The following is a 144,179-nucleotide window of genomic DNA, read 5'->3' as shown; positions in this document are numbered from 1 at the left end:
TATAGAGTCACAGGGAAATGCAACACGTCAGTGTCAGAAATAGGAGAGCTGTACAAAAAATAATGAAAGATCAGGCGTTGTTTAACTGCCCAACCATAGAGGAATGATGGAATGAATTATGGGACATCAACCCAATGATATATTTTATAGATATTTAAAACTGTATCTGTGAGAAATTTGTAACAGTAGGGACAAATGTGATGTGTACTGGTAACAAAACAAAACAAAACCAAAGTTTGATACTCTTATACACAGTTACGAAAATTTCTAAGGTAGGCATAAAAATAAGACACCGGAAGGAAATATATTGAAAGTTAAAAGACATTGCCTTTGGGGCACCTGGGTGACTCAGTCGGTTGAGCGTTTGACTTCAGGTCAGGTCATGATGTAGCGGTTAGTGAGTTTGAGGGTCCTATCCGGCTAGCTGCTGTCAGCCTGTCATTGCAGGGTCCACTTTGGATCTTTTGTCCCTCTCTCTCTCTCTGCCCCTCCCCTGCTTGCGCCCTACTAAAAATAAATATTTTTTTAAAAAATGTTTTAATAAAAAATAAAAAACAAAGACATTGCCTTTGGTAAAATTTAGAGTGTTTTTTTTCTCATATTTCTCCTTTTTGTGTATTCCAATTTTTCTGTGAAAGAATAGTAAAATATGTTTAAAAAATGAGAAACTATACAGCTCTTTTCCTTTCTTTTCAGTCAGCTCTCCCAGTATAACTTTATTATTTTATGATAATGGCATTTGCTGATCTGGGAAATAACCTCAAAAAGGAGGAAACAAATTCAAAAACCAAATGTTCATTTATTTTAAATTACCTTTCATTTTGCACTCTTCATCATTATTGTACATAATCTAAAGCTAACCTTTTAAAAAAAGATAAAACTTGGAAGTCATGTAACTTTTTATTTAAATCCAACTGTAGAGTGCTGATAGGGTAGCATGAAAAGTGTACTTTGAAATCATTATTCTTGTTTTAAGTTGCCAAACTACCAGGCAAAAACAAAGAAACGTCCCATGAAAAAAGCCATTACTTGGCTACTTGGGAATATAGCAGCTTTAGCTATGCAAAAACTAAACAAATGATTTATGTATTTAATGAATTTACACAGGGAACAAGTTATTTATAAAACTGTAAGTCAGCTAAATTTTCTAAATTTTACTTGTATGTAAATGATCATAACCTAATTATCACTTTTATTTTTTAAATTTATTATTCCCTTAATAATCACTGTTTCAGAAACTACCCTTCAAAATATGGCTTAGAGTTTTCTTCCATGTTTAGTTTTCACCTAAAATAATATGAGCTCTTAATTTGATCATGTGAGAAATAATACAGTATATTGCCTGCCATTTTCAATCTACTTTAGCCATTTCCAAATATTCATGATCATAACTTACAATTTAAAAAACAACAACAATAATAAAAGGACTGAAAAACCATATATTAGTTCTTTAAAAACAGGGTTTTTTTTAAATGTTTATTTATTTTTGAGGCAGAGAGAGACAGAGCATAAATGTGGGAGAGGCAGAGAGAGAGGGAGACACAGAATCCAAAGCAGGATCCATGCTGTCAGCACGGAGCCCAACAGGGGCTCGATCCCACAAACTGTGAGATCATGACCTGAGCCAAAGTCAGAGGCTTAACCAACAGAGCCACCCAGGCACCCCTTCCATATATTAGTTCTTAACAGGATACAAAGATTTTCTGGGATAACAAATAATAGAGTAAATTTTCCAAATAGTTTACACAGTTCATGGCCTGTTCCAAAGTACTAGACAAATTAAATGATTTGATATAACAAAACTAGAGTAGCACTTTCAAAATAAAGCAAATCTCCAATGAACTGAATGTGGCACATCTTGGCCTATTTCTATGGTAGAGATTGACATGAGGAGAAAATATATATCTCATTCTTGTTCAAGGACCTAGAGTTTATAGTTACGTATGTATATATTTGTTTGATTTATTTAAAGTAATAGACCTAAGATAAGAAGTGTACTGTAAAATACATACTATGTGGCCTCAGACAATTCATCTGTTGATACCCTAGATAACAGCTGAAAGCATGGTTATGATTTATCATAACCATGTTTGGAGAAACTACTAATTACTATATAATTTAATTTTCTATAATGGCCTGAAGTCTCATCTTCTAATCAAAGTTTCAATTATCCTCCAATTATCCTCCAAATTCTAGAATTTCTGAAGTCAAATGCAGTCCCAGAAATATATAGATACTTGATCAGAAAAACACTGATGTGCTCCAATGGAAAAAGTTTACTGTGAGTGTTGGGGTGGAGGAGGGGGTGAGGGTGACAGAAAGCAAAGTAGGAGAGAAAATTAAATATCTAGATAGATTTAAACTACATATATATATATATATATATATATATATATATATATACATATATATTAAGGACTGCAAGGAAACTTGAAAATCTCTTAGCAATATCTGGGATGGGAGTCATCAGCTAAATTCTATATGGTTAGGCTTGCTTTGATGGTTAGGATTCACAGTCTAGCAATGTGCATTTGGAACATGAATAATCATTCTTCCTTTTGGGTATAGATTAAGGGATTTTGAGCTTTTATTTTATTTTTTTAATGTTTATTTATTTGAGAGAGAGAAAGATAGAGTGCATGAGCTGGAGAGGGCCAGAAAGAGAGAGAAAGAGGATCTGAAGCAGGTTTTTTGCAGTGAGCACGGAGCCCGATGCGGGGCTCAAACTCGCTAACTGTGGATCATAACCTGAGCCAAATTCAAGAGTTGGCCTCTTAACCAATTGAGCCACCCAGGTGCTCCGAAGATGCCTTCCAGAAATTAGTTTACCACATGCACACATTCTCTACGTACACTCATTTTCAGATGATTTGCCTCTTACCCTCCAAGAAGAATACAGAAAGTAAAATCAGTTATTGAAATAGTTTTATTGAATTCATGTGATAACACATATGAGCTAGACCTATATACCCTAATAATCGGCTTAGGTTGGGAATTCCAAAATGTGAATTTTGTGTCCTTCCAGACAACTCAGATGCCTTTAGAATGAGCAATTAAGATATTGAATAAAGAAAAGTTAGGAAGTGGTGAAGTAACAACAAACCCACTGACATGGTTGACTACATCATAAAATTGAGTTTCTCCCCTAGAGAGTAGGCAGTCTCAACAGCAACTACGAAATGTCAAATTGAACGATTATCCAAGATAATTTTTCCCACCAGGCAAGTTTGGCAAATGCTATCTTAAAGGAAACTGGAGCCCACGTCAAAAGCTCAGAGGAAGTGTTCTTCCTAAAGATTAGAGGCAAGAATGAGAGATGTGTTTGGCTCCAAAGCCCCTAATTTTTACTACACCAAACAGAACCCCATTACCACTTACCTCCAAACTCCTTCCAGTGCCATAATCACCTAACCAAATTCAGTTAAGTATGCCACACAGCGTGGTAGTTGTTACTTACATTATTATGATGTTCTTGTCTGAGAAATCACAATTTGCAATTCTATCTCCATTTTCATTATAGTGACTCTTCTTGGTCTAAATGGAAACTATCTCACCTCTGCATAAAAGAAGGAATTGTAGATACAGTTAATAAGCTGTAATTGGGGCGCCTGGGTGGCACAGTCGGTTAAGCGTCCGACTTCAGCCAGGTCACGATCTCGCGGTCCGTGAGTTCGAGCCCCGCGTCAGGCTCTGGGCTGATGGCTCGGAGCCTGGAGCCTGTTTCCGATTCTGTGTCTCCCTCTCTCTCTGACCCTCCCCCGTTCATGCTCTGTCTCTCTCTGTCCCAAAAATAAAATAAAAAACGTTGAAAAAAAATTAAAAAAAAAATAATAAGCTGTAATATTTGACTTTTAGGATTCCTTTGAAAATGTAGGCAGGCAATAAAGAGCATATTTAAATTTGACACTGCTTTTTAAAAAGAAAAAAAACAGGGGGCTTTTTGCTCTAGTGTGAAATTGGGCCCTTTAGCATGAATCACAACAAAGAAATAATTTCCTCTTTTTCTTGAAGCTAAGTTGCTCTGAAACTATGCTTCTGAGTCTCACAGCTTAAGGCTTTTAAAAAGACTTGGAAAATATTATATGGATCCATTTTAAATATCACAGGACTTTCCAGCTTATTCACCATTGGTACTCACAGGTTCCCAGTCAATAGTCTAAAGGCCAATGGAGTTCACTAATATTACCCCCATAACAATTTTAAACAGATTGTAGATTTCAGTACCCAATGGAAATTTAAAGACGTAGCTTGAAAAGATCAGGAAGCAGCTCTTTTTGTGTCTGTTACCTGGCCAAAGCATAGAGAAGCTCCCCACCTACTTCTTTGTACTCACTCAGGCGGGTAAGGAAAGTATATGGACCACTTCCATCTTCTAGGTTTTTCTCAGTGGACAATCACCTCATTGCAATTTCCTTTAGCTTACCCTGCTCCAGATATACTGTACTTTTTTGTTTCTCAAGGCTGAATCCTTTTTACCCTTAAGATTCCACCCCCAATATCATATCCATAGAGAGGCCTTCTCTGATAACTGTAAAATAGCCACTTTTGTTTACTTTCCATCATAATGCACATTTCCCCCCCACAGGACAGAGGATTTGTCTGCCTTGTTTACATATGTATACCCAGAACATGTAACAGTCCCTGGGTCACTGAAGGTGCTAACATAAAATGAATGAATGAATAAAAGAGTGAATTGGTAAATCTATCCTGTATTCAGCATTCACCTAGACATTAGAGATGCAAAGTTCAATCAGACATGGGAAACTCATGGAACTTACTAGACCAAAAGAATGCTAGACAAATTTAAAATCCAAGGTTCATATTTTGGAAAGATTACTGTGGATAGGAAAAGTTTACAAATGGATTGTAAAAGAGCTGAACTGGATGTAGGCTGCATATTTTGGAAGCTATTCCATAAAGTAAGCAAAATATTATGAGGCCCTGAAGTAAGGCAGTGTTAAAGGGAAAGACAGAGGACTGATCCCAAAGATGTTAAAGAGGATGAATTAATTGTAAGATATGAAGAAGATGTTGGAGTTTTGACTTAGAGTACAGTCTTAGGTAGCTACATAAATAAAAATAACATGCATTGAAATAGGGATATAGTAAAACATAGAAAGAGGGAAGATATCATGTATTAACATTCTAATATATTGTGTTTGCACTGTCCAATATATGTGTTTTTTCCACACCACCAAGTAATGAATTCAATTGTCCATGGACACTGACAGTGCCTCCCATAAATTTAACTCCATTCTGATACTACGTATCTGGAGTTAGCCATCAAATCATACAGGTTAAGGATTCAGACCCACAAGACTGCCCTCCCTTGCACCCTTTAGACACCAATTCCCAAGTTCAGATTGTCAACTGGTTTTCTGACCAACAAGCTATAGATTGGAGGTTCCAACTGTTGCCAAGTGGACTGGAGAGACCTCGGGCCCTAAGGCCTCAACCCAGCCCACCCAAAAGATGTCACTGGAGGCTCCTGGTCTTGTCACAAGAAAGAATTCAAGGATAGACACAACACAGCAGATGAACAGTGCAAGCAAAAAAGCTTATTAAAGGGAAAGTACACTCCTGACATGTGAGAGCAGATGTGCTCCAGGGAGGACTACACTCCCTGGGGTCTGGGTTTCCATCTTTTATTGACAGTTGTTAACAAGTGGGTGGAATATTCATTACTTGAGGAAAGGATTTCTTGGAAGTAGGTGGTCTCTTTAGGAATGGGGGTTACATACTTTGTTTTTCCTTATTTGGTCACGGGTTTCCTGTTATGACACCCTTTGGGAGGAGATTTTAGCATGGCAATATAGTCTAATAGAGGAATATTGTGAACTTTGGCCTACTTTGTCAGCCATCTTGGGCTTGTCTGGTTTGATCAGGTTCTGGTTCCTCGTGGTTTTGTCTTGGAATGCTGCCAGGACAGGCCCCTGACTCCCCCAGTGTTGGCCATGACTTCCTCTTTGTTGGCCTCTAGGCCTCCTGTTTTACAACCTAACTACCTATACTAACACAACGACTCACTCCTGGGGCTTGATTAATTTGCTAGAGCAACTCACAGAACTTAAGAGAAACATTTACTTACTAGGCCACCAGTTTATTATAAAGGGTATTACAGGAGCGCCTGGGCGGCTCAGTCGGTTAAGCGTCCAACATCAGCTCAGGTCATGATCTTGCTGTTTCTGAGTTGGAGCCCCGCTTCAGGCTCTGTGCTGACAGCTCAGAGCCTGGAGCCTGTTTCAGATTCTGTGTCTTCCTCTGTCTCTGCTCCTTCCCCACTTGCGCTCTCTCTCTCTCTCTCTCTCAAAAGTAAATAAACATTAAAAAATACATAAATAAAGGGTATTATAAAGGGTACAGATGAACAGCCAGAGGGAAGAGATGCATGGGTCAAGGTACGGGGAAAGACCTGTGGAGCTTCCATGCTCTAGAAGTGTACCATTTTCTCCAAATCTCCACATGTTCTCCAATCTGGAAACTCTGGAGGTTTTTATAGAGGCTTTCTTTCTCAGGCATGATTGACTGAATCATTGGCCACTGGTGATTGAACTTAATCTCCAGCCCATCTCCCCTCCCTGGAAGTAGGGGTGTGGGGTGGAGACTGAAAGTTCCAACCCTCTAATCAGATGGAGGTTGGTTCCCCTGGCAACCAGCCCCCATTCTAGGGTTAGCCAGCAGGCTTTCCAAAAGTCACCTCATTCACATAACAAAAGACCCAGGCATTGCTCTCAGCACTGAGGAATCCAAAAGGGTATAGGAGATCTGTGCCAGGAATGGAGACAGAGACTAAATATATGTTTCTTTTTGTAAACCCCAATACCATAACTGTTGGATACAGAAGTTGAGATATTCAGGGGGCATTTAGATATATGTGCCTGAGTATTCAGGACAGAGATAGGGGTTAGAAATTTAAATTAGGTAATTGGTACACACAGAGACAGTACTGGAAACCATAGAAAGAAAGGAAATAAGCCAAAGAGCATCAATAGATACAGAAAACAGGAAAGTCAAGGACAAAATCTGAAGGTGTAAGTGCAAACTGACACTCCTAGAAACACATGCAACCTTTGAGTGCGGGGGGGGGGGGGGGTGGCTATCTAAGCATTCATAAAAGGTGTAAAAAAATCCTACTGCACCTAGCTAAAGCAGTTGCACATAACAGCATAATTATAAAGTAGAACAGTCCCGTTGGGAAAGGCATGAGCTGAATGGGAGAGTTGGAATAAAGCCAGACACTGTCTTCTGAGTAGAGTGGTTCCAGTACATCATAGCCTTTCGTAACTGTTGCCCTTTAAGAAAACAAAACAAAACAAAACAAAACAAGCCTGACATTTACCAAAAATGTAAAATTCTTTCCTTAGAAAAGTCAGAATTGTCAATATAATTTGGTGGACTAGAAAAACAGAAAATAAGATAATACAAGTTTTCAGGCTCCTGATGTGTGTCTGATCCTCATCCTCCCAAAGGAGTCTTCTTATTCCAGAACTACGTACACTTGAACTACAAAATTATAAGGGTAACATGTTTACTGAGGATGTGCAAATTTCAAAGTCCCATGATTGAAGCATTATGGTTTTTTTTTTAGGTTATTTATTTATTTTGAGATACAGAGAGACAGCGAGCACTAGAGGGGTAGGGGCAGTGAGAGAGGGAGAGAGAATCTCAAGTAGGCTCTGTGCCATCAGCACAGAGACTGAGGCAGGTCTCGATCTCAGGAACCGTGAGATCATGACCTGAGCCGACATCAAGAGTTGGATGCTTAACTGACTGAGCCACCCAGGCATCCCAAAGCATTATGGGTTTTAATAGCCAGTGAAGGCTTGGTTTCATCTCCACCACCCTGTTGTATCCTAAATCACCAAATAAGATACACAGATATTCGTAATGATGGTTTGAAATGATACCTGGAATTATTTCTTAAATGCAGAATTGTAAATGAGAGCAAAGATTTTTTATTTTAATTAAAATATAAAAACAGGCTGTTTTACTTTATATACAGCTATTAATGACATATTTTATTATATTATTATAATAAATTATAATGTAATATAATACATTATATTACATTATTATATACAGCTATTTAATGACATATTTATTTCAGTCTATAGTTTAACATAAACTTGTGAACTTCCGTACTACTTAGCTTTGCACACTCTCCCTTCATTCTTTTATCTCTGTTCTAATCAAACAACCAAGTCAGTTGCTGAATGACTCACTAGCCCTGTGTTAGATGGTGGGATTACAGCAATGAACTAGACCGTGTGCCTGCTGATAGATAGCTCACTGTCAGGTTTATATAGCCCAGCTCCTGCTGGATTTCTGTGCTACTTCGCTCCATTATGATTTATTTTGGCAGATCCTTGCTTTGGGCTTTCACCTATTCTACCTTCTAACAAAAGAGCCCTATCCTGATCCAGGATACTAGACCACCTGCCCTATCACCCCTAAGAGCAGGCAAACCCACAAATCCACTGGCTTCTTCTTCAACATTTGTGTTTTTCTGTATTAACTTTGGCTCCAGAGTAGAGAAAAAGTATTTTCAGAGGGAGTAACATTTGAGCTGGGACTTTAAAATAAAAGGATATTGAAAAGAGTATGAGGAAGGGCACAGAGGTGCCAGAATTTTTAAATATTAACAATGTGTGGGGCACCAAAAGGAATGGGATACAATAAAGACATTACAAATACAGTGAGAACATGTATTTTACTAGGCCTTATAACTACACGGAATTGTCTACGTAGTTTAAAATGCCTTCTCTCCTCATGCAAGATGATGTTTCCTACACATCTTGCTACAGCAAGGCACAGCAACATTGCTAGATACGTGAAGTCTTAAGGGAGAACGTATGAACTCATAGAACATATTTTCTCATTCTAACCTGTCTGGAAAATGTAACTGAGCATTGTGTACTATATTATTTGTTTCCTTTTTCTTTTCCGTTACATCATATTTATCCAAGGCATATCTCGTGGTACCAGTAGATGTCTACAAAATAAATTATCCAAAAAGAAAGCATTAAAAGATAGTTACACTGGGGCGCCTGGGTGGCTCAGTGGGTTAAGCGGCCGACTTCGGCTCAGGTCACGATCTCGCGGTCCTTGGTTCGAGCCCCGCGTCGGGCTCTGTGCTGACAGCTCAGAGCCTGGAGCCTGTTTCAGATTCTGTGTCTCCCTCTCTCTGACCCTCCCCCGTTCATCCTCTGTCTCTCTCTGTCTCAAAAATAAAAATAAATGTTAAAAAAAAAAAAAAAAAGATAGTTACACTATAAGAACTTAAATGTCCATATTTACCATTCACACCCACATCTGGTTTCTGACTTTCTAATAACCTTTTACTTCTAGGCCTTTGTCATTTAACCCTTTGTTTCACAAATTTTTTTTCCACTTGATAATGCATACTTGTATTAGTCTCTCCCATTGAAACCTGACACTACCACCACCCCAGGCAAAATCACATTTATAATATTTGCATTAATCAGTCAGAGCTTACCCATCTAATAAATATTCAGATCCCCTTATGTACTAGACACTCAAGTGTACTAGCACTGCTCAAGTCCAGTGCTCTGTGCAGGATGCTGGGTGTACGTAATCCACATGTGTTTCAATAGAATCACATGTTCTCTCTAAGTTAGGGAAATTCTTTGACTCAGGCAACTGTCTCTTAAACCACAGGTCTCACTTGGACATAGGTATACTGCTTAAAATTTAAGGGACTTCATGCTTCTCCTATTTACTAGGAGTACTTTACAGTTACTGACTTTATTTTTTTTAATTTTTTTTTTTAACATTTTATTTATTTTTGAGACAGGGAGAGACAGAGCATGAACAGGGGAGGGTCAGAGAGAGGGAGACACAGAATCTGAAGCAGGCTCCAGGCTCTGAGCTGTCAGCACAGAGCCCGACGCGGGGCTGGAACCCACGGACCGTGAGATCATGACCTGAGCCAAAGTCGGCCGCTTAACCGACTGAGCCACCCAGGCGCCCCCAGTTACTGACTTTAATACACACTCCAAAACAGTAAATATTGGGAATGTAGCGTTAATAATTGTGAACACCAATTACTTCTAACAACAAACAATATTGCTAGAGATGTTGTCAAAAGAATTAAACATAAATCTTTAAACTTTAAAGGGAAAAATATACAAATCTAATATTGTCCCTTAATTTATTATCAGCATAATATTTTATTTTTAATTATCTACTAAGAGCTTTAGTGAAATTTTAATTGTAGTTCTTTTATGGTGCTTTTTTTCTCTAGCACTGGGAATAAGAACTAAATTTTGAGATCTGTATATTATAGTAATAAAATCAATAGTTTATATTAACAAAATCAAAGGGATTCTGGTTCTTCCATTCAAAACATTCATGATTTTGTGAAATTTTCCATCAGATCAAGATTTTTTATTGCAACCATGGAGAAAAAAAGAGTAATTGATTTCTATACCGTTAAATAAGAAGGCTTTGGCTATATCTGGAAATTCTGTTGAAAAACATGGCGGAAATGTGTTTGCTACCCATAGAAGGAAAGAAGAGCAAGTCACTGAGAAGGATCATGCCCAAACTAAGAAATATTATGGCTAAGAATTGGGAAACTAGAACAAGACTACCAAAGGTCACATACTGTCATTACCATTTACTAGCTCTGTGACCACGGGCCCCACCTTCAAAATGAGAATGAAAAGATAAAAAGAGACAATTCTTGTTAGACCCCTTAGGCCAGCCTCTGGCAAAAATAAGTGCTCAACAGAAACAAACAACCCATCATAAAATAAACTGACTGTCATATCTGGCAGCATGCTAAGCCCCTTATGTAGTTTATCTCATTTAATCTTCTCAACAACACCAAAAAGTAGATTCTTTATTACCCTCATCTTCCATGAAGCCAGTATTATGCTAAAGAAAGAGAGAGGAGAGACAACATACACACACACACACACACACACACACACACACATCGAGCTTCTTAAAAATGAAACGGTGATAACAGAGAACTTGTGTTAGTTTGTGTTTAACAATTCTGGATGTTATAAAAATATGTTAACTAATTAGCTAGATATTTAGAAGCAATTCTATTTAATTATAAACATTCCTCAATTATTCAGTGCTTAATATGAAGGCTATTTATTATCTGCGAATTTCATTGCTTTTTCTCCCTCCATCCCTTTCATGGAACATACAGTTATTGTCAGGAAAATAAAGCTAAGTCAGACTTTAATTCTATAGCACATATTTAGTGAATAGTTTATACATGTGTGGCACTGAAAAGGTCCCTGTTTGGAAGGGGAGGGGAGAATTGAATCAAGAAATAATATTGTTAGGATGTGGGAGAGATTGATCCAACAAAATCTGGTGGGAGAAATTAAAGATACACAGCCTATCATTATGAATAATCAAGACAGATTTTTAAATACTTACTAATAGTTAAGCTTCAAAGTAAATGAAGATGTCCATTTAAATAACCATTCACAGATTAAGCACATTTTTTTATTATCATTTCTGTGAGTGTTTTTCCCCCTGGCACTCCACTATCCTCCTTAAAATTTATATGAATCTTTTGTTTCTCAAATTTCTCCTCAGGCAAATTTCCTGTGCTATATCTCCAAAGACAAATAGAGGTGAAGAATATGTCTCCTGGTAAAATAATAATTTCCCCATCACTATTAGTTAATCTCTGCTCACAGTGGCTGTACTGAACATTGCTTTGGCTCATTCATGCATTTGAATGATTTATCAGTATAAATGTAAAAGAGAAATAGTATATTTGTATAGTGTATACATGATTCTTTTGCTGTTCAGCTTTGCATAGTGTATACATGATTCTTTTGCTGTTCAGATTGACCCCATTTAGGATATTTCCAAACTTGACAGCCATTTTTCAGTCCAGGACAAAGCTCTCATTTCAGAATTTCCCAAGATAAATTATTCTAAAAAATTATTTAAAGTTCTCTACTTTTGTTTTTTAATATCCATTCCATTTTAGCAGCAAAATGTGTTGCATAATTTTAAGTGTCTAGGCATAGGGAGTTTATTAATCACTATTCCATTTTATTTGGTGTAACTGGAAAGTGTTAATTTACTTCTAGAATCCCACCTCTATAAGGAAGGTATAATGGGCTGTCATAATTTCTTCTTGTGACAGGGGCGAAATGTTAATGCATGAATGGTCACAGCCTCCTTCACTCCCCTACCCTTGCTTAGTGTCTGAGTTCTTCATTATATTTGTCCTTATGTCAGTCAGGATTAGAGTTAGGTATTAAGTGACACAGTAAAAAACAAAAACAAAAAAATAGATTGCTTACATTATGACAGCTAAAATCCCTTCTTAGGAGAAAATAATGAATTTGGAAAAGAAGGAGGAAAAAGAGAAAGCAATAGAGAAGACCAAGAGTGGTTTGAGTTTCAGAGACAATTTTTGGAGGGAGAGAGAGACAATGAAAGAAGAATGTCGAGGGGCATCTAGGTGGCATAGTTGGCTAAGCCTCTGAGTCTTGGTTTCAGCTCAGATCATGATTTGAAGGTTTGTGGGAATGAGCTCCGCGTTGGGCTCTGGGCTGATGGCACGGAGCCTGCTTGGGATTCTCTCTTTCCCCCACCCCCCTGTTCTCTCTCCTGCTCATGTTCTCTCACTCTGTCTCTCAAAATAAATAAATAAACATGAAAAAGAAAGAAAGAAAGAAAGAAAGAGAGAGAGAGAGAGAGAGAGAGAGAGAAGAAAGAAAGAAAGAAAGAAAGAAAGAAAGAAAGAAAAGAAAGAAAGAAGAAAGTTGAGGGAGAAGCAAATAAACCAAGAACTGGGTGTAAAGTGAAGTGAAGGTTGAGGGCAAAAACCTTACTGTGATGCCTTGGGAGATATTTGGGTGTAGCAGATTTTTCAGATATTTTGCAGTGGTTCATGTGTAATCAATCACTCTTGGCATTTTTCAAGAATACATAAAAAATAATTTAAATTGGTTTTCAATTTCTAGATTGAGTTCTTCATGCATGCCATCCCCTGTGGGACATTATTCTGTTGAAATGGGCCATGTGGGGGGCATCTGGGTAGCTCATTTGGTTAAGTGTCTGATTCTTGATTTCAGCTCAGGTCATGATCTCACAGTTTGTGAGTTTAAGCCCTACATTGGGCTCCATGCTGATGGTGTGGAGCCTGCTTGGGATTCTCTTTCTCTTCCTCACTCTCTGCCCCCCTGTTCGTGCTCCCCAGACAAAATAAATAAATAAACTTAAAAATAAAAAGAAATGGGCAATTAGGAAGTTCAGCTTTATTCAGATTACTTACTATGATATTTACCTTTGTTGTAATTATGTCTTTAGTGGCCTGTGCTTCTTACTAGACTATAATCCCCATAAGGATAGGAATTCTGTCTTAATCATTTTTGTAACCTTATCATCTTGAATACTATCTGGTCAGTACTAGATGTTCAATGAACATCAATTAAATTAATTAATTAATTAATAAGACGCCAGAGTCTTATACCAACCAACGTCAGTCACAATAACATGGAGGAAAAATGTCTTAACATAGAAAAGTTCTTCAAAGTTTGGAATCAGTTATGTAACAAAATTTTTCCCCAAAGGTAAGAACAGACATGGCCTACATTTTTCTGCAGCATTGATTTCTCTTTTTGCATGGGCAAATTACACATCAGAGCACCCACACACAGTGACTTGCAAAAGAGGACAAATATGATAAAGAAGGCATTTTACCGATTGTAAGGTGAAGAAGACACAAAGTAGACAGTAGAGACAATAAATGTGTTGATGTCTATAATTTACTGCACCTATGTGATAATCTACTACAGTTTTTAACTATATTTTTCCCAAAAGGTCAACATATTCAAATCAGATAGTTGCAATCTTAAAATATACTGATTGTCAATGAGGCCAGTAGGAGATTCAATTTTTCGAAACTTCAAAGTTTGTAAGTCAAATTTTATTATATGGTAAATTATATTTTAATTGCCTTTGTCAAGAAGTTTAATTAGGGCAATTCATTCATTCATTAGCCAGATATATAATGAGCATTATTATGTACCAGGCACTGTGCAATGTACTAGAGACTGAACAAAGAACAGACACAATTCATACTCTCAGGAACCTTGGAACAATAAAATACAGTACAATGACTATGCAATGGAATTGTACATGGGGCAAATGAGAGATCCTCAGTCTGTGAAAGAGCCAGGGAAGGGTTCACAGATAAAGGCATATCTGAAGCTATACTGTGAACCAATTCTCTATACAGGTGAAACCAACCAAACAAACAAACAAATATAAAGACAAGGAGCTCAGGGCCAGCTCAGTGCACTTAGTGAAGGGCAACTTTTCCAGTATTGTTAACACTTAGGAAATGAAAAATGATGGGAGAATTGATGAAAATTGAGGCTAGAAAGGAAACTAGTGGCCTTGTATGCCTTCCTAGGAAGTATGGATTTCATGTTGAGGGAGAGATTTGTGTCCTGTGGTTGCATCGTGAGGTAGGTTAGAGAGTGTGAGACTGAAGGCAGGGGTCTTAGAGGACCCGTAGTACTGTCCAGGGGAAGAGTGATGAGGATCTAATACAAGGCAGAATTGGTAGGGGAATAAATGAACGGTGAGTAGGAAACACCTTTAGAAATTTGCAAGACTTGGTATCTGACAGGATGGGGAGAGGAATAAATGTAAAAAATGACTCCCAGCTTTCCAGATGGGAGACTGGGTAAACAGCAGTGCCAAACCCTGTATCTGGGAAGACCAAAAAGGACAGAAAACTGTTGAGTTCAGTTTGAGGCATGTTGAATTTGATGGTGATGTCTAGAAATGTGCTCAGGAGCAAACTTCTGGCTCAACAGAGAGATTTGGGAGTTTTGTGGGTCCATATGGCCGTTGAAGACTGAAGAGAAAAACACAAGTGTTTGGAATATCCTAACAAAGCTATTACCTTCAATTTGTCTACATTCTAAATCTAGACTTTCACAGATGAAGGTTTGTTGAAAACAGTGGTTCATAAACTTTTGTTTCCTACTGCATAACATGCAGGAAACATGAAACACTCTTAAAAGGTACCAGAAGCTTAGTATAGCAGGATTTTTCCCAACAAAAGTTAAAGAAATTCATGACCACTAAACCAGCCCTACAAGAATTGTTAAAGGAGACTCTTTGAGTAGAAATGAAAGACCATAAGCAAGAGTAAAGAAAGTAGGAAGTAGAAAGGCAGAAAAAAAATTATGCCTATAAAAATCAGTCAAGGGACTCAAAAATAAAAGGATATAAAGTATGACACCATAGACCTAAAATATGAGGAGGCAAAAAGTAAAGAATGGGTTTAAACTTAAGTGACCATCAACTTAATATAGACTGCTATATACAGAAGATGTTGTATACACACTGAAGGGTAGCCACAAATCAAAAAGAAGTAATAAATACACAAAGGAAAAAAAGAGAGAAAGGAATTCGAGTATATTACTAAAGAAAGTCAACTTATTATGAGAGAAGAGAGCAAGGAAAGGAATAGAAAAGTACTACAAAACAACCACAAAACAAGTAACAAAATGGTAATAAAGCTATCGTAATTACATTGATGTAAATGGACTAAACACTCCAATCAAAAGGCATAGGGTGACAGTATGGATTAAAAGACAAAATCCATCTATATATTGCCTACAAGAGACACATTTCAGGCCTAAAGACAAATTGGTTGAATTTGTTGAAATTCATTTATCATGCATTTATCGTGCAAATGAATGTAAAACAAAGACTGTAACAAGAGACAGAGAAGGACTATATAATCATCCAGGGGACAATCCAGAAGATATAACAACTGTAAATATGCACCAAACATGAAAGCACACAAATGCTTAAAGCAGTTAACAAACATAAAAGAAATATATGATAGTAATATAATAATAGTAGGGGACTTTAACACCCCACTTACATCAATGGACAGATCTTCCAAATAAAAAATCAACAAAGAAACAGTAGCTTTGAATGACACATTGGACCAGATGGATTTAAAAGACATATTCAGAACAGTCTATCTTAAAACAGAAGAATACACATTCTTTTCAAGTGCATATGGAACATTCTCCAGAATAAAGTACATATTAGGCCACGAAACAAGTGTAACAAATTCAAAAAGATCAAAGTCATTCCATGCATCTTTTCTGACCACAATGCTCTAAAATTAGAAATCAACCACAAGAAAAAAATCTGGAAAGAACACAAATACATGAAGGTTAAATAATATGCTACTAAAGAATGAATGGGTCAACCAAGAAAGCAGAGTTCAAAAAATACATGGAGACAAATGAAAATGAAAATACAATGATGCAAAATCTTTGGGATACAGCAAAAATGGTTCTGAGAGGGAAGTTTATAGTAATACAAGTCTACCTCAAGAAGCAAGAAAATTTTCAAATAAACAACCTAATATTACACCTAAATGAGGCAGAAAAAGAAAAAAAAATGGCAAAGTCAGTAGAAGGAAGGAAATAATAAAGATTGGAGCCAAAATAAACAAAATAGAAAGTAAAAAAAACAATAGAACACATCAGTGAAACCAGGAGCTGTTTCTTTGAAAAGATCAACAAAATTGATAAACCTTTAGCCAGACTAAAAAAAAAGGGGGAGGGGAGGCAAGAGGACTCAAATAAACAAAATCAGAAATGGAAGAGAAGAAATAACAACTGACACCACAGAAATACAAAGGATTATATGAGAATATTATTAAAAATTATATGCCAACAAACTGGACAACCTAGAAAAAAAAATGGATAAATTCCTAGAAACATAAAGGTTCCCAAAATTTAATCAGGAAGAATAGAAAATTTGCACAGATTGATTATCAGCAATGAAGTTGAATCAATAATAATAATAAAAAAAAAAATCCCAAGAAACAAAAGTCCAGGACCAGATTGCTTCACAGGTGAATTCTACCAAACATTTAAAGACTTGTTAATACTTACTCTTCTCAAACTGTTCCAAAAAACAGAAGAAGGAAAACTTCCAAATTCCTTCTATGAGGCCTGCATTTCCTTGATACCAAAACCAGATAAAGATACTACAACAAAGGGGCGCCTGGGTGGCGCGGTCGGTTAAGCGTCCGACTTCAGCCAGGTCACGATCTCGCGGTCCGTGAGTTCGAGCCCCGCGTCAGGCTCTGGGCTGATGGCTCGGAGCCTGGAGCCTGTTTCCGATTCTGTGTCTCCCTCTCTCTCTGCCCCTCCCCCGTTCATGCTCTGTCTCTCTCTGTCCCAAAAATAAATAAAAAACGTTGAAAAAAATTAAAAAAAAAAAAGATACTACAACAAAAAAAGAGAGCTACAGGCCAATATCTCTGATGAACACAGATGCAAAATCCTTAATAAAATATTAGCTAACAAAATCCAACAATACATTAAAAAAAAAAAAAAAACATTCATCATGATCAAGTGGGATTTATTCCAGGATGCAAAAGTGGTTCAATATCTGCAAATCAGTCAATGTGATATGACACATCAATAACAGACAGGACAAAACTGTATGATATTTCAGTGGATCCAGAAAAAGCATTTGACAAAATACAAAATCCATTCACAGTAAAAAGCCTCAACAAAGTAGGTTTAGAGGTAACATACCTTAATATAATAAGGGTGACATATGAAAAACCTACAGCTAACATCATACTCAGTGGTGGAGAACTGAAGGCTTCCCCCTAAGACCGGGAAAAAGACAAGGATGTCCATTATCACCACTTTTAATCAATAGTACTGGAAGTCCTAGCCACAGCAATCAGACGAGAAAAAGGAATAAAAGTCATCTAAATTGGAATTTGTAATGAAGAATTAAACTTTTACTAGTGCAGGTGATACTTTATATAGAAAACCCTAAAGACTCCACCAAAAAAACTTTTAGAACTGATAAATGAATTCAGTAAGGTCACAGGATACAAAATTTGTGTACAAAATTTATGTAATGCATGTCTATACATTAATAATGAAGCAACTGAAAGAGTAATTAAGAAAGCAATTCTGGGGGCATCTGGGTGGCTCAATCAGTTAAGCACTTGACTCTTGATTTTGGCTCAGGTCGTGATTTCATAGTCGTGAGATCGAGCCCTGCATCAGGCTCTGTGCTGGGTGTGGAGCTTGCTTAAGATTCCTTCTTTCCCTTTCCCTCTGCCCTTCCCCCTGTTCATTCTCTCTCTAAAAAACAAACAACAACAACCACCAAAACAAAAACAAAAAACAACAAAAAGAAAGCAATTCCATTTACAATTGCACCATATAATAATAAAACACCTACGAATGAACCTAACTAAGGGGGAAAAAGACCTATACTCTGTAGACTGTAACACACTGATGAAAGAAATTGAAGATGACACAAACAAATGGAAAGATATTCCATGCTCATGAATTCGAAGAACAAATATTATTAAAATGCCCATACCACCCAAAGCAATATACAGATTTAATACAATTCTTACCAAAATACCAAAGCATTTTTCAAAGAACTAAAACAAATAACCCTGAAGTTTATATAAAACCACAAAAGACACCATATAGTCAAGGCAATCTTGAAAAAGAAAAACAAAGCTGTAAGTAACAATTTCCAGATTTCAAGTAATATTACAAAGTTATAATGATCAAGGCAGTATGGTACTGACACAAAAATAGACATATAGATCAATGGAACAAGACAGAAAACCTGAAAACAAACTCATGATTCTATGGTCAATTAATCTTTGACAAAAGAGACAAGATTATACAATGAGAAAAATACAGTCTTTTCAATAAATGGTGTTAGGAAAACTGGACAGCTACATGCAAAAGAACAAAGCTGGACCAATTTTTATATCATACACAATAATAAACTCAAAATGGATTAAAGACCCGTATGTGAGATATGAAACCATAAAAATCCTAGAAGAGACAAGCAGTAATTTCTTTGACATCAGATGTAGCAATATTTTTCTAGATATGCCTCCTGAGGCAAGGGAAATAAAAGCAAATATAAACTATTGGGAGTACATCAAAATAAAAAGTTTCTGCACAGTTTCTTTCAACAAAACTAAAAGAAAACTTATTGAATGGGAGAAGACATTTGCAAATGACATATCCAATATCCAAAATATATAAAAAACTTACGCAACTCCATAAAAACAAAAATCCAATCAAAAAAAGGGCAGAAGACATGAACAGATATTTCTCCAAAGGAGACATACAGATGGCCAACAAGCACATGAAAAGATGCTCAATATCACTCATCATCAGGGAAATGCAAATCAAAACTACAATGAGATATCACTTTACATCTGTCAGAATGACTAAAATAAAAAACACAAGAAACAACAGGAGTTGGCAAGGATGTGGAGAAAAAGGAATATTTGTGCACTGCTATGGGAATGCACATGGGTGCAGCCAGTGTGGAAGATAGTATGGAGGTTCCTCAAAAAATTAAAAATAGAACTACCCTACTATCCAGTAATTGTGTTACTAGGTATTTACCCAAAGAATACAAAAACACTAATTTGAAAGGATATATGCACCCCTATGTTTACTGAAGTATTATTTACAATAGTCAAATTATGGAAGCATCCCATGCGTCCATTGATAGATGAATGGATAAAGATAGAGTATATAAATATATACTATATAAATATAATAAATTTATGTAAATATATAATACATTTATAGATTATATTATATGAATATGCTTAGTATATATTATGTATACTATATATAGTATATTATAGAATACATTGTATGTAATAATATAATATAATTACATTATATCATATAAATATAATATATTTAGTATATATGGTATATTTATATACTGTATCTTTATCCATTCATCTTTCTATATACAATGGAATATTATTCAGCTACAAAAAGAAGGAAATCTTGCCATTTGCAACAACATAGATGGACCTAAAGAGTATAATGCTAAGCAAAATAAGCCAATCAGAGAAAGACAAATACCATACTATTTCACTCATGTGTAGAATTTAGAAACAAAGCAGGGGCGCCTGGGTGGCTCAGTTGGTTGAGCATCTGACTTCGGCTCAGGTCATGATCTCGCACTCTGTGAGTTCATGCCCCGTGTCGGGCTCTGTGCTGACAGCTCAGAGCCTGGAGCCTGCTTCGGATTCTGTGTCTCCCTCTCTCTCTGCCCCTCCCCCACTCATGCTCTGTCTCTCTCTGGGTCAAAAATAAATAAAATTAAAAAAAAAAATTAGAAACCAAAAAAATGAACAAAGGAAAAAGAGAGAGAGAAACCAAGAAACATACTCTTAGTTATAGAGAATAATCTTATGATTACCAGTAGGGAGATCAGGGAGGGAATGGGTGAAATGGGTCAAGGGGATTAAGAGTACACTTCTCGCGATGAGCACTGAGTAATCTATAGAATTGTTGAATCACTGTATTGTACACCTGAAACTAATATGACACTGTGTATTAACTATACTGTAATTAAAATAAAAAACTTAAATTTAGTCCTTGATCACAAAAGTGATATAGTTTACTAAAGGCATTTCAAGTACGTTATTTCTAATACTGGAAGAATTTTGTGGCCTTGATTCTATTATATGAATTCTCATTTTTCACAGAAACACACACACACATACATGCACACACATAGTTTGCATTAGTAAAACATCTTCCTCTTTTTTCTACATTCGAATTCATATGTTATATCAGATGCTACAAGTATCAATTACAGCTCCCTGGCTATAATTTGTTTCAAATTACTTTGCTGGCAGGATGATTATTTAGATGGTTTCATTATTTAGACATTTGTGCTTACTTAATGTGCTATGGCAAAAATAATAGTACTATTTTGTGATTATATTTAAAATTTTTTTAATCCTTATTTTTAAGAGAGAGAGAGAGAGAGAGAGAGAGAGACAGAGTGAGAGCAGGGGAGGAACAGAGAGAGAGGGAGACGCAGAATCTGAAGCAGGCTCCAGGCTCTAAGCTGTCAGCACAGAGCCCAAAGCAGGGCTCTAACCCACGAACCATGAGATCATGACCTGAGCCGAAGTCGGTCGTTCAACTGACTGAGCCACCCACGCACCCCCATGATTAAATTTTAATTATATTTGCTTCATGTAAATGAAGAAAGTAGATCTCAGAAATTAAGAGGGATTGACCTGAGATTCTCAAAGTCTATACCCATCTGAAAACATTTAACTCCTTTGCTACTTTTTTATTAGGAAAAAGTAAACTCGCATATCAAGAATATGAACACATCCTCTGAAAGCCCATTATGTCTGAGCTGTTTACAAACAGGCTCACCACCTTCACCAAATTCAATGTTTGTAGAGTGAAGACTAAGCTACATCTTCCCTTACTGTCATCCTTTTCATTTCCACCTTCTCTTCCCCTTTCTTGCCCCCCCACATCCAAGCCTGAAGACTTTGGAGTATCATGAAGAAAGGGAGAGAAGGTCATACACAGAGTTACCAGTGGCTGAAGAAGTGCAATGGTGAAGGAAGTGAGGTACCCAAGCAAGGAATTAGCATAGGGCAAGTGGCTAAAGGGTCAGGGGATGGTGGTGGCAGGCAGCATGGATGAGGGGAAGAGGTAGAGGACGCAGCTGTAGTGGTTGGAGAAATAGTTGGTGTCCTTGAGTAAACAAGGTAATTTGTAGAATAAATAAGTACATACATGAAGAGCCAGGTTTCTCACCACTCAGAAAGGATTTACAAAGAAGAGGGGAAGACTACTGTGGAAAAAAGTTGTGAGAGACTTTGAAATGGACCAAAACTACCAATGAAGGTCTTTGGAGGAAACCTAGTGCTAAGTATACGCTTCTGGGATATCTGTTTCTAAGGGGTCTCTGTGCCTTTCATTGTCTTTGAGCTACTTTACTGTTCTGTAAGCTGTAGATATCAGATATCAATGCAATCTTTCTCATTTAACATACGTACATGAATGTTGTCGAATGGAAACATAATGGATCTCCCCCTTATCCCTCTTCCAACCACCACCCTTGGAATAAGCCAGTTTTTTATCTAGTTTTAAATTTGCTTAAGCATTCCTTATCCGCCTTTATATGTGTGGCTCTTTGACTTCTCCTTTTAGCCAGTTGCAATTATCTTGCTATTCACTCATTAATGTGAGTTAAATAAAATATTTGGGTAGTGTTCATTTTATACCTGCATAAGAAATCTAATTTTACTGTTAAAATTTATCTTTAACACTATTAAGCAATCCTGAAGTGTTGAATTGGAATTGAAAGTATCTGTATGTACTCACTGAGTTTTCAAAATATTGACATAGATTTAGAAATAGTCATGACAGTATAGAGTAACACCTCTCTTTCTCCCATTCTCCACTGAAAGGAACCTGGGCTTCCTGGGGACATGGCTGACACAAGGGAGAAACAGGGAAAGATGATAAACTTGGGACATTTTTTATGCAATAAAATAAAAATATTCTGAAAGGAGTCGGCTTGAAGGATCTCTTACAGGTCAAAATTTATATAATTTGAGCATCAAAATACATAATGAGTATACAGAATTATAGCCTACTAAATAAAATAGGAACCTATTATTCTATACTGATATAAACAAACAAATAAAACATTCTTTCTTATTTCTAATAAATAATTACAAATGAATAATCAGTTTTGGGCAACTCTCATAGTGCTAATTGATAAAGATGGATGCCACCAATAAATCTTAAAACTGATAAGATTTGATGAAGACAGTGTGTTGGGGCAGTGTCAGAATAACTTGACACAAAATACGAATCAAATTCCAAAGGAAAATGGTGACTTTACATTGACAAAATTTGGCAACCATCAAACTGACCAGGTGATCAGTGGTGGAAATTAGCTAAAATTGTGTGTGCTCTGATGTAGTACATGGAGAATGAGAACAGCACTTTTTTTCCCTTGCTCTTTTAAATATTCTTGCCAACAATGCAGGAATACATTCTTAGATTGAGAGTTTGCTCATGAGAAAACATCAATCAGACTCAGCTCGAGGGCTATTCTACATAGTGAAAGACCTGTACTCTTTAAAACACTGTCAAGGGAAGGGGAGACACGAAAAGTGAGCAACTATTTACAACTGCAGGAGATTGAAGACACCTAGCAACTAAATGCAATGTGTGTTTCTGGATTGGATCCTGACCCAGGAAGGAAAAAGATGATGTGATGTTTAGTAAAATTTGAATGGGATTTATGGATTGTACGATAAGGTTATATTACTGTTGATTTGCTAATTTGAAAGGTTATAATGTATAGTGATAATGCAGGAGAGTTTTTTTAATTTTAATTTTTTTTTTTTTTTTTTAGAGAGAGAGTATGACTGGGAGAGAGGGGTTGGGGTGGGGGAGAGAGAGAGAGAGAGAGAGAGAATCCCAAGCAGGCTCCACACTTAGCATGAAGCCCTATATGGGGCTCCATACCACAAACCCGGGATCATGACCTGAGCCAAAATCAAGAGTCAGATGCTCAGGGGACTGAGCCACCCAAGAGCCCCATGTAGGAGAGTTTTGATGTCTTAGGGCAATACATCCTGGAATTTAAGTATAAACTACATGCCAAAGAAAAGCCTCACATAAGTGTGTAAAAATAACAAAAAGGCCATGTCATCCAGTGAACATTCTAAGCATGAATTGATCAGGGTCTAGATAGAAACAGATGTACATTTGAATTGGGCAATTTAGGACAGATTAATAAAGAGACTGTGTTAAAAAATAGGGGCGTTATGTGGAGAAACCACAAGTAAGAGTATGATACTCCCAGACGAGGAATGGCAGGATACTTTGTGGAGAGGTTCATTAGTGATTCAGGTGACATGAAGGGAATCAATACCTTTTCTCATGTTATTTGGCTCTGGTGATTTCTGTTTTATCCCACATTTCCCTGGTGCTGAATAACTCCAAAACCTTCACCACAGCATTCACTCTGGAGCCACAGTGACAATGATAGTATGCTGTCTTTATAACCTGAATCCTTGCTCTATTTTGGGTTTGCCAAGTGACCAGATAATAAGCTATTTTGCTTCTTCCCTTTTCCTCCTTGCTGAGTATGCTAACCTTGATTAATCACTCAGCTTAGCCTGCCAAAATTGAACTGGTCACTAACATTGTTTTTGGCACTAAACAAAGTGGCTGACAAAAGATTATTTGAGTGATTAAGCAGAAATCTTAAGGGATGTCAACTGTTGGCATCATTAGCTTGTAATGCAGAAGCCAACATCTATCCTGATGATCTGCCTACAATCGCTGCTGAACTTTTCTCGAAGTGTTTAGTGATTGTGCAACCCAACTCCACCCAATGTTTTGCTACAACAATCAACAGATATATTCCAAAGTTTTACCTTTGGGTTCATGGATAACAATTTAAATCATGTCTTTTTGGGAACATAATTGAATTTGAACAGACCAGCCAGGGTTATCAACGCAATTGTTACAAATGGCTGTTGTCCAAACAATCCTCCTCACAAGGGCTGTTTCTAACACATCAGCCTTCCTTTATTTGCATCACATATCACTCTTTGTTACTTGTTAGGATTTTCCTCCAGTTCTAATAGCAAAATTCAGAAGCGGAGGGCATGGCAAAGACACCATATTGCTGTAGTTTTCAACAATTTTGTTCCCAACCCCAAGTACTTGAATGAACATATACTTCAAGGCAGGATTTTGAAGCTCATTATAATATAAATAAATGCTTGCCTTGGTGTAGATGAATCACCAAGGTATTTCGTTTCACTGCACCAATATTGCCTCATTTTTATTTATGCACACACACACATGTGGCGTGGGGTTGGGGGCATGTGTGTAATAAGATGGGGGAGAAAAATGAAGGGGTGAGGAAGGGAGGAAAGGATAGGAGAGGAAAAAAACAATGTTTAGGTAATAGATATAGTATAGATAGATATGTCCCAACATAACTATGACTATGTTCACTTCTTTACTGGCTATTCCCCACTACCCTGGTTTCCTGCGGCTTCTGTAACAAATTACCACAAACTTTGTGGCTTACAATACGGAAATTGTTTCTTTGACCATTTTGGAGGCCAAAAGTCCAACATCAGTTTCTCTGGGCCCAAATCAAAGTGTCATCAAAGACTCCTTTTTCCCCCCAAGTATTATAACATCCACAGGTTCCAGGGATATGGGTTTCTTTGGGGGGCTATTTTTCAGCCTACCACGCCCACCAACACGCTATTACACTCACTCCTCTTCCACTGTTACCAGTTGTTAAAACTTGTAAAATCGTTTTTGGACACAAAGAACTAGATCAATCTGGGAAAAAGGCTGAGTCTGAAATGATGAGACAACTCATTATTATTTGTAGCAAATGGGCCATACCTGGAAATACCTTTTCCCTCCAGTCTGAGAACTCTCTGAAAGTGGAGTCTGGCTTGTTATCTTGGGATCTTTCATGATCAGCTCAATATTTCCCACACGGTAATAGGGAATAGTGTCCATGCAATAAACAAACAAATGTGTGAATTATGGTCATGTATCATCTCATAGTTCCCATGCTTCCTTCTACATTGACAAGATCAATGATGGAGGTCTCAGTTACAGTGAAGTTAACTGATGGGTTCTTTAGTCCTGGGGCTTTGCACCTCTGATCCTGAGGGCCTATTTTGTTCCTTTTCCCAGCACAGTTTCATGTGGCTCTTTCTTCTTTCTGTGTCTTCCTCATGCTACGAACCACAGTAGCCAGCAACTGGCTCTTTTCCCAGTACTGTCGCCTCCAGCAATGTAGCTCTTGAGCAGAAACCCAGCATGTGGCAATCCTTCAAGGATAGACCATGAAAGGCCCTGCAGAGAGACACTGCCATTGGCCAAGACATATGCAATGGTGCAATGGTGGGCCTTCATCTGTGCCCTGATTTCTTTTTGTTACCTTCTTTTCTGAAACTAGGAGAAAGTCTTTTCTTCTGTATATCAGCAAGTCTCATTGTGTATATTTGCTCAGGGAAGTTTTTTCACTGTCTTTCCCTCCTGAAATTAAAGATTTTGCTCTGCTTTGAATGCTGTGTTAAGAGAATTCCTCTGATTTCTCCACCATTTCACCCACTGACCATGACCCCCACACTCACCATGAACCCCACATTGACCTCCACACTCAGCCACATCATACTTTCTCATACCTTTTTTTTTTTTATTCCTTTAAAAACTTCATCTTCAGACTTTGGTTTTTGATTTCTTATCTCTATTCAACCCCCCAAAAAGTATGTATTCAACTATGAGGCTTGGGGAGAGATAACCAAAGTGGAATCATGTCATGTTTGGGTCACACATGTTGCACAAAAGGAAAGTTTCTCTGAGGCTTCCTTCCCAGAGCACCATTGCACTAGAGGTGTTCGTGAATTTACTGTAGGATTTGGGGTGCTAGTTGAGTAGCTGCAACCTTTATATTTAAGTTCAGATTTCAACCTACGAAACTGTTCCAAATAGCTGACATGTTTCCTTCTACAATGGCTCCAAAAAACATTTTCTTTTATAAATTGCAAGACAGACAAAATAGAAATCACCTAAGTCCTCACTTAGAATATATAGACATCTTATAGGCAAGAAGAGACCAGCTCTTTTGTTTCTTTTCTCTTCCTTTCTTTTCTTTTTTTGTTTTTTTGTTTTTTTGTTTTTTGTTTTTTTGAGAGAGAGAGTGCATATGAGGGAGGGACAGAGGGAGGATCCATGCCCAGTGAGGAGCCCAATAAGGGGCTCAATCTCACAACTGTGAGATCACGACCTGAGGCAAAATCAAGAGTTGAATGCTTAAATAACTGAGCCACCCAAGCGCCCCAGAAGAGACCACCTCTTAAAGATGATCTGTTTCATTGACATAAAAAGGACACCAAGGTCAGTATTATTAATGAGAAATATGAAAAACCACTTCACTGGGAAAAGAATGGCAGAAGAATAAACGTGGAAATGGAGAAAGGGAAGTGAGGCCAAAGGAAGCACAAAATAATAAGGGCAACTGATTTGCCCAAGATCACAGGACTAATAGTTGTAAAGACAGGATTGGAATTCAAATATCCAGAGCCATAATGCAGAGTTATTTCCTCTACCCAGAATTTCCCAGTCAGTGTGTCAAGAGTGAGCTATAAGTATAGGAAATAACGATTCCTTTTGCACAGCAGATGGAGCCCGGGATGGGAGGACTCCATAAGCCAGTTGCTGCTACCAAAAATAGCCCGGTTCTATTTACAAGAGTGTGCTAATGTAAATATAAATTTACTTGTGTTCTAGGATATAAAAAATACTGGGAAGCACTGTGGAGTCTTGACGAGACTTGCAAGGCTTTGCAAGACCTGGAGGGCAAGTTTTTGACTGGGATGGTAGATAGGCGTCTTTGTAAAAATGCCTTGTCTCACGAACCTGAGAGGACATACAGTGTATGTCAGGGTACCCACGAGATTCTGTGGTAGGTATAAGGACAGGGAGTACTCCTGGAAGACAATATTATATTGAGAAGACCTACGTTAAAGAAGGAGATTACTTGAAATTGCACTGAAAAACAGACTTAACATGTGAAAAATCTTTTCGTACATCTGTAATTGAGTCATCTAACATAGAATGACATTGAGTCATCTAACAAGTCAGCTTTATGCAGGCTGGCTTGAGGACCAGCTAGTAAGCTTGTGGGAAGCTTCCATTTTTGGCTACTCCTTTCTAGCAGGTAACAGAGACCATTTAATGTGGCTGATATGAGGGGTTGTTATTGTCTCTGCTAGTGTAATGTTAGTGAGGAGGGCTTCCTGAAACAACAAGAGTGAGAAGTTCAGAAAAATCTCTAAAGCAACATACAGAGAGCCAGCAGCAGTCACGGCTTAATTAGAGCCATGCCTTCAACAGCAGCTTGATCTGGGCAGAGTGCAGAGTTTCCTTTTGTGGTCCTCTATTCTGCTTTCTGTGGCCTTTAATTCACAAAGCCTATGTCAGTTTCAAACATGAATCCAAATTCTTTGCTTTTTGTCATCAAGAAGTGTCATCACCCTTCTCTTGAATCTTGGTGAACTTATTAATGCTGTCACCAGTTGATTGCAGTGAAAGAATGCTGTGGGACCTGAGACTAAGTGGGGAAAGGCCATGCAGCCCCCACTCATTCTTTTTAGGAACTCACTTATGGAGCCCTGAACCATTATGTAAAAAGTCCAACTACACTAAAACCTCCATGCTATGAGGAGGCCCAAGCCACAAAGAGAGGCCAAGTGTATGTGCTTTGGTCAACCAGCCCCAGCTGTGCTCCTAGCCAACAGCAAGCATCAATTGCCAGGCATATAAGTGAAGATAACTCCAGATGATTCCAACACGTAGCTGTTAAGTCACTTTCAGTATCTGAATTTTACGAGGTGAAAACCAAACACCCAAACCATTCCTGCCATAGGCCTTTGTAACCTCCAAAGTATATCATGTAAGCTATCGCACTGCTCTACTGTGTAAGGTCAATACTAAGTCCAACTCCCTGCCGAAGCCATATCTAACTTAAATGTTTTGTTACTTTCCCCCATGTCCAATGCCCCTTTGTTGCAGATCTGTTACCATTTTCAAATGGTCATATATTAATACTGAAGACTTGTAATGTCTATATTTAAATAAGTATTTAATAATAACTTTTCATGCTCTATCTCTGGACTATTTAGCATTAAAATCCATTTTTTTCTGGCAAAGAAATGACATATGGCAAATAACTGATACAAGTGGAATTAACAGAATAGCAAGAATCTAGTTCCTAATACCCAGCTCTGTCCCTTGCTCAAGAAATGCTTAGTGACTACAAATATAGGACAAAGAAGAAGGGTACAATAAATTGCCTCCATTTCTCACTATTTGTTTTAATGCTTCCGTGTTCAGTACTTCTCCCAGAAGAAAAAAATCCTTTACTAAAAGTACAACCCTTCTCCATAGAATCTATGTGATTCTATGAAGCACACTGAAGATATTCCATTGCTTAGTCATAAGTCCATTTATCTAGGTTGTCAAAGAAAGATAAGATGGTCTGGATTCTAAAATACTCATTGCACACCTGCTTTTTTTTTTTTTTTTTTTTTTTTTTTTGCCTTTACCAACTATAGTTCAAAAGAAACAAGATATCAGTCTTTTAATCCAAAAGGTCAGGTAGTTAATACACAGACCAAACTCTTAGACAACTTACCTTTTGGTGTGACCTGACTCACAAGTTCTCCTCTATGCTTGCTTGAAGAACAGAAACAGGTCAATAAGTAATCGATGTTGCATTGAGAAAATTACCAAAAGCTAATGATCACTTGAGCCTCAAGCTGCATACTAACTGGAAAATTCCTATATGGAAGTAAATGGTATCATCTGAGAGTTACTCTGAGCACCCTAGTATTAATGCCACATCAAACATATACATGACCTGGGGCAAATCTCTTAACCCCTCTGGCTTCTATTACTTTAAACTTAGAAAATTGGGGTGCCCGGGTGGCTCAGTCAGTTAAGCGTCTGACTTTGGCTCAGGTCATGAACTCGCGGTTCCTGAGTTTGAGCCCCGGGTAGGGTTCTGTGCTCACAGCTCGGAGTCTGGAGCCTGCTTGGGAGTCTGTGTCTCCCTCTCTCTCTCTCCCCTGCTCACACCCTGTGTCTCTTTCTCTCTCAAAAATAAATAAAGATTAAAAAAAATTTTTTAACTGGAAAATTGTACTAGATCATTATGTGGGAATGTGGATTCTCAAATAAATTTGTACATTTAGGCCAGCTTCTTATTCCTAGACTCTCTGTTTATGCTACCCGGAAGTTTGTGCTGCCTGCGTTTGCCTATGTGCTTTGTGCGTGTGCCCACTTGTGCTTGTGTGCACACACACGCACACGCACACATATACACACAGCTTTTGCTATATACAACATACTATTTACTTAATTATATTTGCATAATTGTAGTAGAAGCCCTAATTTTGTTTTCTGTTTTGTAATGTGAGTGCCTGACAGGTTTTGATTGCTGAGGCATCCACTTCAAAAAGGCAGCCACTTAAAAGACAGCTGTCTCTAATAAACACCTTGCCAATTGCACAACGAGATCAAAAGCCAGGCTGCCTCCCCCCACCTGAGTCTCCTCTGTTTTAGAGATCTTTTCTTATTTTCTGTAAATAACCATTTGGGCCACTTGTTTTTTTCTCTTCGCATGCTAAATTCCTGCTCTTAGGTATTTTTTGTTTCAAGTTTATTTATTTTGAAAGAGAGAAAGCATGCAAATGGAGTGAGAGAAGGGGGAGACGGAGCAAAAGAGAGAGAGAGGGAGAGAGAATCTCAAGCAGGCTCCATGCTGTCAGCACAGAGCTGCAGGGCTCAATCTCATGAACTGAGAAATCATGACCTGAGCTGAAATCAATAGTCTAACACTTAACCGACTGAGCCACCCAGAAACCCCTCCTGCTCTTATGTGTGTGGGTTTTTTTTTTAATTTTAAAAATATTTTATTTATGTTTGAGAGAGAGATGCAGAGTATGAACGAGGGAGGGGTAGAGGGAGAGGGAGACACAGAATTTAAAGCCGGCTCCAGGCTCTGAGCTGTCAGCACAGAGCCCAACACAGGGCTTGAACTTGGGAACCTTAAGGTCGTGACCTGAACCAAAGCCGGACATTTAACTGACTGAGCCACCCAGGCGCCCCGGTTCATATGTTTTAAATTTGCCAAAAAAGAGTGAGCCTGTGGCACCTGGCTGGCTCAGCCAGTAGAGCATGTGACTCTCGATCTTGGGGTTGTGAGTTAAAGCCATATGTTGGTCATGGAGCCTACTTAAAAAAAAAAAGAAAAAAAAAAGAGTGACCCTGTGAAACCCTAGGCCCCTACTCACTACCCCAATAAAAGCAGAACCCCAGGCCCACACCTCCCTCTCCCTCAACTTCTCTGTGTGATGTCAGGTATACCAACTAATTTTTACAACTTGTAGGTAATAAACCTTTTTGTTTTCAAAGTTTCCTGATGGTTGTTGCTACAGGCATCTTCCAATCATAATAAGAACCACCAGGGTTAGTCCAGCCACAACAGTGGTTATCAATAGGCTGAAACCAGCAAATACTATATTTGCATAAAGCTTATATGTCATACATTCAGAAAAATGTAGAAAATATTGAGTGAAAACCAACATGCCCATCATCCAAGCTTACCAAATACTATTATATTATTTTGGTATACATAGTCTTGACCCTCTCTCTTTTTATTTCATTTTTTATTTTTTAAGTTTATTTATTTTGAGAGATGGAGCATGCGTGCTCATGAGAGTGGGGGAGGGGAGAGAGAGAGAGAGAGAAAAGAGAGAATCCTAAGCAGGCCCCACGCTCAGTGCAGAACCCAACCCAGGGCTTGATCTCATGACGGTGAGAAACCAAGAGTCAGATGCTTAACTAACTGAGCCATCCAAGCACCCTGATCCTCCCTCTTTTTAAAAACAAGTAAAATGTTGCAAACATAACTGAGCAAACATAACCATGGAACATATTCCCCACCCACTCTAATGTTTTCCACTTCCTGCCTTATCATTCTATAACATCCTGAAGGGTGTATAGAGCTTTCAATGCGTATTTTTAGATTTTACACATACGTAGAATTCCATTACTAATATAATATAATATAGTAATGTAATATAATATAATATAATATAATATAATAATATAATATAATAAATATCCTCTGGACTTCTAAAAATTACATAAATGGGATGATACCATATTTTTCAACAACTTGCCTTTTTCTGGATTCATTCATGTTAATACATTTATAAACTTCATTCACTTAAACACTAGTTGGTACATTTCAATGAGCATACTACAACTTAGGTGTGTTTTCCTTTATTGTTAAAGATTTAGAGATTTTCCATTTTTCCCCTTTACAAACAGTGGCACAAGGAATATCCTCTTACGTATCTTCTTGTGCACCTGAGCAGGGTACATTTAGAGTAGTGATCTAGGAGTGCAGTTACTGTGTCACAGGGCGTGTTTATCTTCCACTACGGTGGTTACCACAAAGCAGCAAGCCAAAGTGGCTGTGTCAACTTAAAGGCCTGCCTGGAGTGTGCAAGAGCTCCCATTTCCCCACATCCAAAGTGATACATCCAACTTTTCTCCAATCCAGTGGGAATGATATCACAATTCATTATTTCTATTGGCATTTTCAAACTTTTTAAATGTTTATTTATACCTGAGAGAGAGAGTGTACAAGTCGGGGAGGGTCTATTTGCATGTATAACACTGACACAGAGGCTAGGAATTTTTATGGTTTTTCTTATATTTCTTGGCCACATGGCCTCATTTTCTGTGGATTGCCTTTCTTCTAGTCCCTTTCACAGAGAGGACTCACTTGGAGGAGTCAGATTATAAAGTAAAATTGGGGGTGAGGGCTGTCTTCCAATCTCTGAGCTCAAGTCTTTAGCCATGTCCATGCCTCCTTTCCCCAGGTGAGTGTTAAAATGCCAATTCCACAGTCCATTTCCAGGTAGGCTATCACCCAGGCTGCAGACAAGCCACACAGGGCTTACTGGCTTTGAATATCTTCACTGATTCCCACTTATAGATCCTTCCTTCCTTCCTCCCTTCTTCCCTCCTTCCTTCCCTCTCTTCCTTCCTCCCTTCCTTTTTTCCTTCCTTCGTTCCTCCTCCCTCCTTCCTTCCCTCTCTTCCTCCTTTCCTCTATTCCTTCCTTCCCTCTTCCCTTCCTTCCTTCCTTCCTCACAGCTTAGTCATATTTTTAACTTCTTTTGCGGTGCATTTTTTCATAAAGAATCTATAAAAGGGACAAAATGGTTGATGCCTTAATGTGCCATGTTGCTTGCACTAGAAATCCCTGCTACTTTTATTTCATTTTAAGCCAGTATCTCTGCCTACTGTTCTTCCTGAGTCCCTTTTTCTCTCCAAGATAGCTGTGGAAAAATATTGCATTTCAAAACTTTTCTATTCTGGTTTTCTGGACATTTTAGAAAACTACTAGTTGACCTCCCGTCAACCACGTAGAAACAGTAATTTTCACGAAATGAAAAAAAGGATAGAAGAGATTGCGAGAGAGATACGGCAGGACAGAGAAAGCTTGGTCTTTAAATCTTACCTGTACTGAAAGCTGAGCCCTTTCTTGGCACAGAGTAAGACTAATTCTATTTGGCTACAAGCCATGGATTGCTCTTAGTGTAAGGTTTAGTTTTCTTCTTCTTCTTCTTTTTTAATGTTTATTTATTTTTGAGAGAAAGGGAGAGAGAGCACGAACGGGGGAGGGGCAGAAAGAGGGAGAGAGAGAATCCCAAGCAGCCTCTGGCACTGACAGCACAGAGCCCAATGCAGGGCTCAAACTCAGGAACGGTGAGATCATGGCCTGAGCCGAAATCAAGAGTCAGACGCTTAACCGACTGAGCTACCCAGGTGCCCCAGGTTTAGTTTTCTTGATCAAGTCACTGAAATTTCAGATCAGGGAAGATTCCAGGTGGCACTAGGCACAACCTAGGAAAATCTTAATTATCCTCAACATTGCTCTTTTGGTTGTGGAATCCCAAGATATTCTACTTTAGGCAGACTTCAGTTTAAAGTCACAGTACTTCTGGGCTGACAAGTACCTCAGGGATCAAGGAAATAGTGCATACGATAAAAGGGGTCATCACGGCTTCAAAAAACCTGGTAATGCTGGATGTTTTTAGAATTCAGATATCCTGCTCCCTCCCTAACTTAGAGGTTTTGGGTTTTTTTAAACTACCTGTATTAACAAAGGACCACAGACTGGATGGCTTAAAACAACAGAAGTGTATTATCTCACAGTTTTAGAGGCTGGAAGTCCAAAATCCAGGTGTAGGCAGGGCCATGTTCCTTGGAAACCCACAGGGGAGAATGCTTTCTTGTTTCTTCCTGGTCTTTTGGTGGTTTATTGACAATCTTGGGCATTCTTTGGCTTGTAGCTATCTTCAATCTCTGCCTTATCATCATGTGATGTTCTCCATCCTATTTCCATGTCTCTTTTTCTCGCAAGGACACCAGTCATATTACAGTAAGGGCCCACCTTACCTCTGGTATGACCTCATCTTAGCTGATTACATCTGTAGTGACTCTGTTTCCAAATAAGCTCACATATTGAGATAGTAGGAATTAGGACTTCAACCTATCTTTTTCGGGACACAACTCAACATACACCACTACACAATTTCAATAATTTATAAGAAAGAGCTTAGTGGTGATGGATCTCTTAAAATAGGATTTTCCCAAGCCATCAATGAGAACTAGTGTCTGCTCCTACAATGTATAAATATGACCAAGTGAATATTTATGCATTTCATCATTTTAAGTAGTTTTGTATAAATATTCATCATAGGTTGAATAGTATCGGCCCAAAATTCATGTCTACTTGGAACCTCAGAATACGACCTTATTTGGAAATAGGATCTTTGCAGATGTAATTAAATAAGGATCTTGAGATGAAATCATCCTGGATTTAGTATTGGCCTTAAATCCAATCACTGGCAGACTTATAAGAATCAGAACACACAGAGACACGGGGAAGGAGACCATGAATAGACAGAGCAAACATTGGGTTTATGCTATCACAAACCAAGGAGTGCCAGGAGCTACCAGGAGCTTGAAGAGATAAGGGAAGATTCTCCCCTAGAGCCTTCAGAGGAGTGGGACTCTGCCAGAACTTTGATTTTAGATTTCCGGCCTCCAGAAGCGTGCAAGAATAAATTTCTGTCATCTGAAGCCACCAAGTATGTGGTAATTTGTTATGGCAGCCCTAGGAAACTAATGCAGTATTCCTTTTACATAGATTGAGATAAGTTTAGTTTGCCAAGCCCTTACTGGTAAACAATCAGGCTGTCTCCAATGAGAAAATAACAATTAGGCTTTTGGATTTGTTTTTGGTGGGTTTTGCATTTTTGCTATTATAAACAACAATGAAGTGAATACTATACATACTTTGTGTGGTAATCTAGTAGTTTCATTTTTTAGGATTTATCTCTATACATGGAATTGCTGTTCGAAGGATTTTCAGACTCATACATTTAGCAAAAGGCTCCCCATGCAAGGCTACAGAAATGCATACTTCTAGAATATTCAAGAGTATCTCTTTTGTCATTCCCTTCATGATACTGGATGTTACTAGTTTTCATCCTTGCAGGGGGTGAAAATACTTTAATCATTGTTTTAACTAATATATTCTTCTTTTTTTTCTTTTTAGAGTTTACTTATCTATTTTGAGAGAGAGAGAGAGCACAAGCAGGGAAGGGGCAGAGAGGGAGAGAGAGAATCCCAAGCAGGCTCTGTGCTATCAGCGCAGAGCCAGATGTGGGGCTTGAACTCACAAACTGTGAGATCATGACCTGAGCTGAAATCAAGAGTCAGGTGCTTAACTGACTGAGCCACGCAGATGCCCCTGAAATGTCTTTTTTAACTTGTAGTTTTATATTATGTTGGGAGAATGGATCAAAGGGGAGAAATTCAGGAAACAGGAGGAACTGTTGGGAGTATTTTGCAATGGTTCATATGACGAAGGTTTAAATTAGGGAAGTAGTCATAGGACAGAAAAAAAGGATAGATTTTGGAAATATTTATGGAGTAAAATCAGCAAGACGTCTTGCTTAATTGGATGTGTGGGAGGTGAATAAAGAAAGGGAAACATCTAAGATGAACGTGAAGTTTCTCGCTTTGTTTTGATTTGCTTTTTTTTTACATTAGCTTGAATAAATGGTAATGTTATTAACTATTAAAGTGAGTTTTGAAGAAGATCTCATCGTGAATATAATTATCTTCAAGGGCCAATAAGAAAAAACACTCACTAAACATCAAAGTGTGTGATTGTGACTTTCAAGGTTAAGTTCAGGGCTGGCAATCAAAACTCAAGGGTCTTCATTAAGAATGTGATTATTCAAATCAGGACAATGGACATAATTTTCCAAGGAAAAGACATAAAGAAGGAGTTCTCAAAGTTCATGACACATAATAATCATCTGGAGATCTAGATAAAAGTACAGGTTCCACTCACAGAGATTCTCATTCACTGGGTCAAGGGTGAGGGCCAGGAGTCTTCGTTTTCATCAAGTGATCCAGGAGATACTGATAGGGGTCGTGGTTCTTTTTGAGAAACACTTTTACAGAGTAAGAGAAGCTATAAGCCAGAGGGAAACACCAAAGAGCTAACAACACTTAAACATAGTCCAGGAAAAAGAATCGAGGATGGAGTGCGTGAGGAATAATCGAAAAAGTAGTAAGGTTCAAGAGAGGACAAAATGGAGCACAGCCTTTCAGGAATGAGGAGCGAGACCCAGCAGTGGTAAATGCAGCAAATGGGCCAAATAGTTTCAGGAAAAGGAAAATGCCATGATTGAGAAGCTTTTTGTGACTTAGAGGGGAAAGGGTTTGGTCAGAAGGAAAATCACTGATTTATGGTACTTCATTCTCAACAAGAGTGATAGAATGCATGTTCCATGTGGACCTAATGCTGGCAAGCAGGCTCTGGGGACCCAGAGAGGGTCCAGCAGGACAAGTCAAGAGGGTCCCTGTCTGCAGGTAGGATGGAAATCAAACGCAAGCCAGAAGGAGGTGAAAGCAGAGTTTATTGAAGATAGAGAGCAGATACAGACGATACAGGAGGAGTGTCTGGGAGACTCAGGAAGGAAAAGAGGGCCTCTCCCCTTTGTTCGGGGTCTGAGGGTTTTTACTGAGGACAGTGGTCTGGCGTATGTGTCTTCTCAGGAGTCCAGAAACAGAGATGAGGGCCCAGGTGTTATTCCTCACCAGTGGTCTGGAACACACCTATGAGAGCTTTGTCGGGCATTCTCACCTGGTCCTTCCTTAGGTCTTATCTATTCTAGAGAAATCATTAACTCCTTGTCCTTTACAAGGGGGACATATGCTATTTGTATTACAAGGCAAGTGTAAAGTGGGGTAGGGGTGTAGGTCCTAGCAAGGAATAGAAGCAGGAAAAAGAGAAAAAAACGGATTTTTATGGAGTCCTTCAGTGTCCTTGTTTCAGACAATGTGTTGTTTGGGTTTATACTCCCTATTTTTTTGAATCTTTAGAAATCATAGTGACCTCTTTGACATGTGAAACACTTAGTTTAAAAAAATCTTTGTTTATCAAACATGTGTTCAGTAATTTTCAAGTTAGTATGTCAAATGTAGAGCAAGAGCCATTCAGTTTTCTATTTCAACATGAGTTTGATACAATTGTGTGCAAAGTCAAGCAGTGTAAGTTTGGTTTGAAACTAAGCTTCGAGAATAATAAAGACATTTCTTCCATCTGGACAATGTAAAACTTTATGCCAATCCCCCTACTCTCCGGAGAGGGAAAAAAACTATTTCATAAACTGCTTAAAATTCCTGGGAATTTTAGTAAATAACAAATGAATTTTCATATGTAGAATAAAACAGATGCATTCATACAAATAACTAATTCATGAGGTTATAGCAAAAAAGGAGAAGAATAAACAGCATAATTTTCTTCAACTTATAAAATAAGCCAATAAAAGCGTTCACCTTATTTCTTGCAAAGCATTTTTACCTTCATCCTATTTGTCTTGATGTACATACAAGTATTTATTTATTATTATTTGAGATTTGATATTAATTCAAAGAACTCTGCATTTGGGCAGCAAAACACAGGGACAGTGACATTTCCTTTGAAGGGTTGTTTTGAAGAGTAAATGACATTTCTGCACGTGACTAAGTACTTTGCATATAATAGTTACTCAGTGAATGTTAGTGGCTCTCCTTTTTCACACGGTAGAGGAAATAAGGGAACAGTTACACAAAGGCCTCATTCTAATTAGTAAGAACGAAATAACTGCCATAATAAAATTGACAAATTCCTTGGTAAAAAATAAACACATAATCTCAAAGTTTATTGGGAAGTTGGCCCAGTTGGGGAAAGTGAGCATTGTAATATTTTAGACTTTGAGAATTAAACAGTCAAAATGTCAGAGAAAATATTGGCAACAAACCCTCACTGGAGGGAGGTGGGGGAGAACATAGCAAGAAGCTAAAATATGTATTTGAACCTGCTGAAAAGAATGAAGGAGATACCTGCATTACCATAAAACCTAGAGCCAAAATGAATGGGAAGAAACTATCAGAAAACAATTTCAAACCAAAATAAACATTGTTTACTAATAAATACAGTTCAAACTGGGAAAGTGTCAGCCTTAGGAGAGACAATACCTCTTCGTCTTTTAGGCACAGAGGCGAGTGAGTGCTTGGTGTAAAGTATTTAGAGGATATTCAGGCATTGAATAGTAAGTTGAACTTGACCATTAAATTTCCTTTTATTCTAAAAGTCTGAGTCTGGCCTCGGGAGATAGTGCTGTGGGGAAGAAAAGTAGGAAAGAGAAATATCACAATGGAGGAAATTCATTGAAACAACAAACCAGACCCCACACAACTCTCTAGCGCTTAAGAACATTACCACTTTGCCATTTAGAAACAGGAGGTTTAAAAAAGAAATTTTAAAAAATAATGTTAATGGCAAATTACATCTGCCGGGACAGGCTTACAAGGACTGATTCGTTGAGCATGAGCATCGCTGGGGGGTATTTTGCAGACCTTTTTGTCGAATCCCCTCAATGTGTGAGATGCAGAAACTAAATTCAGGAAAAAGCGATAGGTCCTAAGTCACTTAGCTAGTTAATGACAGAAGCAAGTCTTCAATCTAGGTTTTAGATCCGACTGCCAAACTGATTTTACATTTTCTTTAAACAGAGTTAGAACTGAAAGAATTTTTCTGGCATTGTTCTTTCTTCTTCTTTTTTTAAAATTTAGATATTTAGTTGGAGAAAGAGAGAGAGTGCAAGGGAGGAAGGGGCAGAGAGAGGGAGAGACAGACTCTCAATCAGGCTCTGCACTATCAGCACAGAGCCCAACACAGGGCTTAAACCATGAGATCACAAACCATGAGATCATGACCTCGACCAAGATCAAGAGTCAGATGCTTAACCAACCAGGGACCCCTGGCATTGTTCTTTCAACTGATATTTAAAACTCTAGTTTCTAAAGGTTGTAACAAATTACCCTCCACCAGAGGATGACTGTATAGATATTTTCATTTTTTTTAGGGCTTTCCAAATACACGGAACCTTTATTTTTCCAATTATGAATCACACCCAGGTGGTGAGATATGGAAATCTTGAAAATATGTTGAAAGTCAGAATTTAATCATCTGTGTGCTTGTGAACTATTCCAACATTAAATATATTTACACCCACATTAGCTAATCTTATATAATTATCATGCCGAAGTTTTTAGAATAAGAAAAGCCTGATTCTTTTTCACCTTGTAAATGAATGTGAACTGAATATTATGGAAATGTCATGTTTATGTATTTCTCTTTTAGTGCGTTAATACTGCTATTATTCAACCACTTTCAAAATACCCCAAAAGACTATATAATATAGAAGTTTATAGTAATTTGGGAAAGTGATTATGAACTAAAAATGTGAAAACATTTATGATCTCAAAAACATAAAGTATTAACAAAAATGCGTGCATATAAGGCAATAGATCAAAATGCTAACAGCATGAGGTGATCTTCCCCACTTCTCTTGTGTTTTTCATATTTTCCATAGTGATCATATATTTCACAGCAATAGCCAAAATAATATATTCTACAGATTAAAATGAACTTAAGAAACAAAATAGTTTGAAAATCTGATTTCTCAACAAAAATCAAAAGCTCATCTATTCTTTACCTAAAGGGATAAAATTCATTAATCCATAAGATATGATCTGATATATAAAATAAATTTCTAAGTCTCACTGAGTGGTTCTACAGAAGGTTGTTGTAAATAAATACCTATCTATATGTTCCCTTGGGTAGTTGATGATAAATACCTGAACAATCTCATAAAGTTTTAAATGTATATCAACACTGAATGTGGAATGCTTTAATGTTAATGTAGTACCTGGCATTATAAAATTTGCTCACCATATGCTTTCTTTTTCCCCCGTAGCTTCTTGTGCATCTATTCAGATTATGAAGAAAGTTTCTGGATCTTATTCAGCAAGAATCCAGCTGGAGATCATTATCAAATTAATATGCAACTGATACGAACATTAAATTTGTAAATTCTTTAAAAAGAGAATTATGACTTTGTTTAGAGGTCTTGTTTACCAATGGTTAAAGGTAAGTTGGTTTTCCACATCACTGTTTCCTGTCCAGTCTTGCCAGCTGAAACTGGCCTTTCAGACAAGTGATGGTTTATTCTAAAGAAATCCTATCAATTTTAAAGAGATTTTCCATTACAATTAAACTGAACAAAGAAAGGGCACCTATGAGATAAACTGAAACTCATTCTTGACCTGCCATCGTGTCAAGTTTTTGTTTTTGTTTTTGTTTTTACTTTTAAAGAATTTACTGAAATGTATGCTAACTTAAAATATATTTACAAATATCCTCCCATGAGGATACTGTCTTTAAGAAACCTAGATGCTTCTCAGAAATAAATATGATGTGTGCACCTTGAAAAAAATGTGCAAAACAAACAGGGAAGGTAAAATATCACGCAATAGCTCACAGTTTGTAGACACATATTTCCACTGATTATGTACCGGCATATTATTTGTCAATATCAAAAATACCAATTCAGCTGCAAATTAGATAGAACTCATTATAAAGAGTACTACAGATTGGGTATCCACTGGCATCCAGAACAAGTACAAATGGGATTCCTAAATGCCTAGTTTGATACTTCATTTCTTTCTCTAATGGTCTTCTTACTTCTACATTCAATTAACACATATCCTTATTTATCCTCTCTCCACACTACTGCTGCCATTGTTTCTGGGCATGAGTAAATACCAACCCCTCCTTACTGGAGACGGTAGAGTAACAAAAGTTTATGAAGACAACTTTTATTATGAATATTTTATTCTGACTTTCCAATTCAGCAGTTCTCTCTAGTTCTGTTTATAATCTTTTGGTGGGCAGATCCTAAGATCATCCCGTGATTCACACCTCCTTCTATTCATGCCCTTGTGTAATCCCCTCTCCTTGTTCCTGGACTGGCCACAGTGGCTGCCGACCAATAGTCTTGTTAGCAGATTCTCTCTGTAGGCTCTTTCGTCAAGCCACCTTGTTGTAACCTGCTCTACTGGAGAGAGGTCCATATGGCAAAGAACTGAAGGATGATGCCTCCTTCCAATGGCCTTGAAAGAACTGAGGCCCCCTGTGCAACAAACTGCTTGCAACCACAATCATTTGAAGCAGATCTTTCCGTAGCTGAGCCTTCAAATGAGACCCTCTCCCTGGCCAATACCTTATTGGCCAATACCAATACCTGATTGCGGCTTCTGAGAGACTCCGAAGCCGACCCAGTTAGGCCATGCGTGGACTCCTCACCCACAGAAACTGTAAAACAATAAACGTGTGTAGTTTTAAGAAGTCTGCAGTTAATTATGCAGATTGGATAACTAATACAATGTTTTTAGTTCTTAATTTTATTTACTTTTTTTTTAGTTCTGAAATATGACTCTTGCAAGTCTTCAGTAATATTTTTTATAATTTCCAGTTCTCTACTGAAATTTTAACCTTTTATCTCCTTGAACACAGTAGCCATGTGAATTTTAAAGTCTATCTCACAATCCAAATATTTGGTGCCACTTTGGATCTGTTTCTATTGTCTACTGTTTCTGCGAGTTTTCATTCCTGTTGTCTTTCTCCCCCTGTGCCCAGTTATTATATGGAAAAACTGTATTTGAAAAATTATTTGTAGAAATAATTTGAGGCCTAGGAAAATGTTCCTTCTCCAGATTTGCATCTTTCAGATTCCTAGGGACATTAGATATCACATTTCATAGCAATCTGCTTTCAAAAGTTCCAATTTTTCTGAGCTGTCTAGATGACTCAATTGTAAACCATATTCTATATGAATGGTTAGCTTCTGGCTCACTCTTACTGCTGGGATGTGGATCTTTAGGTCTCACGCCAAAGAATCCTACCAGAGTCTCAAACTTAGAGGTCCTACACCCTAACTTTTGTCCTTCTGGTCTCAGAAAGTTATTAAAATGTTAATCCTCCTCTCAGCTTCCTATTCTTAGGTAACAAATCTTCCCTTCCAGAGCAAAAGCAGTCTCAATACAAGACTCATCTCTTCGGATTTCCATTTTCTTCCAGATATCAGCCTGACAATTATTCACTACCTTGTTAGCTCTCTAACGCCTCCAGAGGGTGTTGTTACAGTTAGTTGGATATTATAGCAGAAAGATTGGAATAATCTAGTCCACCATTTCTGGAAGCAGAAGCTGAAGTTCTGGGGTTTTTTATTTTTTATTTTTTTTATTTTTTATTTTTTTAACGTTTGTTTTTTTAGAGAGATGGAGTGCAAGTAGGGGAAGGGCAGAGAGAGAGGAAGACACAGAATACAAAGTAGTCTGCAGGCTCTGAGCTGCCAGCACTGAGCCTGATGCGGGGCTGCAACTCAAAGAACCCAGAGCTCATGACTTGAACCGAATGGGATGCCTAATTGAGCCACCCAGGCCCCCTGGGTTTTTTTTTTTTTGTTTCGTTTTGTTTTGTTTTTTAATGGGTTGCCTTCCATCTTTCTAGCCAATCTGTGTTTGAGCTGCCATTTGGGCACCTTCTGTAGTCTGATAAGTGCTGGACTCTGTAAGAACTTCCTAACTATTCTACAACAGGGGAGGTCAATGCTAGAGGCAACCCAATTTAAGCTAGAAAAGGAAACTACTCGTTGTAGTGTCCGAATATTCTTTGCTTACCAATTTTGGTTCTATGAAAATGGACAAAAATTCTCCCAACCTTGCTATAACTGTCAAACAAAACAAATCTGGATTCACTTTGCCATTCATTTAGCAGAACAGAAAGGGAACAGAAGTTTATATATTTTGCCAAGTAACTGTATATAGCATCCTCCAACTCAAAGGCCAGGTTTTGTTTCATTATCTCAAGTGAAATTGAATTCCTCCGAATTTATCATTACTTTCACGTTTGTTGTTAAAACACTGAAATTTTTAAAGCCCAAAATATAGTTGTAAAGGTTGAGTTTTGCCACCAATAATACAAGTTCTTATTTGCAATCTGGCCTGCAGGGGTCATAAACTCAATGTTCAGGGACAAAACATCGAACAGGAAGTAATGAGGTATGCCTGATGATGGCGGCCAAGTGAAGGAAAGAAGGAGTGGGGGGATTGTGCCACTGGAGAGAGTATGTCCCCTCTAAAGGAGCATAGAGCAGATAATTTCAAGCTCCTATCTGTTGTTAACATGCAGAATGTATGTTGACCCCGAGTAGAATGTAAACCGGGAGTCACCATATCGTAACATTTTTCAAAAGAATATGAAACCTGGATGTTTAAAACCCTTCTCTCTTTTACTGTTGACAATTAAAACAAAAAACCCACACGGTGTAGCATAAAGATAAATAGCATAAACAAGGCTCAGCTGCTAAGCTAAATTATCCCTGATGCCATTTCAGCTTTAAATCCTATCTACCTTCTTTATCAGTACTATTAATGATTGAGAGAAAACTCTTCTTGAAAGATTTCACAAGATCTTAATAAAGTGCTTGTAACATACATATTGTTACTTTGCAAGTAAAAGCAAAGTTTTATATGGACTAACGATCCAAAGAAATACTTCCCAAGCGGCTAAGTATCATGCAAGCTTTCATTTTCCTAAAATCAGGACAGTTTTTAGTTTCAAACCTGGAATTAAAATAATAATTAAAAAATACAGCTAGTTCATTTATAAAGCTATTTGGGGTACATATTGCTGAATTATGAAATATTTTTACAATATGAAAAAAGCCATAAGTCCCTAGCAAAAATAAGTATCATGATCCTCATTTTGTATATACACATCACACCTAAAAGATGCTACATTTGCAAATGTCTTTATATCACACACAATTATCATAAAAGTATTCTAAGGGTATATATATTGAATCAAAATATTAAAGCATCAAGTTTATAATCATTTATACAGTTATCTAATTCAAAAATTTTCTAAACTGACTGATGTATTGGTTTTTGATGATTAAGTATATATGTCACCAAGCCAGCACTAACGTAAAGCTTCGTTTATTTTATCCCAAAACTAAAAAGACAAAAAAAACCCACCACCACCACCACCAACAACAACAACAAACTAATGAGATCGCATTTGCATTTATCAACTTGGGATTCCATAAATTTAATTCATTTCTAGAGAATATTGTATTTTAAATCCAGTGTCAGTACTTTTACACAGTTTTAGAAACAAATCAAATGACTACAACCGTAACCTTCTTCTAAAAATGCAGAAAACCAGGGGCACCTAGGTGGTTCAGTTGGTTGAGTGGCCAAATTCCACTCTGGTCATGATCTCATGAACCCTGAGTTGGAGCCCAACATCAGGCTTGCTGCTGTCAGTGCAGAACCCACTTTGGACCTCTGTCTCCACTCACTGCCCCTCTCCTGCTTATGCTCTCTTAAAAATAAATAAGACATTAAAAATAATCAAAAAAAATTTTTTTAATGTTTATTTATTTTTGAGACAGAGAAAGACAGAGCATGAACGGGGGTGGGTCAGAGAGAGGGAGACAGAATCTGCAGCAGGCTCCAGGCTCCGAGCTATCAGCACAGAGCCCGACGCGGGGCTCGAACTCACGGACTGGGAGATCATGACCTGAACTGAAGTCGCACGCTTAACCGACTGAGCTACCCAGGCGCCCCTAAATTTTTTTTTTTAATGCAGAAAGTCAGAATTACAACCTATACGTTAAACCTCAGACTTACATACAAACTATTATACAAGTTTCAGAAGCCAATTTGAAGTGTCAAATGCTATTTATAATTTTACAAAGTGTCATGCAGAATTCTGTAAGATGACAATGAACACAAAATGCAATCAAGATCTGGGACAGAATTCAGGTTTTGTTTTGTTTTGTTTTGTTTTACACAGGAAAAGAACAAACAAATGTGATTGAGAAAGGAGGTTAAATTGTGCTAAAAAGAATAACTTAGAGAAGCAGTATTTAAAGCAGGCTAATTATGAGAATACACAAATTATCTAGTCCTGTAAGCTACCTTTCTGCAGAGACAGGCTTATTTTGATAGTACCTATGGCCAAATTTTAGTCTACAATGCACTTATTACTCCAAGACAGTAGTCATCTCTATATATTTGGAATAAAATTACCTATACATTCTCATTCTTTGTGGAATTACTTCTTCTTCCCTGGTTTGGATTTTTTAAAATGCTATTGTTGGTTTTATAAAGCTTTCCATACCAAACTCTGGACAACTAAGAAGACCTTTCTTTGACAAATTCAACCTACTCCAATTAAATATTGGTCAGTATCAATGTTGTGCACCTGCGGCCCCGTTTTTTGTTTTTTTCTTTTCTCAATATTCACTAGAAAGTTTTTGCTCATTTAGTTTGCTCCTCATACTTTCTCCTGCCTCTATCCAAAGACATTTTTCCAATTTCTGTAATAGTAAACGAGTAAATTTCAAAAATTATTGTGCCTAACATTTTATGTGAATTAACCTTATCTCACATGTAACTTAAACATCATCTAAAATGGGCTAGAATTTGATATAAAATGCAGAATGCATAGTAATTAACTTGTCTATTAAAATATCTCATGAAAAAATCTAAGACCTTCATGTCTAGTATCTAAGTTTTCAGTGTCCAGGGGCCAACAACTTAAAATAAGTTAGAATACTCGTGTGATGAAATTTATGTGAATCTTGTTGAATAAACATTTTCTTAAATAACTAATATAATTTAAAAAAGCTTTTTCACATACAATTTCACAGTGAAGTTGTTTATGAGTGAGTGGAATTTGACAGAGAATGGTTGTTCCGTATTAGAGTCCATTTAAGAAAGATGACTAGTTTCAATTAAAATGAAATTATTTTTTTCTGATTCTAACAATCATATGTATTTTCTGGGAATTTAGAAAATTTACAAATGAGAAAAAAAAATCACCAACACTCTTAATTACTCACACCTGTTCAGTTACAATGGTGATGCACACAGTTCAGATATGAATATAAGCTTGAACTCAAACTGTAATTTTGAAAGTGTTTATAAATATATTTAAATCCATGAGACTTGATAAGGTGGAAAAGGAAAGAGTGTGGACAAAGAAAAGATGGAGCCTAGACAGAACATGGAGGCATACCAATATGCCTCGAATTAAGATTCGAGGAAGAACAGCAAAGGGGAATTTGAAAGAATGGTCAATGAGAAAGGAGGAAAACCAAGCGTATTTCTCACTGAAGGCAATAGGATCCCATATAACACTAGATGAAGAATGAAGGGGTGGTCAACCATGTCAGATGAGTCAGATATACTGAGTTAAATAAGGTCATAGAACTGTCCAGTGGACTTTGCTACCTGGAGGTTAATAACCGTCCATGCTGATAAGCAGTTTTAGAGGAACCCAAATCAGATTGGACCTATACACCTCATGAGAATCAACTAAAAAAACTCTTCATTTAATGAGCCAATTAAATGGACTTTTACAAAATATATATCCATACTAGCTACTTAAAGCCATTTTTAAAAGTTATAAATCATACAATTGGAAAGAAAAAAAATTCATTCACAATTACACAAAAATCTAGGCATAATGAAGAAATCTTTCATACAGAAAATGTTAAATTTTGCTGAGATATAAAAAGTGCAAACAAATAAGGATATACACCAAATCTCAAATTAGAAAAACTAGCTTAAGTTCATTAATTTCTATCCATTCAACAAACTTTACTTCTATGCTTCCAGCACTTGAATTAACACATAAAGGTCAAAGCTGGCAGTCTTACCAGACTTCTGTGGGAATAGCACCTGTATTTCACCATTAAACCTAGGTCGGATGTTGACTAACTTAAGGCTCTCATTAAAGTATCTTACCTAGGTTTCTTTCCTTTTTTAAACAAGGATAAGGATTTTATCAAAAGCCTTATGTTTCTCCTTTGAACTACTGATGTCCTCTATTAGCATATTTCCTAACATCATAACAACAACCCATTACTTTAAATCTACCTTTTTAGGATGGATTCTTTTAATTGTTGAATTTGGTATGTTAGCATTTTATTTGGGATTTCTGCATTTATACTGATATGTGCATTTAACTTATAAATTTCTTACTGATTTTTTTAAACATTGGGAGACTATAGAACCAGTTATCACATTTATGTGGGGTTTCTTTTTTCCGCATCATCTTCTACATTTGTTTTTTTTTGTTGTTCTAATTTTCCTTAGTTTTTTTTTTTTTTTTTAACTCTCTGGCAAATGCTGATTTCATTTTAAATTGTTTTTAATGTTTCTTTGTTTTTGAGAGAGACAGAGCATGAGCAGGGGACGGCCAGAGAGAAAGGGAGACACAAAATCCCAAGCAGGTTCCAGGCTCCTGGCTGTCAGCACAGAGCCCGACATGGGGCTCAAACCCACTAACCGTGAGATCCTGATCTGAGCCAAAGCCTGGCGCTTAATCGACTGAACCCCCAGGCGCCCCTATTTTCTTATTTGATATACACATATAGCATTATAAATTTGCCATTAAGTAAATTGGCAAACAGGTCTCAAACCTAAGACTATAAGGAGCAAAAGATTTGAAGCTCTTCCAGAGTTCTGAGGTTAGTGAAAATTTCTTTGCACTTCATGTTTTCTCTCTTAAAATATATATGGCTTTTTCCATTCTACTCCATGTGTTTTAATATGAATATAATTTTTCTTGGGGTATTAAAGCAAAGGCAGTTGACGACTGCAGAGGGAAGACGGTTATGTTTAGTTAGTGGTTGCTTCCTGCAGCATCATGTATCCAGGAGTAAACGTGTTCAGAATAACTTTATCCCGCTAGCTTTATATGCACTCTACTACATTGTAGTCTAGTTAGAGTTATATTTTTACATTAATATAATGCTCTCTTGGTCAAAGAAATTAGTTAAGCACAGAAAACGTACAAATATCTAGATTATATAAAAATATCTGACTAAAAAAGGAAAGGGAAGTAAGACAGCTTTCATTTTTAGATTGTGACATAGCTCTGGGAGTGTTTGATTATATATTGAATATTCTGTCCAGGCAAGTTAATAGCAACTCTATAGTTATTTAGGGATACACTTTTATTTCCCAATGATTACATGCTCCTGGTTAAAAACTGTATTAATATCTTTAGATGTATTGTGGTGTGAATAGAGTTCATGGCCTATATAATGCTGACTTTTAAATTTCCCGAGACTTTCTATAATCTAATCAATGGTTTTGTATACAAGTTCTATCACATTTTTAAAAATCTGTTTTTTTTTCTAAGTTACCAAATTTTAAGTCAGCTTTACTAATTATTCCTTATTTTTAGTTACTACAGCTTAAGATTTACATTAACATTTCATATACTGATTACAAGTTGCAACATATAACGACCTTTTAATACTGGAAATTGTTTTTGCCTTGAATTGTTTGAAATTAATACTGCTAACTCTGCCTTATGCTTTATTTTGTCTGATATGACCTTGTGTACTCATTATATTCATTTCGATTCTCCTTCGTTGATCCCTAGTATCATTTGCTCATCAATTGCAGTACATTTTCATAAACTTATTTTGTAAGTGACGTGGGTGTTCCGACATTTTTTTCAATTGTTCTGCATTATCTAGATCTAGGCTGGTCCTAGATTTCTTCTGCTGTGACTTTCCTCTGGAAGTCTGTAACATTGCTGCATTGTTTCCTAATGTTCAGAGCTATGCAGAAGTCTGAGACCTGTTAAGACTTTTTTTCTTGATAAATAATTTTTGTTTTCCCCAACTGCTTTTAGGCCACATCCAACTTGCATAAATCAAGCTACTACCTATTCCCCAAGTACGTCCTGAAGCTTTCCATCTTCACTCACAGCTCCATCCACTCACTGACTGTCCCTGTTTTTGGAAAATGCCGTCTATCAAGAACCAATTTAAATGCCACTTGTGCTAACACACATTTCCAGGATTCATATTAGTCAGAATTAATCTATCCTTTATCTAAATTTATGCCACTGTTATACAACTGCACCACTGATGTCTACGGTGTATTGCTGAAGAATATATACCAGAGTGGTGATGAGTAGGTTCTGGAGTCTGAGCACCAGGTCTCAGATTTCAACCCTGCCATATTCTAGTTGTACGATCGAAGTTATTAGGCTCCCTGTGCCTTCTTAACTCATCTGCAAAATGGGAATAGTTTCTAGCTCATGGAATGTTTGTGATGATTAAACGAGCTAGCATGTAAAATATCGAGTCCACGCTCTAGAATATAGTTAAGTGCTATGTGAAGTCCTGACCTATACACATAGGTATGTATGTATGTATTTATGTTATGTTCTCCATTTGTCATGAGAAATATCATTACAAGAGAATGAAACAGGTGCTACTACAGAGGTAGAAGTATTCAAAGGATGAAAATGAAACATGAATTAAATATAATCAGTTTAGGGAATGCAACGGCATTTCTACTGAATCCAACATATCTTAATTACATAGGATTTTAAAGGCACTTTAGTTTGCACTAGCTCATTTAATCCTTAAACTTTGGAAGATAATTTTGTTTTGCAGAAATAAAGGATGGCAACTCAAATTGCTCAAGGTACAGAGTTAGAAAGTGAAAGCTAAGATTAAGAAAGGTGTCATTGTACTTGGAGCTTGGTAAGGTCGCTTCTCTCTACACATCTGCATTTTTCCATCAGGGGTAAATGGAAATGCAATAGACAGGTTGAACAGACAGGACCCCGGGTAGAGAACAGTATTCCAAGGTTTGGAAACTGCTTAAATAAACAAATGGTGGTGTGTAATTACATGGCTTTCTGGGTAAACTGAAACTAATGTGCTGAAGATGGAACATAGCACACTGCCTTGCAAAGCAAGCTCTTGGCTGAATTGAATGCCATTGTTCAAATGTTATTCCTTTAGTTTAGCAATCATTTGCGGCAAATAATCCCCAGGCTTCCGGCTGAGGAATCTATCAATGTAACTGTGGTCTCCATCTTGAAAGAAAGATAACAAGAGAGGGAGGGTGAGAGGGAGGAAAGGAGGAGGGAAGGAAAGAAGGAAGGAAGGAAGGAAGGAAGGAAGGAAGGAAGGAAGGAAGGAAGGAAGGAAGGAAGGAAGGAAGAATGAAGGGAGGAAAGGAGGAGGGAGGGAGGGTGGGAACAGAGATTTTCATATGACTACAGTACATAATGGGGTTTTTTAAATATTCATAACAGGAGGTTATATAAAATAAAAAGCAGCATGACTATACAAAGGTAATTCTTTTTTCCTCACTAAAATGTTTCAAATGAATCTTAATTCTCAACAAGGTTAACAATTTTATCAACTGACAACTGATTTTGAAACATAATCTTTGGGATGGAGCAAATTACATAAACAGAAATATATTAACATTACTTCTTAGTGCTAAGAACCTAAATTCCACATATTTCACCAGCTATATTATTAACCATCTGTGAAATTGTGGAGAATTCACTTAACTCCCCTGGGCCTCAGTTTCCTACCTTGCAAAATACTGTTCAGTTTGAGTAGGACTCTGAAACTATCATGTTATTAATGAAAAAAATAAAAACAAAAAAGAAAACTATAACACATCTACACACTCAAGCTTTTGAGTTACTGCCCTTAAAATACTTTCAAAATAACATGTAATTAATACCACATATTGAAGACAGCTCAGTCTCATCAGTTAGTCATATATGAATAAAATCACCTTAAAATCAACATACTATATTTCAAATGGAATCTTTCAGTGTGTACTCTGAGCAGAATGAGAGGTCTAATCACAGGTTAACATATGAAATATTTGTCTCAAAATAATGCAATTGACAGTTACAGGTCTCGTCATTAAAATTCTTTTTATTTTTCCTCCAGTGAAATTTAAGTATTCCCAAAGTCCTGAATCAATGATTTCTTCTTAGTTTTCCAACACCTGTGATTTATCTTCTTTTGGTCTGTTCAGTAGAAAGTGAACTATCTGAAGTAGGACATCATCATTAAAACCTTTCACATTATTATCTTCGATGGTTTCATAAAGAGGCTTACTTTGTGTTCCCCAACATATATTTTTACGAGGGTTATTTTGATCAGCTTGTGTGGTCAGTGCCAAAGTATTTAACTGGTAGCAGAAAAAGGAGAAGTATTTTCCATCTGTGATCACTCCCTGAGAGACAAAAGGTCGAGTAACATCTGCTTCACTCCAGAATCCTAGAGAAAAAAGTTACACTGAAATTTACACATAGAATATATTTTACCAAAACCAAATATACACATTAGAGGGATCAAAAATACCACCTGAAACCTAGATATTTTATCTACCAAATTCCTGAAGATCTTGAAGTCTTCCTCATCTTCTCCATTCTAATCCTATATTCTATTTCTGCATCAAAAATTATTTCCTCCCTTCTAACATCTCCAAACTCAGGACACATTCTCAACAACTTGGGCCTTCAACAGCTTTCAACCTTAACTCACTTCACCTAAAATAAGCAGCAAGCTCGATCTATGCCGATGTCCCCTGTATCTGGTACTAACCACGTGCATCATTACTGACTTCAAATACATTCCCGTGTTCCCAGCACCAGCAGCACCTGCCATCCAGTAACCATTATGGCCCTTTACTTCACCAAACCTAAAAAACATACCTTCAGACTTTCTAAGGACTTCAATCATGTCCTTAGACAAATTCTGTATCTTCCCTGACATATTTCAAATTTGGTTTTATGAGGTGCCGTCATTTTGTCTTGTGTATCTTGTGTCATAAGGTTCCAGGAGGCCTTTGAAGCCTTTACTACTCAAATTTGCTGGCTGCTTCTTGTTCTAGACTGACTGGTTTTAGTACTTAGTGCCAGGGCCAAGCAGTAGTATTATTTCTTCATACATAGCTTCTATCAGCCTTAATGAAGATAGCCAATGAATAATATTGTTAGTTTTGTAATTAATTACAGGAAAAAAGAAGCACTTTATCTTTAATGCATAAACAGTGCCACTCTAATCTATCTTTGAGAAAGATTCCTTTGTTTCTGCTTCTGTCCAATCCTATTCTCATTCTCTCCATTTAAGTCAACAATTGTGAGTAAAAAATTACAATAAATTATACATATTTACATATCTATCTATCTATCTAGATAGATAGATATGGAAAAAAGTGAGCTTGGAAATAATTAAATCAGTATTAAAATTCCTCCTGGGAACTCATATAGGATTAATCTGGTTGGTTACATATTACAGTTTATCACTTCGGGTTTTGTAATAAAGCCCATGCTTCACATTGGGCTCTCAAAGTCCTAAGTGATATGGTTGCTGGCTTCCTCTATCTCTTCCTCCATCATCCTCCCCCTCCCTTTCTTCATTGTTCTTTAAATACTTCAACTCTGTTCCTACCTCAGAGACTTTTAGTTGTATTCCTTTTGCCTGAAAGTGTCTTTCCCCCAAGTTTATGCTTAGGTAGCTCCTCAACAGTCAGGTCTTTGATCAAATGTCATTTTTTGGAGACCTCTCATGAATTACTCCATTTAAATAGATTCTGTTCCATATCCCATCTGCACCCCATAAATCATTCTATCCCTTATGTAGTACTTTTCCTCCATAGTATTACCACTAGCTAAAAGTATTACATGTTTATTATCCTTTACTCTTCTCACTATAGGCTCCTGGACAGCAAGATCTGCCCACCTCAATTCAACACTGTTATCTCCAAGGCCAACAGTGCTTGGTTCATAAAAACCATGCATTCACTATTTACTGAATGAATAAACAACCTCTTAATCCACCACATCCTGGATATAGCCCTCAAAGATATTACATAGGAGAGTCGTAATTTAATCTGAAATTTAATCCACCAAAGCACTTTCCTTTTCCGGCTTCAGAAAGCTGCTATCATCTACAAAGTTGACTTGGTTGGTTATAGTTATTCACATGCTTGAGAACATCAGAATAAAATTCATTCATACAAAACTGGTCAAAGTGAAAGATCAAAATAACTATCTAAATGCCACTTGCCAACTGCAAATGTTAAATATTTAATTATGAATTTTAAAACAACTGTATTTTGTTGAAACTGCAAAACCGCAACCAAAGTTCTCAACGTGATAAGATTCAACCTACATCTTAACCCAAAGAAAACAATTTAAACTGGTAAATTCTTAAAATGTCACAGAAATCTTCCAAGAACGGCAATGGCATAAAATTAGTTTTACCTTGATACATAGCTTGTGCTCCAGTCCAAGCAAAAAGACTTGCGATAGCATTGGCTCTAAAAACAACTTCTATCTGATCAGCACAGTTTTGTTTCAAAAGCCTTTCCCTTTTTAATTTGTCAGGTAACAGATGAAACTGGGTATGACCATAACAGTATGGATCTGCTGTCTTTGAGCCTGAAGAGCAAAATAAAAACATTTCATTTTTTTTTTTTTTTTTTAATTTTTTTTTTCAACGTTTATTTATTTTTGGGACAGAGAGAGACAGAGCATGAACGGGGGAGGGACAGAGAGAGAGGGAGACACAGAATCGGAAACAGGCTCCAGGCTCTGAGCCATCAGCCCAGAGCCTGACGCGGGGCTCGAACTCATGGACCATGAGATCGTGACCTGGCTGAAGTCGGACGCTTAACCGACTGCGCCACCCAGGCGCCCCAACATTTCATTTTTAAAAAAATTTTTTTTTTTAATGTTTATTTATTTTTGAACAAGGGAGAGAGCATGAGAGGGGGAAGAGCAGAGAGAGAGGGAGACACAGAATCAGAAGCAGGCTCCAGGCTCCGAGCTGTCAACGCAGAGCCCGACGCGGGGCTTGAACTCACGAACTGCGAGATCATGACCTGAGCTGAAGTCAGATGTTTAACCGACTGAGCCACCCAGGCGCCCCAAAATAAAAACATTTCAGATGAAATGTACATGTGAACATGTGCAACACGTCGTTAGTCTTTGCTTCAAACCCACCCTTCTCCTCTACACATCATGTGATCACTATTCAAAATACACAATTGGGAACGTTTATTATTTATTTCAAATAGGGAAAAGAATAGCCAATATTTCATAAAATGCTGATATTCTTGAGTTTAGTAGTAGTCTTTTCAACGTTTTTTATTTATTTTTGGGACAGAGAGAGACAGAGCATGAACGGGGGAGGGGCAGAGAGAGAGGGAGACACAGAACCGGAAACAGGCTCCAGGCTCCGAGCCATCAGCCCAGAGCCTGACGCGGGGCTCGAACTCACGGACCGCGAGATCGTGACCTGGCTGAAGTCGGACGCTTAACCGACTGCGCCACCCAGGCGCCCCAGTAGTAGTCTTTTCAACCAACAGTTCCCATAATTCACTCTAAGACCATAATGACCCAGAGGGAGCAGGTCTGGAAGACTAGTATAAAGTGGTTTCTTAAAACCATCAAATCGACTAGGAATTAATAGACAAAAAGACAGCAAAAGTACAAGCTGCACAAGGACAGGTATCAGGACTTATTAACTTTTATATTCTTAATGGTTATCACAGTGTGTGGTACTAACAGAAGGCTTTTATAAAAAAAAAAAAAGAAGAAAAAAAAACAATCACTGCCTCAAGTCTGATTCTATACCGGTTTACTTTTGAAAAAATACAAATTACTTTTTTTACACAATAAATCAACAAAGCCTAATACATGTAGCTATTTTTTAAAGTACTGCTAATTAAGTAGAAACAAGTAAAATTTTAAATGGTGAGCTGAAAGAATATTTTCTTCTCAATTTTCATGCATATTGCAACAACCTGAGATTACGGATTATACCTCTTTGTAAACTATCTGAAACCTCTTGGTCGTCAAGAATTATGTAAATTTGCATGGGATCCTTTGGACACACTGATGGCACAATATTTCCAAAGGGAAACTTATCAGGGCGCCTGGGTGGCTCAGTCGGCTGAGTGTCCGGCTTTGGCTCAGGTCACGATCTCACAGCTGGTGAGTTCAAGCCCCATGTCAGGCTCTGTGCTGACAGCTCAGAGCCTGGAGCCTGCTTCAGTTTCTGTGTTTCCCTCTCTCTCTGCCCCAACCCACTCTCATTCCGTCTCTGTCTCTCTCAAAAATAAATAAACATTAAAAAAAGAAAAATTTAAAAAAAGGAGGGAAACTTACCAATAAATATGGTATTTTCATATTGTCGTTTGAATAATGGAAGTTTGTCTGGCTTACAATTCATCACAGGGATTTCGACAGGTACAGAATAATCCAGCGGCACAAACTTAAAGGAAAGTCATAAGTGAGTTCACAGAAACACTAGTATGTACACATTTTACTCACATTCCTAATAGATTTAAAACTCTTAAAATGAGATTTTTTTTTTTTTTTTTTACAAAATGATTTGGTAACACCACCAAGTGGGCCAAATCCAGCCAGCCACCTACTTGACAAAGTTTTACTGCAACATAGTCACACACATTCATTAACATATGGTCCATAGCTGCTTTTACAGTATAAGAACTAAGATGAATAGTTGCAACACAGACTTATGGCCCCCAAAGCCTAAAATATTTACTGTCTGGACCTTTACCAAAAAAATGTGCCAACTTCTGATACAGACGCAAAGACAACATTCAAAATATACTTATTTTCTCCAAAAGAGCTGTAATATATAAAATGACCAGGTTATAATTATAAAAATGCCTTGATTGATGATTAGGCAGTGTAATCTATTATAAATTTCAATCATAAACTATTTTCAATTGTTTCTGTTTTTATAGTAAGAAAAAGTATGGTCTTGAAAACTGATGCCTTAATCTTATGATTATTTGACCTTTAAGGACTAGACATTCCATAACAGGTTAAAAAGCTAAAAAAGAATTTCAGATGAGATGTACTTGCAAAAAACTCAAAAGGGACCCATCCAAAACTTTTTATCCTACTAAGCCCATTACCTAGGCTGCCTACGACATTTCCTCACCAGATGTCAGTAGATATATAATGCAACAAACCCTTACCTCTGGGAGTTGTTTGGACATTCGAATCTGGTTGTGTGGTTTATCATTTATTTGGTATCGCAGAGCATCAACTCGACCTTTCCGATGACCACTAGGAATAATTTCTTCACCACACAACCAGTAAAAGTGAACTGGGCGTTTACAATCTATCAAGAGATATTCAAAATTTTCTTATCTCGTCATTTAGATAAATTTGGTTATTATTAAAATACCAGCAATACAGAACTCAAGAATAATTGTGTAAGTGAAAAATATATCAAAAATTACTCTGATGTAAGATAGAGTCTGGCTTATAGGATGATTTAACTTCAATGATCAGGACTTAAGCTCAAACACTTATTGTCTACTTGTGCGATGCATCACACACTAAACACTGTAATGAAAGAGGTTTCTCAGTTAAGAATAAACAACGAAAGTAAGACCAACAGGAATATCACTCATGAAAAAAAGTAAGTTTTTTTAGTAGTCAGAGCTGTCTTAAGAATTACTAATTCAAGGGTCGCCTGGGTGGCTCAGTCGGTTAAGCATCCGACTTCGCTTCAGGTCATGATTTCACAGCTCAGCTCATGGTTCCAGCCCATATCGGGCTCTCTGCTGATAGCTCAGAGCCTGGAGCTGGCTTGGGATTCTGTGTCGCCCTCTCTCTAGGCTCTTCCCCTACTCACGCTCTGCCTCTCTCTCAAAAATAAGTCAATGTTAAAAAAAATTTTATATAAAAATTAAATTTAAAAAATTACTAATTCCATCTTCACAGTAACTCTCAAAGGTATGTATGGTTGTCATCACCTCCATTTTATAGAAGAGGAATTTGGGTCTTGACAAAGTCAAGCAAGTTTCCCTAGGCCAACAATCAGGAGTCAAAATCGGTGAGGCTTCGCTCAAGACTACTTCTTTCCCAACTGCGAGTGAAGTAAAGTAGCACGCACGCTACAAAACTCAGCTGAACACACATCTACACTTACAATAATAACATTAATCCAACAGGTATTTATTAAGACACCTACTAGGCGGTAGATATAAAATAAAGAGGACATCAGAAGCACTGACTTTTAAGACTATCCATTAATTATTTTTCAAGTCTGCACTAAGCAGTTCATAAAAGTTGCTGACTGTTTCCTGGGAGCCCAAAATGGCTAGGTTTGAATCCTGAACTCCAATCTACCAGCTAGAGGCTCTCGACGAGGTTCATTTTACCTTTTTGTACCTCAGGCTGTTTTTCTCCCATTTATAAAACAATGCTACCTGCCATAAACGGTTATTGTGAGGATTAAATTGGTTGGCACATATACAATTTAGAACCGGGCCTGGTACACAGTAAGTACTTAGTAAATGTCAGGTATTTTAATCCCTATCACCCTATCACCTTTAATGTTCACAATTCTATGAGGAAGTGAATTGACATAAAGTCACGGGACGTTTTGGTGGAAGAGCCAAAAGCCAACTCCAGGTCTGTCCCCCCTCTAAGAGCCCCTTTTCCTAACCAACACTGCTCTTCCGTTTGGCTGGATCTTCACAAAGCAGAGCCAAGGACTGGAGGCGTGCAAGGTTGTGCAGCTAGTAGGTGGCAGCACCGGCCCGAGAACCCACCCAGTCTCCAGACTGCTAGTTCAGTACTATTAAACCTGGTGGCGCCCAGCATGGCAAGAAAGGACTAGGAAAAAAAAAAATGACAACGCAGAGAGAAAGACATGAACAGCTCCCACCACCCTCGCCCGACGTGGCGGCCCCAAGGCTCACCGAGGGCGGCGGTGGCCAGAGCAGGGTTGTGTGCGCTGAGCAGGCCCAGGAGGGCCGCCACCAGCTGATCCAGGAAGGGCGAGGCGATGGCCTCGCGGTCCTGGTAGAGGGGCGCGCGCCGCTTGCGCCGTAGGTAGAAGTGCTCCTGCAGGAGGCAGTCACACGCGGCGGCGCGCAGGGCCTCCAGGTCCAGGGTGGGCGATGGCTCGGCGGGCTCGGCGGGCGGCGGCGGGAGTCCCGACAGGAACACTGTCTTGGTGAAGCCCTGATACCAGCGGTCAGCGTTCAGCGCGAAGGTCTGCGGATAAACCACGTACTTCATGAACTGCATCTTGGTGAGGATTCGCAGCTTCTCGTCCACCGACTCGGCCGCGTGCACCGTCGCCTGCCACCGCTCCACTCGCCGCTGCCGTGCCGCCTTGCTTTTGGCAGTCAGAGAGGCCACAATCGGCGGGTAGCGAGCGACGGGGGTTGCCGCGACAACTGCGCCGGTCACTTCTGGAGCCGCGACAGCGGCCTCGGCCGCAGTGTGCAATGACAGCCGCGACCCGCGGAGGGCTAGCCTGCAACACCTGGCCGCCGCCATCTTTGCTCGGGGTTTGCAACCCAGAGGTTAATTTCAGCAAATGTCCCTGCCCTCTTTGCCGTAAGGACCAATGGAAAGCGGGATTTGAGAAGGAGGCCGATTCTCAGAGGGCCTGAGGTACGTTGCGTCATTCATTTCTTAGCCAATCATATCACTCCTCCAACTTAGTTTCCAGTGTCCAGCAGTGTTTGTAGACCGAAGGCAGAACTTGTGTGCCAGTAGGTTTTCCACCGGCCTGGCTGGGAAGAGCGAGACTTTTAAGAAGGAATTGCCGCCACCTAGGTTGCTCTTCCCACCACGGCACAAACCTCCTGCAGGAAACCATTTAGGAACGTTCTCCACCGTAACCTCTAGCCCTTGGTTACATTTACTAGTCTGCATTTTGTGTGGCACATCCACCTCTGTGCTGTTTTAGTTCTTAGCGTTGAAATTTGTTAAAAATATTGTTCTAAAATGTTTTATTGATAATACGTTATTTTTTAAACGATGCAAGCAGCACTTATAAATGACTATTACTAACCTTTGAGAAAATAATTCCATGTCTCTATGCTAATTGATATGTAGATAATTGGCTTGTTTTAATTCCCCTGATTTTTCAAAACGGGGAATATACTTTTACTTGGCTTTAACTGGAAAAAAAAAAAGGAAGGAAATAATAAAAAAAACCACTAAGGAGTTATGTTCAAATTTTGCTTTGTGTTAAAACTCATTATTTCAACATGAGTTGATTCCTACTAATCTGTGAGCTCCTTGAAGAAAGGAACTTTTATTTTTTTAATCCTCAGCAATCAATACCTGTGCGTTGTAGGTCATCACTAAATACCAGCTGAAAATGTCACCTAAATCACTAAAAAGTTTAGCTTATTTCAGGCAATCTAGTTTATGGACTCACTCTCCATTACAACTAGGAACTGGAATCATGTTTGTTTGCATTTATTGCAATAATTCTTGAGGGTACTGAAAACCAAACATTTTGTTGCTAAAAGGAAGTTGTGACCTATGTATACCTTTGCATAAGAAGTGATGGTACAACTTAACTATGAAGTTGCAGGTCTATTAAACTGACATTTAGAAACATATACTTTAAATTCATTACAATAATATCTTCTGTGAGAAGTTGCTAGCAGAATTCTCAAATATCTTGACATTAATATACCAAAAGGAGGACATAAGAGAGTTAAGATCTTTAAACTTTTTTCAGTATTTAAAAGGTAAAAGCAACATGTTCAGTATTACCCAAAGTGACCCTTCTTTGTGTGAAGAAATCATAAATATATTTTTAGAGAATATATCATAGAAATCCTAGCTCAACAGTTGTAGGTAGTTTCGTACTATTCCAACATAGATTTTAGGATTAGAAAACAGAACTAGAGACCAATTAACACTGTAAGAACAGTATTTTCAGAAATTGCTTTTGTACTTTTTTGGTTTGTGAATCAAAATAATTTTAATTATCCCATATTTGCTGATTGTCAACATTATGAACCAAGGAGGGAGGCTCTGGGAAAGGAAAGAGCATGCTTACTGAAGGCTGGGGCAGGACCACATAAGTATAAACAAAAGAGCATACTAGTGAGAAAGAATCCAGTCAGGATCATTTGGAAAGAAGTAGGCTTTCTTTCCAGTATGATCCAAAGTTCTTATATTACACACAAAGAAAGAGATATAAAGGGCAAGTCATACAGCATGGTAGGGGCAGCATCGGGACTAAAATCCAGGTTATCTGCCTGTCTGTCAGTTGTATTTAATGAATAATTATTTAATGTATTTTATGTGGTAGGCAGTGTACAAAGTGCTTGGGATACTCAGTGAACCAAACAGACAAAAGCTTGTACTCTAACAGAAGGAGACACACAATACAATATAAAAAATGAGTAAATGATATGATTTGTTAAAAGGAAGTAAACGTTATGGGAAAAAAAACAGAGCAGGGGAAGTAAGGCTCATCAATGCAGTCTGCAGGGAGAGGGTTTGCAATTTAAAGTATGTAGTCAAGAGTAATGCTCATGGAAAAGAAAACACTGGAGTGAAAGCCTGAAGGAAGTGAAGGAGTGATTCATGCTAGTATCTAGGGAAAGAGGATTCCAGCAGGACGCTGAGATAGAAACATACCTGGTGGGTTCAAGAACCAGGAAGGCCACCAGTGAGACTGAAGGAAATGACACATGTGGAGAGTAGAAGGAAATGGTATTAGAAATGGAACCAGAATTTATAGGTTCCCAGAGGCAATTGCTAGGATTATTAAGACTCTTCATAGTCGGGGAGGAGTGGGAAGCCATTGGAAATTTCTACTCAGTGCTCGCTTCGGCAGCACATATACTAAAATTGGAAATTTCTACTCAGAGGGAGGTCCTCGTGTGTCTTAGGTTTTAAAAGAATTACTCCATGTATTAGGTAGCTTGTGTGATTTAACAACAAAAATGTATTTTCTCCTAGTTCTAAAGGCTGCAAGTCTGAGATCAGGGTAACAGTATGATTGGGCTCTGGTGAGAGCTCTCTTCTGGCCTGAGGACAGCTGCTTTGCAGTGTCCTCACATGGCAGAGAGAGACTAAGCTTGCTGGTGTCCTTTATCATAAGGAGAGAAGCCTGTCAGATTAGTGTCCTAATTGTATGACCTCGTTTAACCTTCATTACTTCCCTAAAGGCTCTACCTCCAAATACAGTCACATTGGGGGTTACAGCCTAAACATACGAATTTTAGAAGGCCACAACTCAGTCTAGAACACTATGGCTGATTGGGAAATAAAGATTGTGGAGGGTCAAATTTGGAAGCAGTGAAACCATTAGAAGACAATTTGGCATATTTTTGATTCTGGCTAGAAGCAACAATAGCAGTAAAGAAGGTGAGTGGTTACAGATTCTGAACCGAATGTAGGTATGAGAAAGTCGCCCAGTCAGATAAGAGAAGGTCTATGGACAAGAGATGCATTTTTCCTTTAGTCTCTCATATTTTTCTGGGGTGGATGTTGGAGAGTGAGTTGATTTGGGGAAGGAAATAGGAGAATTTGTGCAACATGAATTTATCTATTTATATGTGTTTATATAATTGAGACTCTTCTGGGGCGCTTGGGTGGCTCAGTCATTTGGGCGTCCAATTTCAGCTCAGGTCATGATCTCGTGGTTTGTGGGTTCGGTCCCCATGTCAGACTCTGTGCTGACAGCTCAGAGCCTGGAGCCTGCTTCAGATTCTATGTCTTCCTCTCTCTCTCTGCCCTCCCCCACTTGCACTCTGTCTCTCTCTCTCTCTCTCTCTCTCTCTCAAAAATAAACACTAACAAAATTTAATTGACATTCTCCTGGAAGAAAATGGATATTAATGTCTTCCGTAGTAAGGTTGCCACTGGTCTTCAATTTAAATATTGTAGTCAAAGGCTATGACATTCACCAAGGATTTTTGAGCCCTCTCTACTTGATTCATTCAATAAATGTTTATCAAGTGACTTATTATATGCCAGCATATATGTGTTCTAGGTACACAGGTTATGGCAGTGAAATAATGGCTTTCATGGAGCTCACATGCTAGTAGATAAAATCATCTAACCAAAGAATCAAATATACGTGTCTATGTTAGATGGTGATAGGAGGTAATAGGAAAAATACAGCAGGGAAGGAGACCAAATAGTATAGGGTTGAGCGGAGTGATTTCAATAGGGCAGAGAAGCTCCTCTTCCCTGCCCCCCCTCCCCCCCGGAAGGACAGAGCCACGTGGACATCCAGAGGACAAATCTGAGAAAGGACAAAAGCCACAGTATACCTAGAAAGTGGGAAGAATAGCGTGGAGGCCAGTGGGCTAACATGGAATGGGATGTTGCCATTTTGTCAGTGACAGCCAGTATCTTACTCAGAAACAGGTTCTGATGAGTTGGGTGATATTTATAATCACAGTTTCTCCCCCCTGTCGTGGTTGGGCATCAGAACAGTTCTGCTGATGTTTGGGTGAGACAAAAGCTGCCTAGTTGATTGTAATCCTTAGCCAAGCTTCTTAGGTCTGCAACTGAGGATGTGGGAAGGAAATGGCAACAGGATGTTTTCTATGTGCAGATATGGATGGGAGTGACAGCTGGTACTTTTGAGCTGTTTCCTTCACATATATTTCTTACCTGGTTGCATATATAACACATTTACATAAAACTGAAAATATAAAGTATTACTAGGGGAGGGTGTGTGTGTGTGTGTGTGTGTGTGTGTGTGTGTGTGTGTATGTGTGTGTGCGCGCGGGTGTGAAGTATTTTTGATGGTTGGTTTAGAATCCACAGGAAGGAAGCTAAGTATCTACATCTTATGCCAGGTACCATATTAGATATTTCATATGTGTCATCTCCTGTAATCTCACAGTCGTGCTCCAAAGGGAATATTATTTTTCTTCTGGTTTATTTGCAAAATCATGGAACTCTTGCTCAGAACAAAGAGTAGCTAAAACAATTTTGAAAAAGAAGAATAAAGTGGGAGGATCAGGCTGCTTGACTTTAAGGCTCTCAAGATCATCATCAATGGAAGAAAGATAGCCTTTTCAGCAAATGGTGTTGAACTAGACATCAACAGGTCAAAACCAAAACAAAGTAAGAAAAAGAAAACAACATTTGACCTCTTACATCTCTTGGAAAAATTAAAGTGGATCAAAACTTAAACATAAAATTATTAGAAAAAAATAACTTGCAAAGTACCCTCTTAAGAACTTGAAAAGTATAAGTTTGTATTTATCATTCTTGGTGGTGGTGCTGGTGGCATTGGGGGTAGTTAAGCAGTACACATGTAAATAGGGGTGTAACTCTTGTTTTGACAAAGTATATATGTTGGCCATTTTCATAATTGAAAATTTCAACTACAAAAATAACTACACGTGAGAACACGTCTGTGATTTTCACTCCTCAAGATAAGTTTGATTAACAAGTAGACAGCATTTCAGACTTACAAGAAACTGCTAATTCAGGATTCTCCAACTTCTTGGTTAGCTTCTTTTATTGGTATTCTCTTGATTAGAACTTGCTACTTTTCAGCATGTTTACATAATTTATAATCAATGTTTTACAAAGGCAAATCAGAGCCACTGGAGGGGTTTAGTGTCCCCCTTAAAATTAATTTTTCTTAAATGATACATGGCCAAGCTAACCAATGCAGAGTCCAAAGAATGTGCAGTAAAATTCTCTGTTCCTTCCTCATTCCCAGTCCCTCCTTTTCCTTCTCCAAAGGCAATTACTGTCAACAGCCTCCTGTACATTCTTCTAAAGAATGACATTCCTGCATAAGAATATCTATGTACATATACACATACTCAGAAGTCGTGTGAGATGCTGTTTATTCTTGTTACTGACTGCCTATTCAAGCCTGCTCTGAAAAGCTATTTCTTTCCTGTATCTTGGAAAAAATTTAGGGCAAGTTCTATTATTTTTCTAATTGATCTTAGATAAGTCCTCCAGTTGCTTCTAGGCACAAAAATATCTTAGTCCTATAATTACATGCTCAGTTCAGTGCAATAAGAAACAGAAAAAAAAATGCTGTCAACTTTATTTAAAGTTCTGTCTTCTCTCCGCCCTTTTCCCAGTCGGCCTAGGCTGTCTGCTTGCTGTAGGAGGAGGGCAGGCTTGCCACAGGCTTCCTCTGTTTCCCCACAGCAGCTTCTCACCCAACTCACTAGGCTGCCAAGTTGTGAATCAGGCACCAGTCCACTATCCTCCCAAACTCTAGAAGACCAGTACTAAGCTCCTCCAAAGGGTCCCATTAGAAGGTCATTTTCTAGCTAAGTTGAAGGTAAGGGCATCACCTTTTCTGCCCTCTCAATGACGACGTTGGGGAGACAGATTCTCGGTGTACCCTCTCAGTCTCTCCTGTCTTTTGGGATGGGGGAAGGGGTTAAAAACACAAAATTATGTTCTATAAACTTCTTTGCAATTCCTGCATGGGTAGACTGGCAATTTACCTAAAGTGGAACTAGCTGGTACCTCATGTTTTGGGGCTTTACCTGAAAATAAGACAGCAATAATTATATATACACATATATAGATATATAATATTATTATATATACATATATGTATATATGCCATATTATATATTATCGCGTATACATGTGTGTATATTATATATACATATCTATTATATATGCTACAGTGTATATATTAAAGTATATATTATATGTATAATGTTATGTATGTGTACATATAGAGAGAAATTGAGAGAGAGATGGGGTGAGGGAGAGAGAGAGAGAGACAGAGAGATACCCTCTTTTTTTTCATATGAAATGTATTGTCAAATTGGTTTCCATACCACACCCAGTGCTCATCCCAACAGATGCTACCTTCAGTTTATTCTCAGTTATGCCCTCTTTTTTGAAAGCATTTTTCATATATAATTAAGGACTCAAATATTCTCATTATAAGTTTTGAGTTTTTTTTTTTTTAACGTTTATTTATTTTTGAGACAGAGAGAGACAGAGCATGAACGGGGGAGGGTCAGAGAGAGGGAGACACAGAATTGGAAGCAGGCTCCAGGCTCCGAGCCATCAACCCAGAGCCCGACGCGGGGCTCGAACTCACGGACCGCGAGATCGTGACCTGAGCTGAAGTCGGATGCTCAACCGACTGAGCCACCCAGGCGCCCCATATTTTGAGTTTTATTACATTCTAATACAAGCATTGGTCACCCACTGGAATGTATGGTCATTTTATAAGAATAAAAACATTTCATTAATCAAATCACCCATTTCCTCATCTTTTGCCTTACTAAGAAAGTCCCTGGGGAAAGCAATCTTTCCAGAACATAAAGGCAAGCTTCACAAGGAGAGGCTCTTTGCCACCCCACCCCAACTCTTTTTTTTTTTTTCTCTTCCTGAAATGAAGACGCAGGAAGACATAAACCATCAGGACAAAAGCCCCATCCTAAGAGTGGATAAGAAGCAGAAAAATAGGTGCTCCTGGGACATTTATATCATCTTTAAGTCATACACTAGTCCAGATGCATGCCTCCAGCCTTTTTGTTATGTGAGGGGGGAAAAATGAACAATAAACACAGGTTTATTGCTATGCTATAGATATGTTTATCTGCAATCTGTTTTCTTTTACTCTTGGCTTCAGAGCAGCAGACCTGATCACTGCCTCCCACAAAGCTCATAAAACTATAAATATTTTATATTGATGCTTATATAGAGAGGAAACATATGAATTTTTCTGTTTGAGGAGGATTTATTTTAAATAAAAAGAGAATTAATCTCATACATACCACGAACAGTCCTCTAGGGCAATAGATAAAAGTATAACTCACTTTTTTCCGTAGCTGCATTATAGTCATGCTATGCATTTACCATAATTTATTTAGGCAATCTCTTGGAAGAACATTCAGGTTAATTCAATTTTTTAAATTTCTTTCTTTCCTTTTTTACATTATAAGCAGTAAGGTAATAAATATTTTTAAGTACTGATGCTTTTATTTTCGTGGACTAGACTCTGAAGAGTGGAGTTTCTGGGACACAAATAATATGCATTTTTTTAAAAAAAAATTTAAGTTTATTTATTTTTGACAGAGAGAGAGAGAGAGAGAGACAGAGCATGAGCGGGGGAGGGGCAGAGAGAGAGGGAGACACATAATCGGAAGCAGGCTCCAGGCTCTGAGCTGTCAGCACAGAGCCCGACGCGGGGCTTGAACTCACAGACCACGAGATCATGTCCTGAGCTGAAGTCGGACGCTCAAGCGACTGAGCCACCCAGGCGCCCCGCATTTTTATATTTAGACATATTACCTACCATTATGTTCCCATCCTGGTCATAAATGCACATCTTCTCACATTCTCACCATATTTGCCAAAGTATATGAAATGTCACTATTCTTAATCATACCTCCATATAGGTATTATCTCCCATAATATAAATTCCATGAGAGCAGAATCTTGTCTTTGTCACAGCTATCTCCCTAGCACCAGGAGAATATAGATTTCCACAGTAGGCAACTAAGAAGAGATCTTATCTTTAGGTATATTCTTTTTAAACACACATATATACCCAAAGAATAATAATATAATTACTTTTCAATATTCCTGTGCCATATAGGTTATCTATTATCTTCCCTACAACCAGCTAGGAGAAGAAATCTAGGAATAAATGTATTTACGACTTATTTGGTGGCAGCGAGATAAGAAAGATGGAGGTCTGGTTGGGAGAATATAGCAGGAACTTCTGATTCTTTTGGTGGTCACGTGAATATGCTGTGCTCCTCAGCAGAGACAGGACTGAAAGGGGAGAAAAGAGTTAAGTGGGACAAACATGTGGAGCCAGTAATAAGGTGTCTCAGTCACCTCCAGTGCAAACCTTAAGGGGTGCAAAAAACTCAGTAATCAACATAAATAATAATTTAATGAAACATCTTTAAAAATCAAAATCAATATCAAAAAGTCCATGATGAACAAACTATGAACATTTTTTTAAAAAGGCAGGATCAGGAGAAGCACTGATATAGTCACAGTCTACTCAGAGTCTAGAAGTGAGCCTCGACAAGCATGCATATGATGCTTTCTTAAATGTTAAACAGTGAGTTTCCCTTCATCCTTTTCTCAGTTTGCCGGTTGTTTCTGGTCCTCGCTCCCCACCAAGAACTTTTTAGGAGGGTACCAATGAAATTAAATATACTTTTTTTCTTACATACAGGGCTAGATTTTAATATTGTTTAGTATCTCACCAAACTGATTATACCCTAAGCATGAGGCTACATATTTTCCTATTTCTTTGTCATTGAAATATGAACATGTCTGCAATATAAAGTTTCTGAAATGCAAACGTATATTTCAAATGTTCTTTCAACTTACACAACACAGTGTTCCTTAGGCACATGGCAGTAATCTGTTATATTTGGAACATATGGCTGCATTTGATACATCAAGTGTCTTTTACAAGTGAAGTCATCATCCCAGTTTTATGGAAACTTGTCTGCAATATGACACAGGGGAAAGACCATGATTTTCCTCTCATTATTCATTACATTTTTTTTTCAAATTCACATCAATATAAGTGGGTCTAAAAATTAATTTTTCCTAAAATAACTCAAGTAGTTAAAATAATCTTAAACAACTTATTATAAGCAGTCATCAAAGTATGGTATTCACAGTGGGAAAATAAATTGTTACCGCCTTTTGGGAGAGTACTTTGGTGATACAGTTGAGCCTCCTAAAATGCCCATTACTACTAACCCTGAGGAAATTACTCATAATTCAAAGAGAGTGACTCAGTGTAATTTGAGTGTTGCCCACTCCCAGGAAAAAGTTGAGCTTTGCCCAAGTCGGGGCCAGAGGCTGACCTCTCACTGCACCATTACCATCACTGTCACCACCCCCTACGCGATCTAAGTCCCTGCTGTCTTATCAGGGATGTTTGAAGATCCCAGAACCACTGAACCACATATGGGATCAGTCCTCCGTCTAGGACTGCTTGTCTGTGCATCCTTCCACCCAGCTTCCTGGTCCTCCACCAAGAACACTTTTCCCTCCCCTTTCCAATTAGTGCGCCCTCTGCCCTGTCGACTGTCTTTCTTGCATTTGTGTCTCCACTTTGCCTCTTCCTCTCCTTCCTCTAGGCTCTGTTTTATACAGTCATGCACGAGAAGGAAAACAGCCCTGAAAAGATGGTCTTTACTTCAGGTTACAGGAATTCAATCACTGTTTACCTTGCAGTGACATCTGAGGTAGACAAAATGGTCTCAGGGTAAAAGTGAAAGAGGGGAAGAGGGAAAGACATAAAGAATAACTTGCTTGGCACTTTGCAATATAATGTTTGTTATTTGTCGTAGAAAATTTGTGATCGTAAATAGTAAACATTTGTAATGGCAAATATTTGTAATAGCAAATAGCATACTTACACACAATTATCTAATAACAAGGGATTGTTTAGATAAGGCATCGTACATTTAAATTAAAAAATACTATGAAACCAATAAAATAAAATTTATAAAACAATAAAATGCTGGGGCACCTGGGTGGCTCAGTCGGTTAATGCCGCCTTTGGCTCAGGTCATGATCCCATGATTTGTGAGTTTATGAGTTTGAGCCCTGTGTAGGGCTCTGTGCTGACAGCTCAGAGCCTGGAGCCTGCTTCAGATTCTGTTCTCCCTCTCTCTTTGCCCCTCTTCCGTTTGTGCTCTCCCTCCCTCTCAAAAAGAAATACATAAACATTAAGAAATTAAAAAAAAATAATAATAAAATGCTTTTGAAATAAAGACAAATTTTAAAACCAAGATTTACAAGAAAACCTGCATAAACCGCATGATCTAATAAGACCTATATGCACACAAAGACATGTAGAAAAACCCAGGAAAGAAGTGCAATTAAAATGTTGACGAAGGTTGAAAGCAGGTGATGAAATTATTGGCATTTTTCTTCCCTGTAACTTCTAATTTATCTTTATTCTTTCTTTCTTTTACAAACCAGAACAAAATTTAACTTAGAAGAAGTTAAGAAAAAAAGTAAGATATTACCAGAATCTCAATAGATGCATCAGATATTCCACCAGATGGCCAATTACTTGCTAAATATATCTGATCATATAGTAAATTTCTAACCCAAAGTAGAATTCTGGGTTAGATTGTATTGACCTTCCATGTCAAAGTTTAATTGTCTGCTCACCCAAGTTCAAATTGGAGAGAATAAACTATAAAATTCAAGGGCTAGAATTTGGAAGAAGCTATCAGAAGAAGTGGAGTCAAAACAGAGAATAACCTGAAAGAAGCCAGTGTGGAATCAGAACAAGTTAACAGTTACCCTGGAACAAGCTCACTTTTGGTTTAAGTGCAGGCTTAATGGCCTACAACTTGAACTGACAAAAACAAAACAAAACAGGAACAACAGGATGGTTTGCAGAGGCTTCCCAAGGAGACAGGTAGCAGGAAGAGGACCAAGATAAAAGGCACAATGTCACATCCAGCCTGTCTGCACTGTACATCAATGGGAGAGTAAACAGAATCTTAGACTTGTGCCCACGAAGTGACATTCTGAACTAGCGAGAAAGTAATGTCTTTGACAGAGGAGCTGCCTTTATAGCCACACCTCCATGGTTCCCTGAGCCCAGCAGTCATCAAAATATGAAATCTGTGATGTGGGTTGAAGACTCTGGACCTGAGTTTATCCTTTATATTGTAATGGCCATATCTCTGTGTAGAGTCTTGTATGCCATATAAATTTCGTGTATGATGTTTGAGGCGATGGCCAACTAGGGCAGAACTATGAGCAGATAAATTATTCCATATGAGAAAGTTGCTGATGACAGCAAAGATTAAATATAAGGTGTCAGAATGGAGGCATAGGGAGTTTTAATAAAGCTATTGCAATGGTCAAGAGAAAAATGATGAGAATCTGAACAAAGCTAGCTGAAGTAGTGGTGGAAAGAGCAACCTATAGGAGAGACATTGTGGGTGTATAATGAACGGAATTTGTATGAGGGAAATAAAGAAAATGAGAAATCTTCTGGAATAACTCTAAAGGAAACAATACAGATGGTGGCATCATTTTCCAAATGTGAAGAAAAAATGTTTGTGGGAGAAGAGGATGAATCCAGTTTTGGATAGCTTCTTACCAACCATTTGCTATATGACAATGGAACTCAGGACAAAGCATGAGGCTAGAAATACAGATGTTGCGATCAATAAATATGTGGTAGGTTGAAACCATGAGCATCAGTGAGATTGCCTTAAGACATTATTGAGAATGAGAACAGAGTGGTTTGGAGACTTGATGGCTACCAATATTTTAGGGGTTGACAGATTAGAGAAACTTTGCCAAGGTAAAGGAAGAGAAACCTCTTCAGAGGGAGGGAGAAGGCCAGGAAAGAGAGGTTTGGTAGAAATCATACTAGGGAATCCCAAATAGTGTTGAACCCTGAAGAGAATTCAAATAAGCAACAGATCATTCCTATTGATTTGAGAACAAAGAACGTATTACTGACACAAGTGAGAACACAATTATGGAGTAAACTGAAAACGATATTGCTGTGGGTTGTGTAGGCGAGGAGGTGGAATCCATGAGTTCTTTTAAAAAACTGTAATTTAAGATTGAATACATGCAAGATGATATTGATAACATTTTTCTAAAATTTAAAGAATAAAACAAAATAAACAGGCAGGTACCCAGCGCTCAGTTCAGGAAGTAGAACATTACCAGTAGCTTTAAAGAATTCTCCTTCCACTGAGACCCCAATCTCATCCCTCTTTCTCCCCACCCCGAGGTAACCGCTATCCTGAACTTTGTGTTTGCAGTTCTTTTGTTTGTCTGTATAGTTTTATCTGAGTGAATATTCTTAAATATTTACTCTCTGAAGGTCAGCCCTGGACTTGTGCAGTGAACAACTGTTGCGACCATTCAAGGTAGTGCTAGTTGTATATTGTTCAGTTTTGATGTTTTGGAACTTTTTATAAATGGAGTCATGCTAAGTATTTTCATCTGTGATGAGCTTAGCCATTCAACTTTAGGTTTCTGAGACTTACCTATTTTGGATAGGTAATTGTAGTTTGCTTTTAGGTTATATACAATTACCTTTATGGAAAGATTTCAATAGGGTAATCCTCCTGTTCAACATTTGCATTGTTTCTCATTTTTCGGTATTTCAAATAATCCTCCTTGAATGTATCTTCCCTATGGTATATGCCAGAAGTGGAACTGTTGGGTCATCTTCAACTTTATTAGGGTGTCAAATATTTTTTCTAAGAAATTGTTTCCACTTACTGGAAATTTATCATCAGCAACACTTGATATTGTCAGAGTTAAACTTTTGCTCATTTGGTGTGTGTAAAATGATCCTTTTTGGTGTGGTTCTAATTTACATTTCCCTGACTACTAGTGAATTTGAACATGCTTTAATACATTTACTGGTCATTTATATTTCCTCTGTTCTGACATGCTTGTTCAGGAGTTGTCCATCTTTTTTCAAATGATTTGTAAATGTGTTTTCCAGTTTATGACCCAACTTTTCACTTTCTTTATTGTGTCATTTGATACATATAATTTCTTAACTTCAGTGTGGTCATATTTATGTTTTGCTCATTTTTAAATCTGTTTGAAGTGATACTTAGCAACCCTGATGTTGTAGATATATTACCTGTTTTATTAATTTTTTCACATTTTAATCTTTAATTCATCTGGAATTGATTTTTGTAGATGGTGTGAGATAAGGGTCCATTTTTCATGCGTTTCCTTATGACTAATAAATCATTTCTTCCCATACTACAGGTAGCTGAGATCAATGGTAACATTCCTGTAATAGCTGCATTTCTGGATTTCCTGAAAGCAACTTTCCTGCCTCTAATTTCCTGCATTAACACATTCTCCTGTCAACAGTCAGGCTGAACTCTGAGTGTTACAATACTGTTGAAGGAATAGTCAAATGTAGAAACTTGAATTTGCTAACAAATCTAGACAATTCTAAATGTTTTCCCAAGCAATGGAGTAAAAAAGACAGCTGGGGATAGTACAGAAGGATATCGCAAATTTCAGAGGATGGGACATTTAGGTTTATAGGTTGAGTGATTAGAATAATCACAAATCAGATAGGAAGGATAGTATGTTCACCTGTGCACACATGAGCACACACATGTATGTACACAGAGGCAACCCTCAACATTCTCAAGTTTGGCTTTTGTACATTATTCAGCAAATATTAATATTTCTCAAATTGCCTCTTGTACAATGAAGTTGAACTTTTATGCATCAGAAAATAGTAGACTTCAATCTCTAGTTCAAATAGTAGATGGCAACGGTCCTTAGAATTGGTAGCACTTAGAGATCTATGAGGATCAGTCTAGTTCATTCAGGATTTAAATCATTTGAGTTGTTGAGTTCATCTTTAAAATGGAAACAATAGCCTATCTACCTGATAATAGTATTAGGTTTAAATAAGATGATGCTACTTCAGAGTGCTTCCAAGAGTGATAAACATGTTGTGAATGTTCAATAAATTTTAGCTGCTGTTGTGGTTATCTAGCGCTCTGTCGTCTTTGGGATAGGGATCAGGAAGATGAACTAATCCACACATCCTAATGAGATAACAGACACTACTTTTCCTGAGCCTGCCCTCACCGCCTGATCCCCCAACACTCACACAGTATCTATTTTCTGTTTGTGAGAAGTTTTCATTTATAACACCCCTAACACGTACCACTTGGGATCATAAAATAATATTCTGTAGAGCAGTGATAACATTGTATGGATCCCAAACTAACAGTATCAGCATCACCTGGGTACTAGAAATGTATCTTTGGGAGCCTCACCCTAGATCAACTCAAACAGAAACTCTGGGGGTATGGCGCCCAGCAATGCACATTTTAGCATATGCCTTAGGTCATTCTGATGCATGCTAAAATTTGAGAAACACTGCTTTAGGGTGTCATTCTGGGTCATGGTTGGGAAAAGAATTTACCCCATATGGTACATATAGATTTTAATTAACAGACTACTTACAGAGGGGTAGACAGGGTTAACAGAGCAAATGAGGGATGGTGAAATACTCAAAGACTAGCCACTGTCGTCAGACATGCCCACCTCAAGTTCTGAACGGGCGAAAAAAAGAAAGCATATTACCAGAGCCCTGAGAGACCTGTACTCTGAAGGAGGAACCACTTGATGGGATCTGTCATCATGGGAAATACAAAACAGGGAGGACAAAAGGAAGAAATACCCTAACTTCTCTCCTCTCATATTCTTTATCCAAACCAGCTACAAACCAGTCAGCAAAGGAGCCCCAAGGCAGGCAGTCCTCAGGACTCAGCTTCCCAGTTTAGGGAGCATGGCAGAGAAGGACAGAGAATAGATTTGGAAGCTGGGTGCAAATGGACAATAACCAGCAGCTCTACTGTGAAGCCTGAGCAAAGAGGCCGACAGAAATAGGAGCTGAGCGCACTGTCATTAATATAGGCGGTAATTCGAAAGACAGATCAGGCATCTCCTCAGTGTCTCCTCTTCCTACTTCCAGTTAGAAGGACTGAAATAGTAGACATCAGTTTCAGATGAGAAGATTTTAGCATCATTGAACAAATGGCTATCATGTGATTGACACTGGACTGGGCACTGGGGATTCAGCTGTGACTAAAACAAAATTCTTGCTCTGATGTGCTAGCCTAGGGGGATGGAAAATAAACAAATAGGTAATACTCCATGTGGATAAGCACTCTGGAGGATGATAAGATACAAGATTAGAAAACAGAGAGTGATGATGGGGAGGTTGCTTTTTTAATCAAGTTGATTAAAAAAAAGAAAAAGAAAAAAAGAACTTCACTATGGGGGACGTCTGGGTAGCCCACTTGGTTAAGTGTCTGACTCTTGGTTTAAGCTCAGGGCATGATCTCCTGGTTCATGGGTTTGAGCCCCTGCATCTGGCTCTGTAATGGCAGCTGTGGAGCCTGCTTGGGTTTCTCTCTCTCCCTCTCTCTCTACCCCTCCCTCACTTGCTCTCTATCTCTCAAAATAAGTGAACATTAAAAAAAAAAAACAAAAACAAAACCAAAAAACAAATAAACCTCCCTAAGGGACATTTGAACAGAGAACTGAAGGGAATAAAGGAGTGAGCCTTGAAGATATCTGAACAAAGAGAGTTTCAGGCAGACAAAAGAATAAGTGCATAGGCTCTTTTTTTTTTTTTTTTTTTTCATTTTTTTATTTATTTTTGGGACAGAGAGAGACAGAGCATGAACGGGGGAGGGGCAGAGAGAGAGGGAGACACAGAATCGGAAACAGGCTCCAGGCTCCGAGCCATCAGCCCAGAGCCCGACGCGGGGCTCGAACTCACGGACCGTGAGATCGTGACCTGGCTGAAGTCGGACGCTTAACCGACTGCGCCACCCAGGCGCCCCTAAGTGCATAGGCTCTTAAGGAGCAGAAGGAGGAATGGGAGATAATATCAAAGGTAGCAGAAGTTATTTCCATTGTATTTCTAATCCTATAATGAAATCGGCTTGTTTATGGTTGGTATCCAGGGCTAAGCCCTAAGCCCTCTTTCTGTAAAGAAATAAGGTTTTTATTAATTGTATATTTACAGCAATACAAATTCACTGCATAAGATCTGGAACATTTAGAAACTGTTATGATCTTTTTCTTTCTGTAAATCTTTGTAGTAGTTGTTGTTTGTTTCTTATTTTTGGAAAGGGTGATATGTCCCATCCAATAAATCCCATCATATTTCATAATTTGAGAGTATTTTAAAATTTAAATAAACTTCTAAAAATTTTAGTACTTTTAGATTTACAGAACAGTTGCAAAGATATTATGGAATTCTATTTCCGTATACCCCTCAACCAGTGTCTATTTTTAACATGTTACATTACCATGGTGCGTATGTCACAGCTAAGAAACCAGCACTGGTGCATATTCATTAACTAAACTCCACTCTGTTTGGATTTCACTCGTTTTTCCATAATGTCCCTTTTCTGTTCCAAGAGCCCATCAAGATACCGCGTTACATTTAGTTGTCACGTCTCTTTAGCATCCCCTGGTCTGTGAGAGCTTCCCAGGTTTTCCTAGTTGCTCATGACCTTGACAGTTTGGAGGAATACTGGTCAGTTTATTTGGAAACTACCTCTGAAAGAGGTTTGTTTAATATTTTTTTCATGGTTAGATTGGGGTTATGGGTTTCAGAGAGGAGCACCACAGAGCTAAAGTGCCATTCTCATCAAATTATATCAAGCATACATGCTATCAACATGACGTATTTTTGTGATGATTTTAAACAAAGAATTTAACAATTACAGACTTGCATAGGGGATAAACACCATATATATATTTGGAAATGTAAGGAGAAATTGGGTATTTTTGTAGTAAAGTGATATATTTCTGTACTTTGCATATGTATACACAAACACATATACACGCAAAAGGATATAGTTTTTGCATACCTACATATGCTTTTTAAAGTAAAAACTGACCACAAGATGTCGCTGTTAACTAATGTATGAGCAAGACGGTTGCTTCAAAGAGCAGTTAGGTTTTGCAAGGCATATGTGGTTAGAACCCATAATTTTAAAACTTTGGCAATAAGTAACCCCCAAAATGTTTCAGTTTTACAAAACCACTAGAATGTTTTGAGTTTGGGATGTTACATTTTTTGTCTTTGAGTTTCACAAAAAATTTTCCCTGGAATTCACACCCAAGTCTATTTATTTGGAAATTTAATTTAAAACAATATGTTTTTTTTTTTTTTAATGAAGTTGAATGCTCTATTCTTAAATAGAAAACAAATCCACAGAAATCACTCTGAGTTTTTATTATCCTTTTGACCAGTAACAATAGCGTTATTTTCACTAATGAGGATTTCCTCAAGAAAAAAATTTAATAGAAAATGAAAGAGCATCATACACAATGCTTTATATAACTAGAATGGGTCTTATCCCCAAATAATAACTTAGAAATAAAATTATTAAATTTGGATCTTTTACTTTTCCACTACATAATTTTAAAAAATGACTCTGCATGTAAAGAGGAAAGAAGTCTATTTTTAACCCCCTACTCCCAGCATATCCATATTTAAACTTTCCTGGATATAACAGTTTTAATTTCCAAAGCAGATCCTGTAACTCTGACTCTGTTATGGTTTTGCTGTTTACTCACCCTACTTTCTCTAGAGTCTCCTCTCCCCTTGTTTTTCTTCTGCCCCTGACAGTACCTTTCATTTGTTCCATTCTTTACGAATTTAGGGTAGCCTTGTCCATTGTTGAATAGCATTAATGACCAGAAAGCTCTTAATAGTTGAGCTACCTGTCTACCTCTCTGTAGCTTTTACCCACTGGCCCTACTTTTGTCCTTGGGAATCATGCAAAGCTAAATCCTTTCTTGCTTTACATAACAGATTTTCAAATACTTGGTGACAATTGTCTTTTACTTCCCTAAGCTTCTCTTTTCATTTCCTAAACTCACCCAGACTTTTTGGCCATTTTCATATTAGTCCTGCTTTTAGATCTCCATCATCCTACCACTCTCCTCTGATATTATAGACTTGCAATGGTCTTCTTAAAATGTGAAGCACAGAACTGAAATTTAATATGGTAGACATAGCTGGAGGAGCGAAGAATGCATTGGGGCCATTTTGGTAACCTGAAGACATTACCCACTTTATTAATTTATCAACCCTTTGTAAACCCTCTGCTAATGAAATACTGCCACCTGGGTTCCTAGTGGTCTGATGAGTGTGTGTGCATGTGTCTGGTGTCTGTGTGTGTGTATGTGTCTGACTCCCATCTACCTCTCTAGCCTTATTCTGAACTTTAATGCTTCTGACATCTAGGTTATGGCTGACCAAACAGAAAAAAACTTTCATTTCCTCTTTTAATGACACAGGCCAAGATGTGTATGTTTGACATAAAATTCTCTCTCTCTCTCTCTCTCTCTCTCTCTCTCTCTCTCTATATATATATATATATATACATGTATATGTGTGTATGTGTGTGTATATTTATATATATCCAATGAGTTCTTATATCATTTATGTGGAATCTTTCCATGTGATTATCAATAGTACAGAAAAGGGGAAAGTCATATTTGCTAGATTTCTTTAATAATGTAGCCAAAGCAGGCCAACTGGAACTGGAGTTGAAATCCCAAATGTTTGAATTGTCATCTAGATTTAAAACCTAGGACCTAAATTAACTTATGAATTAACGAACTCTCTTGGAATACAATGCCTAAGCTGGATGGCTATATAAATAGCAAACAATGGGATAGTAGGATAGTGAAGTGGCTTAGGATGTAAGGATAAGAAACAGATGGACTGGTTTCAAGTCTGTGTCTCCCGCTTACTAGCTATGATACTTGGGCAGCCCCCGTATTTGCTTTGATACCTACTCCCAGGGTCGGTGTCAGGGTTAATTGAGGTGAGGTATATAGGCTCTGAGTATAGCACCTGGTCCATAGAGTGCACTCAGTGAAATATAGCTATTATGATTAATAGCAAACAATTCTCAAATACATTCGTACTTTCTGTATACATAGAATTGACATATTTAAAGAAACACATTGATGGATTTACAATGATACCAGAATACCTGGCCTCTCTGTAGTCCAGTTAGTGCTTATGAAAAAGCTGTCAAGAATTGGAGAATTGGCTTCCTGTGATGGGATAGAACGATCTCACAGAGGATTGATTTTTAACTGAAGCTTAATCAACAATCTAACCAAGTGATCTTTCTCCTTTCCTGAATGTGTCAATAGTAGCATTTGGCTCTGGTTTATTGGACCACCAAATTTTAGTCTGCATGGGGTCACGACAGAGAGGGTAGCTAAACCTCCTTCGTTTCTCTCCTCACTACCTCTTCAAATTCTGGGTCTTCTTTTCAACTTGGGGCTCTCAAAAAACTGAGACTTGGCTGGAGGAAAATAAAAACCTTCGTATGATAAACCACACTTTATTCCCTTGGTATTTTAGAAGAATGGTTCCATTAAAATCAAGGCCTCTGTATTGGTTCCTTTAAATGAAGACAGTTTGGAGAATTTCAAAAGGCTTTCACCATTACCTCATTCCCATCCCATGGGTGCCTTTAAACAGCCAGCTCAGCAGGAAATCAGATGATGAATTTCTCAATACTGTGTTATAAACTAAAGAACGACAGACTTTCCTCCCATGTCCAGTATCCATCGTTATCAGTCTTTCACCAGAAGTCCAGCATCTGGCACAGGTCTCACAATATGTTGCCCCAACACAATTTGGCTCTGGCACAGTGACCATGTCATCTTCACTGATAATTAAGTGATTTGTTCCAACCGATTTGTCTGACACTAGAATATGTCACAGCTACAATATAGATCTGCTATTATGAATTATGTATGTTATTGAGTTATTAGGAAAGCAGATTGAGCCATATTCACCTACAGGCTCTATGGTATCATGAAATTTAAATTAGGCAATTTGATAAAATTTATTAATTCCTTTAGCAATTTACTACATAAGTTCTGTAGTCACAGGTGTTTTGTCAAGTTATTCATACAGATATCCTGACTACAGTCCTGACTTAGGGATCTATAAAATCTGTAGGGGTTTCCCCTTCTTTTCTTTGGATCTTACTCTATTAAAGAGACAATTTTATCATATATAAAGCTAAAACTTTATTTTTGCATTGATAATTTGCACGCAAAAGATACCTTCTCAAGTCAGGAAATTTCAAATTTGGATCCATAGTTCCGTTCCTTTCCAGTTTGTGAGAGCAATTTTTCCCTTTGAAAGGAATCTATACATTAGCTTGAGAGGCAATACTTAGAGTGCATTTATAAGCAACACGCACAATCTCATTAAGTTCTCTTTAATTTAATTTCAATGGTATTGATTTTATCTGAAGAACACATCATTCTTGATTTTTCTGATGTACACAAATTACTGTAAACCTCACTCTCTGGCCTTTTTCTCTCAGAGGATGGTTAAGGTCAGTGATGATGTATGTTCCAGGACATTGTCAGGAAGGAGAGTAAAAAGTCCTCTCTAAAAGCTGTCCCCTTCACTTGTCTTCTTATAATTGGAGATGGGCGGGGGGGGGGGGGGGCGGGGAACTACCCACCAACATGGTTGCTGGCTCTAAATCTGTGTACCTTCTTCGCTCTGGAGCTCAGCGCAATCTGAGCATTGGGACAGACTCTCTGTGGGAGTTGGTAGAAGTTCATCACTCAACCCTGTGCTTATAGACCATAAATGTTCCAGGAAAACATCACAGAGCACTGGGCCTGTTGGTTCAATGGCCCCAGACTCTCAGTCCGTCCTCTTTGATATAAGTGAAATAATCTGGGTTCTAAAACACAATGCCTTTGCAATCCAATGGATCACTAAACAATTTATATGACGTCGATTCAGCTTCTAAAGCTGGTCGGTGAATACCAGGAGCGGTGTGCCGACTTACAGTTGGTAGACAGACCTAGCTTTACTCCATGTTTTTTTTGTGTAAGTTAGCTAACCAAAAGAACTACCAACGTTGGCATATGAATACGAAATGGATATTTATATCACAATTCACTTATAAATGACAAATTTGTGAGAACAGGGAGGCTTATAATGATTGATCTCCCCATGTGCGCATGGCTCTGTCATGTTACAAAACTGACATGATTTTCCAAAGAAAAGCATGTTTTCCCTCTACTGAGCAGATCCCTCAGATTCTGCTCTCATTTATGCACTATGGGCATCAGCAGGGAATCTGGCAGAGAGACTCTCTGCTATTAATGACTTTGGACCAGGAAATTTCCTTGAAATTCTTATTGGCACTACAAATGTCATCTTCACTTATTGTCTGGAGTTTATAGGACTTGTTGGATTTGCAATGGCTCATTTTAATCTGCAGTTCGAGATGATTTCCATGGATCATCATCAAAAACTGTGTATTAAAACTCTGTTACTTGACTCTATCTATTACCTAATATGGATTAGAAGCCTTCCAATGAGGTAGAATGAATTGGCTATGGATCTATTTCCGCATCTGAACTTAAGCACCGAACTCCGGTAATGCCAGCAGCTCATCACTGCCCTCGTCTTTGTTACCTGCCCTTCCCCCAGTGATCACATAGACAAATGTAGCTTGAGTCCCCTCCCCCTTCCTGTCCATCTGCCACAGATTCACTTTTCACCAGCACTTAATTCTCTATCAAAATATTTTTCCAGGATGAGAAAAGAACCAACTTCCAGGCAAAAGAAAAAAAGTGATTCTAGTTAATGACTTCCAGATAAGAATTTGCTTATTTTCCTAATGGCCTACTGTGTCCTGCTAAGCTATCATGTCACAAACAGAATAGATTAACTTTAATGGGAGAACTGCCTAAGGATCTTGGGACATAGCCACAGCCCCTTTGTCTACATAAAATATTTTTTTTTAAATAAATAAATTAATGGGAGCTGCAAACAAGTGGAATCTAAGAATAATATAACTAAGTCTTCGGGCAAAATATTTTTACAACATGTGAAATTAATAAACATAAAACCTCTAGAGACTAAATGCATCATTTTTCATCTATCATGAGAAAACATTTTCTGTACATGGGAGATGGTGTGGAAAAAGGTGACTGTGGTGAGAACGCGTTTGTTCCCTTGAAGGCAAGATTGAGAATTCCAGTCTTGCATTGTGTCACGCACACACCCCTCTGCTGTTTTCTGCCATAATTACCTGAGACACATCACCCAGCGCAGCCACTAATATGAAACCCCTGCTCAACAGAATGTAAACACTACACAAACAGTAATGATGGTCTTTAGCTCACCACAGTGGGCTGACCACATCAAACGTGAATGAATAGTTGGTTTCCAGAATACTGTCAAATAACAGAAAACCATCTGTTGCCGAAAATAACATTGGGTGGTGGAAAAAGAGATCCCCAAATTGTTTTTTCCCTCATAATAATAAATGAAATACAGTAAAACTATTAATAAAAACACAATAGCAGACCGGAGCTATCATTTAAGAAAAACATTTCAGTATGTTTTATTATAGTTAACAGTTACAGAGAGGAAAAGTAAAAATTTGGGCAGAACTGTGGTTACCATTTTCAGAACTACGCTAACATGGAGAGTACCTCACCTGCCTCCAGGAAAATACTTCCTTTTTGCCTGTTTTTCTCAATCTGTAAATGATGCCCAAGGGGGATCTCTTTAAAGAGATACTGGGTTTAATGTTTGTAACGTAGTTTTTTGCCCCGAAGTTAAAAAAAAAAAAAAAAAAAAAAAAAGTAAAGTACAAAGTATTATTATAGCATTTGTGGCATTTAAACCTATAATTAAAGTGACCAAATATTTTCCATACCCCCCCCCCCCGCTTACATTCAGTTCTTTACAAATTTTTTGCAAGTTCATAATTTGAAGCTAAAACTTTCCCCATTCTACTCATTAGTAGCTTGGAATCACTTAAAAATTATTCAAACAAGTTTATGTTTTGGTGATCTGTCTTGGATAATTTGGAAGCCACTGATGTTTCTATGTAAAGCAATAATAATTCTGTATTTTGGATTAGACCTTAAAATGAAATGTAGCATGCAGGACACCAAAGGGAGCTTAAATTCAGTTGGGAAATAATAGTTTAATGATAATAATATCATTCATAGATTAAAACCATGATGTAAACATGTTCTGTTGCAAATTTTGCTTTGGAAATGCATTATTGATACTTGGATCAGTTCCTCCTCTCATTTGACTTATTACCTCATCAACTGGTTGTTTGAATGCTGTACAGAAAACGTAGAATATAATAATTGTTTTCATATTTTGAAAAAGACTATATTTCTAGAAACAAGATAGACTCCAAAATTTTCCCTTACATTATGCTTCTTCATCGTTTAAGAAAAACAGTAAGCATGTAAACTTTTAAGATGAATTATGATCTTATAAACATATACTATAACAAAATTCCATCAGAGATTAATGATAATATTTTAGTTTTTGCTCTTTAACACTTAAGCAATAGATATTATGAGGCGGGGGTACAGGATGAGGGCGGAGAGGAGGAAGGTGAATAATCCTTTCAACTTTAGGTATTACATATACATTTCTTTTATATTTGTTTCAAATCCAGTAACCAGACAGTGCAACTGGCCAGGCTATTCATTCTATGTTGTCAATAAAAGGAACAAGCGGATGAAGACTTGTTTTTTTCATTCTCAGAGGTTTGGTAAAGATACTGCATATTTTGCACACTTAAGAGCACAGATCATCATGTGTTTTTTTGAGAATATTCCATGTTCCACTGGATCAGGCAAAAGCAGCACCAAAGAATTAGACACAGAGAGTTATTTCAAGGAACTGAGAGAAACAGAAAGTAATTTCAATACAGCGTGTTGAATGATACCTTGAAAGTAAATTTTCAGGGTTTGGGCAGTAGCTGGAGGAGAAAGTTGTAACAGCCCTGGACAGTCGGCAAGGACAGTTTAGAGGATGGTGAGCTACCTCAGACCTTTTCCAGTGAGTCTCCAAATGCTCTGGAATTTAATGAGATCCTTGTTTCTCATAGTATGGTCCAGGGACTGGCATCATTGCATTTCCTGGAAGCTTGTTGATATACAGAATTTAGGGCCCCAATCCAGACCTCCTGTATTTTAGAGATTACTAGGCAATTCATGTGTACATTAAGTTTGAGACGCATTATCCTAGATTCTGTCTTCTTAATAACCTTCAAACCCAGCTGAAAACAGGCATTTGTATTTCCTTCTATGTTTGAATTTTGGGAAGACACCTCTCAAAGAGCGCCTCCAGCTCATGCAAAGTGTTTCAAGCGGAAAGAATGGTTCCAAGATAACCCTTGATTCTAATTCCCCACAGCCTCCTCGTGAGTAAAATGGTTCACAAGTTCCTGTTTGCCAAGGGCACGTGAAAGAGATAATAAGAGGCCTGGGGATCTGAAGCCGGAAAGGATCAAGAGGGCAACTGGTGGAACAGAGGCCCCTTCTATCTCAGTCTTAGAAATTTCTCCCTATGCTCAGACACCCTCCAGGAAGAGGTGAGGAAGAAGGGTGATGTGGAATGGGAGAATTAGCACAGGGCAGAGTCTTTGATTTAGCCAGTTCATATGAAAGAGACCAAGTTGTAAACCAGAAGAAACTGGTTTGCCTTGCAGGGTGAAGTTTGTAAGGTTGTTTTCTATTAGCAGATAAGGACTAGGAGCAAAAATAATTCTTTTATGCAAAATAAAACTGTACTTTTGTACACCTGATTAATAATATGACCATTTTAAATCACAGTATAAACAAGAGAGATCTTTGCTTAAAATCCTTTAGTGACTTCTTATGGCTACGGAATTTTAACTTGGCACACATCATTTTATTTGGTTCTTGCCTTCCTCTCTAACATCACTTCCTAAAACCAGCAATGGAGACTGGAAAAAAAAGTGTTATAGAAACAGAAGGAAATTTCAGTGCAAGTTCTAGGCCAGTTAGACCTATTGGCATGTGTGTGTATATGTATGTGTCTGTCAGCTTGTCTGGCCGTAATACATATGACAACATTACTCCTTTACCAGTTAACCCTGACAAAAATAACATTGCATGAAAAAATCATCCCCAAACTGAACAGGAGGGAAAATAGCCAAATATACAACTGGCATCAGAATCATATGAACAATTTGTTACAAATTTAAATTCTTGAAACAAAATTGGCTTAAAACACTAAACCGCTTGTACTCATTGATCTGCACATTGGCTGAACATTTTCGAAGCTGGGCTTGTTTGGGTGGTTCCACTGGTCATAACTGGACCCACTCCAGCTTCTGAAGCCAGATTGGTTAGGCCAGCGGTTGTTCCACCCCACGGTTGATATCCTCCTCAGGAGACCAGAGGCTAGCCTAAGCTGCCCTTCTCACTGTGCTGCCAGAAGTTCTAATCTACAGAGCCCAGCAGCAGACAGATTATAAACCTGCTTATGTCATTGATGCCAACATCTCCCTGACCAGAGATAGTCACAGGAAAACACCCTTTGTCAAGGAGTGGGAAAGTCTGTTCCTCCAACTATAGAAAAGCACTGCCAAAGTTACAGGCCAAAGAATATGGATGGATAATTCAATAACTATGGATGGAACAAAGAACAAAAAAAGTAATCCACTTCGACACAAATCTCCTCTTAAAAATAACTGACACCACATCATAAGGATCTAGCGATTAGTAACAATTAGCGATGCAAATCTAGCCCAGTGGTGGTTAATCTCTCCACAATATGTTCCCATGATCAAATCCTGTTTTGATTTTCCTACCTTTTAGAAAAAGTTATGTATAATTATAAAATTAATCACCAAATTATGTTTAATAATTTACACATTTATAAATTCAATTGTATTACTTTCATGTTCTAGAGAGGGGTCAATAAACTACATAGCCTGCAGGTCAAATCTTGCCAACCACCTGATTTTGTAAAGTTTTATTGGATCACAACTACCCTCATTTGCTTACCTATTGTTGATGGCTGCTCTTATATATAGCTACAACAGCAGAGTTGAACATTTGTGGTAGAGATCATGTTGCCTGCTGAAATATTTACTGAAAAAGCTGAAAATATTTACTCTCTCACCCTCCATAGAAAACTAGACACTTCTGATTATCATATTTAAGGCACGATTACCAGTTAATTCTTCTTAGATACCACTAACGATTATCTTCTTTCAAAAAGAAGAAAGCTTTATTAACAGAACCAGGATTGCAAAGCACATCTGGCTGACTCCAAGGCCAATGCTTCTTCCAGGATACCATACTGTGTCCACAGTATTTATTCTACTTTTAAGAATGCTCTCCAGTCTGATATGGGAGGGAAAAGAGAGGGACCTATATGTCGCTTACATTCGAATCATGTGAAAAATTTTTTGAAAATTCAAGCTCTTGAAACAAACTGCATGCTTCAGACTTTGATACCTTTTTAAAAAATTTTTTTTATGTTTATTTATTTTGAGAGACAGAGCATGAGCGACAGAGGGGCGGAGAGAGAGGAGACACAAAATCTGAAGCAGGTTGCAGGCTCTGAGCTATCAGCACACAGCCAAACACGGGGCTTGAACCCATGAACCGTGGGATCATGACCTGAGCCAAAGTCGGACACTTACCCGACTGAGCCACCCAGGTGCCCTGACACTTGGCTATCTTAACAAATGTCATAGGTGATCCTTATTTACATGAAAAAGAAGGAACAAGAGGTGTAAGTGAAAGAAACAACTTATGATGTTGGATTTGAGAAGAGTCGTAAAAGCTTCACATCATTATGGTAGTTCATAGAGAATCAATGAGGCAGGGGAAAAAAAGGACTGCTAAGGAGAACTAAGACCTTGATCTGAAGTCGTCTAAAATATATCTGGAGTACATTATATTCCAGCCCTCCCTCAGTTTCTCACTTTGGCTCTACTTTTGTTAATTATGATTTTCATGTGAGTCTCTAATCCAGAAGTAATTTAGATACATAGAAAACTTGGGAGGACAAGGGTAATGTCTGCATGCTATAGACACAGATGTCTGCTTTATGAATGGAATATTCTAACAGCCCACTTTTCCAAAAAGCATTTGGGCGGGCAGGTTTTAACAACAACAACAAAACGTGATGCAACATTAATGCAGTAGAAATAGATTATCTTTGTGTATATCTATATTGTGAATTTTCTTTTGATTTGAAATGTTGAATATGACTTTTCTTTTTGTTTAAAAATTTCAGTAAAGGGAGGCACCTGGGTGACTCAGTCGGTTGAGTGTCTAACTCTTGATTTCAGCTCAGGTCATGATCCCAGGGTCATGGGATGGAGCCCCATGTCAGGCTCCACGCTGAGTGTGGAGTCTGCTTAACAGTCTCTCTCTCTCTCTCTCTCTCTCTCTCTCTCTCTCTCTCTCCCCCCCTCCACCTTTGCCCCTCTCCCTTGCTCTCTCTCTCTTTCTAAAATAAATAATAGTAATAATAATAATAAAATAGAGAAATAAATTTCAGTAAAGAAATAAACCTAGGGGCGCCTGGGTGGCGCAGTCGGTTAAGCGTCCGACTTCAGCCAGGTCACGATCTCGCGGTCCGGTCCGTGAGTTCGAGCCCCGCGTCAGGCTCTGGACTGACGGCTCAGAGCCTGGAGCCTGCTTCCGATTCTGTGTCTCCCTCTCTCTCTGCCCCTCCCCTGTTCATGCTCTGTCTCTCTCTGTCCCAAAAATAAATAAAAAACGTTGAAAAAAAAATTAAAAAAAAAAAAAGAAATAAACCTAGACAAATTGTTATTAGCATTCCATTTCCCAGGTTCAGAAAGATGTCTAGAGTGGGCTCCAGCCCCTAACCTGCAGGGCTTGCTCAAAGGCATTGGAAACAGTCTTACTACCACTGCCTAATTGGCATAATAGGAGCAGTGTTGCTTTTCCCGCCCAAAAGCCACATTAGGCACTGAAAAATCTTTCATAAAAACTGGAGAGTCCCTGCCCAAAGAGATGCCTGGCAACTGGTCTTTCCCAATTCAAGGCTTTCTGAGATGCAGAGACAAAAATAGCCCAACTCAAGCCACCACTAAAGAATATTCCAGTGAGAAAATTCTCAGAATAATATTCTGAAAAGCTTAGAGTATGCTTTCCTTCAAGTATGAGGAAAAATTAAAGATACCTGACATGCATCCTCAAATTTGAAAATAGACACATGTTTCTCTTCTGGTAGAGAGATTTCTGAGGCCTGGAGGTTTAATGGAATGGGCTATGCCTTCTGGTTTTCAAGGGCCCATGGGTCTGGGAAGAAGATGGGGCAACTTTATTCCTGACCCAGTTCTCTGCAGTTTTTTAAGAGTCCGAGAGAGGATTGCATTGGCTTTTTTGTGTGTTTGTGTGTTTTTAATGTTTATTTATTTTTGAGGAGATGGAGACACAGAATCCGAAGCAGGCTCCATGCTCCAAGCTGTCAGCACAGAGCCTGACGCAGGGCTCGAACTCACAAACCATGAGATCATGACCTGAGCCGAAGTCGGACTCTTAACCGACTGAGCCACCCTGATGCTATATGCAAAGGAGCATGAACGTTAGTGGTGGGCATGAGCTGAAGAGCTACTCAGGAGGTCATAGAGGTCAAGTGGTTAGGCATTCATACCAGAGACAGGATTGATGATTCTGTACCTTTGGCCTGTCAAAGGGAGTCAGGGCTGTCCTTTGGAGACAGAAAGGAGAAGAAAAAAGGAAAGGTGAAGAAAAAAATATGCCCAAATATCACCTGAGCATCATGTTAATAGAAGATACTAGAAGAAGATGAGAGCAGTCAATACCAGAGTGAGGCCAGAGATATTTCTCTGTCACCAACACTATTTTTGCTTCACCATGCCCCCAATAGCAGAGAATAAGTACCTAGAAAGGGAAGAAGATGGGGTTTCTTTGAGCCAGAACCTGCCGCCTTCTTCCAAGAGCTGAGGAGGGAAGATTTTTAGTCTGTGGTGGATCAGGGAAAGGGATGATCCTTGAACTGAACTGACATTAAAATTTTTACAACACGGACACCTGGGTGTCTCAGTCGGTTAAACAACCAACTTTGACTCAGGCCATGACCTCACGGTTTGTGAGTTTAAGCCCCACGTCAGGCTCTGTGCTGACAGCTCGGAGCCTGGAGCCTGCTTCGGATTCTGTCTCCCTCTCTCTCTCTCTGCCCCTCCCCTGCTTATACTCTGTCTCTCTCTCAAAAATAAATAAACATTAAAAAAAATTTTTTTTTAATTTTTACAACAAAAAGGAATATATACCATAGCAAACAAAGAGAAATCTCAGCTAGTAACTGGAAATAATTTCTGGGAGAAAATTCTCCATGGGTCTCTTGCATTTCTGCACTTCTTTCAAACAGAGGCACTTAACTGCCTTTGTTCTGGACTACCTTTTCAAAGATAGCTGTATAATAAATAGCACTGAAGACAGATACAGTGTCTCCTGATGCCAAAGGCCAGTATAATAAAACTAATGTCTCCCTTCAGAGCAGTAAGCCGATTTACTGCCCATACTAAAAGATTTGGGTTCTATTAGCTTGGAGTCCCTCTCCTACAACATCACCTACTATGTGTGCAGGTGTAATATGGTCCTCTTTAGGTCACTCTGTGAGGATTGAGATTTATGTAACTAGCACAAACATGATAATCCTCTGGCAACTACCACTGCTAAGAGTAACAACAATCTGTCTCTTAGCTCTGACCAAGGTATCTTGTATCCTCTACCACTAACAGTGAAACTGTGGCAGGCTAATTGGTCTTATTTTTTTACAGTTCTTGATAGGGAGTACACAAGAGTGTGTATATCAGGGGATGTGCAAAAAGGGAACCTTTGTGCACTGTTGGTGGGAATGTAAATTGGTACAGCCACTATGGAAGACAGTATGGAGGTTCCTCAAAAAAGTAAAGGTAGAACCACCATATGACCCAGCAATTCCACTTCTGGGTATTTATCTGAAGGAAATGAAAATATTAACTCAAAAAATGCACTCCATGTTCATCCTTAACATTATTTACTATAACCAAGAAAAATGGAAGGATTCTTGGCTACTTTTCTTGAATTAGTGATGTATTTATTGAGTTCCAGAGACAAATGTAAAATTTTTCGCATCAGACTTAAGTATCTTAATTCCATAATTTCCTGTTAATAATATCCATCAAAAGCATTACATTGACTTTTTCCAAGTTTTTACTCAGGGGGAGATGTGTATCTACTTGTTCTTATTTTAACTTATTTCTTGTTAAGACTTATAATCTTTACACGATTTCTTTTTCCTCTGAGAGCAACTGAATTATGAAAAAAACATAGCTATGAAATTGATTTTAAGTGAGGTAGCCAAGAATCCTTTCCAGTGGGAGTGGTAACTTCAATTTTCAGATGGTTTTTATATAAACTGTCCCATTTGATTTTCACAAGAACATTAGATAGCATGACAGGCATTTTTATACACATTTCCCTAAATTAATTTTTTCAGGCTCTCGAGTGGGCTATTGTGGGGATTAGAAATCGAATCGAGAAGGACCTCACACCCTTTAATTGTTCAATAAATCGTAGCCATCATTGCTACTGTTTCACGTGGGTGAGAAGTGAGACTTAGGGTGATTAGGGCCTGCCACAGTCTCCTGACACACAGTCCAAACTACCTCCCAGGGATCTCCACTTAATTTTTCCCTTCCCAAAATGGGGATTGACTTACCAATAGAAAAGCAACATGAATAATCGCACTGATAGTATTCTACCTGAGGGACCTCAGGGTTTTAAGCTCAACAGTTTTACTTCTGGACAAAGGGGCTCTGCCGAGTCCCTGATCCCGTCAACTCCCCACACTCCCAGTGTTGATCTTCAGAAGAGAAAGAAAAAGGGGCGCCTGGGTGGCTCAGTCGGTTAAGCGTCCGACTTCGGCTCAGGTCATGATCTCATGGTCCGTGAGTTCGAGCCCCGCGTGGGGACCTGTGCTGACAGCTCAGAGCCTGGAGCCTGCTTCGGATTCTGTGTCTCCCTCTCTCTCTCTGTTCCTGCCCCGTTCATGCTTTGTCTCTCTCTGTCTCAAAAATAAATAAACATTAAAAAAAAAAAAAAGAAGAGAAAGAAAGGAATCCCCTAGTCCTTTTCTCTTAAAGGTGGAGGAAAACACCTTTCGAAACGGCTGCTGCTGTCAAAGTCCAGGCCTTGATTTGTGAAGCTTGGTCTTGTAAAGTACTAAATAGTAGTAAGATGGATTTACATTCGTAAACTTTGCTTCCCCTAAATGGGAGGAGAAAGACCACTCACGGGAAACAAAGACACCAGTCCTGCATCAAGACAATGTAGAACAGTAAATTAACTGCACACAAGCTCGGAAACTCAGTGTGAATGTAGGCCTAGAAATTTTATTTTAAGATAGTTTGAAGAGTCAAAAAACTCCCAGAGCCTATTCATCAGTCTTCACACCTCCTCTTTACCTGAGTCATGCACGTTGCTGGGGAAAGAAAAGCCACAAATGCAAATGCAGTGAAGTTGGTTGGAGACCAGTTGAAAGACAGGTCTTCTAAACCTAACCTTCTCCAGATGGGAAGATGTAAGTGTGAGAATTTAAATAAACTCAGATGCGGCCATTGAAAATCTGCTCAATATGCAGAGAAGACATGCGCAACATTTTCCAGAATATAGCAGTAAAAAGTTTTCTTATTTAAGAGGAAAACCATCTTAAGCATTCCCAAATAAATTAGCTTTGACTATTTCAAGCCATGGGAGAACCTGGTAATAATCATTCTTATGACCCACTGTCTGTCTGCTCACATTTCTCACAGAATTTTCCCGATCTTTTAATTACATCTGTTTACATTTTTATCTGGCCCCAAAGAGGACTCAGTGTTGTCTCTTCACTTTCTGGCCTCGGTTCCCATTGACATCAGATTTCTCTATGTGAAAATCAAGCAAAGTGTATAAAATAAAAGTACAGCATGAATGACTTTTATCAATTTGCTTTGTTTTAGTGGCTTTGCCTATATAACGACTTTGCAACTCAATTTGTAACTTCAAGCAGTAGTCTCATTTGAACTGGGAGAGAAAGATCATGTCGGGGGTTGAGAAGCCACAGGGAAGGTGAGGGGGGTTGAGTTGATAAAATAGGAAAGAAGCTAATAAGCCCATATTCTTATCCTAGAAGCTTACCTACCATAGAAGAAGCCTGGCAGATGCCATAGGGTGAGGTCAGCAAGGACAACTGGGCACTGGATTTGAGGACTGAGGCCAGGAGAGTGGCCCAACGAGGCACAGACCCCAATCAATTGATCTGAGCAACAAAAAAGTATCTGGGCATAAAGTCTTGAGGGACCAGGAAAAAGCTAGAGCAAATACTCCGTGAGTCTCCCAAAAGCCTTTTTTGAAAGAGCGGCTATGAAACATTAAGAGGAATTTTAGGTGGCTCAGTCGCTTGAGCGTCAGACTCTTGATTTCGGCTCAGGCCATGATCCCAGAGTTGAGGAATCGACCCCTGCATCGGGCTCCACCGTGGCTGGAGCATGCTTGTGATTCTCTCTCTCTCCTTCTGCCCCCCCCCCCCCAAAGTAAAAAAAAAAGTAATTAAAGAGAGGAATTTAGGTGTGTCTGGTATTTTAGCAAACATCTCAGGGCGTATACATCTAGATGTGTATTGTCCAGCATATGAATCACCAAACAAAATTAATCTCTAATCCACTGAGGCTGCTGTTAACAAGCTCAGTTTTGAAATTCCTATGTTAAAATTGCTTTCACAGTCCACTTAGCACACAGTGAGGTCAATGATATTTTTCACGGAGAAGGCTAGCAGAATTCATGTTTATGCGTCTGCTTGTTCACTCTACTTCCAAAATCTCACCCCTACACTCACCATAATCTCATGTAAAGGCAAAAGACTAAATTAGCTATTACCTGTTGTGGCAATCAGACATTTTGAAATAAAAATGTAGAACTGCTGCCTCATTTACACCCTCAGATCACTAATAGTGGCCTAGTGAGAGTGGTACAGAGCGATTCCAGGCATGGAATAGCTCATTCCTAGAAGGCATTAGAAAGTTCGAATAGTTACAAAGGTTTATATGAGACTGTGTCTCACTGAAGTGGCTTGAGTAACCCCAGTGAATGTTCTGAAAAAATACACTTCTCATCATCTTATTCTGCGTGTCCCACTTGCATTGACTGGACTGCCATTGGCCCTCTCCATATACTTGCATGCTGGCCGAATCCCTTCCCAGGACCACAAACAGAAGGCAGGTTGATGTGCAGAATTCTTAGCCAGATAGGTACTAAGTGCCAGGGAGGTGCTGCTGATCTGAGATAGGGTCTCCTATTACCTCAGCGCCTAATTCAGTACTCTGGCAAAATGTTTTCAAAACTTGAATTCACTGTTCTCAGTGCTTTCTCATTAATATCTTTCCAAGACACTTCATTTGTAGGGATTATACCTTCTAGGATGTTAGACCACCTTTCCCTACCACACACACACACACACACACACACACACACACACACACACACATTCCTGACCAGCTGTTTTCTATCTTTATAGTTTCCAAAGAGATGTACAAGGAGAGAGAGTCATAGTAGTAATAGCCATTGGGTTGTGGGGAGTGAAGAGAAATCTCAAAATAAGGCACCCATTTAGTAGTTACCTAAGTTTCTAGACTGATGATTTACTTCTGACACAGGAAAAATAGCAGAGAGGAAAACTTTTACCTATTCTTAATTGTCAAAATAAGCTTAGAGTACCTGTTGCAATTTTCTACCCAATTCTCTTAACTTTGTAGTTTATGAAAATTCTTCATGGATACTCGTAATGGGCTTATTGTCAATTCTGGTTTAGAGCGCTCTAACTTTTGTGATTTTCCTCTGCCTTCACAGATATTTTTGTGCAGAGTTGAGACCAGCTGGATCCTGGGCTGCAGACCATATGCCATTTACACCAGAAACCTCTTTCCCCTCTGGTCCTGCTTACAATTACTCCCATCTTCTGATTTCCTGGATTTTGGCACCTCAGTACAATTTTTACATCTGCTTCTTAACTGGGTTGGTGACCCTCCCTTTCCAAGCTTCTTGTACATTGACTCTGCACACACTTCTGGGATCTGTTCATTTCTTTGGATTTGGTGACATCCATCCCCATCTCTTAACCTACTATCGTTCCAGTTTTTGTACCGATACAATGACTAAACAGACTTGCCCATCACCGCTGAATCACAGCCAAACAAAGGGTAGTAATGATTATTTTGTAATACCACAGTCTATGTATAGTCCTTGAATCAGGTGAGTTTTTCTTTCTGGAGTGTAAGTATTATATTATTATTATGTACTTATTAATGTTTTTGTGTGCAGCCTATGGCCTTTTACCACTAAAGACAATTTCCCCTTCATGGGCGCTAAATAGAAAATGTATTTATTTAGGCAGGAGCCTTAGTGAGATCTGGATTGCCAGAGAATATCTTATATTTGGAAAAAAATACAAAATTATACATGAGATCATTTGAAGACCTATGTGAAGAACTGAAGCAAGACTATGAAGTGTGATGTAACAAAAAATTATTGGGTTAAGATCTGGAGCTTTTATGTTTACAGTATTATTGTAAACCTAATCTACTGAAACTAAATTGATTCATAGGATGGATATCTGGTCATGCTTAATTGTATTAATTCTCACCTTTCCTTATCTTTTTGGACTCAGAGGTGGGAAGAAACAAGAATTTTGATGTGCTTGGTGCTCTTGCCCAAGCACTGAAGCACTACAAGGGAACAAAGGTTTGTGCTTTTGAAATGACCTCACAGTGGATCTAACAATGTACCAGTTAAATCTTATTCCAGAATGCAATTATTTCATTATTAAAATGAAGCACAGTGAGTTAGCTGCTGTTAGCAGCTGAAAGAATAGCATCACTGATTTGGAGGACTTCGAGAATTCTTCAGACATCCACCAAAAAATCAGAAGGCCAGCACCATGAGCAATGAGGTCACGATCTTTAAGGTGACTAGTAATATGTTTTCTGTGTATGTCCTGTCTCTCTAACGCTTTAAACTTTTATCATATAGTTAAAAACATCTACATTATTTATATATTTCTATGGAGCAGTATACATTTCTTTATTCATCTGATTTCACAATCCCTTTTGGATTAAAAAAGGCATGAGAAACAAACAGCATACTTTTGAGTTGTCATGTAATTTGTTTAGTTACATATCTTTTTTCCCTTTGTGAAGGGATTTGATATTTTTATTTATATTTTTCTTTAAATGTCCCCTTCTTATTCTTTGGAATATGAGGCCAGCATTCTTTAAGATATTATGTCTTTGAATCTGAAGTCTTAATCTGATGTGATTTAGTTTCTACATAGTTTATACATGTACATCACTATATTTCTAGATACCTAATTTTAAAAAAAAATTAAGTTTATTTATTTATTAGAAAGAGAGAGACAGAGACAGAGATGGTGGGGGGAAGGGCAGAGGGAGAGGAAAAGAGAGAGAATCCCAAGCAGGCTCTGCACTGTCAGCACCGAACCCGACGTGGGGCTCAAACTTACAAACCGTGAGCTCATGAACTGAGCCGAAACCAAGAGTTGGTTGCTTAACCGACTGGGCCACCCAGGCGCCCCAATACCTAATTTTTGAAACTGATTTTGTTTGCTGCTGTATAAAACATTTAATTGGATTTATACTACTAATGAACAAAGACACTGAGGTCTTTTTATTGTGTTTCTCTGTTTCTTTTTTTTTTTTCTTTATTTTTTTAAATGTTTCTTTTTATTTTTAATGGCACCTTTCTTCCCCCAGAAGAGTCTATATTTCAGAACATACGGTCTGCCAACTTTGTTCCATTTCACTGCTGCATTGATACTTCATCGTGATGCTATATTGGGAGAATTCATATATATTGAACAGGGGCTTCCCAGAGTGTGTGAGATGAGCTGACAACAGTAGCATATGACCAATAATGAATTAGAGAGAAGACAGCAAAAACAGAACTTAGGGAACTAGAAATAAGATTAAAATACAAAATGCAAGTACACACCTGAGAAATTAGTTTTAGTTCAGCAGGACTATCGTTTGATTTTCATAAAGCAGACTTTGGATGCTGTCAATTCTAAGTCTTTACTGGCAACAGAATTTTCTACAACGGATAGTATTATATGCATTGGAAAAACATCATTAGTCACAATTAGTTATCAACAAACCGTGAGTTCTTTGATGGCAGCATCTCAGTCTATTCTTTGAATAATCTGAAATATTGAATGATCTATTAAAAACCACTTCCTCAACCCTAGTAGATATTATTGTTCATGAACTGGGATGTCCTCGGCATTAGAGAGAGCAGCGTTGCAGAAGGGAAGGCAGACAGTAAGCCAGGAGCCACAGATCATTATGACCCGGTCTCAAAAAGTTTGCATTTATACAATTCATCAATAAAAAATTTAAGGCATGCTCCCCACTATATGTGTTTTTATTCATAAATGTTTTATGCATACCTCAATTAATGCTTACTATCTCAAGTTACAATTCATGCTAAAAGAAAGGTTCATTTTCAATGACTTTTGTTATAAATCCACCTTCAAATAGTATTCTTAGTTATTTCAATTTTTGGTCTGATTTCCTTAGATAATAAAATTATCTTAGCAAATGATTTTTAATGTGAGCTCTGCCATTTTTTTGCTCACATGTGCTTGCATTATGGCCTCATGTTTAATCCATGGTTTCTTTGCAGAAACTTTTAAAAGCCACCCTTTAAAGGCTTACTTCAGAATTTTAACTTGATAACATGATATGTAAATCTAATTATCTGGGCACACACCAGATTGCCATGGGTCCTCTGGTACAGTCCCTGCAAGACGAACCCCCTTAGCAAGCCTTCATAGGACACAGCAGGCACAGACCCATGTTTCAAAAATCTCTTACATATACAGATAACCTTTGTGGTTTCTCCCAAACTCATGTGCAACCCTCTTCTATGTAACACCACTATTCACTAACGAACCACCTAAAAGATCAGCACACAGAACTGCATTTTCCATTTGAACAAGTCTGTGAAGAAAAATGCCAATGAACAATTTGATGAAAAAGATTTTAAGGTAAGACAATTAACAAAACACAGAGTTTGAATGTGGAAAGAGCTAAAATTTGTCCATATGGGGGGAAATAATCAGTCCACCAAAATACAGAACACAGATACTATAGTAGTAGAAAGATGTAAGAAGAGAAAGACATTGAAATGAGGTTAATGGAAAGTTTATGAATCTTTTTGTTTCTTAATTTTGAATCTTTATGAGTTTTTTTTTTGGTGGGGGTGTAAAAAATTTAAGTTCTACTCTTTTAGCAAATTTCAGTTATATAATGCAGTGTTATCCATTATAGTCACCATGTTTTACATTAGATCCTCAGAACTTATTCATCTTACAGCTAAAAGTTTGTACCCTTTTATCAACTTCTACATATTTCCCCCAGCCTCTGGCAACTGGCACTACTTTCCTACTCTGTGCTTTTGTGAGTTTAACCTTTTTTAAAAAAATTCCACATATAAATGATACGATGCAGTATTTGAATTTTCTTTCTCAGACTTATTTCAATTTGCACTGCCCTCAAGTTCCATCTGTGTTGTTGCAAAAATGGATTTCCTTCTTTCTCATGGCTAAATAATATTCCATTGTTTTATATATATATATATATATATATATATATGTGTGTGTGTGTGTGTGTATATACACATATATATGTGTATACATATATATACACACATACATATATACAATGATATATACATATACAATGATATATATATTATGATATATATATGTGATATATATGTATACAATGATATATATAATGACATATATGTGATATATATGTATATATACAATATCACATATATATATATATATATCATACATCTTATTTATTCATTGATATCTGTTGATGGACAGTTAGGTTATTTTCATGTCTTGGCTACTGTGAATAATGCTGCAATGAACATGGGAATGCAGATATCTCTTCAAGATTGTATTTTCATTTCTTTGCATATATATCCAGAAGTAGGATTGCTGGATGGTATAGTAGTTCTATTTTTAATTTTTTGAGGAACCTCCGTACTGTTTTCCATAGTGGCTGCACCGGTTTGCATTCCCACCAGTGCACAAGTGTTCCCTTTTTCTCCACATCCTTGCTGACGTTTGTCTCTTGTCTCTTTGGTGCTGCAGTTCTAACAGGTGTGAGATGATATTGTGATCTTGATTTCTTTTTCCCTGGTTAGTGATGTCAAGCACCTCAACATGTCTTCTTTGGAAAAATGTCTGTTCAGTTCCTCTGTCCATTTTTTAATTGGACGATTTGAAGCTTTTTGCTATTGAGTTTCATGACTTCTTTATGTATTTTGGATATTAACCCTTTATCAGGTATACAATTTGCAAATTGGTTGCCTTTTCATTTTGGTGATAGTTTCCTTTGCTGGACAAAAACTCTACAGTTTGATGTAGTCTCACTTGTTCATTTTTGCTTTTGCTTCTTTGCTTTGTGTGTCAAATCCAAAAAATCATTGCCAAGACTTAGTCAATTACTGTATAATTTCTGTACAGTTTTGGTTTATTTTGTTACCACACTGTGAATCCTTAACTCTAAGCAACAGTTTATAAATGAGTTTGGTTGTTTAATCCAAATCTACTAATGGTTTGAAATAAGTAAACATATATTTATTTAGAATCTATTAATGATAATGGATCATTAAAATCAACTCTCTAAAGAAAATTCATACACATTAAGAGTTCTCAGGAGTGTCACCTAAATGTGATTCCCTTTTGAAAAACAGAGAGCAAACCATAATAAGCCAAATAACATTTTAAAGTAACTTCTGTACTGTTAATTATTTCAACCAATAAAAAGTTGCTCCTAGGGGTGCCTGGGTGGCTCAGTCAGTTAAGTGTATGACTTTTGATTTCGGCTCAGGTCACAGTCTCACGGTTCAGGAGTTCAAGTCCTATGGCAGGCTCTGCACTGATAGTGTGGAACCTGCCTGGGATTCTCTCTCTTTATCTCTCTGCTCCTCCTCCAGTCATGCTTGCTCTTTCTCAAAATACATAAAAAAATAAAAATTAAAAAATAAAAAGTTGCTTCTAGTCATCAAACTTCGATATAACAAAGAATAATAATAGTATAAATAACGTGATGCAAGTTAAGAGGAAAAAAAGGATACTCCATTTACTGAAAGTCATTTAACTTGTCATGCAGACAACTTCGTGAAACACATGTTCAGATAAGAATTAAGACACTGAAACATATAACAGTTACTAATTCTTAATATATAAATAAAACAGAGTTTATATTAAAAGCCATCCAAGAAATGCAGATTCATATTGCTTCCTAGAAATTTCTTTTGATGTAATTGGCAAGATGAAGAAATGTGACAACATCCTAGCTTTGTATGTGTATCTTTTAGTTGCCTAGAGAATGCAAACATATTTTAAAACCCAGAAATGATATGGATCTAATTTCTGTTTTACTGTCTTGCTAAATTAAGTGGCTATAGATAACATGCAGAATATACCTTTTTTTAAAACTGAGAATATAAACTATTTATAACAGTTACTTTTATTTAAACAGAAAGACATAGGTATTTATGTGATTCCTCAGGCCAGCACTGTTTTGATGTGACAAAGAAATAATCATCAAAATGCAGCTCCTTAAGTAAGTGTCTGATTTCACACTTTAGGAAATGTGCTATCTTTCTGGTTGAGCCGGCAAGAATTGAGAAAGATTAAGAAAGTGTTTAAAGATGTTCATTAAAAAGTAGTTATAAAAATGTGAAAGAGACACAGCACCAAGCATGCCAAACAGAGTAAAACTGTCATCAAAAAGATTCAACAGCTATGAAAAGAGTTCTTCAAAATCTGCCACATTTTTTTCCAGATAAGAAAATCTATCAATTCCAAATGTCCACATTAGTCATGCATAAAGGCACCAACATTTCACAGAAAACAAACAAATCTATCCCAACGAACCCTTGCTGTTTATCACATTCACCAGAGAGGCTAGAAAAAGTCGAGGTAAGTTTTAGTTGTTAGTGAAGTTTTTAGTCCTAAGGTGTTTTTCCAGAACATGAACATTATAGCTATTTGGTTCTCCTTAAATTTTTTTCATCGCAATTTTTATCATTCTACTTTTATTTTTTTCAATGCATTGTTTTAAAAATTACAGAAGTACTACATACTCATATTAATTTGCGAAATAATACAAGATATATAAAGAAAAGGTTAAAATTCTTTTTTCCTCCTCCAAAATCTCTACGTTTATTGTCCTGGGAAATGTGCTAATAGCCTGATGTGTTTTCTCCACCATGGTTTTCCCTCCTCATAAATATTTGTAAACTTTTATATACATGGATATTCATTTTTTATTTTTTGCTCTTATTGCACTTGAATTTTTTAGAAACCAAAACAATAGCTCTGAAATTTGCTTTTTAATTAATTAACTTATTTATTAGAGAGAAAGAGAGTGCACACATGATGGCGCAAAAGCAGGGGAGGGGCAGAGGGAGGGGGAGAGAGAATCTTAGGCAGGTTCCATGCCCAGTGCAGAGCCTGACTTGGAGCTCAATCTTACAACCCTGGTATTAAGACCCAAGCTGAAATTAAGAGTCGGAGGCCTAACTGACTGAGCCACCCAGGTACCCCTGAAATTTGCTTTTTTTAAAAAAAAATTAATGTTTATTTATATTTGAGACAGAGAAAAACAGATGGTAAGCAGGGGAGGGGCAGAGAGAGAGAGGGAGACACAGAATTTGAAAGAGGTTCCAGGCTCCAAAGCCATGAGCATAGAGCCCAATGAGGGGCTCAAACTCACAAACCATGAGATTGTGACCTGAGCAGAAGTCAGAGGCGTAACCAACTGAGCCACCTAGGCACCCTTGAAATTTGCTTTTTAAATTGAACTACATGTCCCTACCATTCAGATCAATATAGTTGATGATTAGCACCATTATTTTAATAGCTATATAGTATCCATAGTATGGTTAATCATTTGTGTGTTATTGTGTGTGTGTATGTGTAGGTGTGGGTGTGGGTGTAGGATATTCAGGGATCTCCCCTCCTCTATATTTTCCCACTACCAACAATGCTGAAACAAATATTGAACATGTATCTTTATGCTTTTATTTCTATGAAACATATTGTCAAAAATGAATTGGCGAAGTCCAAGGATGAATGTATTGTTACTTTTAAAATTATTTAAAACATGGGGCGCCTGGGTGGCTCAGTCGGTTAAGCGTCCGACTTCGGCTCAGGTCATGATCTCGCGGTCCGTGAGTTTGAGCCCCGCGTTGGGCTCTGTGCTAACAGCTCAGAGCCTGGAGCCTGTTTCAGATTCTGTGTCTCCCTCTCTCTGACCCTCCCCCGTTCATGGTCTGTCTCTCTCTGTCTCAAAAATAAATAAATAAATAAATAAATAAATAAATAAAATAAAATTAAAAAAAATAAAATTATTTAAAACTTAATATCCAAAATGATCTTGTAATTTACACTTGGGACACTTAATTTGCATCTTTCTATCAGTAAGATGGAGAAATATTTTATGCTTATAGATCTTTTGGAATATTGTTTTCATGAATCACTATTATCTATGATAGACAGTACTTTATATTGTTTGTCTGTTAATTTTAGACATTCTGGGGAGCATACAATAATGTATTAATTTCTTAGCTCTTAGAGTCCCCCAATTCTTTATTACTTTGTGACGTCTTCTGAAAAAGTTAGTCAACTGAAATTCTTACTCATTAATTCATTATTTGGCTCTTCATCCCCTCTGATGAGCCCTTTAGTTAAACAATTTTATTTTTCACTCTCAGTATTTCTAATTGGATATTTTATGTAACTGTTTGCTCCTACTTCATGTTATCACTGTTATAAAGAGAATCTTTATTCTCTTACAGCAGTTCACGGACAACAGGCAGGTGTCCCGCCCTGGGAGCCAGTTCTGTGGAGGTCTCTGCTCTGACACTTTTTGAACCCACAGTTGATGGTTCACAGGAATTTCTCTCAGACACTTAAGTCTCATTTGCATAACATAAGACAGTTTTTCTCTGTTTCAATTTGTTCCAAAAATGGTTTCTAATGAACTCTAAGCTGTAACCACTTTTTATTCTGAATAATCTTTAAAATCCACATTTCTCATAAAATCTCAAACTTATAATTAAAAAATCATTTACTCAGGGATAATCACTAAATATACACTCAACCTCTTTACTACCTTCTTTAATTCTGTCAGGTAGATTTTATAATCATCCCAAACTAGCATTGAGGGCTGTCATTTAAGGCTAATATGTCTTCCTCAAATAGAGTATTATTTTCTAAAACATACTGAGAACATGATACATTATTTAAGAGGCTTTGTAAGAGCTTAAATATCTAATGATTCATTTATCAGGGAAAATTTCATCGAACAAAAAAATGACACCCGCCTCACATGCAAGCATTTATGGAGAATTTATTCTCTGTAATTCTGAGATAATTTAGGCATTTAGATTATTTCAGCAATTCTCCCATAAGTGCAGCTTTTGTTATGTCTCCTAGGTCAGGTTTATTTTTAGTTTCTCTTTGACTCGGGCTATTTATAAGTGATTCTTAATTTCCAATATTACACCCTTTATTGTTAATTTCTAATTTTATTAGATTATCTATCATTAGAATAAACACAAGTGGGTTTTTTTTTTTTGCTCCCACAAACAAACAAACAAACAAGCAACTAGTAAACCCTTACCCTCCTAGTAGCCATGTGGGAGAAGTCTCTCTCCTCCAGGTTCTTTCTACATGCCAACTGCTTTCTCTCCCAACTGCCAAGGCTGGAGAGAGTTCAGGCCAGTAGTAGCACAGCGTCCCTCCAGTTCTAACAGCGCTGGCATGAACCAACAGTGCCACCAAGAGCAAGCCCAGGCATAGGCATTTTGCAAAGGAACCAACAGGATTCTGCCACTTGAAGTACACGTGTAAGATTTGTGCCCATTTTCTAAGCAGTTGTCTTCTCTGCCAATAATATCTTGGCTTCTGCCTGGTACCAAAGAGAATGAAGTCCTATAGCCCCCTGGATCTCAGAAAGAGCCTGCTATGTCCCCTCCAGGCGAGGGCAGCATGCCTCTCAGTATTTTGTAAATGCCCGGAGAGAGAGAAGGGAGGACGATGGCACCTAGGAGTGTGGCCAAAATGCCATCCTCCTGGAATTTCTCCAGCTGTCAGTCTAGAAAATCTAAATCAAATGTTTGAGTAGCGATCTTAAACATAGACGAAATGATCACATTGTCTCTGGTAGAGATCTACATGAATGTTACAAGTATGTTTTTTGAAATATTAATAGGTGATAAGTCAAGTACAGCAAGATTACCTAAATAAATGCATTTGGAAAACAATTATATCTGAAAAGTTTCTTTCCTGCAAGATTTGTAAGAGGCTTGAATATGAAAATACACACTTATTGCTGTCAGAGGTAGAGTTCATGGTGTTTCTGATTATTTTGATGTATTGTTATTTTTTTTTGTCATATTGTTATTGTGGCTGCTCATGGCATTGTTTTAACACCATTTCCAAGACTGTATTTCTACAAAACATACTTTGGAAAAAGTTGGCCTTTACTTTTCCTCCAAAAAATTACTGAATATATTATTATTTTAATTTTCAAGAGGGTTATTATACAATTATAATTTTAGTACAATTACACAATTTTAAGTATTGAAATAATTTATGTATTTGATAAAAGTAATCAACCACAAATTATTTCCACAAATTATTTCACAATTTTAATAGTCAAACTATAAAATAGGGGATGGAATACAGAATTAGCCTGTCTCCCATCCTAAAATCCAGTCTGACTCCCCAGAAGTTAACACACACACACACACACACACACACACACACAGATTTTCTAATGAAGTGTTTTTAAACATTTATACAAATAGGCCCATATCCTAATCCCTGTTTGGGTCATTTTCAGAATACTCTTTTTTCTTAAGTTTATTTATTTATTTATTTATTTATTTTGAGATAGAGAGTGTAAGTGGGGGAGGGGCAGAGAGAGAGGGGGAGAGAGAATCCCAAGCAGGCTCTGCTCTGTGTAGAGTCGGCAGAGGGGCTTAATCCCAGGACTGCTAAATCACTGCCTGAGCCAGTATCAAGAGTCTGTCACTCAACCAACTAAGCCACCTGGGTGCACCCAAAAACAGTCTTAATTGTACCTTTGGATATCTCTGCATTACCTGCACACCACTCACTTTTAATAACTTTATAATATTCTATTTTATGGGTATGCTTAATTACTCCTCTATTGAAAGGCTTTTAGATTATTCCAGTTTTTCACAATTATAAACAAAACAGAAATGAATAATCCTGTAGATGATTTAGATACACTAAACAGTATAAATTTTTTATAGGCTAGATTTCTAGAAACGGAATTCCTGTGCTAAATATCAAGCGTATTTTTAATTAAAAATTATCTTTGAAAGCAATTATAGCAATATAAACTTCTAACCGTGTAGGAGACTGTGTGTTTATTCACATTCTTGCCAGGAATTCTCACATTTTAAAATTATTGCTAATCTGATCCCTGGAAATATGGAAACACTGAAAATGATGAGTAAGGCTGGGGATCTTATCACAGCAATAAGCTGTTTTCAGTTCCTTATTTGTGAACTCTTGATTTTGTACACTATTCTAATAAAATTTTAGAGTTTCTTATTTATTTGTGAAAGATTTTCTCTATTAAGGAAATTGGATTTTTTTTTACTCTGTTGTATAATATAAATATTTCCCAAGTTTGTTTTTGTGGTTGTGTTGTTTTTATTTTGTTTATGATGTCCTTATTGCAAAGACGTTTTAACATTTATAAATCAAATGTTTCTACTTCTATGGCCTTTGGGTTTTGAGTCTTGTATAAAAAGGCATTTGCTATCAAAGATTAAAAAAAGAAATCATTTAATTTTTGTATATTTTAATATTTGTATGTGTATGTGTCTGTGTGTGTTTACATGTTTGATCATTAGAATTTTATTTTGGTATAAATAGTTATGTAGAAATCCATTTGATGAGCCTCGAAATGACTGTGAACTCAACACCTTGTCTAAACCCTTATGACGGACCCTGAACCATGGGCACCCAGGTAAACTCCTCCTGAGTTCCAGACCCACAGAATCTGTGAGATCATAAGTACTTATTTTTAAAAGTTTTTACGTTTTGGAGTAATTTGCTCTGTAGCCATAGATAACTGACAATATTCATTTAATCAATTTTTATTTAAGTTTTTTTAAAAGTCAAGATAGGATGGTGAATTTTGCCAAATGGCCTTATTTTTTTGGCCATTCAACTTATTAATATGATGAATTATATTAGCAGATTTTTAAATAATGTATCATCCTTATGTTCCTGGAACAAACTCCATTTTAAAAATATTAGTCTTTAGATACACTGCAGGATTATATATATGTGATTTACTTGAGGTTTTACATTAACATTCATAAATGATGTATCTATATATGTTTTGACTGTCAAAAGTTTTGGCAGTCTACACTTGGAAAAAAGTTTAAAGTATTGGAATTTTCCATTCCTTCAAAGTGTAATTGACTTCACCTGTGACTCCACTCAGGAATGGTGTGTTTTCAAAGTGAATATTTGAAAATCCTCTCAATTCTTTACTAAATTGTGTTTAGATTTCATATTTCACCTATGGCAAAATGTCGTGGTTTTTTTTAGAAAACTACATGACATCTGTGTTTTAGTAACTGAATAGAGTTGTACAAAAGACTTTTATATTTCTTTTACATTTCTAGCCATCCCTGGTCATTTCCCCATGTTTAGCTCTCGACCCTAAACTGATGCGAGCTGGAGGTAAACACCTCCACTTCCTGCTCACGCAGGTGGGACAACTCTCATGTATGATCTATGGTCTGTCATTATCCCTAGCTGGACAGAGCCCTGTTGTCCAGAGCACAGATCGATTCCATATTGTATGACATTCCATCTGGTGATTTTTTGGATCACCTCCCAAGGAAGCTACTTGGACTGAAAGCCTAGTCCCACTGTCGAAACCCTGTTGAAAAGAAATGTAGACACCCACCCCAGAGACTCTTTTCCAGCAGCGCCATAGCAGAATTCGTTAAAGCTTTATTACCATTAATTGTGAGTCTTATTCTTTTTTCCCAAGGTCAGAAGAGAGAGAAATTAGACGTTGTGGGAGGAGAGTCAACGATGAGAAGAAAGCTCTTTGTAGGGATACTATTTTCTTTTTTTTAATTTTTTTTTCAACGTTTTTTATTTATTTTTGGGACAGAGAGAGACAGAGCATGAACGGGGGAGGGGCAGAGAGAGAGGGAGACACAGAATCGGAAACAGGCTCCAGGCTCCGAGCCATCAGCCCAGAGCCCGACGCGGGGCTCGAACTCACGGACCGCGAGATTGTGACCTGGCTGAAGTCGGACGCTTAACCGACTGCGCCACCCAGGCGCCCCTGTAGGGATACTATTTTCAAATTCAATGAACACAAATAGCACTGCTCATCATTTCATGATTTATTGTGATTGCTTTTTTGAAAAATTTTTTGAACGTTTATTTAATTTTGAGAGAGACAAAGAATCCAAAGCAGGCTCCAGGCTCTGAGCTATCAGCACAGAGCCTGACGCAGGGCTCAAACCCACGAACCACAAAAGATCATGACCTGAGCCGAAGTCAGCCGCTTAACTGACTGAGCCACCCGGGTGCCCTGAGATTCATTACGATTATTGAGTAACAAAGATTTTCTATATTGGTATAAAATATTATATTATGTTTTAAAAAAGAACAATTGCTAACGAAAACTAAAGCCGTCATAATTCTAATTTGCCCTTCTTGATTGACTTTATAGAAAATCTGCATTGGCCTACACTTTATCTTCAGAATCTAATGTAATGTTCTACAATTTGAAGAGCTTTATAATTACTCACAACAACTTGGGATTTACAATTCTCTATACAGTATGGGCTTGTTTCAAATAATGAAAACTGATGCCAAAGAAAATCCAATAGAATCTTAGTATTTAAAAAAGCAGTCACAGTACCCCAAAAGGACAGACATTGAAGAAATACTTATTAATCTGTTGCTTATATAACAGAACTAATTGATCCTTAGAAGATGAAACTCTCTTGTGATTTACCATAACCTTAGTTATATCAGAGGACTGCAATGTTCACTACTGGTTGTAAGACACAGGGCATTTGTGACAGCCCATCTCTTCCAATTATGGTATTGGCTGAAGAAGATTCAGAGCAGTACTTAAGTTTTCAGATGAGCAAACCTTACTCTTTCTGATAATGACAAGCTCCCTGCTCCTAACATTCATACCTCAAACACAATGATACTCTCTTACAGGGAGCTGATTATCTCAGGAAGGCCAAACATTTCTGGTCTATTTCAAGTGGGTGTTTATACGAAACAAATTTTTTGATGCATTTTCCCTGAGAAGTGATTTACTTTTTCCATGATCATTTAACCACACTTTTTGATGTCATCTTATTCTTAGTTATGTCCCTCTCCTCCATCCAAATTCACACCTCTCAAGGAAGCTTGTGGATTTTGAAGATTTACTTAGCCTAAAAATTCATATAAAGAATGCCCTTGTGAGCATCTGTTTTTATTAATCTGGATTCAATTCACGTTTGTTCTCTACAGGCTTATAATTTCACTCTCATAAGATAACAACAGACAATTTTACAGGAAAAATAATATAATTCTTTTTACTCATATTCTTTAATAAAACCTACATATGTAAGAGGAAATACATTTTGAGCGGGCTTTGAACACGCTATTTTTATTAATGTAGATTTTTCCTTTGGAAAGTTGACCTATTATTTGCAAAAGTGTAATTCAAAAAACAAAAAAAACTTCTAGTAAAGTAGGGCTAAAAATTATTGTTAATAGTCCTATTTTTCTTCCTTTGCTCTTTAAAAATATGGCCTCAATTAATGAAAGCTTGCAGAAAGAAAATTTAAAGAAGTTCAGTAATTACATTCTCTATGTCATCTTTTTAACTAAATTGTGTTCTGTTATGAAAATTAACTGTGGTGTTTAATGTATTTTTTTCTCTAGATAATGTTCTAAGAAAGTAAGTTTCTAGAGAAAACTTTCAAATGTGATGGCAAACATAAGGAGCTATTACCTACAGATAGAGATTTGGTGAAATAAGTACAAAATTGTATACAAAATGGTGAAATAAATAAAATTTGCCATGAACACTCACATACCACTTATTCTCTTGAAGGTAGGAGAGAGGGGACCTTGACCACTGTCCCAGAGCCTTGGATAAAGTACCAACTCCATCCCCAACGTGGTCTGGGAAGATACCCGAAACAAAACAGGACTGGAAATGCCAAGTGCACATTTCACAAGTGAGTCAAGACACAAAATGACAGGTAATTGCTCAACTTCCACAAACAGAGTCCAAATTAGAAACATTATGGGTCGTGTTGCAATTCTGATAGTAAAACCAGTCATATCCAGGAAGTCACAGACATTATTATTGATTGACCTTCTATGAGTCAAGGAAGTTAACTGCAGTATTTTTTCATTAATATAATACGAAAACATATTTAACTCTATAAGGCCATATTACATATTTAACTCTATAAAGCCATATTCTTTTCGTCAAGGAAGTTAACTGCAGTATTTTTTCATTAATATAATACGAAAACATATTTAACTCTATAAGGCCATATTACAGGGTGACTTTTAAAATCTACTTCATATTCAGTCTCCTCTAGGAAGCTTCCACATTGTTCCCCTCAACTCAGTCCAGGATGGATGTCCTTCCCACATCCTTCTGTAGTTCCCTTTTTCTATACTTTCCCTACTTTGATTGCCTTATTTCTTGCCTGTCTCCTCCAGTGAATTCTATGCCCTTCGAATATAGAAATCATACTCAGGCGTCTTTGTGACCTAAAATTATATTATTGCCTCAAATAAGATAAGGTCCCATTCTGTGCTTATTTTCTAAATGAATGAGTGAATGACAATTCACTGCTCCAAGACCCTGTTACTACTGTCTACCCTGATAAGCTGCTCACAGCTTATTCTCAACTAATCAAGATTTTAACTGATACAGGTTGCCATGTTTTTCCTTTAAAGGGTATCTGAATTTTCACTGAGCACACATTAGAATCTAAAGAAAATCTGGTAACAAACTTTCAAGAATTGTAATATTCAACTGGGAGGTACTATTTTAAACAGAGACATTCTATATAATCATATTATGTAGACAGCCTGTGCCATCACTTCGTAAAACTAGCCTAGCTTTGTTGTTATATAGAAATGTACAGATATGTATATTTGGAAAGAGAACCAACGAGTCTGATGGATGCTAAGAGCCATAGAACTATACTCCTGCAATTGAACCTGACTAGATAAAACTTCCTTTTGGTTTTCTTGGTAAGGCCTGTGGTATGAGATGCAGTGAAAGAAAAGAGGGAAAATACCCTGTCTTGGCCGCAATGGTACAGTGGCTAGTTGTGCCCTTAGAAAGCATGTGTCTACTGTCTGCTGAGACATCTACTTTTTGCTGTTTTGCTTCTCACCTGGTAATGATTCCAAGCGTATGATATTTGAAAAAGACATAAATCATTAGTTCCCAGTTAGAACAATTCTAAAGCAAGCAATGTGTTTGGCATTTTCAGAAATGCTTTATTGGAACGATCAAGGAGTTGAAAGGCTGGAGTTAGGTATAATGATCATTTCCCTTAAACAGAAGAAGGTCATGATGAAAGTTGCTTTTTATCAGTAATTAGAGTTCTATAGCAGCAACATGTCCTAATTATGATATTTAGACCATTAGCAGATGAACAATGTTATTTAGATTCTGCTACGGAAAATCACCCCAGGCCATGTGGCATCTTATGGAATGATTGAGTATAATGCTATTTGTGGTCTACATCTCACGCACTTACCCAACCCGCCTCACATACACACTCCATCTGGACTCATTTATTAAGGGCACTTTTGTGTTCAACACAGAACCTGAGAAGTGGCACCTCAATCGGCTTGGAGATGAAAACAAACATCCCTGTGCCTTATTAAATTTTGCACAACATGGAAAACATTATGAATGGTGAGATAGAGTGAAACGTCAGTATATAACGAGCAACAAACATTTATGAATGACCACAGTCCCATTTGAATTATACTTTCAGAAACACAGGCAAGGAAATCAGGAGGATCCAGAATCAGAAATTAGAAAAATATAGAAGTTGTTTCAAAATGATTTGCCCAGCATATTTTTTTAGGCTAACTCATCAGACATATTCACTCATCATTCATATTCAGGGTCATGCATTATACGAGGCATTAAGAATAGGAAGAATCCTTCCCAAAAGATGCTTTTGCTTAAAAGACTCTGAAATGTTAAGACAAAAAATTCTGTCCAGTGGACTGTGAAATGGATTGTTGGTACAGTGTCCTGGACAGTTTTGCACTTTTTCAGAGTGAGAAGGAAATAACACTGGTTTGATGTTCCCACAGACACAGCTGGGTGGGTGTTGAGCGGCATGGAATTTCCCTGGTTTAACTTGTGCTGTTAGTCTGGCTTGGCTTGCCCTGGGCTGGCAATCTAGTGTCACTTGACCCAAGCAGAAGCTCAATCACTTTGGTCACAGGACAACAGTACTTTAGAGTTTAAGAGCTCTTTTGTTTCAGGAAAATTTCCCAATTATTCAATCTAAGGTTTCATTTGTTTAATGACTTCCTCATTTTACCATCTAATGTGCTTCCCCATGCCTTCATCTTTTTGCCTTTTTATTTTGTTTAGTTATTCTTTGGTCTAGCTATGGTTAATTTAATCTTTCCTCCTAAGTCAATGCCTCTAACCCCTGGAGGCACAAGGCCAAAGGCCAAATGACTTTAACTGCCAATATATAAAAACTCTCAAAGGTTGGTGAGGTGAGTGTCATTACTGAAGACGTGTAAGTGGTGGGGCGGGAATGTCTATACCGTAAGGCATAGTAAAGTGTCAACTCGGAGTTGCAATCATTCAATATGAAGTCCTTTTATTGGGGGTAGTAGAGCTTTTAAAGGTTTTTCCTTTCGTGTTTATTTAGGCATTTTGTCCCATTAATTGGGTGGGAGGGATTGAGGAGTTTATAGGAACAAGTTCAAGGAGCACAAAGCAGAGTTACCCTGGGTGATGTGTGGCCAGCCACTTGGAGCTCTAAGAGGGAATGTGTTTTGTGGGAAATACTTAAACACATTTCTATAAAATGTTTAACAGAATTTGTGCACAATATAGTAATACTTTAAAAGTTTTACTAAGCAGCTTCATTCCTAACCTGTAGTACGACAAACATATAGAGCAGTGGAAGAAATCTCACAGGCTTTAAACATGTCGATATGTGCCCATTGCTCCTTTGTCAAATATGTGATTTTCTTTTCGTCAGAATCAATACCAGATGCATTAGAGTACTCAATAAATGTTAGTTAAATGGAAAATGTTTTCTTTATATTCATCACAATTTTCTTTATTTCATTATTTGTGTTTTTTTTTTCTATTCCATGAACTCTAATCTTATTTTGTCAGTCCTCTTTCCTCTAAGTTTTAATTTTAAGCTTTCTTTACATTTTTCTGCAATATCTTCAGGTTTTGTTGTCAGAATTTACACTTTGTACTCCCTCTGTCACTTATTCACGTTTGTCTTTGTTCCATTTTGGACATTTTTTTTCTTTATAATTCCTTGCCACTGCGTGTTGCCTCTGCAAGTGAGCTTGCACCAATTTTCATTTTAAACAGCTTAGGGGCTTCTGCGTGGCTTAGTCAGTTGAGTGTCCGACTTCAGCTCAGGTCATGATCTCGTAGTTCATGGGTTCGAGGCCCACATAGGGCTCTGTACTGACAGCTTAGAGCCTGGAGCCTGATTTGGATTGTGTCTCCTTCTCTCTCTGTCCCTCCCCCACTCACACTCTGTCTCTCTGTCTCTCAAAAATAAATAGTTAAAAACAGAAAGAAAAAATGGGGGCGCCTGCCTGGGTGGCTCAGTCGTTTGAGTGTCTGATTTTGTTTTAGGTCATGATCTCACAGTTCATGGGTTCAAGCCCTGCGTCGGGCTCTGTGCTGACAGCTCAGAGCCTGGAGTCTGCTTCAGATTCTGTCTCCCTCTCTCTCTGCCCCTCCCCTGCTCATGCTCTGTCTCTCCCTCTCAAAAATAAATTAAAAATAAAATCCTTAAAAATAAATCAATTTAAAAGACAGCTTAAAATTTTTCAGAGAATTATTCAAGTCCTGTTTTAAAATATGTTTCATAAAGTGGTTTTTACAGAAATCAGAGATTGAAAAATGTGTGGTATTAGCATAATATGTCACTTTTTTCATTCAACGAATACACAACTGTTTTGAAAATCCTAGTTCTTACCTTCAAGGCAATTTTTATTTTTTTATTTTGTTTTTAAGTTTATTTCTTTTTTTTTTTTTAATTTTTATTTTCAACGTTTTTTATTTATTTTTGGGACAGAGAGAGACAGAGCATGAACGGGGAAGGGGCAGATAGAGAGGGAGACACACAGAATTGGAAACAGGCTCCAGGCTCCGAGCCATCAGCCCAGAGCCTGACGCGGGGCTCGAACTCACAGACCGCGAGATCGTGACCTGGCTGAAGTCGGACGCTTAACCGACTGCGCCACCCAGGCGCCCCAAGTTTATTTCTTTTTAAGAGAGAGAGAGTGCACAAGTGGGAGAGGGGCAGTGAGAGAAGAAGAGAGGATCTGAAGCTGGTTCTGCACTGATAACAGAGAGTCCGATGCAGGGCTTGAACTCACAAAGTTCAAGTGAGATCGTGACTTAAGCCATAGTTGGACACGTAACCAACTGAGTCACCCACGCACCCCTTAGACAGTTTTCAAAGTCTTTTAAAAGGTATTTCATTATCTGGGAAGTAATTCTCATATTTTCATATTTTATAGTCTATCTAGCACATAGTACCCATTCAATAAATGAAAATTACTTTATTATCTGATATACTTTGAGTTCTAGGAAACCATTTTACATACAAAGGAGAACATAATATTGGAAAATAAGGTGGACTGTCTCCTTCTCTTTTGAGCCAATTTGTCTATCTTTTACACTAATAATCAGTTTCAGAGTATTTAGAGAAATTTGTTGGTCCCTTTACTATAGCCAAATGAACATCTACCAGCAAGTGCAAGAAAATTCTTCCACTGCATCTATTAGGTTAAACTGCTTTAGATATTTGAGGATTGGTACTCATGGAAAATGCCATGTTATGAGATTTCTAAATATAGCTGCACACAAATTGTTATTAAATATTTCCAAGCACCACAGGTTGAACTAGGTTATCACTCTCTGTGCTTTCAGATATCTTAATGATTGATTTGAAACGTCACATATTTCCTCTAGGGGTAGCAGCCACCAAAATAGTCAAAATTACTATACTGGCATGTCAGGTCCAGTCTGGCGGGAACACATAAACATGATCATCATTAGCAAATATGGGCCAGATGTTCATCCTCTAAGAATCTATGGGAATGATTACTTGTGTTATGGTGTATAGTCAGTCTTGACATGAAAAAAACAAACTTAATTTAGCATAGAAGAAAGTACAAAATTGCAAATGATCCTACTGCACCTCTGGAGAAAAGAAACGATATGAGATTTTCTTAAGTACCGTTGGTATTTTGGATACTGATAACCATTAAGTTGTCCAACAATAGTAATCTTTCCATCTGTTCCTAATTGTAACCCCTATTGTATCATCTGATCTACTTTATTACAATGGCCTAATTAAAAATTTTTCTAATATTTATTTATTGTTGAGACAGAGAGAGAGAGAGAAAGGGAGAGACAGAGCATGAACAGGAGAGGGACAGAGAAAGAGAGGGAGACACAGAATCGGAAGCAGGCTTCTGGGTCTGAGTTGTCAGCACAGAGCCTGATGCGGGGGCTCTAGCTCACGAGCTGTGAGATCATGACCTGGGCCAAAGTCAGACGCTTAACCAACTGAGCCACCCAGGCACCCCTGGAATGGCCTAATTTGAAAGAGAACTTTTTTTCTTTTTTTTAACTTGGATATACCTCTTTTCTTTCAGTTACTCTAATTTCGTCTACTAATTTTACTATGGGAGACAATCAATGGACAGTCAATTTCTTAACTATCCTTCCTTGTTTAAAAAATTACTATTTTTTTGTTTAATGACTATATTCTAGCATACCAACTGGCTTGAAGACAGAACTTCATTAATAACCTTAAAGAATATGTCACTTGTGATATTCCGGTCTACTTTGTTTTCTTCTCATTAGCATGAAGGCCAGATAAAACTTACTTTTTTTTTTAATAACAGCTCTGTTTGTTCATAGCTGGTACTTTTATCTTATGTTGTCATACAAATAAAAGCTCATTATTATACATTAAAACATGGCTGCAAAATAAAAGAATATAGAAACTTCTCCTGCAGAAAGATTTTCAAATACTGTGCTTGAGTAGCAGACTATGGTGAATTATATACCCAGTTATAGTGAAGTAGTCATTGAATTATGATTGCACAGCCATCAAATATTAATTTGGGGGCATTATTAAAAATTACTGTAAGGGCATGTACCAGATAATTTTTCATACATCTCAATTCCATGCATAATCTTTCACTGGCATATTTGGAGCAAAGGTTTTCGGTGAAGCTGGATGTAGATTGTCTATACAAACCACACTGAAAAGAATTGAGACTCAGTTCAAGAGTGTATACTTTCAAAGTCATGCCATAATATGTTCATCAAAACCTATATAGTTGTGCTATATAGTCACAGTCTTAAAATGTATTCTACTTAGAGTCATGTATGTAATGGCGTATCTGAAGATTGCTAAATGGACAGGATTAACCAAGCAATGTTCAATGACTTTGAAAGCATTTGATGGGGCACCTGGGTGGCTCAATTGGTTAAGCGTCCAACTTCAGCTCAGGTCATGATCTCGTGGTTCATGCGTTCGAGCCCTGCGTCGGGCTCTGTGCTGACAGTTCAGAGCCTGGAGCCTGCTTCAGATTCTGTGTCTCTCTCTCTCTGCCCCTCCCCTGCTTGTGCTCTGTCTCTCAAAAATAAATAAACATTTAATAAAATTTAATAAAGCATTTGAAAGCATGTTTAAACGAGCTGATTATTATCTACGGAGCGTATGAGTTCTATGTTCATGAGTCACAGAGTCATGAACACTGGTGGATACCAAAATCGATATGATCACACCCCCTCATGTAATGTCAAACTTCAGAATCCTGTAGCTAATGAATCAACATGTTTTACTTTTCTTAAGCATTTTTAGCCTGAAATTATATTAAAAGTTCTCTGGTGACAGTCTAATAATTACTTTTCACATTCCAATAATACAGTGCTTAAAAGTATTTTAAAACTAAGCACTTTGTACTTTAAATATACTTTATCGCTAATATATAGTTCTTAGCCTAATCAATCAAATATCTATCAATGTGTACTGTGCAAAGAGCATGTTGCCAAATTTCCGTGGGCTTATTCTTTTATGCACATCAGAGATTAAGTTTCTAGTCTCTTGGAGCTCAAAAATTAGCCACAGGTCCTAATACCACTTAAATTAGTCACATTTAGGTGTAGAAGAAGGTTAATTGAGAGACTAAACAATAGCACTGGCATAAACTTGAATTTCTTCTTTTAATCTTTATTAGAATAATGGTATTAAATATACTTGGATTTCTCTGATGAATTTATCTTGTGAGTTTAAGTATATGTGCTGCCGAAGCAAGCACTATTTTGTGAATTTAAGGTTCTTAACAAATTAATAAAGCCACTCCTTCCTTTAACTCTTTTTTTTTTTTTAACGTTTATTTTATTTTTTTCTGAGACAGAGAGAGACAGAGCATGAACGGAGGAGGGGCAGAGAGAGAGAGGGAGACACAGAATCGGAAGCAGGCTCCAGGCTCTGAGCCTTCAGCCCAGAGCCCGACGCGGGGGTCGAACTTGCGGACCGCGAGATCGTGACCTGAGCTGAAGTCGGACGCTTAACCGACTGAGCCACCCAGGCGCCCCTCCTTCCTTTAACTCTTATCTCAACTCCTGATGTCCCAAAGAAATACCACTTAACTTCTGGTCTCACATTTCCCCCTAACTGGTGTCAGTATGGTTTTTGACACTTAGCCACTTACTGTGTTTTAATATGATTGTCAACTAACTTCATGCAGGTAACTCCTGATAACATCCTCTCACACACTACCTTGTATTTATTGGATGTTGGATATTTCTTTTTCATCTTCCTTACTTTCTTTGTGTAGCACCTAGTAAACTAATGTAAAAAACTACTATTTGAATTAAGAATACATTTTTATTGGGGTGCCTGGGTGGCGCATTTGGTTGAGCATCTGACTCTCGGTTTTGGCTCAGGTCGTGATCTCACAGTTTTGTGAGTTTGAGCCTTGCACTGGATCTGTACTGGCAATGCAGAGCCTGCTTGGGATTCTCTCTCTCCTTTTCCACCTGCCCCTCCCCTGCTTACTCTGTGTCTGTCTCTCTCAAAATAAATAAACTTAAAAAATATTTTTACAAAGATTAAATTTTATTTAACATATTAATGAATTCTCATAAACCAGTGAATTTCCATATATGTTTATACATATGTATGTACATGTGGATGTACATATACATATGTAAATAAGGTTTTCTGTGTGAGATAATTAAAGGATCAGAAAAGAGTAGGAAAAATACACATATTTACACACCTAGTAAAATGACCAAAATCCAGAACACTGAAACCACCAAATGTTAGCAAGAATGTGAGCAACAGAAATTCTCACTTATTGCTGGTAAGAATGCAAAATGGTACAGCCACTTTGGAGACATTTTGGGGTTCCTTACAATCCAGCAATTGTGCTCTTTGGTATTTGTCCAAAGGAATTGAAAACATGTTCACACAAAAACCTGCACTCAGATGTCTATAGCAGGTTTATGCATAATTGTCCAAACTTGAAAGCAACCAAGATGTCCTTTAGTAGGTGAATGGATACATGAACTGTGGTATATTCAGACAATGGGAATGGTATGTCCAGCACTAAAGGGAATGAGTTATCAAGCCACGAGAAGACACGAAGAAACCTTAAATGCATATTATTAATTAAAAGAAGCCAGTATGAAAATGCTACACACTATATAGTTCCAATTGTATGACGTCCTGGAAAGGCAAAGCTATGAAGACAATAAAAAGATCAGTGGTTGACAGGGGTGGAGCGAAGGAGGGAGAGAGATGAAAAGGCAGAGCACAGAGGATTTTTCAGGTCAGTGAAAATATTAAAATAATGGGTATGTGTCATTATACATTTGTCCAAATCCATGGAACCTACAATATCTACAGTGAACCCTAAGGTAAACGACAGACTTTAGATGATAATGATGTGTCAGTGTACTTACATAAGTATATACTTATATCTATCTATCATCTACCATCTGTCTATCTAATTAGTAGATAGCTTTACATACATAACTGTAAATAGACAGCACTATTTACCAAGGGAAATAAAAGTTCCATATTCATCATAGAGCTGAAAAAACTACTATTACCTATTTATTCTTCTTGCTCAAGTCCTTCTCTCCAAATGCCTTCATTAAATGGGCTCTCATCTCATTGGGCTGAAGATAAGAAACAATTTTTGAACTATTTTCAAACAATTTGTCCATGTAAAATAGCTTATACATGTTTATTTTGAGTCCTTAATGATGGATATAATTAGAGGGGAGAAATTTCGCAATGATACCTTGGAAGGAATACTGGTAGTTGTCAGTAGGTTCTAATCACATGCATGGCTTAAAGAAAATGATTGACAAAAATCTTCAAATCTTAGTTTCAGTCCAAATGGCTGGATTTTCATACAAACATACTAAAAGTTTATCCTTTGTCCAGTGCCCTCAGGGCTGCAACTGCCCAAACCAAACTGAAATTTGATTAGAAAGTTTGCCAGATTATCATGCTAGCTTGAGTTCACCAAGCCTTTGACCTGAGGAAAACTGGAATTCTGAAAATTGGAATAGGAACATACAGAAGGAAAACAGCCTCCCGTGGACAGTGAAATTGGCTCCTTTCCTGTAAATAGGTCTTAACTCTAAGATACTGACTTCCCTAGGTGGAAGGATCATGCCAGGTTCTCATGTCACCTCACATTGCTCCAGACCTATAATCAGAACTAGAATCAAGAATATTTGAGCAGAGAACCTACAAACAAAGCCCCTGGGATGATAAGATTTTGATAATTTATATAATTTATATGGATACAGATGTGGAGAATACGTGTAAGAATGGAATATGAAAATTCTAGACATAAGAGGGAAAGGAATAATTTTAGAACAGGTTGAACTAATCAATACAGATTCAGTCACCAAGTTGGTCCTTGATTCACTATGCTAGCTAGAGCAGTTGGGTGTGGTTCTTCTTTTCCTTTTCTTTCCGTTTTTTCCCTCCCAGTTTGGTTAACTTTACCCTGAGCTCAAATTCTTCAGTATAATGTAGAGGAAAAGAATGTAGAGGCTCACAGATTAGTAAATGTTGGAGAGGAGTGAACACAGCAGACTGCTCAACTGCTCCCTAACCATGCTCTCTTAAGGGGCCAGCATGTATTCACTACTCCAAGGTTTTGAGAAATATCCCAGGGAGTGGAGTCCCAACATCTCTTAAAGGTGATGCTAGGGGCTGCACTCTGGAAGAAAGTGATGCTTGTGTGTGATACTGCACTTGAAAAGGGCTCCTTGATACATTGTGATACTAGATTCCAGGGTGTCAGAAGATAAGGAATGGAACATACCTGTTAGGTTGAGTCACAGTGACTCCAAAAAGCAGCAGTATCAGCAAAGGGATCAGAATGGTATGGGCCATAAGGTACTTTGTGGTGGTATATTGATCTTTGGGCCCCTGAAATGAACAAAGAACTGAATAAACCCTAGACTTAGTGAGTGGAGGCCTTACCTAAGTCACCAAAATTTATACTATTTCTTCACCCAACTTCCAGACGTGGGTTAGTTCAAATATCTAGTGGTCCTCTGACCCAGAGAGGGATAGAAAATTTTGAGTTTGAACTCTGTTTTTATATTCTAAGTGTATACTTTGACTCTCCTTTTTAATGCTTTCCCAAAGGGATCTGTGTCTATTTACCAGAATAACTGTTTCTTTGGAAAAGACAGTGATCAATGACAATCATATATAAATTATATAATTTATTATAAGGAATTAGCTCATATGATTATGGATGCTGAGGCTGAGATCTAGAAAAGCCAGGGGTGGGGTGCCTGGGTGGCTCAGTCAGTTGAGCATCAGACTTCGACTCAGGTCATGATCTCACAGTTTGTGGATTTGAGCCCCGTGTTGGGCTCTGCACTGACTGCTCAGAACCTTCATCCTGCCTCAGATTCTGTGTCTCCCTCTCTCTCTGCCCCTCCCTCGCTCACACTCTGTCTCTCTCTCTTTCAAAAATAAATAAACATTATAAATTTTTTTTTTTTTTAGAAAAACCAGTCGTATAGTTCTAGTCTGAGTCCAAAGACCTAAGAACCAGAAGAATCGGTGGTTTAAGTTCTGGTCTGTATCTGAACTATCATTTGTCCTTGTGTAAGTTCCAGTCTGAGGGCAGGAGAAGACTGATGTCTCAGCTCATAAAGTTAGTGAAAATTCTCTCCCTTCTTCCATTTTTTGTGTTTAATTCAGGCCTTTAATGGCTTGGTTGATGCCCAGTTCCATTGGGAAGGGCGATCTACTTTACTTAATCTATCCATTCAAATGCTAGTCTCGTCTGGAAATACCTCCACAGACACAGCCAGAAATAATGTTTAACTAAATATCTGTGGCTCCGTCAAGCTGACACATAAAATTAACCGTCACCAGCAGACTGGGAGGACTGGTAGAAATCATTGTTTGTACAGATATTCCAAGTCTCGTAAGAAGCACCTTCACCAGGGCAAATACTGTCATTCTTTCAAGAGACTGTGCATAGCAGGTGTTGAGGAATAGGAGCCAGATCAGAAGTGGAAAAACAAAGATACATGTCATATGGCAACTGTGGCTGGCAGTCTGGGTTGAGGGTGAGGCATCCTTTGGAGAACTCGAAAGGATAGTTGGAGGGTACACTATAAATGGAATTAAGGCATTGCATGAGTGGATGGGCACTAGATGAGGAGCCTGTGGTTGGGAAATTAATATGATTTAATATTAATATAGTTTAGTGGTGTCTGGGTGGCTCAGTTCGTTACGTGTCTTACTTTGGCTCAGGTCATGATCTCATGGCTCGTGAGTTCGAGCCCTGCATCAGGCTCTGTGCTGACAGCTTGGAGCCTGGAACCTGCTTTGGATTCTGTGTCTCTCCCTCTCTCTCTGCCCATTCCCCGCTCACATTCTGTCTCTCTGCCTCTCAAAAATAATAAATAAACATTTAAAAATTTATATTAATATGATTTAATCTGTACCATAGGAAATGCCTGATGATATGTGGTTTATACAAAAGAAGGAGCATTTATACTATAAAGTGCTATATTGCTGTATGTTATAATAGTTACTATATATGCTCACTTCTGTCTTACCTTTAACATGCTTCTAATCCTTTTTAATGTCCATTCCTAACTGCCTTGCACACCCATTAGCTAGTCTTCTTTTTGAGAGGTGGGAAAACTAAAAGAATATATTTTAGGTTCCTACTAGCATATTTAAAACTACTCAATTTACAACATTCAAAACATATTAGCTGATTTATTTCAGGAAGGATTTAAGGTACTTTATCTGTGGAACCCACAAGATTAAAAAGAAATAAGTGAAGAAGTTACAGTTACAAAAGAAAACACAGGTAAGAAAATTAAATTAAAATTTGGATAAAGATTTATCCAAAATGTCTTGTATAGTCCATAGGGGTATGTCATATATTTGATTTTATTCTTCATGGTAGCAAAGATAAAACTGGAATCTTGATCCGTTATATGCATCAACATCCATAAAATAAAAACTAATTTCCCTGAGTACATATGGTTAATCCTTCTACTGAAACCTGAGGGAAATTTCTTTCATAAAATGAGACGATGTAACATAGTGAGCATCAACCATATTGTAAATATGATGATGAGATTCTTAGAGATGTTTATTCTAAGTTGAAATGTAAGTGGAGAGGTAATAGGAAAGCCAAGATTAGTAAATTCTAATCTTTGAGGGACCAAACAATCTACCACATGTGATTCAACTCCTTGTAGGTCTGGCTCCCTCCCAGAATAACATTTAGAACATCTAGAGCAATCAGACAATCTTTAGGAATATCATCTCTTATAATCATGTCTATGAGATGTCATCAACAAAAGTTTCAGGTTATATTTCCCTGCAGTGCCCTAAAGAGGTGAGGTGATTGTTAAGTTGACTCCAGTAAAAGACCAACAGTATCATCAACAATGTCAGTGTTGTCTGAGTTATGAAAATTGCAGAATTATATCAGGCAGAATGCTAAGATGGCCCTAAGATCCTGCCGACAGTCACTTCCAGTATAATTCCCTCCACTTGGTTGCGGGCAGTACACGTGAATATGATGGCTATCATTTCTGGGATTAGACTATGTAACATGGCAGGGAAAGGTGAAGGGATTTGCAGGTATAATTAAGTCTGTAATCAGATGATGTTAACATAATCAAAAGGAAGATAATCCTGGGTGGGCCTCACCTAATCAGGAAAGCTATTTTATTTATTTATTTATTTATTTATTTATTTATTGAGAGAGAGACAGAGCATGAGTTGGGGAAGGGCAGAAAGAGCGAGACACAGAATCCATAGCAGGCTCCAGACTCTGGGCTGTCAGCACAGAGCCTGAGGTGGGGCTCGAACTCACGAACCACGAGATCATGACCTGAGCAGAAGTCGGATGCTCAACCAACTGAGCCACCCAGGTGCCTCAGGAAAGCTCTTTTTAAAAGGCTCAAAAGGAGTAGCCACAGGCCAAGGAGCTGCTCTTCTTGGCTTTGAACAAGTCTCCATATTGTGGAAAGGGTCATGTCTCGTGAAAATAAAAGGTGGCCTATAGGAGATGAGAGCAATCCCTGGCCTGGGCAATAGGTCAACAGAAGATTCAATGATTGTTAGGCAGTTATGTTTTCAAAATTTTAATTAGCATTTCCTTGAAGTAAATTGATAGAAGATGTAGACGTATGTGGCAATGATAAAATACTTTGGATGCTTCCAGGCTTTGAAAATTAAAACAACACAGCAATGGGTTCTTCTGAGGTTTCTGTTTAGATACTCTGGATTTTAGTAATTGCTATCTCTAATAACTGCTTGGAAACACTGAAACAGAAGAAAAAATGAGTGAGGATTTATGAGAGGCCAACTAAACTTTAAAAAAACAATAAAAACTGTTTTGACCTGATTTAGGGTGTAAGTAAAGCATAATGTGGTGTACCAAAAATACATTTAAAAGATGCGTGCCGGGGCGCCTGGGTGGCTCAGTCGGTTGAGCGTCCGACTTCGGCTCAGGTCACGATCTCGCGGTCCGTGAGTTCGAGCCCCGCGTCGGGCTCTCTGCTGACAGCTCAGAGCCTGGAGCCTGTTTCAGATTCTGTGTCTCCCTCTCTCTCTGCCCCTCCCCCATTCATGCTGTGTCTCTCTCTGTCTCAAAAATAAATAAACGTTTAAAAAAAAAAAGATGCATGCCATGAGCATATATAGCAATAACCATATGAATATTTTGAAGGATTCCTACAGAAAGAATAGCCAGGAAGAAGGAAGATAATTAAGGAGTTGTTCTCTGAAATATCCCAGGGTTGTTTTTTAAAAGGCAGGGCTGTGGGAGAGAACAACTCGGGGTCCAGAAATACAGCAGTAGCTGCCCATTGCAAAGCCAGACCTACTCAGGCAGGCTGCTTAGTAAATGTGGATCAGAATGAGATTTTTATTCATAATGGTTAATTAGAAGCTAGTTAAGAGGATCTATTGAGCCTAGAACTCCCTATAGTCTTTGTCTAACCTCCTGCCTGCTCCTCGGGAGGATGCAGCTTTGCCCTGTGGACAGCAGGCAGATGTCAACTATGGACAGCAGTCACGTGTTAATGGGCTGGATACATTGGTGAGTAATGCTTCACGTAATAAGGAAAGTGCCCAGAGTGCGTACAGACACGAAACAAACCCTCTGGTTGCGGGGAGTCTTGAAGTGTGATGGTGAACTGTTGCTCTTGCCACAATAAAAACCTTCTGTGGGACCCTGCCATGGCCCCCTTGAGCTGGCCAGGCTGCCTGTGGCTTTGGGGCTTACTCCACTCTGACAGCTAATATAAACATGCTAATGCAGCTATGGCAAGAAAGAAAGTTCAGAAGAGAAGCCTGTGATAAAGGTGATCAAGCCCAAAAGAAGGAAAAAAGAAGTAAAGGCAGGGGGAAAGACACATTTTTCTTTCAGCCTTTTAAATGCAACAATCCACTTAACAAGAGGGAATTAGAATGTTGGGACCATGTAGTTTCTGCGAAAATTCATCATTTTAATGATGAATTGGACTCAGGCTTCAGTTGTGTGAAAACTGTTTTCACCAAGCTGTGTGTGGATTACGTTTTAATACTTGTAAGCAATAATTATAATTAGCATGAAAAGGATTGATTGAATCTCTAAGAGCTAATACCTTTTACTGTGTCAAAGATTTTTACGTTAATTACTTATTTTTTTTCCATAAAAATCCCAGGAGGTAAATAGGGCTACCATCATTATTTTTATTTGAAAGACAGAAAAATCAGACTGATGTGTTTAAGGAACTCAGCTGAGGTGGTTTGGGGAAGCTGGTATGAAAGAAGCCGGGTTTGCTCCCAAGACAATCCTTTCTGTCACAAGACTATTTTCTTGCTTAAAAGAGAATAAAACATTTTTATTATGGCAAGAGAAAGGCATTTTGCAAGAATATTACTAATTTCATTTCTAACTATAACGATATTCCTATGGTGTTGGAGATAAAGCAGTATAGTTTTTTCAGGAAAAATAGAAAAAAAAATGACAGGCCAGGGACAATCACTCTGTAATTAATAGTCACAAGTTTCAGATTTACTCTCCACCTCTTTCTAAGCAATTAACTCCCCAGGGTGCTGTGTTTTGGTCAAGTAGCATCAGGTGGCCTCTTTAGGGGCACCTGGGTGGCTTAGTTGTTTAAGCATCCGACTCTTGGTTTCTGTTCAGGTCATGATCTCAGGTTTGTGGGATCGAGCTCTGTGTTGGGCTCTGAGCTGATAGCACAGAGCCTGCTTGGGATTTTCTCAGTCTCTCTCTCTTTCTCTCTCTCTCTCTCTCTCTCTCTCTCTGCCCCTCTCCCACTCATTTTTCCTCTCTCTCAAATAAACTTTAAAATTAAGTAACCTCTTTAATATAGAGGGCTTATTTGACAAAATGAATGACAATACAGGGAAATACACGGAATCAAGAACAGTGTAGTTGATCTCAATATTTGTAGAGTTTTGCTATTTACTTTTGACTATTTACAGATGAGCCCCAAGATTTAAGATGCAGAATTTGTTATGTCATCAGGCATGTCTTTCTGTCACCTGCACCTTTAACTTGGTAAAGCAGAAATTGTGTAGAAAGCTATATAGCCCATTGACTTTTTCTGATATAAAATCACCTTTAAGTATCTTAGGACTATTATTATAATGCTCAGCTTTATAGCACTGCAAATGTCTCAAGGCACTGAGTAATACAAATGTCAGATAAGCCAGCTTTGTCTCTATCACAGAGAAACAGAAACAGCATGTTAAATCTCATGTAAGTTATTTTGTGCTTTATTAGTATGTAGTTTTAAAAACTTCACCATGTGTATTCTTTTTGGGTCACCAAAGACGTGTGTGTGTGTGTGTGTGTGTGTGTGTGTGTGTGTGTGTGTGTGCCTGCAAATCCTGAGGGCCATTTCTTTGTTCTCAATTTCTTTATTGATTCTGTAGCTTTTTAAAAAATATATTTTATAAATATTTAATTTTGAGAGAGAGAGAGAGCACGTCCAAGTGGGCGAGGGGCAGAGAGAGAGGGAGACAGAGAATCCCAAGCAGGCTCCGTTGCTGTCAGTGCAGAGCCTGTGATGCAGGGCTCAGATCATGACGTGAGCCAAAATCAAGAGTTGGATGCTCAACCCACTGAGCCAGCCAGGTGCCCATGATACCATAGCTTTTGAAATTGATGACTTTCTCAAACTATCTTACTCCTTTGGCTTCTGTGAAATCATGTGTTGTCTGTCTTCCTGCTTCCCCGATGAATCCTCCTTTGTTTCCTTTTCCTGGCTCCTCTTTCACCACTGATACTTCCCAGCTTCAGTTTTTGGATCTTAGTCTTCTTTCATATGTAATCACTTGCAACTATGTTGAGGACTTTCAAATCTGCATTTCCAGAACTTTTTCTTCTAATCACTGGCTTTCTCTCTATACCTTTTAATATATTTTTTTAAATTTTTTTTAATATCTATTCATTTTGGGGAGACAGTGTGAGTGGGGGAGGGGCACTAATATTTTTAAATGGGTTCTCTGGTGCTAAGTGCAAACCCAACACGTTCAAAGGTGAACTCATAATCTTCTCCACCACACATGTGTCAATTCTTCCTTGGGACTGAAGGCAAGAAGTTATCTTTAATTCATACCTCCCTTTGATATATGTAATTAGTAAATAGTGAAAGCAAACCCACATTTTGGGGGATTTTTTTTTAAGTTTATTTTATTTATTTTGGGAGAGAGAGAGAATCCCAAGCAGGCTCCGTGCTATCAGCACAGAGCTGGATGCGGGGCTTAAACTCAAGAACTGCAAGATCATGACCTGAGCCCAAATCAAGAGTCAGAAGCTTAACCGACTGAGCCACCCAGGTGCCCCAGGGAATTTTTAATCCCATTTTGCTTCCACCTACATGCATTGCTACAATAGAATTATTTAGAGTGATTCCTGCTTGCAAAACCAATGCCAGCTGGACTTGACCCACCACTTTAATAAGGTCTCTTTTACTCTGAAACCTGCAATAAGATCTTATTTCCAATCAAAGTCAGGGGAGGCTACTGCAGGTGGATTTAAGGCATTGATTACCTGAGCCTACCCTACCTGTCCTGTTTCTTTTTACTCTCGTATATACACCTTTCCCTTTCATCAGGGAAGACTTGTTTTTATTTCTTCAGTGAGCACAGCACTCTCATTCTGCACTCTGTGCCATTATTGTGTTGGTTGACTTGCCCGGTATCCTGTCTCTCATCCTCTTCACCTCTGCGTGTCCACCAGTCTTCCAAGTTCCAGATCCCGTCCCACTTCCTCACGACAGGAGACCTCCACAGATAGGATCTTCTCTGAAGTTGTTTACAATATGACGTAGAAGGTGTCTTCCCAGGATACCACCGAATCATGTTACTTAATTTATTTTAGATTGAGAATCTCCTGAGGCAGGAGACGTGGTTAATAAGCAGTGTGTCAATCCTGGCTCCCAGATTAATGCATACAAAATAGGCAGTCCATAGTTAATCGCTCATTGAAAAATCGGTGTTTTCATATTTTTCAGTCTTTCATATTATGTCAATTTCCCATCTGGTCATTTGAAAAAATAAAGTGGCACCTCACAGGTTTCAGGATAAATGCAACTATGTTCTCTTGTCTAGTTAGGAATATAGCTTTCCAGTTCAACATTGGGAAAAGAGAATAAACATTGAACTTTTGATTTTTTTTAATTAGTGGAAATAATTTCACGAGTCTGGCCCTAAGTTTATCCTAATTTATTAACAGGAAACACCTGAGAAATAATTGCTTTTTGGCTTACGGAATCCTGCTTTATTATTTTTTTAGGCTTTTCCATCTAAATACAGATATAGCTTTAATAAATATTATAATCACTTATGTTTAGAAAATATAGCACTTTTTGTTTCTATGGCTGGCTGAAATTATTTAATTAAAGGTTATTTTAATTTGGAAATTCAAGATGTTGTGAATTAAATTCTACTGTACTCTGGCATTCTGTAAGCTCTGGAAAAAATGCCCAGTATAACCTTAATATATTTTCATTAAACTGAAACTTATGGATTTACAGAAGTAAATTTTTACTTTGCAGCTGTAGCCGAGTAGTTTATTGTGTTCTTCCAGATTTTTCCCACTAAAATTCTGTTATTTAAAGTTTTAGATTTTTCAGAAATATCTCACATTCAGTAGCGTATCTTTCACACATCAAAATGAGTTCAAATTGATATCTTTGTTTCATTCTTACTAATTCAACATAGGCGTAGAGATTCTAGCTGCCAACTGGTATGGGTTTTGGGTGGGACTGGTAAGATTTGGGGAAGGTGAAGGAAAAAAACAAAGTAAGCCAGATGTCATGGAAGCAACTCTTAGATCTCTCATAAAGCAGGAGGGCCCTCCTACTAGAATCTAGAGCTAAATAAGAGTGAGTGTGACACATTATCTGTGGGCTGTGACTTTACATTATTAGATCAAGTGGAAAAATGGCATTTTGGGTGGCACTTTAGTGCACCTCTTGGGATTTCCACTTTGCACTTGGCAAGAACACATTCTAGACATACCTCATTTTTATGTTTGTTTGTTTCCTTTTTTTCACAAGATTTGGTGGTGAGACACTCAATGAGAAGAGAGATAAAGAAATCGGAACCTCCCTTTATAAAAGTAGCTTGATAGGTCCGATGTAGGGGAACCCTCTATTAGAGAACTAATTGCTAATTATACTAAGTGCACAAATACATGCTACCTGAAAAAAGCTGAAAGCATTAAGGATATAAATCAAGTCAATTTTGAGAACATTATTTTCAATTCTAGTTTCCTGTCTTCCTTCTCAGAAATACAGTTATCAACTTGGTGTGTGAACTTTTTCAGTTAATTTATGTGCATATACTTGCTCTTACAAAAATAAATAATATTGCCTTATAATATTTCTAGCAATTTTATTGATATATAATTCACCTGTCATACAATTCACTCATTTAAAGTGTACAATTCAATGGTCATGTATATTGGCAGAGTTATGTGTCTATCACCACAACCAATATTAGAACATTACTCCAAAAAGAAATCCCGTTCCCATTAGTTGTTACTTTGCAAACCCTCAACCCCACCAATGTCTCCTTGAGTACTAGGCAACTACTAATCTAATCTCTGTCTTTATATATTTACCTATTCTGAATATTTCATATAAATAGAACTGTACAATATGAAATCCTTTGTGATTACCTTCTTTAGCATAGTTTTCAAGGTTCCTTCATGTTGTAGCATGCATCAGTACTTTATTGTGTTTTATTACTGACTACTATTCATTTTATGAATATACATTTTACTTATCCATTAATCAGTTGACAGACGTGCAGTGAGTTGTTCCTTCCTTTTGCCTATTATGAATAATGCTGTTATGAACAGTCACGTACAAGTTTTTGTGTGGACAAATGTTCTCTTTTCCCTTGCCTGTATGCCCAGGGGCAGAATTGCTGGGTCATAATGGTAACTCTATGTTTAATCTTTTGAGGGATGACCAGACTGTTTTCCAGAGTGGATGCACCTTGAATCACTATGCTGCATACCTGAAACTAATGTAGCATTGTATGTCAACTATACCTCAATAAATAGAAACTAAAATACAGAAGAGGGAGTATGCTTGGCATGTTAGTATAATAAGAAGTATAAAACAAAAACAAGCACAAAGTGGATGCACCATTTTATATTCCGCATTCTCACCAATACTTCTTATTATCATAACTGCATTCTTAAAATACAATATCACAGTTTCTGGTTGTTTTATAATTTTCCTTTTTTACTTAGTATATATTCATATGTTTAATAACTGTAAGTTCCTCCATACTATAAATATGCAATAATATCTTTAGACATCGTTATTTCTATAGACATTCAGTTTGCTTCCAATTTTTCACTGTTAAAAATGATAGCACCTATACAGTGAACATCCTTGTACAAGAGGGTTTTTTTACAGGTATCTGTGTAAATATTTCTCTAGAATAGAAAACTAGAAGTTAAATTACTGGCGCATATATATATATATATATATATATATACATATATATATAAATTTAATAAATAAATAAATAAATATATATAAATTATATATGTATATATTATATGAGCATTAATAGAGCATGCAAATAAACTTTAAAGTGTGTGCCAAAATAGTCAAAATATATTGTCAAAGTGGCTATTTAAAATATAGCTGTGCTAGCAGTGAAAGTATCTGTTCACCACACCCTTACCAATGTGTCACTTTATTAAGCTATTTATATTTTTATAAATCTAATTTATCTTGTTATCTCAATTTCCATTTCCCAGATTACCAGCTATTAAACATCATTCATGGGACGCCTGGGTGGCTCAGTCAGTTGAATGTCTGCTTCTTGATTTTGGCTCAGGTCATCATGTCACATTTCATGAGACTGAGCCCCGGATCAGGTTCTGTGCTAAGAGTGCAGAGCCGGCTTGGGATTCTCTCTCCCTCTCTCTCTACCCTTCCCCTGCTTGTGTTCATTCTCTCTCTCTCTCTCTCTCTCAAAATAAATATTCAAAAATCATCATTTATGATTATTGGGCATTTGTTTTATGATCATTGACAGTTCTTTTTCTGTTTCTTACTGATACATAGGTATTAAAATGTTTGTATATTAATCCTCTGTCAGTGATATGTTAGTTTGTTACCATTCTTTTAATAATTTAGAAATAAACTTTAAATTTAAACATAACCAAATGTATCAACTTTTCTGTACTATTTTTTCACCTAAGATGATTATTCCTCTCATAAATTTATAAATGCAATTTCCTCTGCTTTCTTCAATGCTTTTAGTTTCATGATCAATTACTTAAATCATCTGAGATTAATTTTACTAAAAGGTATGAAGTAGGGATCTAACTTTATTTAAGGATAGACTATTCAACATAATTTTAAAAACTGTCTTGAGCAATGATGGTATGCCAGGTATATTTCTAGATAGTAGGGCTCCAACCAAAAATATGGCCAGCTTGCTCCTGATAGGAGCATCCTAATCAATTTTTTCAGTGCCATTTACTAAATAGATTATTCTTTCTCCACTAATTTGAAAAATCACATTTATCACATTTTAAACACCACACACACACACACACACACACACACACACACATCTGGCAGCCATGGGAAGAAACCACTCATATCTGCTGCGGAGCATAGTTGATTGACAGTCCATGTGCCAACCCTCAGGATCTACCCTATTCCCCTGGGCAACTCCCAGTCAATCCCAATCAGTGACCAAGCACAACAGTGACACTAATGCAAGCTCATTTCTATGATTCATGGGACTTCTCCAATGGGCAACTTTGGCTCAAAAGGCTCCCAATTGCCCTGCCTGAAAGTTCACTAGAACATGTATTAGAATACTACTGCCATTGAAAGAGTATACCCAGCTAAAATGTCCTTCATCCTTTCCTCTCACAGACCCACACTGCTTTAATAAGGCTTTCTCTGCCTATAGCTGCTTCTTCCATTTTATTCTTCACCTTTTCCCCCCAATAATTCTCTTGCATGTCTAGTCCCTTCTTGGTGTCTGCTTTTCAGAAGACCTCAGTTTACACACTGAACAGCTAACAGCTCTGCTGTGGCCAGTATTGGGTTCCAGGGCAAGTATCATGACAGAGTAGCTGAGGAATCCGCTGCTTGTGGAGATGCACAATAGAACTCAGAGCAGTGGGGTGGAAGTTCAAGACAATTAATATGTACCTCTCCCTCCCTCTGGTGATGCCAAACATCCCCTTTCTATTAAGTGAGAAGTTTCTTATTATTCTGGCAATGTCAATATTGTCTAATGCTATATAGAGTTATCATCTTGAAGCACCCCTTCATGCTGTGATGGTTGAGTAATATCTTTATTTTTATTAAACAATATGTTTTTACTAAGCAATTAATGGATCCAAAAAGAAGTCAAGAGGAAAAAAAATCCTTTGAGACAAATGAAAATGGAAATACAACATACCAGAAATTTTCGATGCAGAAAAAGCAGTTCAAGGAGGGAAGTTCACAGCAAGAAATGCCACATCATGAAACAAAATCTCAAATCACCTCAAGAACCGTGAAGACTACCTCTCTCTACTGTCCTCTACTCTTGTTCCAACCATGACATCAGACTGCATATAAAGAGTTGATAACCCATTGTACTCAGGTTCTTGTAGTTCCCCAGTACTATATCTCTGTGTAAGTTTCTCTAAGAGGGGTCCAGAAAAGTCCACTCATCCAAGGCGAAGTCCACAATCACCAAAGGTCATTGAATGACAGCCAGCAAAATGCCTTTGAAACACAGTGATTGAACGTTCAAATTATAGTCCAAATTAACTAATTTTATCACTTCTCTCAACCCATTTGTTCACAAAGTCTCAATAATATTATCTCTTAAATATTTCTTGAATCTCTCCCTCAGTGGGAACCACCTTAAAACTAACATTTTTCCTTTGCCTTGACTATGAAAAAATTCCCAAAGGGGTATTCTTGCCTTCATTCTGTGCCCCTTTTAATCCTTCCTCCTCTTCTCTGACAATCTTCTCTTAAAAATGACAAATCTGTGTTTACATTTTTCCTCAGTGGCATTCTACCTATGTCAGAAAGCCCAAATTCCACCGAAAGATCCTTCATCATGTGACCCATGCCCTGCTCCCCGGCCTCTTGGTAGAGGCTCTTCTCACACTGAATATTCTAGCTCACTAAATTATTTCTATTTCCCCAACCACAACATGCTGTTTCGGTCTCGCTGTTTTGCACATGAAATCATCTTAACCTGAAATGCTACCTCCTCATGCTGTCTTCAAATGTCCTATGGTGATGTAGTCTTCAAAATAGGTGTACGCATCATACTAAATCAAGAAAGGATGAACAGTGCATATGACAAATTAAACCCTATACAATAGTGGTTTCTACTTTAATTAACTCCATGAATTACTTGGCTTTCTTGGCATTTGTAATTCAAAATTACACCAATATAAATTCTAAGTATATCCCCACTCTGTCTTCTCCATCACATCTCTAAGTTTCTATATGAAACAATACCATTAAATAAATACATAAGAGGAACTGTGGCTTAGTAATGGAAAAACCTGTGTTTAAATTTTTTTAACGTTTATTTATTTTTTCAGAGACAGAGGGAGCATAAGCAGGGGAGGAGCAGAGAGAGAGGGAGTCACAGATTCCAAAGCAGTCTCCAGGCTCTGAACTGTCAGCACAGAGCCTGACGTGAGGCTCAAACTCACAAACCGGGAGATCATGACCTGAGCCGAAGTTGGACATTTAACAGACCGAGCCAACTAGGCACCCCTGAAAAACCTGTGTTTAAGTGCCAGTTTTTATACTAATTCTATGATTCTAAAGCTTTCCAATCAAAAATAAGTTAATATTGGGGCGCCTGGGTGGCGCAGTCGGTTAAGCGTCCGACTTCAGCCAGGTCACGATCTCGCGGTCCGTGAGTTCGAGCCCCGCGTCAGGCTCTGGGCTGATGGCTCGGAGCCTGGAGCCTGTTTCCGATTCTGTGTCTCCCTCTCTCTCTCTGCCCCTCCCCCGTTCATGCTCTGTCTCTCTCTGTCCCAAAAAAAAAAAAAAAAAAAAAAACCGTTGAAAAATAAGTTAATATTGGCACTTCATCCATTGGGTTAGGGAAATATTAAATGAGACAATGCATATACAGTTTATAGTGCTTTGTACAAGGTAGGAACCCTGTAATATTAGTCCCATCAAGACAGGCCACTTTTTTATTTTATTTCTACCCCAGTCTTTGCATGAGAACTTTGTACTGCCTCAGCTACACCCTAAATATCAGCTCTTGCTACTCTAGTTTTCGTCTTCAAACTAGCAAACTTCCAGCATCTCCTAGAAGTTTATGAAGAAGCAGATTCTTAGGCACCGCCAGTATGCATGAATCAAAATCTGCATTTCAGGATCTCTAGATGATTTGTATGCACAGTAAATTTTGAGAAACACTAAAATCTAAAGCATATTTCTTCTAAACTTTCTATTCTGCATGCATTGCACCTAGTAATATTCACTACACTGAACTGTCCACCCACCACATGCTTTCCTGATAAGCATTATCATACAGTTGTGTAATAGGTTTAAATATAACAAAATATGACCATCATATACATATATATGTATATGTATATATATATATATCAGATATTATATATAAATTGCAGGAATGCTGAAACTATCTGTGATTAACCATCCATTTGCCACATTCATCATCATGTAGGACTTTGGTACCACTCTGATTTTGCCCTGGTTGCACGTCTTTTGTTCTGGCTTCAGAGACCCCCAGATTTCTGAGATATCTAATAATTTCACTCATTTCAGATTATTCCTAGATCGACAGTGTATATGTCTTTTTAACACAAGTTACTCTCACACATCTTAGGAGTTGTTCTGAAAAATTATGCCCTTAGTTACTTTGAGACAAAATTTTCATATAGTCAAATGCATCTTTTTTTTTTTATGTTTATTTTTGAGAGAGAGAGACAGAGTGTGAGCAGGGGAGGGGAAGCGAGGGAGGGGAAGAGAAAGAGGGAAACACAGAATCTACAGCAGCCTCCAGGCTCTGAGCTGTCAGCACAGAGCCCGATGTGGGGCTTGAACTCATGAACGCTGAGATCATGACCTGAGCTGAACTCTGATGTTTAACTGGACTGAGCCACACAGGCACATCTGGGCAAACACATCTTATTTTCAAAATATATGTAAACATAATGAAGTCATTAAAGGTTGCAATAAATGTTTGTAGGAATTACCACATTATAAACTGTGAATTGTAATTATAGATTATAAAACATCATTTTGGATATAATTGAGCAGAAACTATTCTTAATCCAGATATAGTTTACAATTATAGTTTACCTTGCATTATCTTGAAAAAAGCATAGGATTATTGAATATGAGCGTATAGCTAAGATTTTTTTAAATTTGAAAACATTTATGCACTTTAAAATATTCATTTATTTGCCATGCTTTGAAAAGTGACTCATCTGATCAAAGCCTTAAAGATCTTAACTACATAGGAGCTCCTAGGTGGTTCAGTCTGTTGGGCATCCGACTTTGGCTCAGGTCATGATCTCACAGTTCATGAGTTAGAGCCCTGTGTCGGGCTCTGTGCTGACAGCTCAGAGCCTGGAGCCTGCTTTGGATTCTGTGTCTCCCTCTCTCTCTGCTCCTCCCTGCTCACACGCTGTCTCTCTCTTAAAAATAAATAAAGATTTTTAAAAAATTAAAAAAATCTTTACTACATAATAAAATTTCTTTTAAATAGAACATCCTTGAAACTATTACAAGCAATATGATTTTTCTAAGTATTGTCATAATGTAAATTCTAATAATTTAGATTAGTTTTCTTCAAATTATGATGACTCGTTAAGGTTTTTGTATGTATGCATTTTAATATTCCACTCATAAGTTAGCATTTGTAAAAGATCTTTTTTCTTGCTCTTTTTCTTTGGCAATACAGATTTTTATAGGAGAAGAGGCAGAAAATATGTTACGGATTAAGTTGTGCTCATGTATGGTGTGTGTTTCCTCTGATATTTGTGATTAAAGTCGTGTTTTGAGGGGACAGTGTGGGATGAAAGACTGGGAAAAGATGGCTGAAGATGGTCTGTATCTCCTTTTTGAAATCATTTCAAATAGAAGAGTGGCACCTTCCAATGGAGCTGTGGTTTTCTGCAGCACCTGCAGCCTGAGGGTGGACTGTTCTGGGTCAGCCAATTAGGGTGACTGTTCTTTGAAAGACTCAGTAAGGATGTGCTTAAGGCTGTCACTGAGCATTCCACAAGCTTGCTGATTTCTCTGTTTGGCTGTACATCTGTGTTATTTTGTTTTCAGGTCAAGTTGTTCTCTGTAACAAGGTAATGTTTTCTGACTTCTTTGTAACTTGCTGCCTTTATATTTCTGAGATTGAAGCATAGAAGAAGTGGCTTTGCTCAGTGAGTGGCCCGTTTACGTTGGAAAGAGGTAGGCAAAGAGGTAGGCGATCAGGGAGGCACGAAGCAGTGAACCAGCTCACTCAAAACAATGCCAAGTGACCTTGAACTCTGATACTTTAGCATGTTGGGGGGTGGGGGGAGGTGGGAATAATGGAGACTTGATCTTGGTCCAACAAGAATGAGAAGAGGATGTTTGTTACAGAACAATAAGCTTTGTTATTCAGATATTCCTCTTTAGGATCTCTTCCATAAACTAGTGGAATCCATTTTCCATTTGCAAACACTCATCTGTGACCACCTAGAAATAGGCATGCAAACTTTTTTTAAAAAGAGATATAAGAATATTTTTTTCAAAGAAAGCACTCAATTTGAATAGAAAGTAAAGAATAAACATAATTTTAAATTGTATCAAACATTTTGAAGAGTGTTTAGTTTCCTACAGATATTCTTAAATTAGTGGAATATTTTTTATCCTCAGATTGAAGTGGCATATATATGTATTTTTTCTCTCTTTTAATACTTCCAATATATTTTTAAGTAATGTATGACAGTTGAGATAGTTACTCTTTAATGTGTGAATGCTTCTTTGGCTATGAAAGCCTGGATTCTGATCTTAAAAGCAAAGAAAAACTATATTTTTTTTAAAAAGGAAAAATTTTAAAAATTATTTAGAGAAATGATTTATGTCCACCTAAAAAGGTAAGTATTCACTATATGAAAATGTTCAGAATGTCCCCCGGGGAAGTAAGTCTACCGATTGCCACTATCACAACGTGAAGACTTACTACAGGGGTTGGAGACAGTGACCCCAAGTGTTCCGCACCTGAGATGTGAAACAATGACATGAAGTATGGCTCACATATGTCCCATATTAGTTTCTTATTTCTAGTCAAATGAAATCATCCCCTCTAAATCCAAGACCTGTTCATGATAGAATAGTTTTTGCCAACCTCAGGAGCCTTAGGGTCTACATTTATCCAGATGTTTTGGTTTTTCCAACAGATGGTCCTCAAAAATTTATTCCTATTTCAGTTGCTGCTGCCACTTTAAGTGTTTCCTGGAGATCTTTAGCATACCCCTCTGAGAGTTTCATGGCATAACAGCCAGGCATCAGGGACTTTTAGTTGTGCTAGGCACATATTCACAAAAAGTAATGAAATATAGACTGATAACAGGACCAGAGATATGAACTCTTTTATTTATAAAAGTGTGCTTATACCTCTAAAAAGTTCATGTGCTTAACGTCAGATCACCACTATGCAGGTGAAATGCAATGAATAATTATAATAAATGTATATTGCAAAGTGTTCATTATACATTTATGAACCTTTGGCATTCCAAACAGTGACCTCCTGGTCCATCCCCCCAGACTCTTAGTCATTTTCAGCCAGTTTATGGTGGTTACGGTCCATTCATCTAATGTTTAACTTAGACTTGTTTGATAAAGGGAGGATGACAGCAGTTTGCTTACAATATAACAGTAGCACCCTTAGCACTTCCCCCAAGTGACAGCTCAGGTCCGTTAAGGACAGAAAGTAATCAAACAATCTGTTCTCAGATTAGTTTTAAGTTTTCTAAGGTTTTGCTAATGCAGGCTATATATAATTATGCACAGGTTTCTAGTTTCCTGAATTGCTCTTTATTTTTTTATTTTTTAGTGTTCATTTATTTTGAGGCAGAGAGAAAGTGTGAGCAGGGGAGGGGCAGAGAGAGATGGAGAGAGAGAGAATCCCAAGCAGGGTCTGCACTGTCAGGGCAGAGCTTGATGTGGGGCTCGATCTCATGCACCGTGAGATCATGCCCTGAGTGGGTCAAGAGTTGGACACCTGACTGAGCCACCCGGGCACCCTGCTCAACGTTTATAATAAGAATTCCAATTATGATGTGAAGTTTTTTTCCCTGTCAAACTGTAGATACTTTGTACATTTTTGCATGATTGACAAAGACTTCAATATTGATTTAGAACTAAATATATTTCAGTGTTTTCAGGGATATCAGAAAATGACTTAGGAAAATCTTAACTTGTGAAAATTCTTAGCATATATCAAATCATTTATGATTTTTCTTACTTTTGGCGGTCTTTACAAGTAGAGGGCCAGATTTGTGAATCGATTTATAGTATAAGCAGACTGGAAGTAAAAGAAAGTAAGAGACAGTAATGTAAGATATGCCATTAAGGGCAGAGCTTAAATTACTCAATATCAAAAGTGCAGTCCAGACAAGAAATAAATGGGGAAAGACAAATACCGAAAGAAACAAATAGTACAGAAGGAGATATTGATATTTTTATAAAGACTGCGCAATATTGTTCGATACAAGGAACAAATAGAAAATTAAAACAAAACTCCCTAAACCTAATTGGGTTATAACTGAGAAGCTTTATAGCTTCCTCAGTTCTTCACTAGCTCTTCTCCTCTACAATTTGCTCATAATTGCAGCCACAATGTGGATACATTTTTACTCTGCTTCTTCTCATACATCCTCTATCACAAGATATTCTCAAGATACACACCTGCTGCTAGCTTCTTATGCACTGTTTTGGTTCTGTAACAGAAATTGTTGAACTACAGCCCATAAGCCAATCTACCTGTTTGCATAAATAATTTTTTTTTTGGAACATAGCCACACCCACTTGTTTCTAAATTGTCTACGGCTTCTTTTGTAATACAACAGAAAAGTTGCGTGTTTGCTACACAGACAATGCAGCCTGCAATCTAACAGGGTTACCAACTTGCCATTGAAGAAAAAGTTTGCTGATGCCTCTTACTCTACCTTTTTTCTGCCACAGGATATTAAAGTTCTTTCCACGTCTTTTGCCTATTATAATAATATCCCCGTGAGTATTTATGTACATATCAATTTATCCTTTTCAAATATTTTTTCCTAAAGAAACATACCAAGGGTTACCGAATCAAAACATACACGTATTTTTGTTCAATACAAAACTGATTTCCAAAAGTGTTGCACAAGTGAACACAGTCCAAGTTGCCACAAGTAGTGTTTCAGTTTATGAGATCCAATAGCATTTTGCAATATTGAATGTTATTATATATTTTAATTTTTAACAGTTTTGTTACCGTTTATATGAACATTATATCTTTGATTATGAAAGAAATACAATACTGAAAAATTTTTCAAATAAAATTTGACAAGCTGATCTAAAATTCAGCCAGAAGAGAAAAAATACAAGATTAGTTTAACTAAAAAGTTTAACTGGGAGATGGATGACGGGAAAGTTTTACCAAATTTTACCAAATGCCATAATATACTATAAAGCCGTGTTTAACAAAATGCAGTGATACTGGCACCAAGTTAAATAGATTGATTAAACACAAGAGTTCTGAAAGACATAGAGCTTCATAATTTCGGTAATTTTGTGTATATTGAATGTAGTATTTAAGATACGTGGGAAAATGATGCACTGTCCTATGAATGGTATTCTAATAACTTAGGCTGTCTATTAAAAAAAGATTAAATTCTTCACTCTATACAACAAATTCTAGAGGATCTACCAGATAACAAATTTAAAAAGCTGTAGAAACAGGGATGTCTGGGTGATTCAATCCATTAAGCGTCTGACTTTGGCTCAGGTCATGATCTCATCTCACGGCTTCTGAGTTAGAGCCCCACATTGGTCTCTGTGCTGACAGCTAAGAGCCTGGATGGAGCCTTCTTCAGATTCTGTATCTCTCTGCCCCTCCCCCCCTCAAGAATAAACATTAAATTTTTTTTTTTTACTTAAAAAGCTGTAGAAACATTTAAAAATAATTATAAGGAAAAATTAACTAGGATTGGTGAAGGACTTAGAAGAAATATACAACTGAGGTCTAAAGAGAGAATGTTCATTCTTCCTACACAATACTGGCAACAAGTATACATTATCAAAAATATTCTTTCTCCCCACCTTGCAGCCTTAAAATGCCTGGCAAATGACTTTAGAATTAATGTAAGTTTCTTCTTCCCTGTTGACCACTGTATTGCAAAACAACTAGAATAATGTCTGGTGCACAGGAAGCACACATATTTGACAGATGGGTGTAGTATAAAATTTAATCTTTCAATTACTAACATAAATGATGTTTGGAGGCAGGGTTTATAAAACTAAACTGCTGTTTGGACACTGCATACACGTCTTCATCAATCCATTTGTTCAGCCATTATGTATGTATATATGCAAGTATGTGTTTATTACATCCTTATTATAGACAAGCCAATCATGGTTTCTGCTTTCAAGGCACCCATACTGCATTGGGGAAGATAGATAATAACCAGGTAAGTCAGTGAGAAAGAAAAGATGAGGGGTTATAGTGTTTTATGGTAGATAATGGGGAGTAGATGGTGGGGATCGTGACTCAGGGGCTACCTTTGGTTGAAAGATGAGCAAAGGCTTCTCTGAGAAAGTAACATGAAGCCAGTGGTGTGTTGGGAGGAGGGACACTTGTGCCCCCAAGGGGACATTGGGCAATGCCTGGAAACAGTCTTAATACAACTTGGGGGAGAGAAGAGGTTTGCTACCAGTATCTGGCAGACAGAGCCCAGGGATAATCCTGAATATCCTACAAAGCACAGGACCTCCTCCCCCCCAACAAAAAAATCACCCAGACTAAAATGTTAATTGTATAGAGACTGAGAGATCCTGCATGAAGTTAAAATCGATCTGGCAAAAATTGATCAACCTTGAGTTGTCTGCCGGAAGAATATTCCAGGCAGAGGAAAATGTCTATAGCAAATATCTAAAACTAAGAACTTGTGTAACGTGTTGGAGAAATGAGAAGAAACCTATCTCGGGAAAGTGGGAGGAGAGGTAGAGAGGGGGTAGGGAGATGGTTCCCGGTAAGGGATTGGATATGTTATGAAGAGTGCAAAGGGAAGACAAGGGAGAGACTTACTCTGTGGTGTATCGTGATCTGCCTTGCATTTTTCAAAGATCAGGTTGGATGCTGCTTGGAGGAAAGAAAACTGGGAGAGAGCCAAAGGGTTAAGTAGGTGATAAAAAGAAATCATTTAGAGGCAACAGAACACGTTGGTCACTTGTGTGGAATGCAGCTAAAAGTTCAGTCATTTTGTGACACGAACATTTTTTATTTTTTCTTTGCAGTATCCAGGGCTATCACACACTGACTTGAGTCTAGCACTGAACACTGTGCTAAAAGTTGTACGTACATCATGGAACAGAACCTTTTTAACAACCTGCAAGGAACGTACTACTATCTCAGTTAACAAAAGAGAAGACTGAGGTCAAAAGAATTTGAGTAATTTATCTGTCATCACCCAGATAATAAATAGTAGAGCTGATTCAAACTCCTGTCTTACATTTCTTCATTCCTTGTTCTTAAACACTATACACGATCTTCTAAGAGAGTTAAGCATAGGCAAGAAATCCCAGACTTTTAAAAATATATATATTTATTTATTTATTTTGAGAGAGAGAGAGAGAGAGAGAGAGAGAGAGAATGAGCACTGGGGAGGGGCAGAGACAGGGGAGAGGGAGAATCCCAAACAGTCTTCACATTGTCAGTGCAGAGCCCAATGTGGGGCTCAAACTCACAAACTGTGAGATCATGACCTGACCTGAAATCAAGAGTTGGACGCTTAACTGACGGAGCCACCCCCGATCTCCTCTCAGACTTTTTAAAATGGCAGTTTGTTCTCAACCAAATGAGACAAAATGCATGGTTTAGCATTTTTGTTCTTCAGTCAATCATACAGGCAATGAAAAACCTCTGCATTTCATGATTATCATTGGGTCTTCAAGGTTCCCAGAAGTTATCTTTATTCTATATCTTTAGTAGTATAGGTATTGCTTTCAAGTAGCTATTACTTTTAATGGATACATCTTTGACCATTTTGTCTCTCCTGGGTCCCACTTTATCCCTTCTATTGTTCTCTGGGTTCTCATGCTCTGTTCTATTCTCACATTGGGTTCTCATAAGATAATCTTTGCCCTTTTCCTCCCCACCCCCAAATCCATGATGTTACCTCTCAGTCAGCCATGCATTCAAGCAGGCACAGCTTGTTGGAACAGCCTGCCCTTTGTGAGCACAAAATCGAACCGGATCCTGGCAATGGCTTATTCCTCATTTTGAATAACTATAGAATCAGGGAACAGGGAAAGGGAATTTGAGGAAGCCCACCCATTGCTGTACAAAAAAAAAAAAAAAAGACAAACTTTTTTTTCTCTTGTTAAAAGGGGGTCAATATCTTCTGACCATCTTTTACCTCCAGATAAGTTACTAGCTATCCCTGGATAACGCTTGCTCTCCCTACCCCAATTGTACCTTACCCCCCTCCCTTTTTAGAGTGGCTCTTCATGGCTCTTATTCACCAGCTTTATTCTTACATTCATGAGCCTTATTCCCAACGTCTCTGGGATGTGGCCAGCATTCATGCATTTGTTGAGATTGTATTTTACCATGTCTGTCTGAACATCTAATAAGTAAACAGGAATTCTAGGGGCCTCCTGATGTTAAAAATTGCTAGCCAGATGTATGAAAATTAGAACTTTTCTGTGATCTATATCTCACGAGTAATAACCACTAAAAATGCCATGTGAAAATGGGAGCCATTAAAATATAGAATATGACTGATCAATAAAATTAAACCATATTCCAACACTATCCATTTCTAGAGCCATTGATCCTTATAATAAGTATTTTCATTGTCATTGAGGAAAGTGGTGGGATACAGGTGACTGTAAATATTCTAGACAAATTTCTTGACACTATGAAATCTGTTTCTGATGCTGCCACATCATTGAAACTTACATAAGACTTAGGGAAAGTCTCTAAAACTTGCATGTTTGTTTCTTCTTTTTGTTTTCGTTTTGTTTTGTTTTGAAACATGTACCTAATATATACCACAGAACTGTTGTGATAATTGAGAGATAATATAGTTGAAAGTGTTCTAAAAAGTACACAACTAAAAATCAGTTTATTCTTACATAGAAATGGAAAATAGCTTCACATTTGTTCAGATGACCTAACTGCAGTCATAGTAAAGTCATAGTAAAGTGCCTGTATGTGTAGATGCTATGCATTTAACATTTTAGGTAATCACCATCTAGTCTGAAAAGACAAAAGATACCTCTTTCTACAGCAAGCATCTTCACTTAGCAGAGATCAAGTTCTACTGCAACCAGTTTGGCATCAGTGGTAATCTTTGTGTTTAATGGTGGCTTTCTATTGTAAACATCAAAGTTTTCCAGGGATGAAAGAGAAAAAAAAACAAAAAAAAAAACCAGTCATTGATTTACCTGACGCTGAGGCATGTATACATAAGCTGTGCTCCCAGTCTCTAATAAAAAAGCTGATGCTTTGTTCTCAAAAGCGTTCATAACAAGATTCCTCTTTTCTCCAATGCTGGACTGGACAGAGGATTGTGGAGGAAAATAAGAGATTAAAGGCCTTTATTTCTATATTGTTAAGTTATAGGAACTTGAGAATATTGTCTGGTTGTCATCTAATTGAGAAGTTCATTCAATGTACGTGGTATCCAAATTCACCTTGACACCTGATTTGCCATGGAAGATAAAAATCTAACATTGTTTGGGTCAGTTTTTAAGAACCTGGCTAAAAAGGATTTCTGTCATATCTTTTTTGATTCTTCCTTGCTTACAAAATTATACTTCACTATAGTTAGGTAAGCAATGATGACATATGAAAGGTCTTCCCTCACAAACCTGATTATCTAGTTTTTCCCAAAGGAATTCCTTTGATGTTGCATCATGTAGAGGGTGGCTGGCAAAGGTTAAATGCATGAAGAAAATTCTTAACGTTTCTGCAACTGGAAAAGACAATTCGATGCAACATTTTGTGCAACGAGCACTTGAAAAGCAATGGAATAATTTGGTAACTCTCGTTGGTAATTTTTAAGTGAAACTTCCTATCTAAGTGAAATTTATTTAAGTGGAATCTCTTCTAATTTTAAGTGAAATTTCTTTATCTAATGCTGACAGCAATAAATAGCTTAGCTTTTCTGTCTTCATTTATCAAACAGTTAAATTCAATAGATACAGACTGGGGCTTAGGGTACGACATCGGAATATGCAACAATAACTCTTTGTCAGCTGCACCATATAATATGGACCAATGGATCTAGAAAAGGCCATCTCAAAGCTGCAATTGGTGAACTAACACTTCTCAGTGCCAGCTTCATAATGACATCATAAAACAATTGTGGCTTATCCCAATTTAGAGCTCTCTGGCTTAGCGAATTTAGGTGTGACTAAAAGAGTATTTTCAATAAAAGCACTTGCCAATTTAAGATACTCAATTTACTGTGCCAATTTAAAAACATCTTAATGTACAGCATATAATATGAACTTTTCAGTCATCTATGAGGTAACCTGAGCAGTGGAGGAAGAAACCTAGACTCATAATTACAAGGTCATGAGCCCAGAAAAGGATATGGTGGCATTCACTCATCCTGTCCAATTTAGTTGCCATAGTTTTAGTTGCTTATTTTCCCTCAGTATGCTGTGACTAAGGATTTCTCTTTTTTAATATTTAGCTCCATATGCAAACTATGCCTTCCCCTCCATCCCAACTGGGTCAACTTTTTTTTTTTTTTTTACATTTCCATCCATGACTCCTTCATCCACTTTCTACTTTTGTTTCCTGGAGAATGGATCTGGAATGTCCTGTTGGAATCTGAAGTCCAGGGCTGAATTGCAGTCTGGTTCCAGCCTCTCTCTCTGAGCACCATTTTTTATACTTGGGTGTTATACAGGGTCCTTGTGAGAATGAAGGGACTTGGCATAAGTAGACACCTCAGGCAGAAGGTACAAGGTCTGACCCAAAACACACTCCTCACACTGACTACAGAACTTATGTATCATTTGAACTCTACTTGCTTAGTCAATTGCTTCTTCCATGAAATATCCTATATTACTGGGTAGATGGTATGCTCAGAGACGACGTGTATTGTAGACACATTCAGTATCCTTCACCTGTCTAACAAAGTGCTTTGTATACAGGAGGTAAATAAGTAAATACATAGATGGATAGATGAATGAATAAACGTTCTTGCTCCTGATCCTTATCCTACCAGTGGCTGCAACGCAGAAGACATTCTGCACGTTTAGGGAAAGTACTATGGAGAAGAACTATGTTTAGGATCTATGTGTCCAAGATAAAGATGCTTATTATGGGGGCTGACAGGGAGCATGAATACCTGGGACACTCTGGGGTATTTTGAACCAAATACCAAGTGTATATTTTAATTCCCTTTTCACACTCTATTCTCAACTGATTACCTGCTGATCCCACTTAGAATCATTAGCAAAAACAAGTCCCTGCATAATAAGCCCCTCCAGGTTTTACCGGGCCCCAAATGTCTATTTGTATATATCTGACAAATAGAGGAAATTTTTTAAACTTCACCATTTCAAATTTGTAACGCAAATTCACATTCATTTCAGTTTTCTTTCCTCTTCATTTAACTGAAGAGAAATAGCCAGGTTATTAAGAGAGCAGAGAAAAAATGGCAAGGATTGCTTTTCTCCCTGACAACATAAACTTCAGATTTATATGTGTTTGCTGTCCTTCATCTATCACATGGATGCCTCATACCGGGTGTCCTCTCTGTTGCCATTCAGGATGTTCCCAAGCCACCTTCTGAACCAGCGCTTGGTCAAGTTGGCACTGTGGTTCTTTCTGTTAGTATCCTGCTCAATGTCCCATGCCAAAAAAATAAAAAATAAAAAAATAATAAAACCACTAGCAGCAACAAACATAACACATAATAATAATGCCATACCTTCCAAAGGCCAACAGAGAGGATTTTTGGATTATCCACTATTCAGGATAATCTTCACTCCTGATCTCCCCTATTATTAGCGTGCATAATTGAGAATTCCCTGCATGTAACCTGACTTCCTTGCAAGAGAGCCATAAAAATCTCTGGCCCTTAGAGCAGTTTCAATGAATGAAATTAATTAAGAGAAAGAATTTGAGGTCCTGGGATGGGAATCATTGTAGAGCACTTTTAAATTATAGTGTCATGACTGGATATTGGAGTAAATTCTTTGATCTCCTTTCTCGTTAACAAGATGATATGATATTTTAAAGGCAATCATTCCATTTTGAAGGTCTGCTGACATCACCAACCATCAGAGCACAGTATGGAAATAAGATACCCACTTCTCTCTGCTTCCTCTTACTGATTTCATGCAATGACCTTGCAGTTATTAAATATAGGCCAACTTGCACTCTCAGACCTCAGGCAACCTCTTTTTTAAGTGATTGCTTACTCCCCAACATTTCTACTAAAATTTGATGCTTAAAGATCACTTAATGGAGGTAACCAATTTACCCCTGTCCCTTGGGTGGTCCCCCAGGGCAGTTTTTGCTGTTTCAATACAATTACAAAATGCTTCCAGGCTCTGTGAACTTGGTTATACAAGAAGGTTATGGCAACAAAGACTGTTTTCTTTGGAAAATTGTTACAAAGTGCTGACCTTCCTAAAGTATATAGCATTCTGAAAAGCCTGAAAGCCCAGATGCTTAACACTGTGAGAGACAGAGCCAAATTCTAGAACCAGAGGCATGAGTTAAAGTGCAGGATGCACTGAACCAAGACAAGCTAGAAGAGAACTTTCTTTCAGGAACATTTATTTCATGTCCTGTAGCCTGGATTCAAACAAAATTCCTTTGTTGACTCTCAAGTATGTTTAGGAGAATCTGACCTAGGAATGGCTTTGAGTCTCATACATGGATCAGAGAGTTGTAGCAAAGCCAGGATGATTTTGAAGGATTGTAGTGAAAAGCAGGATCTCATTTAATGACTAGCTGCCTTCCTGTTAAACATCAAGAGCATGATTCAAACAACTAAGTATACAATCCAGGCAAGACAACAGATAAGTAAGATAAAAGCACTGGTTACAGTCTCAGGTTTTGTGTATACTCATTACAGGGCATCCACATGGAAGTTACATGTTATTTACTGAAAAATGCATATTTCCTGATTTTGCAGACCCACGTGAGGAAGGGTGTTCTCTGGGGATGGGGAGGGGCTGAGAGGGGTGGGGAAGTTGGTGAGAATCCCCCTCCACCCACAGAAGCAATTACTGGGACAGAAACAGTATCCCCTTCTCCCCCTACCCCCCTTCTCAAAGGCCAAACACTGTGGGATGCACTTAACACCGCTCTGATCCACAAGGCTCTTCCATTTCTATTAAGTTGATTTAGTGCCATATAAGGAGGACATAAATGAGTTAAGACCATAGGCCTTTCCTTGAGACCTGAGGGTTTCATAAAGCACCTTTCAGAAA

General features: G+C 37.7%; 1 protein-coding gene and 1 long non-coding RNA gene across 6 annotated transcripts; one reads left to right on the top strand and one right to left on the bottom strand.

Moving 5' to 3' along the window:
- Positions 1 to 50,720: 50,720 nt before the first annotated feature.
- Positions 50,721 to 58,213, bottom strand: MRPS30 (mitochondrial ribosomal protein S30). Its single transcript, XM_058719304.1, has 5 exons — positions 57,567 to 58,213; positions 55,830 to 55,975; positions 54,988 to 55,093; positions 53,080 to 53,256; positions 50,721 to 51,088 (listed from the first exon to the last, which is right to left on the bottom strand). The coding sequence occupies exons 1-5, from the start codon at positions 58,150 to 58,152 to the stop codon at positions 50,799 to 50,801; spliced, it is 1,305 nt and encodes a 434-aa protein (XP_058575287.1). The 5' UTR covers positions 58,153 to 58,213; the 3' UTR covers positions 50,721 to 50,798.
- LOC131505580 (uncharacterized) lies at positions 58,142 to 138,211 on the top strand. Of its 5 annotated transcripts, XR_009258475.1 has the most exons (10): positions 58,142 to 58,269; positions 91,864 to 92,028; positions 92,149 to 92,265; positions 92,681 to 92,977; positions 97,899 to 98,035; positions 103,034 to 103,127; positions 103,928 to 104,143; positions 106,257 to 106,407; positions 137,145 to 137,182; positions 138,009 to 138,211. It is a non-coding gene; the product is annotated as an uncharacterized LOC131505580 (long non-coding RNA). The 5 variants fall into 5 exon arrangements; XR_009258467.1 differs by having other exon boundaries at positions 91,864 to 92,265; XR_009258468.1 differs by lacking the exon at positions 103,034 to 103,127 and having other exon boundaries at positions 91,864 to 92,265.
- The last annotated feature ends 5,968 nt before the right edge of the window (positions 138,212 to 144,179 follow it).

This window comes from Neofelis nebulosa, chromosome 1 (assembly GCF_028018385.1).
Source record: "Neofelis nebulosa isolate mNeoNeb1 chromosome 1, mNeoNeb1.pri, whole genome shotgun sequence".
NCBI lineage: Eukaryota > Metazoa > Chordata > Mammalia > Carnivora > Felidae > Neofelis > Neofelis nebulosa.
The sequence above is the reverse complement of the archived record's forward strand: the minus strand, read 5'-3'. Positions and strand labels throughout refer to the sequence as shown.

Coding starts and splice junctions, on each gene's coding strand:
- MRPS30 (XM_058719304.1), bottom strand. CDS start 58,152: ATGGCGGCGGCCAGGTGTTGCAGGCTAGCCCTCCGCGGGTCGCGGCTG. Junction 55,976..57,566: donor TCTGGCCACCGCCGCCCTCG/GTGAGCCTTGGG, acceptor ATCTCTTGATAG/ATTGTAAACGCCCAGTTCAC. Junction 53,257..54,987: donor TGAAAATACCATATTTATTG/GTAAGTTTCCCT, acceptor TTTGCTCTTCAG/GCTCAAAGACAGCAGATCCA.